General features: G+C 46.1%; 9 protein-coding genes across 22 annotated transcripts; 5 read left to right on the top strand and 4 right to left on the bottom strand.

Moving 5' to 3' along the window:
• Positions 1-30476: 30476 nt before the first annotated feature.
• On the bottom strand, positions 30477-41618 carry FBXO2 (F-box protein 2). Of its 2 annotated transcripts, none has more exons than XM_088178710.1 (6): positions 41539-41618; positions 34206-34480; positions 33009-33135; positions 32817-32912; positions 32356-32491; positions 30477-31964 (listed from the first exon to the last, which is right to left on the bottom strand). In XM_088178710.1, exons 2-6 carry the CDS (start codon positions 34453-34455, stop codon positions 31830-31832), a joined length of 744 nt encoding a protein of 247 aa, XP_088034836.1. In that variant the 5' UTR covers positions 34456-34480; positions 41539-41618; the 3' UTR covers positions 30477-31829. The 2 variants fall into 2 exon arrangements, with proteins under 2 accessions (XP_088034836.1, XP_014737147.1); XM_014881661.2 differs by lacking the exon at positions 41539-41618 and adding an exon at positions 35888-35994.
• Positions 36129-40369, top strand: FBXO44 (F-box protein 44). Its single transcript, XM_014881743.2, has 6 exons — positions 36129-36178; positions 36304-36602; positions 37762-37888; positions 38585-38680; positions 39017-39152; positions 39842-40369. Exons 1-6 carry the CDS (start codon positions 36165-36167, stop codon positions 39986-39988), a joined length of 819 nt encoding a protein of 272 aa, XP_014737229.1. The 5' UTR covers positions 36129-36164; the 3' UTR covers positions 39989-40369.
• Positions 39774-48121, bottom strand: MAD2L2 (mitotic arrest deficient 2 like 2). 5 transcript variants are annotated; one of them, XM_088178714.1, is made up of 10 exons: positions 48045-48121; positions 45307-45358; positions 44965-45083; positions 44345-44416; positions 43400-43500; positions 43191-43285; positions 43015-43088; positions 41923-42015; positions 41539-41626; positions 39774-40195 (listed from the first exon to the last, which is right to left on the bottom strand). In XM_088178714.1, the coding sequence occupies exons 2-9, from the start codon at positions 45344-45346 to the stop codon at positions 41585-41587; spliced, it is 636 nt and encodes a 211-aa protein (XP_088034840.1). In that variant the 5' UTR covers positions 45347-45358; positions 48045-48121; the 3' UTR covers positions 39774-40195; positions 41539-41584. The 5 variants fall into 5 exon arrangements, with proteins under 5 accessions (XP_088034840.1, XP_088034838.1, XP_088034837.1 ...); XM_088178712.1 differs by lacking the exon at positions 48045-48121 and adding an exon at positions 45508-45677; XM_014881746.2 differs by lacking the exons at positions 39774-40195; positions 48045-48121 and adding exons at positions 45508-45588; positions 46355-46385 and having other exon boundaries at positions 41155-41626.
• Positions 48122-48136: 15 nt separating this feature from the next.
• On the top strand, positions 48137-62674 carry DRAXIN (dorsal inhibitory axon guidance protein). Its single transcript, XM_014881741.2, has 8 exons — positions 48137-48330; positions 48714-48788; positions 55269-55753; positions 57081-57268; positions 57647-57758; positions 58114-58203; positions 58442-58531; positions 61642-62674. The coding sequence occupies exons 3-8, from the start codon at positions 55285-55287 to the stop codon at positions 61752-61754; spliced, it is 1062 nt and encodes a 353-aa protein (XP_014737227.1). The 5' UTR covers positions 48137-48330; positions 48714-48788; positions 55269-55284; the 3' UTR covers positions 61755-62674.
• Positions 62675-68800: 6126 nt separating this feature from the next.
• Positions 68801-78067, top strand: AGTRAP (angiotensin II receptor associated protein). Of its 4 annotated transcripts, XM_088178742.1 has the most exons (6): positions 68838-68903; positions 72902-72935; positions 74095-74129; positions 74336-74447; positions 75033-75231; positions 77278-78067. In XM_088178742.1, the coding sequence occupies exons 4-6, from the start codon at positions 74343-74345 to the stop codon at positions 77382-77384; spliced, it is 411 nt and encodes a 136-aa protein (XP_088034868.1). In that variant the 5' UTR covers positions 68838-68903; positions 72902-72935; positions 74095-74129; positions 74336-74342; the 3' UTR covers positions 77385-78067. The 4 variants fall into 4 exon arrangements, with proteins under 4 accessions (XP_014737204.1, XP_088034866.1, XP_088034868.1 ...); XM_014881718.2 differs by lacking the exon at positions 72902-72935 and having other exon boundaries at positions 68801-68903; XM_088178740.1 differs by lacking the exon at positions 72902-72935 and having other exon boundaries at positions 68829-68903; positions 74095-74250.
• A 140-nt stretch (positions 78068-78207) lies between these two features.
• C25H1orf167 (chromosome 25 C1orf167 homolog) lies at positions 78208-98318 on the top strand. 5 transcript variants are annotated; one of them, XM_088178735.1, is made up of 21 exons: positions 78208-83110; positions 83197-85046; positions 85593-85636; positions 86211-86427; positions 86604-86779; positions 87305-87402; positions 87761-87947; positions 88377-88558; positions 88871-89057; positions 89227-89449; positions 90032-90201; positions 90359-90455; positions 90853-90986; positions 91526-91734; positions 92465-92609; positions 94798-95062; positions 95602-95710; positions 95956-96160; positions 96261-96396; positions 97112-97222; positions 97939-98318. In XM_088178735.1, exons 2-21 carry the CDS (start codon positions 83748-83750, stop codon positions 97993-97995), a joined length of 4251 nt encoding a protein of 1416 aa, XP_088034861.1. In that variant the 5' UTR covers positions 78208-83110; positions 83197-83747; the 3' UTR covers positions 97996-98318. The 5 variants fall into 5 exon arrangements, 4 of the variants coding, with proteins under 4 accessions (XP_088034861.1, XP_088034862.1, XP_014737199.2 ...); XM_088178736.1 differs by having other exon boundaries at positions 78208-85046; positions 87764-87947; XR_015808416.1 differs by lacking the exon at positions 91526-91734 and having other exon boundaries at positions 78208-85046.
• A 957-nt stretch (positions 98319-99275) lies between these two features.
• Positions 99276-110057, bottom strand: MTHFR (methylenetetrahydrofolate reductase). 2 transcript variants are annotated; one of them, XM_088178739.1, is made up of 12 exons: positions 109732-110057; positions 107046-107297; positions 105767-106005; positions 105355-105465; positions 104984-105177; positions 104268-104518; positions 103359-103493; positions 102926-103106; positions 102358-102540; positions 100964-101065; positions 100616-100735; positions 99276-100127 (listed from the first exon to the last, which is right to left on the bottom strand). In XM_088178739.1, exons 2-12 carry the CDS (start codon positions 107285-107287, stop codon positions 99930-99932), a joined length of 1956 nt encoding a protein of 651 aa, XP_088034865.1. In that variant the 5' UTR covers positions 107288-107297; positions 109732-110057; the 3' UTR covers positions 99276-99929. The 2 variants fall into 2 exon arrangements, with proteins under 2 accessions (XP_088034865.1, XP_014737202.1); XM_014881716.2 differs by lacking the exons at positions 107046-107297; positions 109732-110057 and adding an exon at positions 106853-106919.
• Positions 110058-110103: 46 nt separating this feature from the next.
• Positions 110104-127198, top strand: CLCN6 (Cl-/H+ antiporter 6). Its single transcript, XM_014881751.2, has 23 exons — positions 110104-110202; positions 110895-110954; positions 111989-112054; positions 112569-112634; positions 113266-113332; positions 113721-113827; positions 114059-114185; positions 114767-114834; positions 114931-114989; positions 115616-115748; positions 116138-116251; positions 116514-116680; positions 117546-117672; positions 118022-118148; positions 118470-118623; positions 118716-118875; positions 119021-119127; positions 119728-119914; positions 120340-120497; positions 121295-121451; positions 122142-122249; positions 122654-122779; positions 124092-127198. The coding sequence occupies exons 1-23, from the start codon at positions 110122-110124 to the stop codon at positions 124170-124172; spliced, it is 2607 nt and encodes an 868-aa protein (XP_014737237.2). The 5' UTR covers positions 110104-110121; the 3' UTR covers positions 124173-127198.
• A 76-nt stretch (positions 127199-127274) lies between these two features.
• LOC106856448 (natriuretic peptides A) lies at positions 127275-137090 on the bottom strand. The gene is made up of 3 exons (XM_014881764.2): positions 134482-137090; positions 132736-133021; positions 127275-127282 (listed from the first exon to the last, which is right to left on the bottom strand). Exons 1-3 carry the CDS (start codon positions 134599-134601, stop codon positions 127275-127277), a joined length of 414 nt encoding a protein of 137 aa, XP_014737250.2. The 5' UTR covers positions 134602-137090.
• Positions 137091-137500: the final 410 nt, after the last annotated feature.

The raw sequence follows: 137500 nt of genomic DNA, 5'->3' as shown, positions 1-137500 counted from the left end.
TGATGTAGGTTAAGCAAAACTATGGCAATACTTACCACACTGAATGCACTGGATGTTGTCTTGATGAGTTAATTATTCTCCTTTCTCATCTTGGGATGACCTCTGTCCCTCAATATTGCATATCTGAGTCTGAGGAAAAAACCTTTTTTAAGCATACCTGCAAAATGAAGCTTTGAGCCAAAGCTGATGACAGTAAAGTGAAGTGAGGCAGGAAGATAAGTATTTTAAGTTTCAGAATTTGTGTTTTTCTGAAATATTTAAGTATGTTTTAAAACCGAGTCTTTATTTTTGTTCTGTTTGATACAAACCAGGATTTTTTGGACTTAAACCAAGAGGAAATTTCACTTTTCACATCTTTCTTGGTCAATTGCTAAATTAAAGAAAACAACAAAATGAACTCACTGAATGGAGTCCTTCCCCAGGCTGCCAAGGTTTTGGCTGAGAAAGGAGAGACTGGCCCTCTATCCTTGGGGATCCTGGAGTTTTCAGAGAAGAGGGTGGCTAGCAGCAGACTGGGGAAGGCATCTTGGCACACCAATGAATTTAGCTCAGAATAACAGCTGGGGTCAGTGACAGCTCTGTCTGTAGCTGATAAGTAAAAGACCAAGCTCAGAACTGCAGGTCAAGAAACAGCAGCTGACATTACCATAGAAGCCCTGATAACATAATCCTCTAATAATACCAACATAATAGCAGCAGCTGAGGGCAGGGGAGGGAGGGGAAAGCTGGCCCTGCATTTGGTGTGGATTGACATGAGACAGGACAGTGTGTGCCCGGGTGGCTGGGGCACAGTACAGGTGAGGGTGGGTCTCTCTGAGCACAGGAGGCAGCTTTGCTAGGAAGGATGGATGCCTCAATTATTTTTTTAATTGCTGCTGGTTTTAACTTTTTCCTCACTCCAGAGGGAGCAGTAGGATTTGTGTTCATGTTCATGTCCTGAACTAACACTGCAGATGCCTGCTGGGAAAGGAGAATCCCCTTTGGAGCTGGGGATCTTCATACTCAAAGACCTTGGGATGAGAGGGCTGTGGTGAGTCTTTGCAGAGGAGGGCTGTGTCCTCAGGCATTGCAGCTTTTCAGAAGTGGGGAGTTTGTGCAGAGCATTGAAAATAATGCAAAAAGTGTAGCTTGGCTCTTACTGGATATGCTTGTCCTACTGCCCCCACTTAAGAAAATATTGCCCTCCAAATTCAATCCTGTAGCCCATTATTCATGAGGTCATTACTGTTTAATTTAATCACCAAATGTCAGCTGAATCCCATTTATTTTGCCAGCTCACTAGAGATTTACCTATTTATTTTACATTTCAAATGAATTGCTCATTATTCTGTCATTCTGGGATTTTATTCTGTAATTTATTTTGTGGGCCCTGACAAGTTGAAAATGAGCCCTGGTTCTCTCCTGTTTCGCATGTTAATTGTCAGGTCCATGGCTCAACTGTTTGCTTGCAGGACCAAGGGAGCTGACCCTAGATTCAGGGAAGAAGGGGAGCCAGGCTTTGTAATCCCACAGCAGCTGGTGGTGATTCAATTGTGACAAGAAGGAAATACTTTTTCTCTTTCCTCCCTACCACACCTCCTGGGTCAATGTCAAAGGACAAGTTATCCTGTGCAACTTGCCTCTGAAATATTACAGCAAATCAGAGGTGTGTAGTGCCCCTTTTGGTGTGTGGGCATGGGTGTGGATGTGTGGTTGAAGTCCTGAGAGGCTGTAAAACGAAATGTTGGAGACAAAACAACATTTGGGGTATAAATCCCAATTCTCTTCTAATGAGGTTAGGGTGAAATGATCCTCAGTGAGGGATAGTCTTTACATCAGCTATTTCTAGCTGCAGTTTTCTCTTCTTTGCTCTTGTTTTTGGCTAGTGCTGGTGCTGGAGAAGACAGACCAGTGCAGTGACCCAGCCAGCCAGGTCCCAGGCTCCTGTGGTGTCCCTTCACCTGGATGAGGTCTGGCTTTCTCTAGTAGGTGCAGGGATCCTGTTCAGCTCACAGATCAGCTCTGTGCAGACAGGCTGTGCTGTTTGGTGGTAAACCATGATTGCTGTGTAAATCTGAGCCCCATCCAGCCTCTTGCAGAATGCACAATATTATGGAAAACCAATTTTCTGTTGGGATTAGTTCTTCATCTGCAAATTGAGTGATCTGTGCTTTTTCTCAGTTGCCCTGTAAACTGCTGAGAGCTTGGGCCCTGCAATTCACCTGTAATTCATTATTATCCAGTTGAAGAGCAGCTCTTTTGTGCTGGAGAGGAGACTTGTTAAAGAAATTCACAGGAGGACAAACACACTGGCATGTACTAGAAAGATCAGGAGAAGGAATTTAGAGGATATGAAGGGGTACTTCAATCTTTAGGCTCATTTCTTGGTGGGATATAAACTGAACATCGTCTCAGCTTGATATGAGCAAATAGCTGAAAAAAAGTAAAAATCCATTGTGTTTGTCTTTCCCTGTCACTGACACAAATCCCAGGCACCTCATTGATTTTCTGCTTAGCCCAACCTGAGATCAGCAGTGTGACATTGCTCCTGTTTGCTGGGCTGAGTTACTGCCTGCTGCTTCCATGTAAACCTGTTTGGCTCTTCTTTTCTTCTAAGATGTTCTTGGACATGGTATTTTCCCACTCTACTCAGCCTGGGCAGTCAAGGGCATGTTTTGGAAGCCAGCATTTACAAGACTGGAAGAAGCTTTCTTGCATGTGCCTCTTGTCTGTGTGAAGCAACCAGTGCTCCTGTAGCTCTGCTAGGAAACCTGAGGTACCATTAGCAGCTCAGAGTGACAGCAGTCAGACTGTGCTTCCTTGTCTGTGTCTCCTCTGCTCAGTCACTCTCTTCTGGTGTACTGATATCCAGGCAGTGGCTAATGGATGTTTTGGAGGGCTCTGCAAGCCAGGCTGGTCCAGCTGGGCTTTCCATGATGCCATGTGCTCTGTGCTGGCTGTGGGGTGGGTGAGTGATGAGAACAAGCTCTCTGCCTCCTGGTGTGTGCTCCTGGTCTAAGCTGCTTCAAGCAAAGAGCACTTTTCAGTCCCTGCAGGGGCTGAAACGGGGCCCTTTACACATGGCTGGGGTGTGAGCAATTGCAAAAGCACCTAAAATATTTGTGACTTGCTCAGGTGCTGTTGCTTGGGTTTCCTCCCTCCTGCTGTGGTCTGGTTTGACCTTCTGTGTCCTCACTGGGGAGAAGCCTCCCAGCTGGTGGGTGGGGAATTGCCTGGCTTGCACTTGCTCAGTTCAGGGAGGAATGGGGTGGCCAAGTGCTCTTGTGAACAATGGCTTGGAAAGCATAATGGTCTATCCAGATGTCAGGCATGTTTATTTCTGGATACTTAAGTACTCTTGACTTGGCCCTAACTGAATTTATCTCCTAGCATTTTTCTTAATTGGGTTCTCTGATTCCTCCATATTAGTGTTTAATTGGGGAAAAAAAGTGGTACACATCCTGCTAGAGTAAATGGATTATCTGCTTGTTCTCCTCCATGCTCCTGGTAGGCTCAGGGGAGGAGCCTAGTTAAATTTTGGCTGTCCTCCCCTTTCAAGTTTATGGTCTCTGCTTCCTTCTCTGCTGCCTTGCAGATGCCAGGGAGGATTTCTGAGTCTCTGGATTGGTACCAGTCCTGGGCAGGGCGGCTGTGCTGAGAAATGTGATGGTCTGAGCAGGCTCCCCCTTAGGCCCTGCAGCTTGGCTCTTTGGGGAGTCATGGGGAGGGGAATTAGACCATCAGTAGGTGTTTGGTGGAGGCCCTGCCTGGTTGGATCCTGGCAGAAGAAAGACTCTGGAGTGCTGCTGAGCACTCCTGGCTCTGCCTTCAGCTGAGCATGAGATGATGAATAGAGGTTATTGCTGCAAATGCTCCTTCCACCCATTAACAAGCAGTTAATGGTACAGAGATGCAATAACAATCCCTCAGACTGGCTCCAGAGCTTGTATGGCAGTGTCCCTGCCAAACAGCATCTCTTCATTTGTCCTGTGTCTGGGACAGCAGTGAGGGGGGTGAGGAAACCATGAGGAGAAGCTTGAGCTCCTCACTGTCCTCCAAAAGGTGAGTGTAGCCATGACTAACACAGGTTAGAGGCTGGTGTGTCTCTGGTAGCCAGGGAATGAGCTCTCAGTCACTGACAGTGCTGCAGGCAAGCATTTGTTTTCACCCCATTTTCCCCAAAGCTCAGTGTTCCCAGACAGTTCAGGGAAGGCAAGGAGAAAACTTTGCTCAGTTCAGTACACTGTGCAAGTAAGGTTGGGGTGGCTGGCTGATGCTGTAGTGCTCTGTGTATCTCTGAACTGCAAAAACTCTGCTCCTTTTGAAGCTCCATAAGCAGTCCTATTACTGAGAGTACTAAGTAGAAAATAAGAGCCCCTCCAACATCTTCCCTGCTGGTAACACATGGTGAAAATCTTCCTTTCCTTTAAAAGGGAGCAAAGAGCCTTCCTTTACTGTCAATAGAAGATGCATTTCTCCAGCAAATGGCATAAAATAAATCAATTTAAATACAGGTAGTTTGGTGCAAAGGAATTGATTTTGCTATAATGGTAAGTTGGATAACAGTAATTTCTTTCTTTCTTTTTTTTTTAAACAAAAGACTGTGGGGCAGGTCCATAATTTGTTCCTGTGCACAGCTGTACAGCTGTTTCCCTCCATGTTTTTGCAGACTGTCTCAGAGGGTTGTTGCTATGGGTCCTTCCTGATAGGTTTTGTTTTTCTGTCCCATTTAGCATGAGAAATGCCTGGCTGGTTAGTCCAGCCCCATACTCCAGAAATGCTCATTTTGAGTGATCCCATTTCTAGAGGAGATGGAGGGTGGCATAGAAATGGCAGTAGTAAGCCTTTAGCCACCCCCTAGCCCTTGGTAGATGCAGGGGCTTAGAGCATCTGGTGATTGCTCCACTGGTTACCTGCAGCTGGGCACTGAATATGGGATGTCCAAGGAAAATGGATATTTGCTCAGCTTAGGCTGTTGAGCTATAGAGTTGGCTTGTTTTGTCTCAGCTCTTTCCATCTTTATCAATAGGGTGCTGCCATGGTTTAACCCCAGCTGGCACCACACAGCCACTCACTGTGGCATGATCCCCTCAGTGGGATGGGGAAAGAATCAGAAATGGTAAAACCTGTGGGTTGAGATAAGAACAATTTAATAATTGAAATAAAACAATATGCCATAATAATTGAAGTGAAAAGGAAAAATAATACTAAGAGAGAGAGAAATAAACCCCAGGAAAACCAAGTGATACACAATACAGTTGCTATATTCCCAGCTTGGGAAGAGGCTTTGTCTTTTGCCCCAGTGGACTCTGTCTGGAGTGAGGGTGCAGAGAGCAGAGCCCTGGCAGATGTTGAGTGGGGACACAATGGGACCAAGCTGACTCCATGTGTCTCCTTTCCTTGGTGCGTGGCAGTCATAGCATCCCTCAGAGTTTTGAGGGTAGGGGTAAGATGTAAAAGGTAGGAATGAATTATGGCAGGAAAACCACCAGATTTCTCAGTTTTTATTTGGAATCTTATATTCAGGTTTGTCTTTGTGGCCTGGCTAGTCTAATAATGGATTGATTTCTCTGTGCCTTGGCACAGTTTACAGAAAGTCTGTCAATATCACACACTTGATTTAATCAGTAGAAAATGGGCTGGAGACTTCAGACTGGAATTGAATCATTGCAACATCACTGGTGATATTTCAAGTGACAGATTCCCCATTAACCTGGGGTACCCTGTTCAGCTTGTTCCTGCAGTGCCCTCTGATCAGCTGATGTTGGGAGGGAAAGCCCTGCCCTGACACTGCTGTTTGTGATGGAGCTGAGCAGTGGTGGGGAAGAGTGAGACTCCAGATCAGGATGGTGCTCTGTAACTATATCCCATTGTCATGCTGCACACTTAATCGTGTTTGGCAGCAATCAATTGCCACTGTGACAATTGTTTTCTGCCAGGAAATTGCACAGGGACTCAGGTCAGGATGCTCTGCCCTGCTGGTGGGAGGCTGGGGCTTGGACCCCACTCAGTAACAGCAATGCTGCCATGCACCCCCAAAGATGAGGGAAGAAATCTGAGGAAAAGTGACCATGTGCAGAGAGTGCAGCCTGCAGGCACAATGGGGACTTGTAAGACATGGAAGGATAAGTGAACAGTTTCCCTTGCTCACGTTTTTCAGAAGCACTGTGAGACACTTGTCTCATCTGCAGGTTGGTCAGAGTTTAGTGTATACCCTGTGTGTGGCCAGTGTGCTGTCTGCTATGGGGTGGTTCTGAGCAGTCCAACTGCATCTTAGTTCTGGTAGAACTGCTGTTCAAGTGGGGGTTGATTTGTACTTGGAGGCAGGACACAGTTCTGCAGAGTTTGTAGTTATTCTGCAGTGGAGGGTCTCCTGCCAAGCCACTGAAGTCTATGGAAACCTGAGACTACAGCAGGCTCCAGAGTGTAGGGATGTCCAGGAAACCACATTTCTCCATCTCCCATCAGAGCCAAAAAGCTTTGAGGCACTGAGATTCTCCCCACAAGGACCCGTGTTGCCCTTATTATGTCCTCTGGGTAGGGAGCTGTTGCCTTCTTCTCTTCATCAGTGAAGAGGGTATTTCCCTGTGACTGGGGCTGCTCTGGGAGGCTCATTGCAGGCCCTGTTCTCCACACTGTCACTGTGCACTGTCCCCGTGGCTGCTGAGGGAAGAGGTCTCCGTTGGTCCAGTGGAGCTGAAATGCTCTCAGCTTGTCCTGGGCCTGGAGCAGCAGTTGCTGACATTGGGTTGCTGCCAGCTCTGTCTTTCAGAAGAGCTCTTTCTTCTCAGCAGGGCAGATGGAAAACCCACGACCCCCTCTGCTGGCAGTCATCTCCCTCTGAAATATCATTTCGAGCCAATACAAAATCCATTCACGTCATCAGTGTGAAATGAAGAGGCAAGGGCTTTCCTTGTTTTTCCTATTAAGAATTAACCTGCCCTCTGAGACAACCTGCTTACAGCCTTAAATAAACCTCCCTGTCTGCAGTGGGATCAGTGCCTGCTCTGCAACGAGCATGAATCATGCTTGCTGAGCACCATCGTGTCATCCTGCTCCTCCTGCTTGTAGGGCTGCTGGGCTCCCTCCCTGCCACTGGCACCGTTTCAGCCCTGCTGCCGACACGGGGAGTTTTATTCAGCTGGGACAGGCAGATGGAGCCAGGACATAAGATTGGCTGAGACTCCGGAAAGAAATTTTGTTGTTCTTGTTTTAGTGAATTAAGTTATTCTGCTACTTTATCTCAGGGCTCTCAAGGCTGTGGTTGTACTGATTTAGCTGAGGCAGAGGGAGCTGGTGGTCTGAGGTCTGACATAGGAGCACCTGCATGGGACAAGCTGCAGGACAATAAAACACTTCTCATCCATCTCCTCTGAGCTGTGATGACTTTGGGATTGGAATGTAGAGTTCTTTTGAGAGAAATTTCAGAATCTTTGAGTTTATTTAAAATAACTTATTCTTGAGGATTATTTTTAGTGTGCTATGGCAGTGAGATGAAAGCACCTTCCAAGCCTCTCTAAGCAGGGAGCTACTTGCTTCTCCTCACTGGATCTGTTTTGTAATTGAAGGAAGAGAGTAATAGAGCTTGAAATGTAATTATATGTCTCGTAGCATGGGGCTGATCCACAGCCAGACCTCTGCTCTGTGTTTAGTGGTGAGGAGCAGGGCTCAGCTGCAGAATTTCCACAAAAGAAATGATGCAACTGTTGGCTCCCTCCTCCAGCTCAGGAGGTGCTGAGCAGAGAGGGTGATGCCATGGGCCCTTCCCTGGGACAAGGCTCGGAGCTGTTATGATTTGGTCTGGGCTGGCACAGGTGAGACAAAGAATTGAAGAGTCAGGAATAGTTCATCAAAAACCAAGACAATGAGGAATGCCTGACATTTACTGTGCTTGCAAAAATCGGGAGGAGAGGCAGACTGGTTTGTGATAAATGGAGCCAGAACTTGCAAACGGGGTGAGGGGTGCAAGGCTACCAGTGATAAGTGATAAATCCAAAACCCTAAATCAGCAAGAACTAATCTTAAGGTCTGGAATGTGCCCAATGGGCTAAAGAGACAAAGTTGAAAAGTTTAAGTGCGATGAAGAGTTCGGAAGCCTTCATCAAAGACCCCGGACACCCCCTGAACTGGTGAGGAGCAGGCACAAAAGAACTTTTGGTTCATTTGAATACGAAGCGAGGGTAGGCGGGGCTAGGACATGAATATGTATTAGGTGTATTGTGTAATCCTAGGCTTTTAGGGAATAAATAGAGCAGTAGTTTAAAATTTCAGTGTGCATGCTTTGGGAGAAATTATCCCCGTGCACATCAACGCTAAATAAATGCATTCCTACTTCCTATAACTTGAGCCATCAGGGATAGAGATCGAGAAGTGCAGACAGGAGGGTTCCATAGCGTTTATTTCTCCTATGAAGGGAGACCAATCTAACAAATCCAGCTGGGTGGGGTTTCTAAGGGGTCTTCCATAGGGTTTAAGGGTTTTACATTTTGCACCAATTACCAAGGGAATTCTATAACGAACCAATCTACAAAGGGCTTTGGGGGAAAAGGGAACCAATTATCTAAGAGGAAAATGAACCACTAATATTACACAAAGATAACACAAGAGTCTACAAAGGGGGGGGGGGGCGAGATGCTTCTTGGTATTAGTCACTCTAAGCAAACAATTTCTTACCTTTAAGGTATTGTCTTCCATGGGGCCCTTTCCAGAGACTTAGAGAGGGTCTCTCCTTCAGAAATGCTCTCTGCTCCCTCCACACTTGGCTTTTTTTTTTTTTTTTAATTGTTGCAGTGTGTTTCTTGTTAATGGTTTGTTCTGTTATTGCCCAAGTTAATGGTTTAGTCCAAAATTACAGCCTCCCACCCACCCTGTCAATCTATCCTAAGCTACCTGTCAATCCTGCTTTGTGCCAGCCCCCTGCTTGGAATTCCTCTTAGGAAATCCCCTAAAACTCCAGGTCTGGTTAGTCCATGTGACCCAATTTCCCCCCTACCTCCCTCACTGGACAATGCCTTTGTGAACCCCACCCTTTATCCCTCCTCAGAATTTCTCCAATTTGCTAAGAATTTGTACCTTCCCCTTGAACCCCCCCATATTTAAGTTGTTGTTAAGTTGTTAAGTTGCATCTTCGCCATTTTTGTCTCTTGCCCCACGGATTCCCCAAAGTAATAAATCCTTTTTATCCTATGGAACAGACCTCCCCCTCCTCCTTGCCTCCTTCAAACACAATCTGACAGCCCAAAAAGCCATGGAGCCACAGCTCGAGCCACATCTAAGGCCTCCTGTTCCCGGGCTGTGACCACTCTGGGCAGGGGATCAGAGTGCAGAGTGAGTGCAGCTCTGGCCATTGCGTCAATTAATAAACTTATTTTTTTTTCTTCCAACTCCTGGTATCCATTTCTCTCACTGGCAGAAGAAAAGTTGAGTTATTTAAGCCCTTTCTCCTTAGAGGAAACATTAATTCCAGGGCATTTTCTCCTGAAATTTGTATCAAAACTGAGACGCTATGGAAACTGGATAATATCCTGAGCTGGCACTGCTTGGCTGTAAAACACTTTTCTCTGACATGGCCAGGATTATGAAGGAGGGTGATGCATGTTTATACACCAGCTGTGCTTCTGAGCTAGTAACTAGGAAGTAGGGGATTTATTTAGTGGGGTTTTTGCTGTTGTTTTTGTTAAAGGATGGAATTGGTCCAGTTTGGGCTGTACAAAGCAGCTTTTTAAAGCTGGTCCTTCTGTGTGAGTTGAAAATGTGATGAAGAGGAGATCTTGAAAACTTCATCCTAATTGTATGGATGTTTTCTGCATTAAAGCATTACCATAATGAAAACGTGTCAAAGGCTTTGCTGGAAAAGCCATTAAAACAGATTAGTGCATCTATCTGCACTATAAAAAAGTCCTTTTAGTAGGACTGCCCATAATTCCAGCTGTCACAAAACAAGAGACTGAAATGCCCTGTGAGCAGCCATTAAAACTGGAGAAGACTCAGCCACATGATCTTGCTTTGATTTCAGTGCAAAAAATTCTTTGACCTTTGGGCTGTCATTGCTGGGGAACATCTGCCTCGAGGAATTAATGACCCTTCATTATACCAAGATAATGGTCACCTCATTTCCCAGCCAGCTGCAGGGGGGAGGATGAGGGCACTGCTATGGGATGGGCTGTATCCTGTGGCTTTCCCTTGGTTCCCTGACCTGTCCTCACCTCCCTCAATACAAATGTGAGCTGGTTGGACATGGCTGGTGTGACCCAGGGCCTGAGAGGGGCAAGCTCCAGCAAAGCTGGGGAAAAGGAGCTTGAAGAGATCCACACAGAGTCGGGGACACCAGTAAAGGTGGTGTCAGGAAAATTAATCCACAAACACCAGAGGTTTATGTCCAAAAAGGAGACAGAGGAGTCCTTTTTGCTTTATTCGAATAAAGGGAGAGGCCATGGGACATTCCCCTGGGATCTCTCAAATTTTCGGAGGATGCAGCCTCCTTTTTATCCTATTTTCCCGGCCGCATTTCCCTCTCTCTTTCCCCATTGGCTTAGGTACTTGAGAGGCACAGACTTCCCGGAACGCCTGATACCTGAAATTCCCCTCTAATGTATAACCCTCCCTTTTAATTTTTAATTCTTATAGAATTCATAGTTTTCCCCCCGTTGCTTCTTTCATCTTTCGATATCCAATTTCATTTATCAGCAGCCCTACAGTTTGTTTGTAAAGGCAAATATCTCTTTCCATTCATCAATCAGTGGAATCCATCCCATTGTTTCTTTTATCTCTCAGTGCTAGCCTTATCTATAGGCTGATCCACAACTCATTTGTAAAGACAAATTCAACATTCCTCTCAATCCCTCCTCTTTTATTTTTAATAATTGTCTTTACAAATTTTAGCTATCATTGACTTAATTTCTTGTTCCTGAGTTCTTTTTGGTTTTGTAATTATTTGGAGTGACATCAATTTCTATCCTTTTGTAACCATTTCTGGATCAGTAGGCGTGGCTATTACCTGCATCCCTTTGATCACATGTTGAATAAGTTGTACTAAGCAAGGGATCGTGCATGGTAAAAAGATTAGAGTTGCTACAGCACATAAGAGGAAAAAAAGTAATTGTTTAACCTATAGTCCACCAGGTAGCCAAGAAAACATGTCCCATTCCCATAAAGGTTTTTGCTACTTTTTCTCCTAAGGTCAAAACAATTATTTTCCCATTTTTGGCTCCAACCTAACTGATAATATAAAGGTAACATTATTAAGAGAAACATTCTGATTGTGTAATCTAATTTCCTAACTTAATTTTTACTTTCACGTTGTTTTTCACACCACTTGTGGCGAGTGAAGGCACAGAAACAGCTTAACATAAAGAAAACAATGACAGCAAGGGTTGGTCCCCAGTGACTGGAGATCTGAGAGGAGGGATGCCCACACAAACTATTTCAGCAGGCACTCTGTGGGTGGGCACACGAGGCTTCCCCCGATGTCGACGCACTGGCTGCTGCTCCAGTCCACTCCTGCCCAGTGTCAGTCGCGGCTTCCCGTCCTTCTCCTCCAGTTGAGATGTCCAAATCTCTGGGGCTGCAGAGACCTTGACCCGAGTGTGATGGGTCCACCCATGTTCAGCTGTCTTGACGGCTATTCCTGTGGTCAGTAACACCTGGAAAGGTCCACGCCACTTCGCCACCAGTGGTGCTTCTTCCCACTCCTTAACTAGGACCCAGTGTCCCGGTTGGATGTTGTGAACAGCAAAAGTCCAAAGGCAAGGTTTGTGCCAGCTGAGCTTCCTGTCAAAGAGATTTCACAAGAGACAGTATCCGAGCCATATATTGTTTTAAATACACATCACTTATCTTTATCCCCCCACTCGGCTGAGAATTACAAGGGTAAGGAATTCCAAAGATCAATTCAAAGGGAGATAATTGAATATCTTCCCTGTGTCTTATCCTTGCTAAAGCCGGGGGCAGGAGCCGTACCTACGGCATCTTAGTTTCTATTACCAGCTTCAGATGTTTCTTTATTTCTCCATTCATCCTCTCAACCTGGCCCGAACTTTGTGGGTGCCAGGGGGTATGGAGGTTCCACCGTATTCCTAAAGCAGTCATAACTCCTTGAAGAATTTTTCCTGTAAAATGAGTTTCCCTATCTGAATCTATCGCTTCCACCATCCCTTATCTTGGAATTTTTTGTTCCAAAAATATTTTAACAACTGATCCTGTAGTTGCTGACACAGTTGGAAATGCTTCTGGCCACCCGGTTAATTGACATACTATTACCAGAAGATATTTAAATCTTGCCACTCGAGGCATTTCAGTAAAATCCACCCGGCATCTCTGGAAGGGACGTACTGCCCAACGCCTCCCTCCCCTGGCCAGTTTCTTTGTAACTTTGTTGTTGGTTTTAGCACAAGTCAAACAGCCTTCAGTGGCTCGCTTTGCCAGGCTAAAGAGACCAACAGCAGCGTTCATTTTGAGGAAGGCGTCTGCCAGTCCTCGGGAGCCCAAATGACTCCCTTCATGAAGTTGTTTTAACAATTGTAAGGCTAGAGCTTTTGGTATCCACTGCTTACCATCCCTTGTAAACCAATTATTTTCTCTTTTCTCTGCCCCACTTTTTTTAATTATCTCAAGTTCCTCTGGTGGAAAAGAGAGTTTCTCTGGCAGCGGTGCAGTTACTGGGAGCAAAGGCAGGATCTTAGAGACTTCTGGCAACAATGCAGCTTTGAGAGCTTCTTCATCAGCCAGTCGGTTTCCTATTGCCTTCTCTGACCATCCTGCCTGATGCCCCTTAATGTGGATTATCGCCACCTTTTTTGGTAAATTCACTGCCTCCAATAGGCGAGAGATTAAGTTCTCGTGAGCTAATGTCTTTCCTCTGCAGCTTAATAAACCTCTTTCTTCCCATAGTTTTCTAAATGCATGTATTACCCCATATGCATATTTAGAATCAGTAAATATATTTACTGTCTTGTCCTGGTATAATTCACAGGCTCTCACAAGCGTGTACAGCTCTGCTGTCTGAGCTGATCAGGTGTGTGGTAACCTCCCCCCTTCCGTTAATTGCTTCCCATTCACGATAGAGTATCCTGTAAATCGTTTCCCTTCTACCACCTTGGAGGACCCAGCAATGAACACATTCTCTCCCTCAGGCCAGGGAATATCCCGTAGATCTTCCCTAGCCCGTGTCTGGAGGTCTATAACCTGGATACAATCATGGATTTCTTTCTGGCCCCCCTTTTCTCCAGGGCCATTTAAATAAGAGGCTGGATTAAAAATTTCCCCACCTTTAAATTCTAAATCCTCCTGTTCCATTAAACAAGATTCCTACTGTAATAATCGAGCACTCGTCATCCACTTAGAGGCTCTCTCAGTTAACAAAGCTTTAATCTGATGTGGGACTTGAACAATGAGATACCCTCCCCTTGTCAGCTTTCGGGCCTCAGCCACCATCAGAGCTGTGGCTGCAAAGTACTGCAGACAATGGGGCCAGCCTCTGGCACCGGGTCTAACAACTTAGAAAAACAGGCAACAGGCCTCCGTGTTCCCCTATGCTCTTGCACCAAAATTCCTTTAGCATGACCCTGTTTGACATCCACATATAGCTGAAATTCTTTTTCTGCCTCTGGAAGAGCCAAGACTGGGGCCTTAACCAATTTGTCTTTTAATTTCTTAAAGCTTTTTTCTCCTTCTGGTGTCCATACCACAACATTAGGACTGTTTTGAGTTAAAAAGTTATATAAAGGTCTGGCCACCACAGAAAATTCCTCGATCCATGCTCTACAGTACCCCACCAACCCTAAAAACTGCCGTAACTCCTTTTTAGTCTGGGGTAATGGTACCTGTAAAATCCCTTGTATCCTTTCTGGATTAATACACCGTAACCCTTCGGACAGAATGTGTCCCAAATATTTGACCTTCTTTTCTACCAACTGTGCTTTCTTTTTGGATACTCTAAGTCCCTTTTTTTTGCAAGAAAATTAAGCAGCTTTACAGTAGCCTCTTCAACCACCTTTTCCTGTTCCCCTGATAAGAGCAAATCATCTACATACTGCAACAACTTGACTCCTAAGGGTGGAGTAAACTCTCTTAATATTTTCTGCAAAGCTTGCCCAAACAGAACTGGTGACTCTGTATATCCTTGAGGGAGTACTGTCCATGTCAATTGTTGTTTTATCATTTTCCCTCCTTCCTCCTGTTCCCACTCAAAAGCAAAATACTGTTTACTATCTTCTGTGATTGGACACCCCCAGAAAGCATCCTTCAAATCCAGTACAGAATAATACTGATGTGAAGAAGGGATTTGATTTAGGATTGTGTATGGATCTGGAACTGTGGGATGCCTTGGTTTGACAATCTCATTTATTATTCTTAAATCCTGCACCATTCTGTAGGTTCCATCTGGTTTCTTAACCGGCAGGATAGGAGTGTTATAGGGAGACATACACGGCTCTAAAAGACCTGCTTTTAGCAGGGACTCAATAACAGGCTGTAACCCCTTCTTTCCCTCCCTTGAAAGAGGGTATTGCTTTTTAGACACCACTTGTCCTGGTTGCTTCAAAGTAATTTGGAGAGGCTCTATGTCCAGTTTCCCATATTTCCCTGGAGCTGCCCATACTTCTGGATTTATTTTAGCATAAGCCTTTTCAGACATTTTACACAAAGATATCACAGTTTCGGACTCCGTGTCACTTCGTACAATGCTAATTTGCATTCCCATTCTAGCCATCAAATCTCTTCCCAGTAAATTACAATCACAATTAGGAACAAACAAGAATTCATGCAGTTCAAATCTGTCCCCCACATCTATTAACAGCGGTTGAATAAAATGCACTCGCTCATCCTTCCCGCTTACTCCTTGAATAACCAAGGATCTTTTTGACAATTTCCCCCCCTTAGGTATAAAATTTAAGGTGGACCGAGAGGCCCCCGTGTCTACCAAAAAACACACCTCCTCTCGATCCGGACCCACCTTAAAAGTTATCAAGGGCTCCTGAGTGGTGGGTCCTTGGTATAATAGGAGCCCCTGACACCCCTAACAATCCATTTCTATTATTCTCTGGACTTCCTCCTCCTGAGGGTCCAGTTGTTTTTGCGGACACTCGTTTTTCCAATGCCCTTCTGCCCTGCAGACAGCACACTGGTTCTTCCCCAGCCGCTGTTTGGGTCGGCTGTCCCCTGCCGAGGAGGGAATCCCTTTGCCACTTCCTTGTGACCGACCCCGTCCCCTCTGTCCCTGGGGACCCCTTGGACCCTGCGGTTTATTCCTCTGGGGCTGCAAAAACTCTGCCATCATCTTTGCTTTAGCTTCTGCCTTTTCCTCATCCCTTCTTACACATATCTGCTGCGGTTTTCTAACCAATTCCTTTAGAGGCTTATTTTGCCACTTTTTATCTTTTTGTACCCCTTTCCTTATATCAGGCCAGGCCTTAGTAACAAATTGCACCTCAAGCAATGTGTTGAAGGCTGGCCCTTCAGGATCCATCCCCCCGTGCTTCCTCAAGGCATCCCTAATCCTCTCCAACCAATGAGGGCTTTCCTGTTTCTCCTGTTCTAACGACAGAGCCTTAGCTATGTTGTTAGTTCTGGGAGCCGCAGACTTGATTGCCCTGATCAAATAAGCACGGTAATCGTGAAGGCGAGCCAGACTGGCCTGGTTATTTGGGTCCCACTGGGGGTCTGCCTGGGGATGGCATCACCCACCGTAGGTGCATTGGGTCCAGCCCCCCCTGCTGCTTGTGGGTGTTCATCCTCCCACAGCTGCCGAGCTTTCTGCAAAATCATTCGTTTCTCTGATGACCCAAATAAAATTCCCAAAAGAAAATCCCAATCTTTCCATGTATAATTCGCATTTCCCAAATATTCCTCTATCTTTTCCCCCACCCCTATGGGATCATCCAAATATGGGGCTAATTCTTTTTTCAACCCTCTTATATCCTGGGTAGTAAGTGGTACAATTACAAACCCAAATCCTCCCCCTTGACCCCCCCAAAGGAACTTGACGGAGTGGCATCTGGTGTACCCCTGTCTCTTGGGGGGCTTCTGATGCCCTAAACTGAGCTCCTCTTCTAGTTCTGGGGGGTGATACAACATGCTGCTCCCCTCCCCCTACACCATTATCCTTCTCAGGTGGGGCTGTAGGAATAACATTTCCCTGATCCCCTTGCTCTGAAAGTTGAGGATACAGACGACCTGCAGCTGGCTCTGGGTCAGCTAGCAACACTGGAGGACAAGACGGGGGAAGGTGCTGAAAAACATTCCAATCCTCACCACTTTCCTCTAAATACCTTCACAAAATTCGACACAAATGAATTTTATCTGTTCCATAAGTAGCCATATAAGTCCCCTTGCCAACTTATACTCTGGCCACACAAAATAACAATATTTTACCATAATTTCCATAGTTACTTCTGGGTGAATATACAATCTGTCCCAAGACCTCAGCATTCACCCCAAGGAACTCTCCGGGGGTATTATGGGATCGTCATCCCATTTGCCGGGGCCCCTTCGCGGCTTTACCTTTCCAACCCTCTCTGGGTGCCCCGTTTTACCTGTGCTACCCTCCATGGGTGCCCTCCCAGGTTTACCTGTGCTACCCTCCATGGGTGCCCTCCCAGGTTTGCTCCCCGAAGATCCCATTTTACTCACCGGTGAGATTTTCAGTGGTCCTTCCCTGCGGACTCTTCACGGACCCCCCTGGTCCGCCACTCGTCTGTCTCCTGGACAGTCTCGGGAACCCAATCAATCGCCCGGTGCCGGCCGGCACCAAGGGGAGCTGATCACCGAAACTGGGTGAGGCGCGCCTTCAGCTCCGCTCGCCGCCCGCCGCCCCGGACGGTGGAAAGATCCCGGACGAGCCCCCAAATTGTCAGGAAAATTAATCCACAAACACCAGAGGTTTATGTCCAAAAAGGAGACAGAGGAGTCCTTTTTGCTTTATTCGAATAAAGGGAGAGGCCATGGGACATTCCCCTGGGATCTCTCAAATTTTCGGAGGATGCAGCCTCCTTTTTATCCTATTTTCCCGGCCGCATTTCCCTCTCTCTTTCCCCATTGGCTTAGGTACTTGAGAGGCACAGACTTCCCGGAACGCCTGATACCTGAAATTCCCCTCTAATGTATAACCCTCCCTTTTAATTTTTAATTCTTATAGAATTCATAGTTTTCCCCCCGTTGCTTCTTTCATCTTTCGATATCCAATTTCATTTATCAGCAGCCCTACAGTTTGTTTGTAAAGGCAAATATCTCTTTCCATTCATCAATCAGTGGAATCCATCCCATTGTTTCTTTTATCTCTCAGTGCTAGCCTTATCTATAGGCTGATCCACAACTCATTTGTAAAGACAAATTCAACATTCCTCTCAGTGGGAAGAGAAACTTTGGAGCTGTAGCAATCAGAACACGATCTTCTCACAACAACTTTGATGTCTATCCAAGTCCCTTTTGCTCGTCTAGACTTGTCTCTTGGATCTCTGTTTTAAGCCAGTTTGATGGTGCTGTGTTTCTCCTACGAGGCTCTGATACAGAGAATTGCTTTTAAATGCCTTTCTAAGACTTGAGTGCTTGTACTGTAAGCAGTGGTGGGGCTGTGTGTTTGGGATACTGAAGCTGGGGCACTGCTGGGTGGAGGCATTCCAGCTGTTCAGCTCGGGCCTTTCCTAGGGCCCTGTGCCTGTTTCAGTGAGACTGGGGTGCAAAGCACCTGTGGAGGGTCCAACCCTTCCCACCTCGTGCTCCTGGGAGGCTGCCCAGACAGTCACAGGGGACTGGCACGTTGTTGATGGATAAGATCAGTTCCTTGGCACTGACAGCCAGCAGATCCTTCCCCAGTGATCCTTCTCCTATAGTCTTGTTTTACATTTTTCTTGAAACGTTATCATTTCTAATGTTACAACCTCCAGTGAAGACTTCTATGTCCAAGCTGTGGGCTGCCAGCTTTTCCAGGAGTGTGCCATGGGATAGACAAAGCCTTTGTTGAAGTCCAGGCAGACACATCCACAGCCTTCCCTTCAGGGTGCCTGGTCATAAAAGGAGATCAGGTTGGTCAGGCAGGACCTGCCCCTCCTAAATCCACTCTGGCTGGCTCTGATCCCTCAGCCATCCTGTAGGTGCCCTGTGATGGCACTCAAGGTGATCTGTTCCATCACCTCACCAGGCACCCAGGTCAGGCTGACAGGCCTGCAGTTCCCCAGATCCTCCTTCCAGCCCTTCTTGGGGATGGGCTCACATTGGCACCTCCAGTCCTCTGGCACCTCCCTGCTGAGCCAGCACTGATGAGAAATGATGGAGAGCAGCTTGGGGAGCTCATCCTGCAGCTCCCTCATCCCCCTGGGATGGATCCCACCTGTTCCCAGAGACACCTGTGAGCATCTGAGTGGCTCAGCAGGTCCCCAGCTGCTTCCTCCTGGATTACAGGGCTCTGTTCTGCTCCCTGTCCCCATCTCCCAGCTCAGGAGAACACTTGTCCTGAGGACAACCTGTCTTACTCTTGGAAACCGAGGCACAGAAGGTGTTAAGTACCTCAGCCTTTTCTTCATCTGTGGTAACTCGTTGTTATTTGTTGAGAATGGGCCACAGAGTAATGCAGCTCAGCCATATGGAGTTTTCAGACCTTTCTCACAGGGTGGGAGCTCTCACTAGAGAGACCTGGCTAGCTGAGCTGGACAGAGCAGATGTCTGGCACACAGTGGGAGGAGGATGGCAGCAGACACTCATGTGCCTGAACCCTCTCACTCTACTCCATGACTATGCCTTTAAATGGATTTATTTCCTCCAGTGCTTGATTTGGATAGGATCAGTGGTAGAGTTGTTTCAAGGTCTATAAGTGGGCATTCGAGACCTTGAAAATTAAATTACATGTTCAAGAGCCATGCAGGGAAACCATGCAGAGCAACTTTCTTTTTTTTTTCTTGTTTTTCTTTTTTTTTTTTCTTGTTTTTCTTTTTCTTTCTTTTTTAATATTTCTTTCTTTACTTACTAAGTTATAGGAGAGAAAACCCTATGCTCAGCTATACTAGTCCTGGAGGGTGGGGTGATGGGGGCACAGGGGAAGGCACAGGAGGCAGGAAAGAATTTCTGTTTATTTTTTTATCTCATAACAAGCATGAATTATTCATGGAGTTCCACTGACTTAGTGCAGGGGGAAAAGATTTCCTCTTCATTATTTACTGATCTCTTCAGGAACATTACATACTTTCTTTTTTTTTTTTTTCCTTTTTTTTTTTTTTATATTAATCTGGAATCTCTCTAGGAACTGGAGAAGCTTTGCCCCCTGGACTTCCAAGGAGTCCTTTGTCATGTGCCTTTGTTATTTATTCTTTATAATGAAGCTTCTAGAATTAATTCCTAAGAAAGTGTAAAGAAACATCCCTGTCATTACACAGTCTTCAGAGCCGTGGTTAAAAGATTTCCAGGTGGCAAATCAATGCCTCAGTGGACTCTAAGTCCATTGACTCATGATGTGATTGATGGTGTCTACTCTTGTATTGAAGGTGTCCTTGATGCCTGTCACCTGGTTCCTTGTCTGGTTGTGAACATGGGATGAGAAGGCTGCACTGGGATGCCCTGGTGACCATGCTGGGAAGAACCCAGCAGCTTGGCCTGGGACTGGGTCTCTTTTGAGAAAACCAATCCCCAAAGTACCAAGGATATTGAAGGAGTACCATCAGATTTTTTGACATTCACTTGCATTCCTGCATGTGCCAGGAGGAACACTGGGGTTTTTTTTCACTGGAATTTTGCTCTTTTATCTCTCTTTTTTCCAGCCCTAGAAATCTGTACCAATACAGGCGTTGCAAGCCCTGTGTGTTGTTTTTTTTAATGGGACATTTGTTGTTTTCTAAAGGTTCTGTTCATCCTTTTCTAGTTGCAGTTACATGTAGGATAATTTCTCCAGGTCTCTTTCTGGGTAGGACTGGGATAGTATCAAATATTTAACTGGGCTGTGTGGTCTCTGAGACCAACCTCAGACTCCCCATTCCCTGTGCAGAGCAGCCAGGTGCTGCTGTGCAAATCAGTGAAGAGGAGCTTCCAGTGGGAGCCAGCCAGGATGGGTGGGGATGATGAGCAAGGAAGAGCAGACCCAGAGAGGGGAGTGATCACTGCTCTCATGGCCAGGATGGGTCAGAGGGAATTGCACAGCAGGCATCACTGCAGATGTGGCTGTGAAACAGACCCTGTGTGGCATTGCTGTGGCAGGCAGGGCAGTGCCTGCAGCAGAGCCCTCTCTGGGACACCAGAATGGAGAGGAGACCCTGGGGCTCTCTGTATGCATCTGTATATGTGTCACTATGGGTGTGCTCGTAGGCAGCGGTGTGGGGGCTTTGCACCACCTAATTAGTGGTTTGTCATCAGTCTCATGTGTTTTCCCTCAGAGCCATGATTAACAAAAACATGACTGAAACAGTTTTTTTCGTGTTCGGGCTTGGTTGTTTATTATATCTTATCAGAAAGTACAGAGAGTTTGACAGCACTCCGAGCTACCTGTTAAAAGTGAGGAAAAATGGCTCCAGATGTAACTGCTACAAGGTCTTTTAAGGCTAAACAGTCCAATAGAGAATTAACACCTATATTATTTATACTTTTAACCCCATAACTAAATTCCCATGACCCTTAGAGTGACACTCACTGATCAGCCAGATACTACTGCCTGAAAACCATGAAGAAGGAGGAAGAAGAAAGATGAAGAAAGAAAGAGATGCCTAAAATCCACCATGGTGTCCCATACCTATTACTATACTAACCTCAAATTTAAAACCCATCACCCTGTGAAATCACACACTTCTGATTCACTACACACTCGTGATTTTTACTTCATCACTCATATTTAGAAGCCTTCTCCAAGGCCTCAGGTCAAAAGCAGTGTTCTTCAGGAGGTCTGTGCCAGAAAGCACAGAAAGCTCAAAAAACTCAGGTTTCTGGGATCCAACATGTGCTCAGGCTGTTGTATGTTACATCCCATTATTGTGCTCAGCTTCTTTGGTTTGTGCAAGCTCTGTCTGCAAGAACAGCTCAGCAGGAATTGTTCCCAGGAAATCTTCATAAGGACTTTTGAAAGACCAGAGGAGCAAAGTGAATTGAGGCATGAAACATATGTTCACAGTCCAAAGGAAGGTATCAGTTTATCTGGACAGGAACCACTTCCAGCTTCGCTATCCCACCTTCTCATATCTGAGATCATTAGACTTATGAAGGAGTGAATGTGAAGGAAGGGTTTGAAAGCAGCCTAGAAAAGCCTGGCCAGGCTGCATAGTAGGGAGGGCAGGAAAATGGCCATAATTCAATTATTGGGGCAGTTTAAAGGTCTTTGCAGGAAGCTGCTCCTTTTGTAGGGGAAGGTTGTAGCACTGCTGATGAGTGTCACCACAGGAAGGAAACTCGGAGTGTGGCTGAAGCCTGGTGGTTCTGGGCTCAGGATGTTCCCTGGCACTGAGCCAGGGGCCGGGCAGCACAGGATGGGTTTCCAGTGTCTGTCAGACATGTCCCTATCCAGCACTGCTCTCTGACAACAGGCACTGTGGTCTCCTTTTCTTGCTCCATGTGGCAGACACTGTCCAGACAGCCCTGGGTATTTCCTGGCTGTTTCTCTGCCTGCTGGACATAAGAACCCTTTCAGAACTTTCTGCCACACAGGGGTGCAGCAGCATGTGCTCAGGGAGTGAGAGCCTGTGTACATTCCCATCTGCTGTTCCCTATCTGGGAATTGCTATTGAGGGAGGTAGACCTTGACGCTAGAAATATCATGGAAATTACTTGGAAATGAGATGAAATTTCATTCATTTTGCATGCAGGCAAAAAGCACAGTAAATGAAAGGATTAGGTGGAGTATGCATGAAGGGAGAGCTCTTGTCCTGATCAATAATTTAAAATTCCCAGACAAGTGAGTGTTAGTATTGCATGTACAAAGCACTTGAACAGAGTTTCCAAGAAATTATTCAAAAGACTAGTTTATTCAGATTTATTGGTTGCAGTTGAGCTGAAGGTCAGAGTTAAATGTAACAGAAACTTATGCATGTATAGTAATCCATAGTTCTTTCTATTCAAAGTGCCTTAAACTCTGTCCTTAGCATGATGACATGTGGGAGAATAAAAAACTGAGTTAGCCCTGCCTGCTTAGAAGAATTGTCTCTGTTGTACTGAAGCCATAACAATTGAAACACTTTTTCTGAACGTGTGCTTACTGTGACCAAACTTCCATTCCAAGTGTCCTTGTGCTGTGTTGGAGGCTGAACAAAGCAGTGAGTGAGGCTTGGATGGGGAGGCAGGAATCAGGTCTGCAGTGGGCATGGACTCAAAGACTTCCTGTGCAATAGGCTTATGTCTCTGCCTTCAATAGGGATTAATAAATATCCCTTAAATAGGGAGAAGGGCTCATAGAAGGTAATAAAATATGCTAATGGTTCAGAAGCACATAGGTATTTCATGTCTCACATTCTTGGAGCAAGCATTGTCTAGATAGGTCAGGGGTTAATGCATGCCTTGCTTTTTTTTTCCTTTTCTTTTAATAAATATGATCTTGCCTTTTAGGCTTACGTGCCTGTATCAGAGCCCCTTTCTTCACCTTTTTTTCATCCATACTGAATCCCAAACTCTCCTGAGAAAAGCACTGACCTTCATGATTATCTGTGAGCAGCATCTCGTTTTCTGTAATGAATGTGTCAAACCATAAGTACTGCAGCTTCCCATTTCTTTGTGCCGAAGCACTCATTGGCAACAAATCAGTACAATTTCCTTTGTTTTATCTGGTTTTCCTCATAAATGCTACCATTAAAATCTAGAGAAATCCTGTGCTTCTTTAAATGTGCCATACTTTCAGCACCCCCTTCCCCAGGTGTTGTAGCCAGAGCCATGAGAGTGCATCAGGAAGGATTGGTGTTCCCTGCCCTCTGTGAAAGGCTGATTGGAAGGGTCTTACCTCAGATATTCCAGCAAAGAAGGGTCAGCTGGTGTGTGCTGGTCCAGACCCCTCCCAGGCAGGGTGGCATCCTGCAGGCTTAGCCCAAGACAGGACCCATGGAGGAGTGTTTTCATATTTCCCAGTGATTTTGGATCAGTGAGTTCTCCCCCTGCCTCTGCCCACTCCTCCCTGGCCCTGTCACACCCCAGTGCTCTGTTCTATGATGCTGTGCCCATGGGGGTGTTTGCTTACCAACAAGAGCTGCCTTGGGCAGGTGATGAAGCATCTGCCACTGCTGGTGCCTTGGATCTGCTGTGGTCCTTGAAGGCACAGTGGGAAGCGTGGGCTGGAGCTGTGCTGTCTGCTCTGCCCAGACCACTGATAGTGGCTGGCTGGGGGACACGAGCATCTGACAAGGGTAATTGGGAATGCTGCCTGATTTCTCAAAAAATTGCCTAGAAACCAAACTCAATATTGCTGAACTTCACCAGGTCTGCAGTGCAGAACTTGCTGCATAGGGAAAAGGGTTTTTGGCTTTTATTATTATTTTCTACTTTTTTCTTTTCTCTCTTACAAGAAATAACTCACTATTCAGCTGTTGGAGAATGTAGTAATTGATCTAGAGCTTTGCAGTTTGCCTTCCGGAATGGTTTTATTCTTGATGTAGGAATAAAATTCTGTTAGGTCAAATACACAGCAATAAATACAAGAAGCACATTAACTTTAATATATTGGATTATTCCACTTGGTGGTGACAGGGAAAAAAACAAGATTTAATTCCCCTGGCAATGCAGGCAAAGAAAATCGCTTTCCCTGCCCATGTTTTTTTTTCTGTTAAGACATTTTTGTCTGTCAATGCTGGTGCTGCAGGCTTTGGGAGGGTTGAATTTTACTTTTTTTTTTTAACCTGATGTAAAAGTAAGAAGTATTTTCTTCAAGTAAATTGTTCAAAAATTCTCCCTATGCCTTTCCTTTCTAGCTGTTGCAGACTCCTTCCCCAGTGAGCTGTGTGGAGATCTGGGTACTGCCAGTAAAGGGGGATTGTCATGAGTTGGCAAGGTAGGGTGTGTTTTAGCTTCACTTTCTCCACAGGAGTGGGGCAGTGATTTCAGCACAGGTGTTCTCCTTTTTCCAAGTATGCTAGTGCTGGTTCCTCTTCCTACCCTGAAGCTTCTCAGCTAAAAGTAGGATTTGCTTTTCCATGCCAACTATTTTTGTGATGTGCCATCACCTTCCAGTGCCACAACATCTGTTACACCTTTCCTTGTGTCCCACACTCCAGTGCTGTCTTAGGGCTCCCATACAGTGGTGAATGTACCCAGAAGTGCATTAATGACTCCCAAGTGATATTCCTTGCAGTGCTGAAGACTTTCATCAGGCTTCTTAGTCAGTTCTTGTGCTGAGTCTTCCCTCATTTTTCTGGGAGAGCAGTGACATTAGAAACTTTCCCCACAATCCTTGTCTTTTCACAGATCTCTGTTTTATATTGGAAAAATGACAGATGAGAAGAGGCAGGAATTTCTTCCTTGCTTGTCATCATGGCAGACAGGTAGAAGATGGCTCTGCCATGGACCAGGCAAATAGCAGAAAGATTGCAACAGGGATTTTGTCTGGGTGAGACAGGAAACAGCATGATGGAGGACTGTAACAAAGAATTTGCAAGGGTAAAGCCCTTCTAGCCAGAAAGCTTTGAAAAAAGGCTGGATGAATCTGTGTCAAGAGAGATGTACAGGTGGGAAGGGATCTGAGACAGGAGAAAGGGACTTGGAGCAGGCAGGCTTGGGTTGTGTAGTTGAAGTGTGTGTATTGGTTCCAAAGCATCTCTCTCCTGTGTGCAACTTGGGAGGAGAGACTGGGGAAAACCAAGGTAGTAGTGTCTGTGTGGGTAACTGAGTGTTTGCAGTGTTTTTATCTGTCCAGGCAGAGTTATCAATAAGCTGGCCTCCTGCACCAGCACACAGACTCTGTCTGATTGTATTTGTCTGAGAGAAGAAAGACTTTGCGATAATCCTGCTGACAATTAATTGGCTTTTGTTCAGCAAGAGTGAACAAGATCTCATCTTAATCTGTTTCATTATTTCGCCTTGTATAGCACAGTCAACACAAGATTAGGTTTAATTTTCAAACAGAATGCAAAGTCATTACTCATATCTGGATCAGGATTTTATCTGCTTCATTTTGCAGTGCTTTGTTTGTCAATATTCACAAGAGGAGCTGCACTATTTGTGGTGAGGTAGAAATAGCACTGCTTGACTTCAGGACCTTCTGCAAGGAATGCCAGTAGCAGAGCTCTGATACCATCCTTTCTCTACCCTCATCTCTTCAGAGAAGAAGCTTTGTGCTCAGGGAAACTTGGATATAAATACCCCACTGCATTTCAGTGTTTCTGATCATCGTACATCTGAAATGCTCTGTGGGAATCATGTCCCTGCCAGTGCCCAGCCCCTGCTCTTGCTGCAGTGAGATGTGTTTCCCCAGCATCCATCAGCCCAGAGAGAGCTCTTATGGCTTTATTGCAGCCTCTCTGGGAGCACTGATTGCTCTGTGGTTAATGGGTCTGCACAGATACCAGCTCCACACGAGTTGCTCTGAGTGCCTGCAGGGAGGTCAGCCAAGGGCATGTGTGATGTATCTGGGACTCCTGCCTGGCTGGGGAGGGCTCAGAGCTCTGCATGCAGGGGGCTGGGAGTGAGTGAGTGCCTGGGCACGCTGCACTGGGAGACACAGACAGCGCTGCTGCTCGGGGTGACAACTATGCTGAGTCTTGGGGGCTGCATTAAGGTTAGAAATACTCTGCAAGGAAAGGCATGCTACTAATTGGAGTGATACTTAACCCTCTAGGATAGTGTTGAGCAAATTGTGCTGCTTCCACTTGAATTTGAAAGGCTTTGGTCTATGTTCAGGCAGCTTTCACTGCTCTGATTACTCATTGCAGTTTAAAAGGCTGCTCGCATCCAATAGAGGTGTGCTGTGTCTGCTGCTCAAGAGGCAACAATCCTTCCAAAATGTAGGAAGGTGGTGTCCCAGGTGGCAGGGATAAGCATTATCAAAGGCTGCACTGCAAACCATGCCAGCAGGCACTGCAAGAGGATGAGAAGAAAACACTCATTCGAGCCTAAGCTGCAGCCAGAAAAAAACCAAGGTGCAGGGCTCAGCAGCAGACCCAGAGCACAGCATTCAGAGCGGTACAATTGGTCTGAATTACAGTGACATCTCCTGTGTGTCCCTTGGTATGGCGAGAGCCAGACAGTGAGCAGCTCCTGCCTGCAGCCCGAGTGCCCTCTGCTGTCACCGCCTGGGGACAGGGCCTGAGCAGGGTGACACAGCCCCGGCTGGGCCCGGCTGGGCCTGGCCTCTCCGTACCTGGGACATCTCTCCCTCAAGTCTTGACCGTGAGTATGTTGTTCTGGTTGTCTGTTTTGAGAAATGACTGGCCACTTTAAAATTTTAAAGGTTTATTAAAGCTCAACAAACACAACAAAGGACTGAATAAGGAAAAAGGGGAGCACGGGGAGCGTGGCTGACTGCCAGGGACTCATCCATAGAATCGCTGCTCCGTCTTTTATACCCCTGGTGCTGCATCAGCCAACCCTGGCCCCTCCCAAAATCTGTCAGTCAACTTTTCTTCACCATCCATTGGTGGAGACTCCTTCCTTGCAATGTGATTGGAGGCCAGGTGTTGTCGTGCCACGCCCCCCCAGCAACAGGCCCTGCCCTGTTCCCAACTGCCCCATGCCAGGATGTCTCAGGTTGCAATGCAGGATGTGCCCAGCAGTGTGTATTCTATCCCAGCTGTTCACCCAGCTGTTGCAGTGTTCTTTATCTTCCCCACAGCCCATCCTCCCTCCAGGAGATCTCTCCTGTTCATGGCCATGCAGTCCCAGGGCAGGGCTGATCAAATTCCATCATCCCATTGGGAGATGCTCCAGCCAGGGCAGGAGCCGAGCATTTCCTACCCAGATCAAAGGGGAGATTTGGAACAGCAGAGCAGCCTTTTCCCACTGGATCCCAGAGGAAAACCAGAGCCTTCCACATCATCCCTGGAGCTTTGGAGGAAAACTGCACCTTCTGCAGGAAGCTCCAGCAGAACCAAATCTGTCAGTGCAGGATTGCAGCCACCATGGAATGGGACTGCACCAACCCCTGACTGACTGACAGGGAGTCAGCTTGGATTCTGACTCTGTCAGTGTTTATTTGTTTTGTATTACTGTATTTTTATTTTAATTTTCCTAGTAAAGAACTGTTATTCCTATTCCCCTACCTTTGCCTGAGAGCCCCTTAATTTCAAAATTATAATGATTTGGAGGGAGGGGTTTTACATTTTCCATTTCAAGAGAGGCTCCTGCCTTCCTTAGCAGACACCTGTCTTTCAAACCAAGACAAAGGGGCACAGGTACCCCCCTCCCTCCACATGTCCCTGACAACCCCCACAACTGATGCTGTCTGGTGGCAACAATACGGGGGGGGACGGGGACTCTGGGGAGAACAGAAAGTGTCCAAACAACAAACTGCAATAACATAACCACACATCAACAAAACTTCTCTTAACAAACACAATATTCATCCCTGAACTGTGAGAGCCAATCATCATATTACCCATCTGTAACATCTGTGAACCTTTGCTTTACACACAGGCTGCTGTGTGAGGAGCTCAGCTGTCCGAGCAATCCTTGTGCTGTGAGAACCCAGGTTCTGTGAGACTTTGCAGCTGAACTCGCTGTAGCTGTTATCCCTATAATTCCAAAGTGTGTCTCCAGTAGGAAAGCATCTTTATGTCCTTATTGCCCTACTAGATAAGGAGACTGAGGCCAGGGGAGTCACTGCTCTGAGGACATCAGAAGGAATTAACTGGATGGAAGGAGAAGCAGGGATCAGGTTAGCTCAGTGCCAAGGCTGCTGACATGTGGACTACTTTGTTCCCTAAGCTACCTGGATGATGTGGGTGAGCAGTGAGGGAGGCGTGGGAGTGGCTGCAAAGGGAGATGTGTGCCTCGGGGAGTGTTTCTTCACTAGTCCCGTGCTTTCCAGTCCTTTGGAGGGTTTCTGCTCTTGACAGGCAAGGGTAAGTCCCTGGCTTTCCATCCTGTGACCCTACTGATACCTGACTCTGAGATGATCTCATTTGGTTAGAGAGCATGGTGCTAATAACACATAACACCAAGGTTGTGGGTTCAACCCCTGTGTGGGCCATTTACTTGAGTTGGACTCAGTGATCATTTTGGGTCCCTTCCAACTCAGAATAATCTGTCAATCTGTTAATCTCTGCTGCAGCTTTCAAGTGAATTTCTCTGCTGCAGTAGTTGCTGCTCTGTTCTGCTATCCTGTCTTTCAGGAAGTGCCATTCCCAGCCTCTGTAAGCTGATTTAGAAGGAATCAAGTTCCCAAACTACCCTCCCTTTTACAACTGACTAGAACAGCTGGGCTGTAAGCAACAGGGAATTGTTAGATAGATTACTTTTATTTTCTCCCCCAACTGTCCCATCCCCAGTCTTGAATTGCCTAGTGGGGGAGAAAACTCCTCAATCTGTCCACCACCCCCCAGGTGGGTAATAATAGATGCTTCATATAGAAAAATTCAATTAGACTTGACAGGAGATGTATGATAGTGCTTCATTGCCAGGACCCCATATTGCTCTGTTGTGTTCCTCTACAAGAGACTTGCTGTAGAAGTTAATATGAAAAAATCAACCAGCCAATCAACCAACCAAAAAACAAAACACCCAAAAAAACCCCAAAACTAAAAAACAAACAAAAAAGTACCCCAAAACCCCAAAACCAGCACAAAAAAACAACCAAAACCAACAACAACAACAAAAAAAAAACCCTAAAAACCCCAAGGAGGGGGAAAAAAAAACAAAACAAAAAACAAAATAACAAACACATTTTAACTATAATGGCATCTATACCCAAGATTAACTGTGGTGGGCTTTGTAGAAAAGAAAATTGCAGTGGTATCTTGTACAACCAAGTACAATCAGGTACCCAGGACATCAGGTGCCAGCTGGTAAGAGCAGGATGGGGCTGTCGTGATGTACCAGGGCTTCTCTTGGTGCCTCTGAGTATTAAAGCAGCTGGGGTAAGAGGTGTTCACGTGGTGTCTTGGCAAAGAGTGAAATGTTCCTGTGTTAAACCTTCCAGGCCTTCATCCACCTGTTCCATCCCACTGTGGGTGTTTGGAAAACACTTGTGTGTTCAGTGTAGCTCAGCACTGCTGGGGTGCCTTGTGGGCATGATGTGCAGAGGAACACGAGCCCTTTCTGCTGCTCTTGTTGCCATGATCAGGACTGGAAGGGGACCCTTTTATGTGGTTTTGGCTTTTTGGTATTGTTTTTTCTTTCTTCATCATGAATGTTTCAGCAATACTCAACCTTTGTGTTTTAATGCTCAGATTTCTAAATACTCTGAATCTGGGGGATGCAAATATCTGATATAAATCACTTGGGCAGACCTCTTTCTGTCTGTACAGCATGTTTGCATTGATCACTGGTGTTCCCAGAAGCTACTGTGTAGTGTCACACAACTGCTTGCTGGTGTTGGCACAGCAGAATGCAGAAAGAAGTCACAGGTGGTGGTGGTGACAGAGCCCTGAAGCAGCTGGGAGATTTAGTATATGTACATATATTACATATATATATATTACATTTAGTTTCTGTAGTCCTATGAAATTGCATTGTCTCAATTTCCATGAAGTCTGTAAGGTGTGAGAAGCCATTACCCTCCTGCACTCTGTTTGACTGGTGAATTGACATCACCTTGGAATGGGGTGTACATGGATGATGCAGTGTGTTCAGACTTACAGTTTTGATGAAAATTCAAAAGGCATTTGGAACAAAATATTTATAATGTGAGCAAGACTTTTTTTTAGCCCATGTACCCAGACACTTGCTTTGGGAGTCTGGTACTGACATGGCTAAATGTGAGAAATAATTACTCCCCTTTGGGCAGGTAAACCCAAAGTGAGGACCATGGTCCTACCTCCTATGGACAAAGGCCACAGTATCTGAAGGCTTAATCCTGAGGTTTATCCTGACTATAAGATGGTGACTTAGGAGAGGTTCAGTTTAAGAATTGCACTGAGGTAATATTGCTCCCCTTACTATACTGATTCCTTAGGGACAAATGGAGGGATTATTTCTTCTGTGGGGCAGGGAGTTGGCAGTGAGCTGAATATTAACAGCTGCATTAAAGGCTAAGGTAAAGCAGCAGAGCATGACAGTGTGTGCAGAGGTAAGGGAAAGGAAACACATTCTGAACTGATTCTGGTGCCTCTTGGGTCAGAACTAAGGTTGAACTCACAGCAGAGCTAGTGACAAATGACATGGAGCGTGTGCAGCACAGCTGCAGGACTCTGTAGAAGCCTTCCTGTACCTTCTCTGTGCCTTGCATGAATTCCCACTGTTTGAAATGCACTTCTGCTTGCTGTTACACTGCAGACCCATTGCACATTAAGTGCTTCCCATGGGTCCAGGGTGCTGTGGAACAGAGCACATTCCTCTTTCAGGGACACCCATGGTATTATACACAATACAGTGACTCCTGCTTTTGGGGAGGACTGACATGCTCCACACAATCAGAAGACAGGTGCTTGAGCACAGGGGACAAATACCCAGTACACAAGAGGAAATCCACACACAATTGTGTCACTTTATTATGTTTGCCTGGACTCTGGCACCCGGGTGCAGCTGTGCAGGAAGCCTGAGGAAGCAGCAGGCACAATGTCCAAGTGGGAAGCTCTTTCCTTTGGCTGCAGGCAGTAGCTGGCACTGCATGTGTAAGGGGGCACTCAAATGGCAGCCAGGAAGGGAAGACATCAGATGGACACAAAAATATAAATACTTTCTCTACATAGCACCAGCTCTGTTAGGGGATGCTCTTCTGAGTGGAATAACTAGCAGGGACAGTCTTGGTTCAGGAAAGCTTAGGGTCTGTTCAGGATGGGGCTCACAGTCCTGAGTGATTTCAAGGAGCACAAGGCACATGTGGGAGAGTGAAGTGCTGTCTTGTCAGCAAGCACATGGCAGAGGCAGATGTGGACTTGTTGCAGACACAGTCAGTAGGAGGTGGGGCAAGGCCAACAGCTTTCTGTGTCCTGCTAGCAGAGTCACAGTGGATGACCAGCATGCTTGTTACATGAAGCATGCAGAGGCCAGGAAGGGGTAAATGAGTTTTTCATTTATTCCTGGATCCTAGCCCCAATTTTTTCTAACCCATTTCCCTAAGTTGCTGTCATCTCTCTCTCCCCCTGCAATTACTCTCAGATGCCATCTGAGGGAGACAAATGAAACCCCAGGGTTGGGCACCAGACAAGTTTCTCTTCCCAACACTTTCCTTGATAAATGGATGCTGGGAACAGTGTAAGAGAAAATGATTCAATCTCTCTTGCTTTGCATTATCACTAAAAATTTAACTAATAGCATTGACAGGCAAGCTAGAGCCCCTCTGTGGTAAAACAGTGTTACCTGTTTATAAATGGGAGAACCCAAGGTTCTCACTGCAGGTCATGGAAACAGCTGGGGACAGGGCTCTGGGTTTCCCTGGTATGTTTTGAGACACGGGGCCTGTGGTTTTCTTTATTCTTTTCTTCCCACTCCGACTTCCACGAAATATTCTTGAATTATCCCTTCAAGTTAAGGAGTGCCCAAGTCGGGGAAGCAAGCAGGAGAGATACCTGATTAGAGGATTAGAGACTTAAGAGGGGAGACCTGCAGGATTTTTAGGTGATCTCCTGTCTGATGGAGAACAATAGTGCAAGTGGTGAGGCTGAGCCTTGTGGTGCATTCACAAATTCATTCACATTCTTTGCACAGCTCTTCTTGAAGAAGGATGGGTGGTGGCTCCTGACATCTTGCACACATGTTCCTATGCAGAGAGGCCATATGCTCTATAGCCAGAGGCAGCACCATGCAGAAACCATCCCAAGGCTAGGGGATGCCCTGAGGGAAGTCAGCTCCAGCATGCAGATCCTGGTTAAGCATAGCTATGGCTCCACTGTCACACTGCTGTTGGTGACACGGACACCATACCATCCCTTCCAGAACAGCGTGTCCTGCCCACCGTGTTCAAAGCGCACAAAACGGACCCCAGGACCGTAGCTGGAAAAGGTGTGGGAGATCTTTGGGACAAGAGACAAAATCGTTGTTAATAAGTGTCAAACCACCACAAACCTACCACTGCTCAGTGCACAGAGCCTTCAGCCCCACTGGCCACAGTCAGACCTACCAGGCTGGGTAACAGTGGGGACATTTACAGGGGGAGAAGCTATGGATCCCATTGTTCTGAGACCACTCAATCACTCCCAGCTGGACATCTCCTTCACCTTTCACTCAGCAAGTTTCCAAGTTTCCTGTAAAGCAGCCTCCCTTTTCCTTTTTCAATCATAGGGTCATGGCTCCAGAGAACACATGACAGAGCCTTCTCCTCCCCTTGGAAAATTCTTCTGCTTAAAAATATTCCTGATTCATGTAGGTTGGGTGTCACCTGCTGAGCCCATACCTGTAACTCACCTCAGTCCAGCTGGCATCGTTATCCTGTGGGATGGTAACAGTCTCACTTTTGTACTCAGCCAGCACATCCTCATTCTCAGAGAGCAGCCTCACACACAGTTCATAGAGGCAGCCAGCATCACTGCGTCCTGCATACCTACAGGAAGATCCAAGCTGTTGGCATTACCTGCAAGAGCTCTGCAAAGGCTTCACCATGCTCACCAAGTTACTGCAACTCTGGTTTGAGATGGAAATCTGCAATGGTTCTTAGCCCAGCCCACCACCTCCCTTCATTTACCACAGGAACCTGGGCTTTGGAGCTCATGTGCTCCAACAGTTTAAAGCCTGTGAGCCCTGTCCCACATTCAGAATCCTGCCAGCTGAGGTTTTAAGGCCCAATATATATGAGGTCTATGCCTTCCCTGCTCTTCCATATCTTTCTTAACCTTCTGCCTGTCCTCAGAGTCTTCCTTAATACTTACCAGTCTCTTACCATGATTTTAGGCTGGGTTGTATCCATCAGCTCTTCCCAGTAGCCCTCAGCCCTAAGGTCAATGACCTGAGCCTTTCGACACCATCTGAAACACAAGATGCTGATTGGTATCACAGTCTCTCCTGGGACTGAGAGAACCAAAAATGCCCCTTTCCTGAATAAGAGAAGAAAGCAGCCTTACTCATAAGATGTAACAAAGTATTTATGGACTTCTTCACTAGGAAATTCTTTTCCAAAGTCTCCTGGGAGCTCTTCAATTTTCCAGCCATCACCTCCATTCTCTACCTCTCCCCAGTGCTCCAAGTCTTCTGCAAATGGCAGAAAAGAGACTTGGATGAGTCCTGTGGATGTGGGGAACTTGCCCATCTCACCCTGGAACCTTCCTCTGGCTTGTGAAAGTTTGATATTAAAGACACAGCACTGATTTTGCACATAGACTATGGATATGTTTGTTAAGTAGAGGTCAGGCAAAAACCTTCAGTCTGACTGAGCCTAATCACACCAAACTTTAACATTCCCCAGCAAAGTGGCTGTGTAGGTATGGGTTTAAGAATGTGCTCCAGGGAAAGGATTCAGGTATTCTGAACAGTGTGTCAGCATTTTCAGTGTCAGAGCACACAAAGACTCTGGGGACAGATGCTGATTGCTTTATTTCTAAGTTTTCTAAAGCACTAAGTGGCATTTTCTGAAGCAGTAAGACCTTAAACATCAGGGTTTTCAAGAGGAAAACCTGGATGTTGGAAAAGCTTGCAGAAGGTCATCTGTAAACAAAATGAGGAAGCTGTTGCTTTGATATTGCTTTGGTCTATGATGAGTGAAATTTCTGCTGTTTGGGTTGTGAGGCTTGGTTATGGCTGCTTATTGCTAAGCAGCTTGTAGCTCTGGCAAGTGAAGTTCATAAATTCAGAATAATGGCACATGGGCTGTGGTGAGGAGGGTAAAAACACAATTGGCCTGAGCTGTTCCAAGAAAAGAAGCCTGGAGGGCTTGGTGAGCTGAGGGCAGACTTGTCCCTGAGATGGGAAAGGCTTCATCTCTCCTATCATGGCTTGGCAAGAAGCAATACAGAAACAAATGCCACGGCCATTACTGTGTTTGGTGGTTTCTGCAAAGGACATCTTTGTGTCTCAAACATAATTTAGATCCCTGCAGAGGTTATATAAAGTTAGTATCATGTAAAGCCCTTTGATTATCAAAGGCCTTTGTGCTCATTAAAGAATTTGGCTGCACAGATTGAGTGACTTGACTCTTGGGCAAGGAGAAAATTCTGCAAGCTGACAGCAACTAAAAATCTATTTTCAAAGACTAGAGATACACAATTCTCTAGAGTGGCTGGTCATCTCTCTGACACCTTGAAGCTTGTTGTGATGTCTCTCACCTTCACCACATGGGTTCTTGATGAGATTCTTCCTTTTCTTACTCAGGAAGTAGAAGCTTTGCCAGTTCTCTGCATCTGACTCTGCATCTGCCCTGGTGAGGCCTTCCTGCTGACACTTCAGGATCCAAAGTGCAGCTCCATCAACCAGGTTCTTCCACTGGCAGCAGACCAGGCGGCACACGAGCACCAGCTCCACCGCAGGAATGGAAGCCAGGATTCGGATCAGAACTGCTTCAGGGAGGGACTCCATCCCTGGGGCAGGCTGGCAGAACTGTCTGAGAGAGAGGGTGGAAAGAAGTGGTGAGGGTTTCCCACCCTCAGCAATGTCAGACACAGATGCAGTAAAAAAAAAAGGGAAAAGAAATATGTTATCTGAAGGCATGATTTTGCTTCCTAGCCCCAAGGTCTCCTGTTCATTATTAAGTTGTTATCCTGAAGCAGATTACTATTTTTATATTCCAAAAGCCCTGAATTAAATCTGCCCACAAAATGTGTGTATTTGACAACTGCAATTGTGGGCAGTCAGTTCATTTTCCAGGCTGGAATAAGTCCTTCCAGAATCTCTGCTGCTGCAAAAATCAGCTTCTTGGTAATGATTTCCTGTGCAGAGGGACACACGTGGCTGCTTGTTCAGCCTTTAAGAACATACCTGATAACAAATGCTGCAAAGCAGTACTCAAATATCAGTGTTAAGCATCTTGCCAGCCACCTTTGCAGTGGTTCATTCTCTGGCAGGCTTTCCCTCAGACTGCTGGCACTTAGTCACCTTTGTCAGAAGTCTGTATAAAGTAAAGGCCTGAGCATAACTGAAAATAACTGATATTCTCCAATATTCTATTGTCTATGGCCTCATTAGTGGAGGAATTAAGTCAGAAGTGTTTGCTCTAACTTCATGTGCTAATTCTGAACTCCAAACAGCTCTCTGCTGCCCTGAATTCCAGGTCCTGGTGCTGCAGGACTGTAGAAAGATGAGTGTGCAGATGCAGAGCCCACGTCATCCCTGAAGGATGCACTGTGACACTGCTTTTTTGTCAGCTGAGTCCTGGTGCTTGGAAGCTGCTGAGATTCCAGCAAACTGCATGGATGCAGCCAAACTCCTCAGGAATGACTCCTTAAGCCTGGGAGAGCACTAAGAACAGAGATGAAATACCCTGGCATGCAACTTAACGAAATACAGCAGTGCCAAACTTGACAAGGAAGGGAAGAAATTGGGAGTGACTGCTGTAACAGCATCCTAAATCTAGACGTTCAGATGTGTCCTCTATCTGCACTGCACCCAGCAGGAGCAAACTGTAATTTAAAATTCCTTGGCTTTTGTAGAGATAGCATTAGTGACTTCCCATTCTCCCCACACTTCCAGCCCTCAACCACAGTCCCGAAGGCTAAAATGTAATTTTTTAAAAGTAGGCGGGAAGGATCATGCTGGTACAGGAATTTCAGGAGCCTCTCCTGCTGTCTGTCTGCTGATGGAGCACTGTTAGCCAGGCTTCCTCCCGCACTCGGGAGAGGGACGGAGGGACCTTACTTTTCCTTTCCTACCCCAGTTAAGCATCCAGGCTTCAGCAGGGACACGCTCCCATCCCTTGCCGCGCTCGGAGCACACGCGTGTCCCTCCTCCCTCTCTGCCCAGGAGACACCCCGGGAAACCCGCAGGGACCAGGGGAGACGCCGGGCGCTCTTACCTGGGCCGCTCCTGCCTCGATCAAGCTCTGCGCGTGCAGGAAAAGCGACACCGGCTCTGGTGATAAAAGAGCGCGGCCCCGCCTCGGCTCGGCCCAGCCCGGCCCACACGGCCCTGGCCCGGCCCACACCGGCCCGGCCCACACCGCCCTGGCCCGGCCCACACCGGCCCAGCCCGGCCCACACCGGCCCTGGCCCGGCCCACACCGGCCCGGCCCACACGGCCCCGGCCCGCCCCGCGGAAGGGCCGCGGCCCCTCACATCCGTCCGGAGGCGCCGATGGGCGGAGCCAGGTGTGGCCGGGGCCGGGGCTGGGTCGGGGCTGGGCCGGGGCTGGGCGGCGGCCACAGCGGGGCACGGGCCTGGCTCTGTCCTGGCTCTGTTGGTAGCGGGGGGAAACTCTCTTTGCTGCCGGCAGCTCGGCTCGTCGCGGCGGGGATTCCCCATCGCGCTCTGCCATGACAACCATCGCTGACCTGCCCGAGGACGTGCTGGTGGAGCTGCTGTCGCTGCTGCCCGCCCGGGACCTGATCCACACCTGCCGGCTCGTGTGCACGCAGTGGCGCTACGTGGTGGACCTGACCACCCTGTGGAAACGCAAGTGCCAGCGCGATGGGTTCTATCGTCAGAGCTTGGACAGAACCGTCTCTGACTGGAGAGTCTTCTATATGCTCTTCCACATGAAGAAAAATTTAATCAAAAACCCTTGTGCTGAAGGTTAGTTCCATTATTTATAATAAGGGACTAAGAGTGTGGGACACATATTGAGAAAGTAAGAAAATTACAGACTGAAAAATATTCCAGGCTGGAGCTTTTCAGCTCTGTTCCCAGCCGATAAGCTGGTCCAGCTCAAGGCTAGGGAGAATTTCTCCCAGGGTGATATCTTGGTCAAAATAAAAAGGAATTAATAACAAAGATAGAACACCTGTTGTGGTGTGTGCCCAGGCCCTGGCAATGGGGTGTCTTCTCTCTGAACCAATCACCTTTTCTCTACTCTGGGAGTTGCAGTCATGCTATAAAACCAAGTGTGTTTGTGAACAAACTTGTCTCTTTCTTCCTGTCGTGAAAGACGACCATGTAGCTGTGATCTTATTTCTGCTGCACTTAAAGGGTTAAAATCCCTTTCCACGGCTACACTAAGCCAGCCGTCAGAACGCGTCAGTTCCTGCATGCCTCAACTCCGGCTGGTGCTGTGGGACTGCGAGTAGCTCTGCTAGGTCAGATCGACAGCCAAACTACAATAAAACTGCTGTGGGTAGATATGTATTTGTGGTTTTTAGCCAGAAAAATCTGGAGTCATAAGGCCCCATATGGCAGGCAGTGACCATGAGTCAGTGTCATGGATGCCTCAACTACTGCTGGTGCTGTGGGACTGCGTGTAGCTCTGCTAGGTCAGATTCACAGCTCAACTCCTACTATAAAACTGCTCTAGGTAGATATGTATGTATTTACCAATACATTGTGGTTTTAGCCAGAAAAATCTGGAGTCATAAGGCCCCATAAGGCAGGCAGTGACAATTAATTTACACTGCAAGTACAATGTGGTAGTGAAACGATCAGGTATTGGGATTAAACATTTGGGCAGCTGGAGAACTTTTGTTACCAAAGACTTGACTAATATGACTACAGTAATCCTACTTTATTGCCGATTTTGATTTTCTGATGAGGTGAGAAATCTGCTACCTACTGTCCTAGATGCTGACAACCACATTAAAGGTAAAGGCAGCATAATGACAGGAGTCACTTGCAGCTGTAGGAAAAATACAGTGGATCTGAAAACAGATTGCTAGAATTCTCCTACTGCTAATTCTTATGAAAGCTGAGATCCTGCTGGTGGCTGAAGTGGAGTCCTAACCTTGGACACCTGTGTTTCTAGAGAACTTCCAGCACTGGACAATTGATAAAAATGAAGGAGACAAGTGGAAAATTGAGAATCTGCCTGGAGCTCATGGAAATGCTTTTCCGGATGCCACAGTACACAAATACTTTGTCACTTCATATGGGTAAGAACTGGATTCCAGTAATCTGGAACTGGGAAACCTGCTTCCTCCCATCTGTCTGGAAAGGCACCAGGGTTAGAAAGCTGGTGGCAGGTTAGTGAACCTCAGAGCACCTGTGGGAAAAGGAAGGAGCTCAATTAACCCTTTCAGCCAGTTAATCTAAAAAGATTGGTACTGCTGAGAGAATTGATCACAGCAGGTGCTAATTTTCTCTGCCTACCAGGAACTTCTGTAATTTTTACAGTTAGGGTAATCCACGTGGGATCCTTTCTTCTCCTCTCCCAAAGGTAGTAGGGAAAGGTTAGAGGTCTGGAAAACGTAATCAACTGCACTTACATGACAAGGTTAGAGCTCTGTAACCTCCAGGAGTGGTAGGTACGTCACACTAATGACTTGTAATAAAAGCTGTCACCAGAGGAATATCAACAGCTTTTACAAGCACTAGGCACTGGCTTCCTGTTACCAATACATAAGTACAGAGATCTCTCTTAATCCAGTTTGTAGGTAACTATTCTTTTTAGCTTGGGGTGAATCTAATTCAGTTCATTTTCTTGTCAGGTTCTGGATGAATAAGGCAAGGTTTAGCCAGGTCAGCTTTGAGGGCCTTCAGGATCTGGGTGGGTATTAAAGCTGTCAGGGAAAGGACAGCAAGAGGAAAAAGATGTGTTCTATGGAACTGTGAGTATTTCTGTGTTTCAGGCCATGCTTCAAGTCTCAACTCATTACCCTGAATAAAGAAGGCTATTGGAATCAGCTGATGGATAAGAATCGGCCTGAAATTACAGTCAAGGACTGGTGAGTGGAAGCACTGAAAATTAGAATTTCTGGCATTAGTCTAGAGGTAAGCTAGGCTTCTGGAGCCTTTCCTGCTATAAAATCAGTTCTTTATTCTTTGGGAGCTGTAGTTACTGAGTAAAGAATAAGCTAAATCTAAACTTACTCAGTGGACTACAAGCTGGCAATCCTGTGAAGGGTGGGATGGCTGTAAATTCCAGAACTTCTCTGTAGCTATGGGGATGACATTCCTTTTCCTCTACAGACAGGGATGCCCTTGGAGACTGCTTTTGAAAAATAAAGAGAACTGAATGCTGTATATACAGCCCTGCTCCTTGATTCCTCCTGCCTCTCCAGGTACTCTGCCAGGTTTGACTGCGGGTGCCGCTATGAGCTCACCGTGAGGCTGCTCTCGAAAGATTACATTGTCCTGGAGGAATTCCACCCTGAGCCAGTGGTCATTGAGCAGTGGAGTGATGCCAGGTGGAGAGAGGTGAGCAGCAGCTCTGGAGGCAGGAGCTTTACAGCAGTGTTATGACATACGTGTGTTGCAAGTCTTACTTGGCCAAAGTACCAATGACTTTCTCTGCTCTTCAGCCTCCTCTTCTCTATAGAGAACGTGAGGCAGTCCTTGCTATTGATGATGCTGAAGAACCAGCAGTGTCCTGAATGAGACCAGTGCTATTTTAAGGTGTCTAGCATTTTTTAAAGAGTATCCCGTGGACTTTTGTGTTGTTTTAGTGCAGTCTTTTTAATTGTTTCTTGGTTTTATGTAAGATTCTGTCTAAATAATTAAATAACAAGAGCAGATTTCAGGTTTTTTTCTGATCAAAACACTGTTTTAAAACTACTGCATGGATAGCCAAGTATTGCAAATTTAACTTTTCTTAAACTGTTACAGGTGTTTAACTACTTTGATCTGCTGTACATTCTGCATTAGATGTTACTTATACATGCACTTAAGAATCAAACTTAATGTTAAACTCAGATAGGATTTTGGGGAGAAGGCTGAGTGAGAAAGGCCAAAACCCCCCCAAAAAACAGGGTATGGTGCACTTTCAATGAAAGATGTCTGGGCTCAGGAAGAGCTCATTCTAAGACATACACACTGTAGTTTTCTGAGCTTCTAGGTGAGCACTGGTTTATTCAGGCAAATTAAGAGGAATTCTCTTTTCTGTCCAGATTTCTCACACCTTCCAGAATTACCCAGAAGGAGTTCGTTACATCTGGTTTCAGCACGGAGGCCAGGACACGCAGTACTGGGCAGGGTGGTACGGGATCCGTGTGACAAACAGCAGCATCACCATTGGGCCCCAGATGTCATTATGAAGCACAGTGTAAAGGTTTGCTTTCACTTCAGGACTGTAACCAAGTAGCCTCGGGTGCACTATTTGCTTATTCTCTCTGGGTGTGTCCTAGCTTTGTCTTGCAGCTCTTGTTCACAGCAGAACTTCTGCAGGCCCCGCCCTTTGGAAGGGCTTCTGTCTTCATTTTCCATCCTCTTCTACCATGGATGCTACTCCAATTACTGGCGCCCTTCCAGAGAAAAACTGGGACAATTAAATATGAGTTCTATCTTTTCTAATTAATACATTCTTATGCTAACACACAGAGTCTTAAAGATACTTTCTTGTTTATGGAACTTAAGAAAGATAAGGCTAAAGTGTTTAATTTCAGATTATCAATGCTATCTACAAGGGCTCTGCCACAGATTGTTTTGTATGGTATTTTCTTTCCTGTTTCAGTTTTAAGATTCAGTTAAAATTTATTATCTGCATCAGACCCTTCAGAGCATCAGGAAACTCACCCCTTGTTCCTAAGTGCTGTGTCACTGGTAGTCAATTCCTTACCCTTTCTCTAAGTGTGTATGATCAAAATGGTACCTGCCTTCCTATCCAAAACAGTTCCTTGGTGTTTGAATAAACAGGTAGAAAAAGAGGAGGTAGGGAGTCCCTTCAGGCAGCTGCCTAACTACACAGGAGCCTTTTGATTGTGTTGGGCTTTTCCCACATCACCTTTGGTTTGTACTGAGCAGTGTAGCCCGATATAAAATGTTAAAGCAGTGCCCAGCCTTGATCTGTTATGTTCCTACACTTGTTACTTGGAGGAAGCAGGAGGTTCTAGACAGGCTAATGTACCAAATTCTCTGACAAACAAGCTCAGCTCACTATGAACTGTGTCTGCCACCCTTATATACCCAGAACTAATGCTAAGGCCATGTTCCATCTCCTCTGACAGGCATAGGATTAACAGAGCTTTCCTTGCCTGTTCTCTGTTAGGAGTAGGGTACTTGGCAGGTGTCCTTGCTGGACAAATTCCACATTGTTAATGCCACCTCTGAGTGAAAGGCGAGAGACCAAGGTTGCACAGCCTTTCATAGGAATTGACAGAGTCCACAAATGGGCTAGAAATGCAGTGGAAACTCCACAGAAAATAAAAATACTTTCTCACTGAAGAAAGGAGCCTGGTTTTGACAGAACTCAGCCCAGTTCAACTGGGGTAAAACTTAGTATTTATTGAAGACTACTTGAGATGGTCACAGTGGACAGACACTACGTAAGGCCTCACTCCCCCTTAGCACAAATGCTGCTCTCATGGATTGTGTGACAGCTCCTTGCTGTCTATCATTGCCTGTGTGCAATGGAGCTGCCCTTTTCAGGTGAGAACTGGACTGGTAATAAAGCACTGACTCCTCAGGGATGCACTGTATCAACACCTGTGCTCTCTCACACAAGTCAACATGGGAACAGGCTCTGGCTCCCCATTCCAAGTCAGTTCTTTATACATAAGAGCACTTGAAATAAAGAGGCAGCAGCTGCTCTACATTCACCCAGAAAGCCAGCTGAAGAGATGGTTATCAAGTTTGTGACAGATCTTACTTCACTGGAAGATCAGACAAAGCTTGAAGGCAGGGAATATTTGAAATCAGGTGCCTTTGTGAGCTCGCTCTTCTACATAGAGCTGCATCTGGAGAGAGAAACAAGCAACAATCCTGTTGGTACACAGGTAAGTGAATGGGGAAAAAAAAAGCCTCCAACAGGCTGAATAGGAAGTGTTTATACCTTCCCCCATAACCAGGTTTTGTATTTTACTATGAGGAGTCTTGCCCTGATTTGATTACTGGCACAGACATCTGCAAGACGAAGCTCAGCAGCATTTTTTAAAATCGTTACACCACAGAAAACTGAAGAGCTGGTGTCAGAGCATTCAAAGTTCAGAACTACAGCAGGTTCAGCACCTCTTGATCAGAATGCTGTGCTCACCTTTAAGATGTCAGATGTCATGGTTTTCAAGGGAATAAGTCGGGGGTCGTGCATATGCACATCTTGCTCATCAGCGAGGATCCAAGGGAAATCCTGGGGGCAGGAACACAACGTGTTACTGGCAGGGCTGTAAGGTGAGCTCCTCCTCAGCACTTGTTTTGTGTTAAGTTGAAAGAGAGACAGAGTGGCTGAGGGAAGGAACAGGTAATTCAAACCTTCTACAATAACAAAACACTTACACACTTGTCTGTGATGCTCAGTATAATTATCTTCAGTTACAGCATCAAACTGAGGTCAATCCACTTCACTTACTGCAAAGGTGACATCTTACTTCTTTAAAAGATACACTCAGCTGTCCTGAGCTACCATGCACAGTTCATTACACCAGGATTTCACTGCAACTCCAGAATGCTTAGGGCATGGGTTTCCATCCTGCCTTGGAAGTCTAAAGGTGGGTCTACTACACCACAGGTTTCCATTACTAAACATTGCAGAACAGAATTTCATTTTGAAACAATTTTATACTTTACTAGCTTTATTTGTTGGGCCTTAGGATACCTATAATAACTTGGCTCAGGAGAAAAGTTTCCCAGTATCTAAGCAAGGATTCTTGAAAAATAATCTTCCTTTAGAAAGCATTCAGCACACAGTTTACTGTGACATAAAATGTGTTTGTGCCCCCAAACCTACTCATTATTTGAATCTTAGTCTTTCTTGTTCTTTATACAAAATCAGCCACCACAGAGTAGATGGTGGGTGAGAGCTGCTTTTTTACTTGATTAAATTCAAGTACCTATTCTACATGCCTGACTATTTCTAAGTGTCTGAACAAGCACTAGGCAGTGAGTATTGTTACAATCTATTTCAAGACTTGAAGTTGTCTGCAGCTGTGGCTGTGTGTGCCAAATGTGCTGTCAGCTCACCAGTGTAAACTATTTCACCACATTTCAAGTACAGTCATGCCTCGTGATACCAACCTACACATTTAAAATATCTCTCAGCCTTAACCTTAAACATGCCAAAACTCTGCACTGCCCAGTCTTTGCTCTGCAGCTTCTCACACACAGTCAGGTGCCCAAAGGTATCACTCACCTTTATCACCTGGATCTTTTCCATGTTGCGTGTGGCAGCCTCCCGTGTGTGAACCAGCACTGTGAAGGTGCAACCTAAGAGAAGTGTCAGGTGCCAGCTCAGGGGACAGCTCCCAGAGGATCAGCCAAGCCAAGCAATGCCAGGCAATAGGCTGTTTGGATCCAAGTGACATTTACCTGGGGGGTTGTTGTCCAGCACAGCATCACACACACTGATTTTCAGGATGAAGGCACGCAGTAACTGCTCCACGTGGGATAGCAGGGACTCAGAACTGTGGAGGAGACAGCAGTTGTTACTAGCATGCAACAAAAGCCTGAAGTTGCTCCAGAATATCTCCCAGGGCTGGGTGTTGGACACCATGGGCAAACAGGAGTGAAAACCTCACCTAATGGAAAGAAGAGGTGGCTGGGTGATCTCGAAGACAAATCTCTCCACGGGGTGGTGCTCTTTATCCAGGATTACAACCACAACTTTCTCCACATCGTTCTGCAGGAACCAAGACAGAAAAATCCCTTCCTTAATATGAGTTGTCTGCTGCCCACGGTGTGCTTCACATACTTCAGTGCAGTGGAGTACACTCAGTTGTTGGGGCTCGCAGCACAAGCCCTTATCCAAAACCTGAATTCAGATTATTCTTAGCATTCAGAAAAACCCTATGGCAAAGCCAGGTGTTAAGCTGCCAGCTTGTGGCTAAGGCTGAGGGATATGAAGTGTGCTGAATTGTACATTCCTCTAGATCCTGTTTTGGAACAAAGGAGGAAATGCACAGCCATCTCACTGCTTCATTCTGGGATAGACACCAATGAAGTTAACATACATTCAGACCGTTGCCCCAAAGAGAGCTGCTTTGTACAACCACAACTTAAAACAGACCTAATTCCATTTTCCACATGTGCATTTAAATTGTCTGCAAAGAGCAAGGCATACAAAACCTTCCAGCAGCTTCCTGGAATGTTCCATCAGTCACACCCTGCTCTTGCAAAACCTGGAGTCCAGACCTTCCTTTGCTTGCTGGTTCACAGCAAAGCATTCAAACTGTTCTGCCACAACACATGCTTAAACTGGGATGGATTGTAAAGCAGAATGGTAGGATGGAGATATACAGACACGTGTCCTTGTGTGGTATTTGAGACAAGCAAGGCACGATCTTAACTGCCAGGAAAGGTTATGAAGCTTTTAGTTTTGTCAGGAACTTTTATCAGCTAGTATATTGTGTATGGTAAATTTGTAAACAAATGTTGCTTAAGATAATAAGATAATATTTATGTTCTCTTACTTTCTATCAAATCCACTTGCAGTACTTTTGCCCAGGTCCCTGGTCTGAGCTCACCTTCTCCAGCAGAGGCTTTACACAGTGCAGCGTGTCCTGGATGTACTGGTTCAGCTCTGGGTGGCAGGACATCTGCAGCAAACACAGGGAAGAGTCAGAGCTGTGTTTGATATGAGCCAGAACAATGATAAAACGGAAAGATTTAAACAGAAGCACCAGTGTGTACAAGGCATTGAAGTCATGCTTCAAATAGTGCTGAAAAATGCTGAGTTGCCCATTCAAACCAGCAATCCTTTCAGGGAAGGGTTAATCAGCTGGGGCAGATCACTGCACCTACACAGCTGTTGTATATCTGGGATGTATACCCACAACAGCATATTGGGAATAGCATATTCCAACCATCTCTACTTCCTAGGAAACATGCTTTCCTGTTACCTCACTGCACAGAGCTGGGGCAGCCTTCTGCTACTGTGATCTCTGACCTGCTTGTTCCATGAGCACCTGCTGTACCCTCAGCTACAGGACTGCTCTCTGTTATGACAAGAACTAAGCTCTCCTCAAAAGTAAGGCTGTACATTAAACAATCACTTCCAGAGTGTAAGTTTGTTCTGGTAAGTGTTGACTGATCCTTGCTATTTTGCTTGTCCATGTGGCTGTCAGCTTCCAGAAAAAACTCTTACCTGGACAGGTACATTGTATTTTTTCCTCTTCTGAAAGATCCCAATAGGGTAAACTTCTCTGACATACAAGATGAGGTGAACAGCTACTTCCAGGAATTCTGAAAGAACATCTGCAACAACTGAAAAACAGAAGTAAAGGATGCTGGAATAGGGTGTAGGAAAGTAGAGCAATACCACAGACTCAGGGGAACTTTTTTTGCAGGTTTTATTTTTCTGCATAAATTTCACTCTTGGCTACAGAAAGTTTAGGGACAGAGCAACCCTACAACAACACTCCCCCAGGCTCAGTGCCCAGGAGAAGCCTCACAAGGACACCAGTTACAGCTCAGTACAACACATTACCTTGCCCAAAGTTAAGGTCCTGCCGTGTGAGAGTGGTCATCTTCCCCAGGCCCTGGAAGTAACCACAAAAGGAATGGTTATCCTCTGGCTCCTGGATTATTCATCTGGCCAGTTCATGGAGCTGCACACCAGAAGACCCTGAGAGCCCACAGTGAGAGGTGTGAACACTCTCCATAAGCACAGCACTTCCTCAAGGATTACCTAATGGGAGAAATCTTGTCCGGACAGCAGGAGATCTTAGCCGAGTATTCACGGAGTCCTCATGGAGGCACGAGTGAATCTCTAACATTCATCATCATGGTATCAAAGCACACATATTGTATAGGGTTTGTTACAGTGAGCACATGAATCTAGCAAGCATACAGTTGGTTATTAAGCACTGTCCACATATTACTTGTTAATTATTGATTGGTTTCACATTCTTTTACAGCATCTTCCCCACCCCTTGGCTCAGGCACTCCACCAGCTTAATCTAGTCACATCTGCTTTATCTATTTGTTACTTTGCTGTACTTTCCCTGCACGTCTATTTACTTATTTGCTACTTTAATGTACCTTCCCATCCATTTGTTGTTACTTTATGGTGCTTTCCCATCCGCTTACTGTTGTTACTTCACTGTACTTTCTCATCCAGCCTGTTCAGGGATAGCTCAGTGTCATCATTCTCCCAGCCATATACAGGGTTGTGCATAAGAGCCTCAGGGAAGATATTATGTCCCTTTTCTGCCATAATTTCCTCTATAATTACCAGCAGTGCACAAGACAGTGCTCACACCTCAGGATGAGAGATTATTCATACTTTAATTCCTGAGGTTTTTAATCTCTCTCCCTTTCTGGGATATAGGAAAGTTCAGACAAATACTTTTTAGTAATGTAAGAAGCACTGTTTTTTTAAAGCTTCATAGTACTTCCCTTTTCTAAGCCCTATCTCCCACTATAACACAAGAACTGCTTGGGGTTTTGGGTTTATTCTAACACCACCACAAACCACTGCTTGCCCAAGCTTGGAGCTACATCTTCCACTGACACACCGTCACACAGGTTCTCACCTGCTGCCACTGCCAACAGCTTCTGAGTTTCCCTCTGCAGTCCCAAGGAACCCAAACCCTGCAGAGCTGCATAATTAAGTCAACTTTGTGACACAGGATTATGAAATACCTCAGGTTGGAAGGCACCCATAAGGATCATGGAGTTCAAACTCCCTGCTCCTCACAGGACCACCTAAAACTAAACTCTGTGACTTAGAGCATCATTCATCTGCTCCTAGAACTCTTGACAGGCTGGGGCCGTGACTACATCCCTGGAGAGGCTGAAATTTGTGAGCTACAAAGGGCACCACATTATTGTGACAAATTGAGTTTCATGTACCAACAACCAAACAGCAGACGCTGGAGTTCAGCTTCCCACCAGCATTTTTTGCATAGCAGACTCCATGCCTTACACAATTTAAGCCACAGTGTACTTAATTATCTATTAGAAACTTTGTTTCATTATTTTGTCCACACCCTCTGCATGAAAGCCAATTCTAACTACTACAGCAGTACTGTTCATGAATTGTAGAGGTCTTTAAATGCCTCTGGAGCCTACTGGCTCCACCAGTAACTCAGGTGTCCTACAAATACTTTTGACAAACCACAGATGCTCCAATCAGCTCTTTAGACACTGATTTTCAAGCTGTTTCAGCTGCAACAAAACATGTTTTTCAGACCTACAAAGAATTGGTTCAACCTGCACAAAAGAGGGAGCTACTCTCACCCACAGTTTTTAAAACAGTTATACCACTATATACAAGGACTTCCTGGAATATTAGTCATCTGCTACACTAAATAAAATTAAGATAGTTTAGCATCTCTCTAGCACCTCAGCCACAGTGTCTCTCAAAAGATCTATAGAATATCATATACAATCTGTGTTTTAGAGGTTTAGGTTCACATCCTCACTTCATCCCTCCTTAAAGAGAGGCCCAAGCAACCGAAGGGATCCACCTTTCCATGCAGGCACAAAGTAGGAACTACTGCACGCTCAAGGACTGTGCAGGCTGGGAGATCATGGAATCACAGAGCAGTTTGGTTTGGAAGGGACCTTAAAGTTCAAATTCTTACAACACCCAGCCAGACGCAGGGCCACCTTCCGCTACCCCAGGCTGGTACAAACTCTATCCAACGTGGCCTTGTACATATCATGTAACTATAATCCACCATGCCCATCACCAGAGCTCCCGCACCAGCCCAGAGCAGCTGGTACAGGCCACGCCAGCAACCCTGCCCGTGCTGGGCTCCCGGTCACCGCCGCTCCCTCGCCCACTCCGGTGTCTCAACCCGCGAGAAGAAGGGAGGGAGGACGGGGATTGATCCCTGAGCGCCCGGTCCCTCTCAACGCACGGCACTGCCTTTGCTCAGCATCATTCCCCAGCCTGGGACCCGCCCGTTCGCCGCTGCTCCCTCCCGGAGCGGGACCCCCGCCGCCGCCCCCACTGCCGACAGGGCACCGGCCGGCCCCGCCTCAGGGACACCTGCCCCGGTGTCTGCCCCACACCCGTGTCCGCCCAACGCTCCTCCCCGTCCCGGTGTCCCGCCCCGTCCCAGTGTCCCTGCTCGCCCCGGTCCCTCCCCATCTCGGTGTCCCCTCTCCCGGTGTCCCGCCCCGTCCCGGTGTCCCTCCCCGTCCCGGTGTCCCTCCCCATCTCGGTGTCCCCTCTCCCGGTGTCCCTTCCCTCCCCGCCGTTCCCCCGCTCCTTACCGGGCCCGCCACCCGTCACGTCCGCCCAGCGCGCGGGGAGCGGCGGCGGCGCGTGCGGGTGACGTCAGGGCGGGGCCGGCGAGCGCCCCCCGGCGGGCGGGAGGAGCGGGCGCGGGGCTGGTCCCGCGGGGTCCCGGCACCCTCAGGGCTCCGCCGTCACGGCGGGGCCGGGGGCTCGGGGCTCGGGGCAGGCAGCGGGGCACCCTGAGCCGCCTGAGGCTGTCCCGCCCCGGGAGCACAATGCGGGGGATCCCCGCGGGAGCGCGGAGCCCGCCCCATCGCGCAGGTGAGCGGGGCTCACCGGCTCACCCGCTCTCCCCCCCCCGCCACCTCCCCGGGCTGCCACGCCTTTGTCTCCGGCCTTTGTCTGTCCCGTCCGTGCCAGGGTCGGGGACCGCTGCTGCCAGCAGCAGCACCCTGCGCTCTCACCAACCTCCTCCTCAGCGCCGGGCACCCCCGCACCCCGCTATGCCCCTGTGCCTCCCCGCACGCCCGCAGCCCCTCCGCCCCTCCCAGCCCCACCTCCTCCCGCACCATGCACCCCAGTCCCCCGGGATTCCCGACGTCCCCGGTTCCTCTCCACATTCCCCCACTGCCTTCCCCCTGTCTCCTCCTCCTCCTCCTCCTCCCCTCCTCCTCTCGGGTTTGAACACCCCTTGCCCCCCGCAGACCTGCCTCCCGTCCGCCGCTCGCACAGCTCTGCCCTGCGTGCCGGGCTCCGCCGCACCGGCACCTCCGGGACAGGTAAGGCAGCGCTGCTCGCGCCGTGCTCAGCCCGCCCCGGGGCCGGGGCCGGGGCCGGGTGCTCCGTGCGTGATTCCCCTCTGCTGTGGCAGGGACTGGGGAGGAGTGGGGGACATCTTCCCACTTTCCGTGCGCCCCGGAGGAGACAAAGACGTGGGGTGACGGGGATCGCCGGTCCTGCCCCGTCGGGATGCGCGCGGAGCTCCGGTCACGGCGGCATCGCTCACGGTGCGAGCGAGCACAGGGCTCGGACAGCGCCGGTGCTGGGGCGCGGTGCCTTCGGCCGGACCTATTGTCACCCGTGCTGGGGAGCGGGCTCCGGACACTACCGAGGTTCTGCCTCCGTGCCCTGCACCGTGTGCCTTGCGGGGTGTGCGGTGCGGGCTCTGGGACTCACGTCCCACCGCCCCACTGTGGGTGACTCACTCCTGCGAGCGAGCTCCCGGATCGCTCTTGGAAGCGAAGTCGCCTCGGACAGAGGCACCGTCCCTCTCGGAGGGGCTGAGCGCCTCCTGCACCCAGGGGTACGTCCCGGCTCCGAGCCAGAGATGCCGAGGGGTGACGGGAGCTTTTCCTACCGAGTCATTGTGTTTACACAGCCGTGCACTGCCACGCTCCGAGCCCCTGGGTACCCGCGGCTTGTTGTCTGCTCTTTCTCTGCTGATAAGAGTGAGGTCTCACTTCTGAGTTAAATCAATTTGGCATCAGTTAATGCCTTATTGCAGCTAGTGATTAATCATGTAGAATTTAAGTGACACTTATCCAATTCACACCTGAAGTTTTCTGTCAGCCGGAGGGTTTAATGGAAGTGGTTTTGTATTCCCATCTCCTCTCTCTGGAAGAAGGAGGCATTAATTCTATATGCATGGTTCAAAGTGAGAATGTCATGCAAAGAAGAATATTGAAAGCACAGTCTAACTGTTCTGCCAGTCAGGACACATCCACGTGAAGATCAGGGCAAATCTGCCCCATTCTTCCCTCTAACACTGGCCAGTACTTTCCAGTCGAGTGAACAATGACCTTTCCTATTGATTGTGTCCCATTTGTCACCTGGCATTGCACATGAAACTGAAGTCTTCTCTGCCACGCTGACAGCAAGCAACTATATCTTGGATGCTAATCTCAGGCTCATTGCTATTTTTGTCTCATTATTGGGCAGAGTAGACTCTGTTTGATAGCAGGTCACCTGCGATGGCTGTGTCAGCCACGCTGTGAAGTCCCAGAGGGAAGCAGAGCAGAGGGTACTGCATATTCATTCATGGGCCCTTCAATGCAGTGGCTTGCTGGGCCGACCTGTCCCTGGCAGATGTTGTGCTGGGAAGCTCTCAGGACAGGCTGGGCTAGGCTCAGGGGAAAGGGTGCCACAGCTGTGGCTAGGGGCATGTAGTGACTTGAAGGTATCCAGTGTCAACCAAAACACTGGACTGGAGCTCAGCAGGGACTCGGGCAGCTCACAAGCCTGGGCTGCAGGAGAGGGAGTTCCCTGGGCTGTGCTGTGTGAACAGATGACCTCTGTCCTGATGAAGGCAGAGCACAGCCTGTCAGCCAGGGCTGATGGGTGAGGCGAGTCCCAGCTCCAGCCTTACAACTAATGTTGAGTGAATCAAGTTTCAAGTGATCACTGGATACAAATTGCCCCAGGGAGAGGCTTTGTGAAGGCACAGGGGCAGCTACAACTACTACTTAATGCCTTGCAAGCCTGAATCCTTATGTCCTGTCTCTTGTGCCATTAATGCAATTGGTATCTTACTGAATTTGGCCCTTTCTACTCTGGAGTGCTGTCTGGGGATAGCAAAAGTGAGAGAAAAGAGCACAGGTAAAGGAAGCAGATGTTTCAAAGGGCAAAGGGGGGGTGGGTGGGTGTGTACGTTCAGGTAGCCTGAATATCTGCAGAGAGGAAATGTCTTGCATCACAGTCATGAGGGACAAAGAAACTTGGGAGTCCAGTAAGTATGAAAGGCAAGGTAGGAAGGAATGGTGATGATGGAAATAGGAAAAAAGCTAAAAAGCAGGGCAGCTCTGAAAAAGAACACAAAAGGACTGAAGATCTGTGAGCAGGGAATTCTGCTGTTCTGTCATCCCAGAGATGTCTGGGACAACAGCAAAAGCATTTGAAATTCTTTACAAATTGAGTATGAAGGAAGTGTTGGAAAGAATAAAAGTGTTGGTACTTTTGGCCTGGAGAGGAAAAGAGAAGGGTAAATATTACCTACCTGCTTTGGGAGACCCTAGAAAGCTGGGATTGAGCTTTTTGAAATGGGAAAGTCCTTGGCAGATTGTTTATGAACCTTCCCAGCATTTGCCTCTAGAAACAGAAAAACAGATGGAAAGAGACCCAGCAGGGAAGTGAAATCTCATTTATCTGCACAATGCCATCCTCATGGCTCCAGCCAGCTCTCTGCATGTCAGCCACCATAGAGCCTACCCCATCCATTCTGCTCCAGGCCTTCTCAGCCCATCCATCACCCCATGGCTTCTTATTTACAGGGAGCCTGGCACACAAAGCTGGGTTCATTGTCTGTCATCCCTGCCACACAGGCATATGCACACAACACACATGTACATGCCCATACATTTTGTGTTTTGCTGCAGACTGGGATTGTCTGGAGTCCAAGGAATCTTTACACATGTCTGCCAAAGCCCGAGCTTATCAGAGCCAAAAAGAAATCTGGTCCAGCTTGGGGGTGCTTGGGTCCAGCTTGATTCAGCCCTTGAGCATATTAAATGCATCGAGGGTCTTGACAGTCTCTCGGTTCAAGGGTTTTGTTCCTCTTGGCTGTGACATGAAGAACATATGTGAAAAGTTAAAGCTCGGACTGTCAAATCTCATGTTTTAAGTGAGATACGTGAATTAATGTAGATGATCTGATGTTCCTGCTTTGTCAAATACAAAACAAATACACCAGGGACAGTTTCAGAGTCTGTTTCAGAGCCATGGCGACACAACTGTATATATTGTGGAAAAACATGTGGGAATTTCTGTGTACCTGCTCAGTGCATGTCTGTCTTGCAGGATTGTGAGCAGAGAGCAGAGAAATAGCAATTATATTGCTGAGTCCAGAGAAGACTTCCCACAGGGAAAGTTATCCAAGATGTAACCCTCCCCCAGTTTCCCTTACAGGACTGTAACCATTCACTACTAATCCAAAATGGATCAGAAATTGTGGCTGGAAAGCAGCACTGCAGCTCGCTCTCCAGCCCTGAGTCTGTACTCTGGGCAGCTCTGCTGTGCATGTGCTCATGTGAGAGGCAGATTTGTTACCTCGGGTAATCCTGAGGGTCTATAAGGCAGTGCAGGAAGAGGGGTGGAGCAATAAGGATGTAGGTCTGGTGTTTTGAAGAGCTACAGGGACAGCTTAACCTGGCAAATACTCCATCTATTTCCCTTACTAATATATGACCCCTAAGAGAAATAGATGGACTCTGGGCTTTGTTGTAACATGTGTGTTTGTTTATAGCAATTTAGGAAAGGCAACTCCTTACAAGGCCAGACTTCTTCCTGCCTGGTGTGTGTCTCAGGCAGAATTTCATCCTTTGCAGGCTGCATCAGCAGGGTGAGAACCTTGCTGTCACCTACATCAGTGAGCCCAGCCTAGCATGGGGTTCTTTTGTGGACTGTGGTCCTGCTAGAAAAGAGGGTGAAGTTTACTTTGATGCTCAGTCATTGAGGAACCTGAGCACTGAGAACTAGGGATGCTGTTGTGTGATCTAGCTGTCTTTTTAAACATGAATTCTGTAGGGTAAGAAAAAATGAAGGAGCTACGAAGAGGTTTCTGGAATTAAAGATAGATCAGGACATGGAAACAGGTGGTTAGGAGAAGGCTGGGACTGCTTTGCCTATAGCACAGCAGTGTTGCATTAAGCCAAAACTTGTCCATGCACTGGTTTGGTTTAGCAAACAGCCCAGCTCTCCCCTGACAACAGGGGACAGTAGCACAAGTATTTATCTGCATTGTTAATGCAAGATTCCCAGTGACTGTAACACAGCACATTAACCTGCCCATTCTGCCAGCACAGAGGTGAGGCAATCTGTGTTCCTACCTGCATTTTCATCCTGGCTCATGCTAACAAGACAGCTGGGCAGCTTAAAGAAATGCCCCCTGTGCTTTGAAGCAGACCTTCTGTTTAATTGCCCTGCAGCATTTAGTTGCCTTCCAGCTCCCACTGAAAATCAGAATGTGTCTGTCAGGTTCACCATAAAAGGGCCACGTCTGTGAGAGTGAGATTGGAGACACCCTTGCATTCTCTTTGCACTTGTTCTCTCCTCCTGGTATTTTGCCTACAGATGAAAAGGTAAGATGCTCTTTCTAGCTCTTTGAGTTGTTCTGAGTGATGTCTTAATCCAGCCTGTTTGCTCTGGTTCTTAAAGAGAAAATCCTAGGAAAAAAACAAAGACTCCATGGTTTAGGGGAAAAGCAAATGACCCCATGCAGAGCTGTGTGTTGCTATTTGTTCTAGTAGTTTTGAAGAAGAACTTCAAATGCCTTTTTTAATAGATTTAGCTGTCAGTCTGGTTTTCCTTTTTTCCAGATAGTTGCCAATAAAATAGTATTTCTAGTATTATGCCTTCAGCAAGTGAGCTTCCCAGTGCCTCCTAAATCAGTCCTCAAGGAACAGTTTGTCTTTAATAGCCAGTAGAAAGACCTGCTTTTTGAAAACTGCATGAAAAGAAGGTCCCTGTGCTGCCTGCCTCCTTCCAGGGAATGGAACTGAAAACATGTTCCCAGGCTATGAACAGCAACAGAGAGGAATCTTGGAAAGGCAGGATTTCCTGGTGAGTGCATGAGCAGGATTTTTTCAATTAACAGAATGAAGGCATCTCTCAACTCCAGGATGCTGGGCTGCTGTGATGGCAGCGTTTTCACTGACTCAAAATTCTCCACACATGTCACTCAGTCTGAAAGAAAAGGGGAAAGGAAGAGCCCAGGCAGGCAAGGCTTGTCACAGCTGGTTGGGGACAGCCCTGGCCACAGCACCTCGCCACCCCTGGAAAAACTGTGCTTGTGCTGTTTTGATTTTCTTCTTAAATATATCATCCAGAAGTCTTACCAACCTTTCTAGTCGGGCCAGCAGCATGTCCATCTTCAGAGCCATCAGAGATTGGCTCTGTTGGATATGGTGGAAGCTTCCAGCAGCTTCTCACAGACGCCACCTCTGTGGCTGCCTCCCTGCTACCAAAAGCCAGGCTGTGCCAAATCAACACACTGGTCAAGCAGAAAATCACCTAGATGAGGGCGTATGAGCCCTTGTGATTAAGCATCAAAGTGGTTCTCCCTGTGAACAGATGGAAATGAGGTGCAGCCAAGGGCTGAGGTGCAGGAAAGACTGGGATGAGGTTGAGTGAAAAGCTGTGGCTGTAACTCTGTGACAGTATTTCTCAAATGTAAGCACAGGCCTGGTTTTCTGGCAGTCAGTATCCCAGGGAACTCTGTTTTTATGCATGTCTTCATGCTGCCCACAGAGAAAGGGACAGTCTGGAAAAGCTGCACTAGAAATGCTGCAAATCCCTTTCCCCATTTTGTGGGAAAGGGCAGGGGAAAATGACTGAATAACTTAATTAGAGAATGCTCTGACTTGTGAAACATCCCAAAGCCATGTCTTGTAACACAAACACAAGGATGAAAGAAAACCCTCAAAAATACAACAGTGAAGCAGAATGAATGAGAACAGTCTGCAGCCACTGGGCTGGTGGACTCAATGAAACTTGGTTTCAATGTTCTCGGGATTTAAATTACCCTCCCAGTGACAGCCTTGCCTTGTGACCTGTGCAGGATCAAGGAGGGAAAGGGGGACAAGCTAAAGAAACCTCAGTCTGCCTCTCTGCCCCTTGGTCCTTAGACCAGCATCCCCTGCTCTACTGACAGCTTTTTATTTCCCTGCTATGCCATGAAGTATCAGCACAAAATCTCCAGTGTTTTTTCTTTCTTTGGCCAGTCTCAGCCAGCTGAAGCAGTATGCAAACACTTGTGGAAGTCTCTGTTTTGAGCTGTTCAGGGCTGTTGCTGGTCCTGTGAGGCCACCATCTGGCCCAATTTCTGTTCATTTTGACATCTTCATTGCAAGGAAACCAGCTGTGAGGAGGGGCCAGTGCCCCTAGCCCAGGATGCCAACCTGGCAGCAGACAGCCCTGGCTGGGCAGCTGGTGTTGTGCCAGGCTTAGGAGCTGTGGGCAGGAGCCAACCCCTCAGATGGTGGGCTGTGAATAGGAGGGTAGGGGGGCTACTGAGAAATCAAAGGGAAGTGTCCTACTGATTGATGGCCTCATTTGCACATGAAACTGGGACCTCTCAGCCCTGCAGGCCCTGCACATGTGTCTCAGCTGCTATAATCAGGGAGGAGATAAGCAAAGAGGGAATAACTTGCTTCCAGCTCAGGACACCATAATGGTTTTCATCTAAGTATCCTAGGATGGAATCTTGATGGCCTTTACAGTTCCTAAGTGTTGGTTGCCTTATTTTTTTTTTTCTTTTTTAATTGCAGGTGAGACAGAGCACCCATGATTATGGAAACTTCCTCCAAGGAAACTTCCTTCTCTTCTTTCCTTTTCCTATGCATGCTGGTTCTTTCTGACATCAGTCTTGCAGTCTCCCTGAACCCTGGCACAAAGCTCAAAAATGTCCCAGAGAACAACCACCTTCAAAACCAAGAGATGTGGCTGCAGCAGCCCAGAACTGGGCGCCATCACAGGCAAGGCTTGGCCAAGAAGGAGAGGGTCCATGCCATGCCTTCAAGAGGGCAGCTGGCTGGGGAAGACACCCTCAAGATGGGCAGTGGAGCTTCAGCTGTGGAAGACCTGGTGGCAGAGGGACAGCCAGCAGCCCTGACACAGAATAAGAACGTGTTCCTGGGGTTTGAATTGTCGTATCCTGAGAGGGAAAACCAGTCCCCAGGCTCTGAGAAAGGAAAGAAGCAGAACCGAGAGCATCGTCGACACAGCCGCAGGGACAGGCTCAAACAACACCGAGGTATTTGAGCTCCAAGGGAACCTGGGGCTGTTGTGCCTCTGGAAGTTAGCAGCTCTTGTGTGAGGGCAAGGAGACACAGCTGTGGTAGAGCCACATGGGTGTGTGGAGTGTGTGCCTGCTCTGGGGAGAAATCTGTAAACAAAAGAGGCACAAGAAAAAAGGGGAACTGCAAAGGATTTTAGTGCTGGCTGCAATTTTGTAAAAATGACCTGGTTTGTCTTACAGAGGGAGCTCTGAAAGTCCATAAGACTTGAGGGGCTGTTTTGGGTGGCCTGCTTTATTTTTTTCACTTATTTGCAAATGGCCCAGTTTAGGAACAAGTATGTCCAAGCCATGCTCAATCTCTCCTCTGACTTCAAAAAATGATGAGAATCAGAAAAAAACACAACTCACTTATTTTGTTTTGAAGACTAGTTTCTCCTCACCAGAGCTTGTGTTCTTCTATATTTATGCTGAACAACAACAACAAAAAAAAATCAGATTTTGCATATGTGAAATTGCACTGATAACTTGAAAATGTTGCTTGATTTTGACAGGGACTGCTTTCCTTTGCAGGTCAAGTTGTGGGTGTGTGTCTCTGTGGTATGAGCTCAGTGTGGCAAACCTTGAGTTCTGTTAAAGCGAGGCAATTTATGTCAATCTACACTATGTGACAAGCTGAGTGTCACGTCCTTGAGTTCCATCTATCACTCCTCCCTGCCTCAGTAAGAAGAGCTCTATTGTTTTTTCAGGGGACCGACTAAACAGCTTGTGTTAGCAATATAGAAGAGTATGCAACAAAGCTGGTTTGAAGCAATATTTGCAGACTACAAACGGCTTATTTCTTGAGGTTAACTTACGGTCTATATTTAAATAAATACTTATGAAGAAGAGGGATATATCTGTGAAGATAATTTCAAGTTAGGTAAGTCCTGACTTGAGCTAAATTGAAATAACTCACTACTAAAAATCAAATAAGAATGTATTCACAGGTATTTGCAAGAGCTTAATCCATTGGTTTAAAAATAGTTAAACAGGTGCATTTTGTACTCTTGAGACCAGAAAAAGACTTGTTTTGCTTCTTAAAGAAGAGACAGACATATCTTCAGGAAAGTGTGATTATGTATGTCTTAAGCATGCAAAAGTCAAGCTGCATATACTCTGGACCTGATTTATACATTTATCACTGTAATAGCTCATTACTATTTTACAGTGGCCTAAACAGTGGCTCAGGCTCATGGAACAGTGGTCGGCGACAGGATGAAATGTGAATTCCTTTGACTCGAATCTGTCACTCAGAGAAAAGGGATGAGAAAGGTAATGCCACTGTACCTGTTGCCCTCTGCAGGGAAGACTCCTGATGCTGGGCCAAGCTCCCTCTACAAGAAACCCAAAAGCTTTGAAGAACAGTTTCAAAGTCTTCAGGCAGAGGAAGCTACAAGTCTGGCTCCCACCATGCTCCTCCTTTCTGCATTGGACACAGCAGTTTCCACAGAAGAGCCTCCTGTTCTTCCAGCCACTTCACCACGGTCACAGGTAAAGACACAGCTGGGAAATGTCTGTACCTCCAAGCCTCTCCCTCAGCTATCCAACTTCACCGAGTTTCAAGGACCAGAGACACAGTAGGAGCCCTTGGCTGAAGAGCCAGGATGTCCTAATGCTCATTGCTCACCTTTTGTTCTCACAGAGAGGCAATGAAAACTTCCCTCTTGGCTTCAGCCTCAACAAGGGAAAGCTCTTCACTTTTGACAATGAGATGCCAAGAATCCCCAGTGGATAAGACAGGAGTGGAGGAGGGGAGAGGGAATCATAAAGCCTTTTTAATGTATAAAAGCATTATGAAAATTCACAAAGACTTCAGTGTCTCTGCAGAAGTGTAATGTGTTGTGTTTCTGGTTTTTTTGTGGTTTGTAGGCTCGCCTCAGGCAAGATGGGGATGTGATGCCCACCTTGGATATGGCACTCTTTGACTGGACCGATTACGAGGATCTCAAACCAGAAATGTGGCCAGCTGCTAAAAAGAAAGGTGCTGAATCTCCCTGTCCTCTTTCTCAAAAGTCATCCTGTAAGGCTTGTCTACAGCTAGTGTTCACAGATGTGCTGAAGGACATGAGATCATAGTGGTGGGGAAAGAGAGAAGCAGCATCATGCTGATTGAGTTTCATGCTCAGTTTCAGAATGTTTCTCATTTTGGATGCATATTTGGAGGGCAGAGAAAAAATTATAAATGGAGTGTTGAGAAATAGGGAGGAGATTAGACTATGAAGGTTTAGAGTTCAAGTCTTGAAATTTGAGGCTGTTTTTACCCTGGAACAATATATTCTCCAAAATGAAAACACTAGACAGAAATTTTCTATCAGCATCTTTTTTTTTTTCCATAGAAAAGCGCCGCAGTAAGAGCCCCAACAGTGGAAATGAAACTGTGACAGCTGAAGGAGAGCCATGTGATCACCACCTTGACTGCCTTCCAGGTCAGGATCAGCTTGGCAGGGTCATTTCTCCAAACATGAGATGTTTGAAATCTAGCCCAGGTTTTAAGCCAAGCATCCTGATTTCTACTACTGATAGGAAGTGGCAGGGAAGGGCAGAGGCTCTCTGGGAATGTTGTGGGACCAGATGATGTCTGTACAATGGAGCTGTTATGGGTGTCAGTAGCCCTGCAGGTAAGGGGATACCTGAACTGTGCTGACCCCTGGTCCTGTGTTGCAGGCTCTTGCTGTGACTTGCGTGAACACCTCTGCAAACCACACAATCGAGGCCTTAACAACAAGTGTTATGATGACTGTATGTGCACTGAAGGTGAGTCCAGCTCTTTGCTCCCTGTCCTGGTTTAAAGGACAGGTGTCTGCCAAGGAAGGCAGGAATCTCCCTTGGAATGGAGAATATTATCCCCTTCCCTCTGAATTACTGTAACTTGGAAATTACGGTGTTTTCAGGCACAGATGCTGGGAAGGAAAGGCAGTTCTTTACTCGTATTTCTGTGTATAAGAAGACAAACCCCGAGCCCGGAGCAGCGGCGCGGTGCCGGCCGCGCGCGGGCCCAGCGCTGCCCCTCGCTGCAGTTCCGGGCACAGCCAGCGGGGGCGCTGCGGGCTCCCGGCCGGGCCGCCCGGCGCCGATGATTCCGCCGCGCCTGCAGGGGGCGCTGTGGCGCGGGCTCTCTCCACACGGCAATGGCGGCGCGGAGAGAAAAGGGGCTCCTGCTGCAAACGGCCGGGGGGCAGCTGGGCCCGGGGCCCCTCTGCAGGGCACAATGGACTGCGGCACGAACCGCGGAGCAGCGGGGGCAGCACACCGGGGGTGGAAAATCGAATTGTAGCACTAAGGCCCAAGCAGTGGCAGAAGCAGAAGCGGCAGGGTGGCCTGGTGGCCGCTGGGCGTTGGCGTGAAGTGCAGCAAAATGCCCAAAGCAGTGGCAGAGACTGCAGGGGCTGGACAGGGGATCACTCCTGGCACACATCACTGGTGAGGAGAGCTGGGTCTGGGCACAGCAAACATCGGCTCTGGCTCCTGAGCAGCAGAGGAGCAAGCCCTAGTCATAGTGCTGAAGGAAAAAAGACAACAAACAAACAAAACAAAAACAAAAAAACCCAACCAACCATATCAACAACAACAACAAAAACACAAAAAGAAAACACACACCAAAAAAAAAAAAACCAAACGAAAAAACACCAAAAACCCCCACCACAAAACAACAACAGCAACAACAACAACAAAAAAACAGACAAAAAACAAAACAAAACAAAAAAACACAAAAAAAAAACAACAAAGAGGGGAAAAAAGGAAAAGGAAAAAAACAGAGGGCAACAGGATCTCAGTTCAGACCCCCAAACCGTGTGGCTGCAGAGCCAGTCACCCCCACTGGAAGGAAGTGCAGCCCCTGGCCCTCCAGAATCCCCCCAGAATCCCAGGCTGCTCCTCACCCATTGCGATACTCCTGGAGCCAGGGGAAGCCTTGACCATTCTGGACACAAAACAAAAACAAAAGCAAACGTGGTTATGGAATATAAACCATCCCCAAGACACTCCTTGACTTTGTAGCATTGACTTGGAGTTGTGGTTTGTATGTGAAAGTAGGAGCCAAGCTCTCCTGCTCTTAGCCTCTCTCTGCCACTGACTCACAGTGTGACTATTTAGTCTTCTAGGATATCTTGTTTTCTCTCTTGAAAACAAAGATCCTGATGTCTGCCAACCTAACAGAAGAAGCCACAATATATTAACATTTCAGTGGTACTTTCAAGTATCACAGACTATAAAAACACTTGTATGACCTTGTGCCTAACATGACTTTCCCAAGTTAATTTCAACTGAGCTTGTAGCAATTTAGTAGATGTGGAAAGGACTCAGGCTTTTTGTTTCTTATTTCTGAAGAATCCACAGCAGCCCTTACTAGGCAGATGCATTATGAAGATGTTAAAAGGTGTTGCACTCTTCTAGTTTAAACATGTTCAGGATCAGCTCCAGGCACTGAGTCTTGCCTGCCAGAACAAAACTCTGTTTGCCAAGTTTTGTGACCTGCATTAGGTACCCAGTGATTTGACCAGGCTGTTCACCTACTTTTTACCCAGTTAAATGGGTAGCTTTCTTGGAGTTGCAATGTTAAATGATAGTCTTCACATTGGGTGTGTTGTGTAATACTGCAAGGTCCTAATCAGAGATGATCTTCTGATAGATTAGCCTAGAAATGTGTTTCTGCAATCCCTAATGAGGCTGCCCCAGGCCCTGCTTTATCCTTAAGCCAGTTGTAAGTTGACAGCAAATGTGCATCCTGTGTAGCATAAAAAAGATCCCTAGAGATGGAAGATCCAGGTAAAACAGACAGGAGGCTTAAGAGCAGAGCTCTGATCTTGCATGCTCCCCTTCTAGGAGGCCAGATTGCCCTGGGGTGATTGGTAATGAGGGGCACAAACCCAACTTTTTAAGGTAGCTGGTCTCAATGTAGCCCAGGGACATAATTCCAAAAGACTGTTCTGTGACATCATCTGGGTCTCCAGTGAACAACCAAGGACAGTTTTGAGCTGTCTTATTACAAAAGCTATAAAACCTCTGCTGCCTGCTCTGGAAGTTAAAAGACCTGCTGCTTCTAGAATGATCAAATCAGCTCCTGCCAACCCAAATGACGAGATCCTGCACTACTGAAAAGCAGGGTTTTCATGAGAGTCACTTACCCATAGGCTGTACCTTGTCTGGCCCAACTAGCTATGCATTCTGGTGTAACAAAGTCAGACAAGAAACACCATAAAATCAACCTCTTGGGGCCAGAAACCAAGTAGTTACCATGACCAGAGGCTCCCATTACCTTCCATTGCCATGGGAGAAGATGTACTCACGGTTTTTACAAATAAAACACCTTTTTCCCCCCTTCATACTCATCTATGCTATATTAGCTAGCTTCTTTCAGACCCTGCACATGGAGCATCTAAAACAGAAAATTAAAGGAGATGAGCAGTGGGCTTTGGATCAGACCTCCCAGTAATAACACTTCAAAGTTTCTTCCCTTCTCTCTTGAAGCTTCAGGGAAACAAATAGCAAGGGAAGGTCCCTACTCATTGCTGCTGCACATTAAGTCTATAGTAATTTCTCAATGGAGAGATTACTTAGACAGTAATGGGAAGTAATAGAGGGAGACCAATCAGGGCTTCCATAAAATCACTGGAAACAATTAGAATAATTCATTGGTATTTCAAGAAGCCTGTGAAACCTGCCTGAACAATCCCAAACAGTGATCCAAACAGGATGCCAGTGCCCAGAGAGCAATATGTCTTGTCTGTCTGAGGCATTTCTCTGTCCCCCTATTTGACAGAGCACTGGAACTGTACCCAGTGCAGCAGTATCTGAGGCAGAGAGATTTGGTGTTATTGCTGTAGTGAGTCCTGCTCCCTCCTCACTCCTCCATGTCTTTTCCACAGGGCTACGCTGTTACGCCAAATTCCACCGGAACCGAAGAGTGACCCGGAGGAAAGGGCGCTGTGTGGAGCCTGAATCAGCCAACGGAGAGCAGGGATCTTTCATTAATGTTTAGGAGGGTGGCACTCCTGCCTGTATGGTCAGGAGCTGGGATCAGACTGTTTATACCTAGCAATGGGAATTAGAGGGAAAAGTTGAACAAATGATGAAAGCTGCAGGCTCTGAACATGCCAGGTCCCAGCTAGACTGAAACTCATGTTCATTATAAATACAGTGGCACCAGCCTTTTCCATAGCAGGACTGCACTCCCTGTCCCTTCCCTCAGCACATTCCTGCCACTGAATTGAGTCCCTCTCTCCTAGTTAGAAAGCAATGATCATAACTCCGATTCTGATGGTCCTGGCAGAAAAAGGCTCTGCAGTTTCATCTCCTCTTCTCAAGAGAGGCAAGATGTGGAAGATCCTTCAGGGCAAAGGGGATATGAGCTTAAACTTTACCCCTTAATAATTGCTTAAGAATAAAGGTAGATAGATCCTCCTTAAGGACTGGGAGTTCCTAGAGGAGAGGAAATTTGTAGCGTCCAGGTAGAATCAAAGATGGGAAATGGATCCGCAGGAAGCTGCCTGCCTAGGTAAGAGAGGACCCTCTGGCAGACCTCTTGCTCTCTCCCTTTTTCACTGCTCCAGACATATTTCCTAGCTGTTACACACTACCACTTCCTACCTGTCATCTTTGGGATCTTCCAGTCCCACTCCATCCTTCCTTCCTTTTCTTGCTTTTGGAGAACCACCCAGTTTCTACAAGGATGGAGCAAGACATTCCAGCCTGTAGCTCTCACTCATTTAGCTATCCTGCCAGGTTTGTTATTTTTAATGATTATTTTTAGAAGCTTTCTGGGGAAGTGATAGTTTTCCTAGTGAGCCTGAAATAAAGTTTTTGGTAACAGGAGATAGGGACAGGCTGTTCCATTGTAGTAAAACCTGTGACATGTTGCATGTGTGTTTCCGTGATATGTAAATAAAGATATGATGGATATCCTTTGTGCAACTCTTCTGCTTTTTTGACTGCACCCAAGGATGTGGAGGAGCCAGAAAAGCCTATAAGGAAGTTGGTCAGCAGGTAACACTGATGACTTGAGGTAATCACACAGACTGGTAGAAAAATTTCTCTGCCCAAGGTTGCCTGTATTCTTACTCAAATTGGAGATAACTGTTTCTGCCTAGTGTAGCCAGCCAGATGCTTAAAGCTTCTTTATATTAATACTTAATTACAGGCTTCAGTGATATATTGGAGCTACAAAAGCTACCTGTGTTAACCCGCAGTAGTGGTGGCTGGTGAAGACGTTCTTTGCTGCTGCAATACCCCAATACCCTGACTTCTGTGGGGAGGCAGCTACGAAGTCTTTTATATCCAAGAGCCTGGAGATGTATAGCACTTTCTTTAGGAACAGAAACATTAATTGTGGTGCTGTGGTCAGACCTCTCTTTACACAGCTTCCCTAAACCCCCTGTGTTCCATTTAGTTAGTCAAACGTCCAATTTGCAATCCTGTTTATGCTGTGGTGCCACTTCACATTGTGTATTCACTCAAAGACTATGAGCTTTACATCTCTGAGTGCCCACTCATGGCCACAGAGAGATGCTGTGAATACAATGTCACTTCTGACCCGTGCACACCTGCTAAAGGAGGAATTTGTATGGGAGCATTTAGGCAAAACCACCACAAGGTTGGATGTAGCTGTTTAGATTTCTTTTTACAGCATGACAGTCTTAGCACAAAAGACAGAAATAAAGAAAGGTGGTTTGCCTTCAGCTCGATGCCACAGCAGCAAGGATTCAATTTGTTAACCCAGGGAGAGCAATGCAGCCCCTCCTTCAGCCCAGATGCAAAATAGTGGGTGGTGCTGCCAGTGCCATTGTCAGTGGAAGCATAAAGGGGAAAAAGGCTCCTAATTGATCACATTCAATTGCAGAGCTCTCAGCCTCTGGTCTGTGTGACACTGATGAGAACCACATGGACAGGCACTATCAAAACCACGTTTAATATCACACTGCTTTTTAATGTAGGAGCCAAGATCTGCGGGGAACAGTGCAACTGGAAGCGAGCAGGAAATTTTGCAGGGGTCTTTATCCTTGGTGATGCAGGTATTCCTTGCCTCTTAGCTACAAATGGGATCCTTGTAGGATCATGGACAGTGTTTGAGGCAAGACTGTGTTGCAAATCATGTGAAATACAAGCAAGTCTGAATTTTGTCAGAGCTTTTAGACTAAAAGGAGACTTACTCCTATCAGTTCTTGCTTTTTCAGCCTTCAGTCTGCTATTAACTCTGAATATAAAGAACAGATTGTTTTTAATTGGTGGGATTAGTTAAGGTCAGCGAAAATTCAGTTAACTATTATCAGTCAAATCAGGGATTACTGGATTGATTGCTCACATTGGAGTTTCATAAAGAGAGCCTGTGACCAAGTGTCACTGCTGCTGAGTGAAGCTGTGGTGTTGCAGAGGTGGAGCAGGAAGGGTGAGCAGTGGTACAGGCACATGCTGCACAGCCACAGCAGCATCAAAAGAATCAGCCTGAATTATAGATCAGCCACATCAACTACTGGCTTCACAATTGCAGTGCCAAGGAAAGCTGTTGAGTAAATAACGTGCAAAGGTGTGGAATGCAAGAGCAGCCTGTGATATAAAACCCCAGGGCAATATTTGTACAAGTCCAACCCATTTGTGAGCACAGCAAAGCTTTTTAGTGCCACTCTGTGCTGTCTCAAAGACATGACAGCAGCTGCAGAGCATCACCATCACGGGTTACTTTTAGCAGCTTTCCCTTTCCTTCTCAGTATGTCGTAGTCACATCATGACAGTTTTGCCTTTGCAGGCATTAGGTCTGAACAAGAGAGAGATACAAATGTCAAGCGAGACTTGATTTGTATGTTCTTCTCAAGTGATTGTTTAAGAAACTCAAATTAAGAATTCACACAAGCTCAGCTTCTTTACTGCCCTCAGAGAATTTAAGTCAGAGCTCTTGCAAGATTGTCTATTGTCTTGAAAGGACTTTGGACCAGGCCCAAACCAGCCATGGCAGGGCTCTGTGCAATAATTTCTGAAGTTAATCACAGAGCATGCGTGCAAGAAAGGTGAGTGACAAAGTCCCACCTAAAGTCCTGTTCTACAGCTACTGCTGTTAGTAGCCTCTGAGAATCCAAGGGTTATGCATCACTTTAAACTGCTTCTCCAAGGGTGAGAATTATTAAACATGGAAAAGAGAGAACAGCATGCTGATTTGACATAATCATTTCAGCAGCTGCCTGCTCTGCAAATGCTGTTGATTCTTAGGGATGTTGCTGATAGTTGCCAAAATTATGACTGCTAGAGAGGCAAGGAGTGGAAGCACAAATTAAAACACTTGGGAATCATTCTGTCTCAGGTCTGTAATAGTCTGCATTCATTGTCTCTTGGAGGTGTTTTATTGAAACCCTCTCTCTTCACTCCCTCCCCCAGTAATTACCCTGTTGTAAATTCACAGTGTGTGAAAGTGCTTCAATTTGAAACCCATGCTATACCAAATTGTTCACATCCATGCCAGTCATTCTCTGCTACATGAAGCCTGGAAAAAACATTGCTTTCGTATTTTTATCAGAAAAAAAAACCCGAGGGCTGTTGTTTTCTTGGAATGCTCTGAGTGAGCATATGTACTCCATAAAACCACTTCTGGTGTGTCAGTTCATTTTATGGAGTGTCAGTGAATCTTGAAGAGTGGTCTCTTAATGACATCTCAAAGCTTTAGTTAGATTTTAGAAAATCAGAGGAGCAGCTTTTTGCTGCTGAGATAGGGAAGGACTTCCAAGTGCATTTGTCAAGACACCACATTAATGTGACCCTCTCCACTCCCCAAATCACCTTGCCATAGCCTGTTTTGCAGTGCAATTGCAGGAGGAGGCTTTCCACCAGCATTACAAAATGCCTTCAATTTCCTTTCCAATCCAGATAATGATTCTGTTTGCTGATTTCCCACTGGGATTTAAAAGGGAATCTGTAGAGCCAGGCAACTTCTATATGCCCTTCCTCACTGCTTATTCAGAAAGGCTCTGTGGCTAATATATATGTATGTGTGCTGAGCTGATGCCTTCTCTGCTCTCAACTCCATAGCCAGGGGCAAAACTCAGAGATACTGGTGTCAGCTGCAGCCTTTAGTTATCTTCAGATTAAACCCCTAGAGAGGGCAAGAAGGGCAGAACTGTGAAGGGTGAGCTTGTCTCCACCTCCATGGGCCAGATAAGGACAGCAGGAGCAATTGTATTAACTCATTCACTTCCCTGTGGAATTGCTATCACCTTACCACGGGCATCAAGGGTAGCATCCTGAAAATGCAAAGGAAAGCATTTCTGCCTTATTAGCCCCACTTTTATGCTATCAGGAGGGGATCCAACTGTGTATTAGTTTTTTACTCAGTCTGCACAAGGCAAACCAATTGATTTTTTAAAATAACAGATTTTGCATAAAGCAGCTAATTGCTGGGTATTGGTGGCAGTGAGATGAACTCACCTGGAGCAATCTTCTAGACACAAAAATCTCTGTATCCAGTCTCCTGGGTCACCTACTTCTCCCTGCAGGTCTTCTTTAACTTGCTGCTTCTCCTCCTCACTGTATTGTATTGCTTAATGAAACCTGGGGAAGGGAAGAGTGGCTTACACAGAGAGGCAATTTACAAGGTACAAGCAGCACAAAGAAGAAATAAAAAACAAGTAACCCTGAGATCACATAGGTGTGAGAGACATACAAATGCATAATGTCGGTCATAGCTCTCATTGTTTTCATATCTATGAGATCATTAAGACATTTCTAAGTCCCTTGAGTCCATGACATGCAAGCCCAGGATATAATAAGCAGAGATGAATTAACTGCAGGATACATTGATGAACAAAATGAAATAAAGTCCTTTTATTGTACAAGGGGAAATACTTTGTGTTAAACAGTGGACACATCAATTCAAATCATGGCTCATGCTGCATAAATGATAATGAGACTGTCTCAGGCTGATTGAGAATGCTGAAGGGAGCAAAGACACCCACGTGCTGCTGCATCCAAACAGAGCTTATCGTTCAGCTGGGACAGTGGAATTTGTCTTCATAACATTTCTCCTTTGATAGATACCTGTCTTGGCAGAAGGGCATCCTAATGCACTTCACACACAGCACTGAGCCAGCAATATGGTTATTCAGTCTATCTTCTCAACTCAAGTGTCATATATTTTTGTCATTTACGTTGAAATCCAGTCATTCCTTGACATTACTGGAACCACAAGCATTGATCTCATTTGATACCACTCCCTCTGTAGATAGAGACAGGACTTCCCTGCAAGACACAATAATGGAAGTGAAGTCACAGTTCATGTGTCATGTGGCAATAGACGAGTTATATTTCAATCTTTCATTTGAAAGTGACACATTCAGAGATTCCTGAGGGGACTTTCACAGCCTTTTTGGGTTTTTTACTATTGTTCTGAGTTATGCAGCCAGTCAGTTTTAACCTGATGCTTCCTAGCATTTTCTAGGTCATTTCATTTTGGCATTCAATGCTTTGCCTTGGGAAATCTTGAAGTATGCTGCATACAAGCAGTCAATAGCACTCAGGACATGGTCAAGGACAGGCTGGATAGCACATTTGTGGCTTGTTTGAGAATGTCTGGTGGTAGGTTCAGCATTGCACAATTCTCACTGCTTGAACTGGAAATGAGACTGAAGGATGACTCATGCATTTTCACATCCAGGTTCTGCAATGAACCTCTGACCCTCTGCATTTCTTAGAGGCTCCATCTTTTCTGTAATAAGGAATAATGACAAGAAAGCAACTGACCTAGTAAGACATTGCAGTCTTACACTGCAGACAGCACACATTAGGCAAGGATGGGAGGGTTTGAGAAGTGTCTTCCTGACCTCTGGGTTCTGTTATTTCATTTGCCAGACGTGAGGAGAAGGCTGCTGGTATGAACTGGACAGGAAATGGTAAGTTATAGCTGAACTGTGTGGTGTTGAATTAGTTGCTTACCAACTCCTCTAGCTCTAAAATGAAACCAGCTTTCTTTCGGAATAAGAAATTAAAAACTTGTTATTTGTACCAGGTTTTTAGGCAAAGGGTTCAGTCATCTAGGGCCAAAGGAAGCAACTAAATACGTGCCAGCCATCCTAGCTACCTGGCTCAACCCCTAAGACTGACCTTGACTTAGCTGTTAGATGACATAGCTAAACACAATTAGCATCTTAAAATAACCTCTCTATTGGTGTCTATCAACAGTTTCTGTCACTCCTCACTCTTTGGTCACACACTGATATATGCACAAAAACTCTTCCTGCAGAAAGCTGCTAAGTCCTTTGCACACATTAGCTTTCCCAGACACTAATTACAATCAAAGTATAACGTCCAACCTTGTCTCACTACATTGCATGTGCAAGCAGCAGGAAGAGTTTGGCTGGGTTTTTGGAGTCAACAAACTGACCTGTGCATATTTTTAACTTAGTGGTGGCTTTGGAAACAAAGTCACAGAATTGTTAGGGTTGGAAGGGGCCTCTGGAGACTCCAACTCCCTGCCGCCCCCTCCTCCTGCCAAGGCAGGGTCACCTGGAGCAGGTGACACAGGACCGTGTCCAGTGGGGTTAGAAATGTCTCCAGAGAGACTCCGTGCCCTTCCTGGGTAGCCTGTCCCAGTGCCCTGCCACCCTCAGCATAAAGTTGTTCTTTCTCGTGTTGAGCTGGAACTTCTGGTGGTATATTTTATGCCAAGTGAGTGGGCACCACTGAGGAGACTCTGGCACCATCCCCGTGGCACCTGCCTCCGAGGCATTCACGAGATAAAAGCCGTGTGGTTCACATTAGGCGGGCAGAGCACCCGGACTGCCTCCTCCACTGGAACGCGTCTGACCAGCTCCGGGTTAGCGAACTCCAACAAGGGCCCCGCAGCTGCGGCCGGGCCCCCCGGAACCGCCGGGCACCGAGCAGGGCCGGGCAGGGACCAGCAAGGCCGAGCAGGGCCGGGCAGGGCCGCGCAGTACCGAGCTTGACCGAGCAGGGCCGGACAGGGCCGGGCAAGGCCGAGCGGAGCCGGACAGGGCCGAGCGGGGCCGAGCGGGGCCGGGCAGGGCGGGACCGGGGGCGGTGTCCCGGCTCCCTCCGCCCTTGGCAGTCCCCGGGCCCGGCCCTGCCCCACGTGAGCGGCCCCGCCGGCGGTGCCGGGGCTGCTGCGATGGAGCTGCCGGCCGTCAGCCTCAAGGTAGGGGCTTGCCCTGCCCCCGGGGCTCGGGAGCGGGGCCGGGGCAGCGGGAGGGCGGCTGGGGGCTGCCGGGGCGGGCTGAGCCGCGGGGACTCGGACCGGCCCTCGCTGTACCCCTGCTCTCCTCTCGCATGTTCTCCAGCCTGGTCCGCATTCTGGCTGAGGCCCTGCTCGGAGCTGCGGAGATCTCTGAGGAGGAAAAACTGAAGTTCCTACTTTTTTTTTATCACATGGGCAAAGGCTGCAGAAGTTCTGAACGCCATGAATTCGAGTCGAGGGAGGTTTAGGTTGGATATCACGAAAACGTTTTCCTCAGAGGGTGAACAGGCACTGAACAGGCTCCCCAGGGCAGTGGTCACAGCACCAAGCCTGTCTGAGTTCAAGGAGCATTTGGACAACGCTCTCAAGCACAGGCTGGAATTCTTGGGATGTCTTGTGCAGGGCCAGGAGTTGGTGATCATGATGGGTCCCTTCCAACTCAGTATATTCTATGATTCTTGGTTAAACACACCAGGCGATGACTCCGAAGTTTGCCCTTACTTCAGGGATATTGCTAAAATGGTCAAGGACTGAGCAGAGACAACAGCTGGTTTTAAATCATGTTCATGGTGGTTTCCAGCTCACCTGACCAGAGCTAAGCCAAGATAAACACTGCACAAGATCTTGAGGAGACAAAGTTTTTGCTTGTCAAGCAAAGTATCTTAGAAAAATAAGCCCCCTTGGTTGGGGGTTATCATCTGACAGATAACTGCAATTGCTTCTCTGCGGGGAGGGCAGGCTCCACTTGAGTGTACTTTGAAAATTTCAGTGAATATCTGATAACCAGAGAAAGGAGATATAAGAGACTTAACCACTTACATTTTTCACTTTTGGAAGAAGCACTACCTTGCTGACAAGCCAGTGGATGTTAAAATCACACTTTGCTTTTGATGTTGATGTTTGATTCTGATGTCTTCTGTGCTACCAGACTTGTTACATTTTCCTCTATTTTTTTTTTGTCTTTCGCATTTTCAGAGCCCTGAGATTTCTAGGTGTGTGCGTCCTTTCCCAGCTTCTCTACTTTGTGATTTTATTTAATATGGCATGGCTCAGGTGCTTTCTTTGGTTAAAGCTTTGCCTAGAGAGTGAAAGCATCACAGATCACATCAGGATTTTTTTTGCTGATGATTCGTTAAGCTGTGAGCAGTGGCCTTGGACCAGGCTGCCTATGGGTTGGATGGGAGAGCAGTATTATCTCAGCTACCTTTATTAATTCAGCTTTGTACAGGACAGTTTTCATGTGGCTGTATTAAAGAAAAGATTGGTGTTCATATAATGATGAATACCCCTCTTACTAGTTCACCAAGAAAAGCAACTTCTCTTGTTAGAGGCAAGGAAGCAAATGGATTTTTCAAGGCCTGGCATGTGGATTATATTACATTCTGGAAACTAGCTGATACTTTGCTCTGACAAGTTTGGACTATTGTGTGATTCCCAGGGCACCAGGAAGATTAAAAGATCTTGCCTTCTGCTTTGTTTTTTAAATTGGTTTGATTTTTTTTTTCCCATGCTAAAACAACAGTGAAAACTAAGGACATTTAATTTAAAAGTTTACCAACACGAAATACATGTTCTACTACAGGAAATGGAGATAGGGGAGCTGAAAAACACTGACTTTTCAATTAATGAATCACAAAATTAAAATGTTGCCTTTCTTCTCTCGTTTCACACAACTATTCCCCAATCTCTTACAAGTTAAGTGTGAGTTTATCCTGGGTGAACTGTTTTCAGCATTAAGAAATCCCTTGTTGTCGAGTCTGCTGTTTCTGCTTTGAGCTGCAGACAGGAATAGGGAGTTAGTAGTTGTACCTACACTTCACACTGTTCCTGAGTTAGAGCCTGATTCCCTGGAAAATACCACAAAGGTGAGGAAGATTCTTACTCAGAAGGGGCCTGGAAGTAACACACCCTGCTACTATTCATTGGCATGATCTGCTTACTGGTTCTGTGGGATTTAAAGATGAGCCTCATGATCGAAGTAGTTCCAAGAAAGCTGCATGACTGAGCTGTGTTTGTGCCAGAATGTAGCAGTATCTTAGCCTCGGGATCTCTCTTTAAGCTTCTTGCAGAGCTATAAAATTAATGTAGCAGGGAGTGGGTGAGGAACATGCTCATTGAGCAGGATCTACTGGCTCGGTCCTAACAGCCATGCTCAGCAAAACACGGGGGAAGCAGCACAGCCATGCTTCTGCCATGACAGCTTGACACCTGTGATTATTGAGATAATCATGCAGAGCCTCGAAATACAATGTTTGACTTTGATCAAGCCTGGACAATACCCTACAATCCATGTGCCTGGAAACACACATTTTGTGCCTTGGCATTTTTAAATGCTAAGTCACAGAATCAAGGAATAATAGAGATATCTGTATGCCATGTGATTAAACCTCCTGCTCAAAGCAAGGCAAACTGCAAAGTTAGATCAAATAGCTCAACTCAAAAATCAGCTGAGTTTTAAAATAAGAACAGAGCCATGACAGCCCCATTGGATATCCTGTCCCACTGCTTAAGCACTCTCATTATTATCACTGTGTTATAATAATGAGGCACATCCTCACAGGTGGCCACTCAGATTCATATTTTGGTTTTGTGTGTTCTCAGGTGAATGTCAGTCATAGAGTAGGTGAGCTCACTCTAAAATAAAGTAAGTAAAATAGAAATTTAGATACAGCAAGTAAACATGTAATTGTAATATGGAGCTGTTTCATTTTTAACTTGGTCAAAATTCAACCTTATGCTAAGTTCTGTGCTGAAGAATGTTTAAAGGAGTTCCTATTCCAAAGAATTTCTCATCTAATGAGACCCTGGCAGACCTAGGCTCTTTTTATGTTTGGCAATTAGTTCCATCACATGCTGAGATTTGCAAAGAACGTAGGAATTCTCCTTAGCTCTCCCCAGTTTCCAATGGGATGCTTTTAATTGCATAGACATCCTTTTTCCCAGAAGAGATGGGACAAAGGACCACCTTTCTTATTTTCTGTTCTCCCCACTGGTTCAAGTCTTTTTCTCAAAAAAAGAAATGTATGTCTGTTTTAGCTACAGATTTAGGTCTTTGGACAGATGGAAAAATTTTTAATTCTTCTGCTGTTTTATCAGGAGACTGCTTGCAAATTAACTAATCTCACATAGTAACTGTAGCTTTTCATTAACACTATATTTTCTATGCTAAAGCATACCAATACCACCAGCCAATTCCATAGTGTGCTGAAGAACTGTCAGGTAAATTGGACTAATAACTAAAAAGGGAATATCTTGGTTTTATTTCAGCAGTCTCTCATAGTACCAGCCCTAGTTTACCTGACTTTATGCTGATGACTAAACATACTTCATAATTTAGTAACTGCAGTATTGATCTAGACAGCTTTAAAAAAAACCCCCACTCTGCCTAATTATGTTAACTGGTGAGCCTTGAGAGGTCTTGCAGGTATGTAACATGCAATTAAATACTACCTAATTAAGAATTTTCCTGATGTTGTGATAGTCTCTTGAGTAAATGCTATTTGCATGTGTCCATTCTTATCCAGGATTTTACTGATTAGCAGTTTTTCCATTGTGTCCGTGGTACAGTTTGAGAGAAGGGGAAGCGTGAGGGGTGGTGAAGCGTTTTGTAAGCTTTCATGAAGAACCAAAAAAACTAATAAAAGTCTGTCTAAGCAGTGTTGGAAGATACAGCAAAGCCTAGTGAGTGCTCAGCAGCTGCGATGGGGCACTGCACTGAAGGAGCTGCAGGAAGTAAATCATTTGCATTGTGGTGTCCTGGTAGAGCAGCGTGACCCCCAGCAGCCGGGCCACCCCTGTGCTCTCCTGATTGTGCTTCACTTACGGCCTCACTCTCTTCTCCAGTAACTAGTTTTGTTTGCAGTGAGAGCATGGAGAGATGTTTTAAGTCAAGGAATCTAGCAGGGTGTCAGTAGATCTTAATTTCTTTTTTGTGTCTTAATGCTCCTATCTGCATACAGCTTTCCTGTGTCCATGGAATAACTTAGGCTTTTGGTACGTACTCATTTCCCAATTTTCTTTTTTTCCTTTGAGGGGGAGTGTGCTTCAGAGGAGTTTTGGTAATGTGGGTTTGGTTTTTTTAATACCAAGGCCAGCAAAAATGTCAATTTGAAGCCTTTCTCACAGCTAGGAAAAAATTAAAACGTGCCTTGATCCCATGGATCCTCTGATATGTCCAGGCTTCAGCCTTTCTTTAGTGAGGCTGTTTATAGAGCCTGTCTTCCATATTCTTGTTTTCACAAATGTTCAGAGAACAAATATGAATGATCTCCCTTTGTTGGAGTGACCAGCAGCCTTTAGATGTAGAAAAAGCCTGAAGTGATATATTGTTGTTCTCATTTGCTCTCTGAATAAACATGGATGGTATGTTTCCTTGGTTACAAAAAATGGCAAGTGGTGGTAAAGAGAATCCTTCTCTCACTTATTACAGTAAGATCCTTTCTTCTTGGATTTGTCCCATTAAGCACAAGGACTGGGATCATTAAGGACACGTGCAAAGTACAGAATTTGTGACAGCACTATCACTGCTGCTCAGGGCACTGTTGGCATTTGGACCTGATGGCTTCACTGGGAGTGAAAAGAGCTGTGTGCTCTGGCAGGATCAGAGTTCACAGACTCCTGGAAGAAGCCTTCAGGTCTGTTAATACTTCAGTGAGGTTGGACCACTGTTCTAAACAGACTGGAAGGAGGTAAAAGAAGGATTTGCTGAGAACTGGAATGAAATTCTGGGAACAGCAGGCACTGCTATCCATGGGCTTTTTGGTGATGGGATGCCAGATTGGTCATGTATAAACTGTGCTAGCACAGCATGAATCAGATTGCCTGGCTTTCTGTGCTAACTCTTCTGGAGTTCCATAATTAATAACCCATTTAGAAAAGACTAAATAGTCCTCAAATCAGCTGTTGACAGAGATGACAAGAAGAAGGAATGTCTACAGTGTAGCACCACAGGACATACTCAGCAACAGATGTGGAGAAAAATGGCTTTGTCTTCACTGTCTCAATAGCCTCACCATCTTTCTGCACTGGTTCACGGGTCCAGGCCACTCTCCCACCCATCCCTTGGGGACAAGATGGTGCTGTTTCACACTGATCCTCCCAGACTTCTCCCAACATGCTGACCTGTTTTCCTGTTTTGTTTTTTTTTTCGTAGGCCATCATTCTGGTACATTGGCTGCTCACAGTGTGGTGAGTGATTAGTTTCTGGCCTGGGGGAGAAGAGGGTATTCCTTCAAACTAGGAATGGGATGTTCCCTGGGAATCAGCACTCCCTGTTTCTGCCTGTGTGCAAGAAGATCCTAAATCTGAGGTGTTTGTATGGGAATAGGGATGAAACCAAACTGTTGCAGGCTTATTGTGAATGTGAGCTGAGTTTTTTTTGTCTCATTTGACAGGGGATGCATGAATTACATGTTGCCAGTCTCCTATGCCTGGGGAAATTTCACTGTCCTTGCAGTGGGAATCTGGGCCATTGTACAGCGAGATTCCCTTGATGCCATAACAATGGTGAGTTTAAGAGTATTGGTCTCCCCCAGGCTGCTCAGAAAGAGGGTGGAGGGCAGAGTCTTTGAGCCAGTGATGATTTTCAGCTGTTCCCAATACAGCAGTTCCCAGTTTGGCTGGGTTTGGGTATTTTTTTTAAGAGAGCATATAAATTTATGAGATCTGTAAACCATAGTGAGAAGCATTCATTGCCAATTATTTGACTTTTCAGAGATGAGAAATACTTGATTCTTCCTTTATTTACCTGCTGTTGTACCTTGTAATGCCAGATGAGGACTCAAAGTGTTTAATATGCTTGAGTTGGAGGGGCTTTGTAAAACCCTTTTCTGAACATTGAATAGATTGGCAAAGGAAAATAAACAATTCTAGAATATATTATGAGAAGATATCTATCTGACAGGAAAAAGCACGAAATACAAGATCATTCATCTAGGAGTATCTGCCTGAGGCAGTACCAAGAGTGCTGTGTGGTACTGGGGTGAAGGATGGTTGTGCAACATAGATGTCACAGGAAACAGAGTCTGACTGTTACTGTCAGTGGTTAAACCCTTGTTATATTCATGTCCCATTCTCTGTCCTTGTTTCCAGTTCTTGACTGGCCTGCTGCTCACAGTCCTCACAGACATCATTCACATCTCTATCTTCTACCCTTCACATGACTTCTCCAGTGATGCAAAGCGTTTCAGTATAGGCATGGCCATCTTCAGTCTCCTCCTCAAGCCCGTGTCCTGCTATTTGGTGTACCGAATGTATCGGGAGCGTGGAGGAGAGTACACCTTTAACATAGGTAGGATGCTTTTCTGCTTCCATGTCAGTGTGAGCCACCTCCTCAGGACTGCCTTGGACCCTGAATCCAGCCTGAGCTCTGTGCAACTGCATTCTGCCCTCCTTTCTAGGCAGACAGGGTGCTTGCTCTGTCTTGCTCATGTTTGTTCTCTCATTTTGTGGTTCTGGTGTGTCTTTGGCCTTAAATTTATATTCTTCCTCTCTCCCTTTGCAGACCTGAAGTTTTTGACAGCCATTTTGCCCACAATGGTGTTGGGAGGCTTTTCCTCTCTTTCTCCTCCTGCATTTGTGTGTGTTTGTTGGAAACTTTTGGAAGTCCTTTCTTTGTCAACCCTTTCTTCTGGGGGAAGGTAGTGGCAGTATTTCCTCTGGCTGGATTATAAACAAGAGGGAAATAAAGCTGGATTTCTAACTCCATGCTTTCTGTGGGCCTCACATGTCCAATTTACCTTGATTGCTTTGGACTTTGTTCCTCACATGGAAAATGGGACTAATGTTTACCTCACTGGAGTTAGCTTGGAGACAATTAATTTTTCCCCTGGTTGTATTTGATAATGATAATGTGGAAGATATGCCAGAGAGGATGGGCTGTGGCTAGATGTTCTGGGTCTTGGTCAGCTTTGCCAAGCATTCCTGATACTAGTTCATGCCTGGGCAGCTTCCAGGGTTTGATTGTTTGCCAGGAATTGTTTGAATTCAAGCTCGCAAAACCTGCAGCCTGTTACAGTTCTTTTTGTCATCTTAAGAAGGCTGTGCAGGACAAAAGATGGTGTACTTGCATTGCAGTGTCTGGAAGCTGTCTCTTATTCTGCTTTCGTGGTAGCAAAGATCACACTCCTGTGAAAAGAGGTGGAAACTTGCAGAAGAGGGGAAACCATGGCTTAGGGCACTGTGTGCTATTTGCACCTCTCTGCTAGTGGAGTGTTGGTGTTGTCTCTGCCAGCTACTTGTGAAAATCCAGATGGATGGGTCTTACCTGGGTCAGGAGGCATGTGAGTCACATGCTGTGCCTTTTTTGTGTCAGTTTTTATTCGGTGCTCACTGTGCTTGTCATTGGGATTCAACATGTGTATCCCATAGAAAGTACAGGTATCACTGAGGAGTTAATCCCTTCGCTTGGAATTTGGCAGCATTTCTTTTCAACCACACTATCCCAAACCAAAAGCCTCCTCTCAGACACAGGTGGGAATTCAGACACTCTAGTTTCATACCCTCTCCTGAACTGTCTTTCTTACACGATTTTCAATACTGTGTGTTATTTTGTGCTGAATGTGCTTGACAAATTTCCTCTCATTTTCCTGCTATCTGGCATTTTCTTTTGAACCCAGCAGTGTTGAAATTTTCCTGGCCTTTTCTGTCTTGTTTTCCTTCTACACGAAGTCCCTCTTTGTTGCTTGGGAAAGTCCTTGCTGCTTAGAACAAATCCCTCATAGTCTGGTGGCTATCTGTAATTCAGGTTGCTTTCTCTCCATGGTGAATGCCTGGCCCATAGATGAAGAGCTGTCCATGCACATTCTCTGCCTCCTCTTTCCCTGCTCATCCCCTGGACAGTAACATGATTTTGCAGTCAAATTGTTCGTAGTGCAGTTAGGAGCACTGTTTGATTCAAATTTGGTGCCACACTTGAGGCGCAGCTGCATTGTTGGGAAGAGTGGTTCGTGGATGTATCATGCCTTCAAATCTGTCAGATCTGTCAGGTAGCCATGATTCCTGCAGCTTCTGGCTCTGTCTCTTCATTTTTCCATGAGTTCTCATACACTTTATCTTGCTGAAATACAGTTACAGGAACCTGTTGTGCTGCTATGGGGTATTGTGGGTCTTGTTTTCCACACAGCCATGTGGCTACTAAGAGAGTGGTTCTCAAAGAGAGAATAGGCGTGTTGGAAGGATGACTGTTCTTTCCTCCTGCCTATTTAGTGAGGATCACAGTCCCCAGGTGCTGGGAGCTGGTAAAAGGTGTGCTTCTGAGCTGTTGGTTTCTTCTAGAGCATTCAGTTCTCGTGCCTTTGCCTTTGTCCCAAGCTTGTTCTCTTCCATTTCCATTCAGGTGCAGGTGGTGCAGGCCAGGACCGCAGCACCTACGAGCCCATCGATCAGCCAGAGGCTCCTCCACAATGGCCTTCCTCGAGCAAGGCAGCCCAGCCGCAGTACTGAGGCACCCTGCAGTGCAGGACACACACTGCCCTCACCAGCCAGGCCTTCCACTCCTCCCATGGAGCAGCACCTGCTACTGGGCAAACAGGAGAAGATCTGATATTTCTTTTGCCTACCTAAAGGTTAGGCAGATGGGTTCTGCAGTAAGTCCAGAAGATCTTGGAGGTGTTATGTTAAGCACTGTGACTCACTGTATAATCCCAGTACTCTCCTTTCCTTCCTCCCCCTAAATCCCTCCTCTGTACATGTGTTTGGATGCACCTTCTGCAATCTTCCAGTCTTTCATTGTGTTTCTTCTTTGTTATAAGAGAACCACTCAAAGTACTCTTGGACAAGCAATCTTTGAAAGGCTTATGGACTGCCCTTAAACAATACAGTATATCCTGATTTTATGCAGATATATTTTCAGGAAACATCTAGGAGTTCTCAAGAGCTGTTTTTGATGGCATTATTTAACTTCCTGTGCTCCTAGTATCTGGTATTGGGTTTTATTAACTGATGCTTTTATGCAAGCCAAATGTCCTTCAGGATACTTCAAATGACTCTTGAATGTAGATCATAGATCCTTTGTGCCTTGAAATAGCCTTTTGCCTTCACCTGCTTGTCTTAACAGAACTTGAAATGTTACGTTTTTCTAAGAAAACTATAAAATGAACACAGGTTTTCTGTGTTAGAAAAAGTTACACTGGTCACTTATGTCTCATTTGAAAATGTAGCCTTTTCCTGAGGGCTTGGGACTGTAGCCAGGCAGTCTGGGAGGGTCATTATGAGGGAGGGTCTGCAGGGCTCTGATGGCTTTTAGCCTAAGCATTACTCTGAGAAGTAGAAGCTACTGCTTATAATTGTGTGGGTGGGAAGATGGGCCAGTAAAATGGGGATTGAGGAAAGATGGATTTATTTACACTGTAGGTGTTCCATTGAGTGTGACAAACTATAAACTCTGTTGTTATGCAAGATAAATTCATCCTGCTGCGGCTTTCAGGTAAGATTCTAAAAAAAGAAAACCAACCAAACAAAACCCCCAGAAGCAAACAAACAAACATATTTCAACAGGATTCATTTACAGGAGAAAATGAGTATGTTAGCTTTAGCAGAATTCTAGGGCTAGGAAGATGGGTATTTTCCGGAAGCAAGTACATTTTCAGAGTTTATATTGTTATTTTACAACTGCATTCCTCTTGACAAGACCTGCTGCTGTGTTGATTCTTCAGTAACCAAGACCCCTGTTGACTTTGCTGTAACCTCCAGAAGCATGCCATTTGTATTTTTAAAATCAAGCAGTTTTCTCCCAACTTTGATCACTTCAAACGTAAGCAGATGCTTCCTCTATTCTGCTGCACAAGCACTACAGTGATCTCTTGGTGTACCTGAACCAAGCACATGGTAAATGCCATAGAAGTGTGCATTCTTTTTACAGGCTTTATGTATAATAGGGCACAAGAATAGGAACTGGTCTTTTCTTGTGATTAGGTGTCAAAGAAGGAAAGAGTAGGCAGAAGTTGCTGGGGCTTGTGGAGTTCCATAGCCTTTACGTGAATGGGTTTTTTCAGCTCTTTAGAACAGATCCCTGAATAAGACATTTAAATGCTATGAGCTTTTTTTACCTAGACCCATGGACCACAGACAGAAAACCACTGCTTTTAATGCTGTGAGGTTTGGGTGTTGGCACAGTCAGTTATATCTAGGGAAGCCTTCCCAGATGTACATTTAGCTGACCTGCCAGGTGTTTTTCTGGGGAAAATTTGGTACCTGTGGGAGCTCTGGGAAGCAGAGCAAGGCATGAGTAACACTCATCTTACAGTGCCTCAAGGATACTTATTCTGGGCAGTTAATCAGAGGTGATGCTGAAAACACACCCGTCTCTTGGCTGAGGAGGAAGGGAGTGTTTTTCTCTAGTTCTGGAGGGCGTGAGGGGATTCAGTGCCAGAGCACGCAGGGCCTCGCTGGCTTCAGGGCGGGGTTCTCGTGGGGTCTCAGCGACGTCTCCTCACCCACAAGGGTGCGATGCTCCATTCGGCTGGTTTTGCTTTGTTTTTTTAAAACTCTCGGGTCCTGCTGTGCCGGGGGTTTCGGTGGTGAGCGGGCAGCTCCATTAGCACTGGTTGGTTTGGGTTCGGGTCTGCGTTCAGGGGAGGAGGAAGAAGAGGAAGACATGGCGCCCGTCCTGAGGCACTGCCCGGGACAGGCACGGCTCCCGCCCGGGATAAACCCTCCCCTCCCGGCTTTAATTAGCCAAGGCCCAGAGCGGCTTTCCCCGGCCATCTGTAGCCCCTGACCGACCTAATCGCGGGGATAAGCCGCTTATGGAGCCCCAGCTGGAGCGGCCGCGGGCGCTCAGGGGGCCGAGGGCGGCGGTGGCCGCGGAGGAAGCGCCGGCTCGGACGCGTGTGGGCAGTCCCCGGGGCCCAGCAGAGCAGCCGGTGCCTCTCGCAGTGGGTAAACGGAGCCCAGTGCTGCCTCTCGCAGTGGGTAAACGGAGCCCAGTGCTGCCTCTCGCAGTGGGTAAATGGAGCCCAGTGCTGCCTCTCGCAGTGGGTAAGTGGAGCCCAGTGCTGCGTCTCGCAGTGGGTAAATGGAGCCCAGTGCTGCCTCTTGCAGTGGGTAAGTGAGGCTGACTGGTGCCTCTCACAGTGGTAAGTGCAGCCCAGTGCTGCCTCTCGTAGTGGGTAAATGGAGCCCAGTGCTGCCTTTCACAGTGGGTAAATGGAGCCCAGTGCTGCCTTTCACAGTGGGTAAATGGAGCCCAGTGCTGCCTCTCGCAGTGGGTGAGTGAGGCTGACTGGTGCCTCTCACAGTGGGTAAGTGCAGCCGTCGGGGTTCCTGAGCGAGCCTGGGCCGTGGGCGAGTGTCGGGTTGTGGTGGTTTTCTTTAAAGAGCCGAGCAGCTAATAGTTGCTATAAAGTTGTTTATTGTAAAGGCGCATCTCGAAAGGCAAAGAGTCACAAGTGTTAAAGTCCATGCTAAAGTTTTTGGTGAAGAGTCCTAAATAGAATTAAAGGCCCAATTAGAAGCAGAAGCTGCTCCTGTTGAGTCCCGGCAGGGCTGGTGTTGCTGTGGCAGCTCCTGTCTTCTTCGGGCAGTGATGATGGCAGTGAGGAGAGAAGAAAAGCAAGAGAGCAGGAACAAAAGCAAGAGCGAAAGCCAATCTCTCCCCAGTGCATAGATTCTTATACACAAATTACCCAACAAGCTAAAGACACGAACTCGAACCATTTCTTCTTAACCTATTAGAATTCTAGTTTCTTAGCACGCCAGGTTACATATAAACTATGCATATGGTCTATCTTGTTCTATCTAAAAATTGTAAGCAATATTCTTCCTATACTTTTATTATGTGTAAAACTATATTCCTGGAGCCTCTATGGAAGCTTATTTTCAACACCAGTATCTAGCACTATGTTTTTCAGCTTCACTAGAATTTGCACTTCTACACTGGTATGGACAAAATGGTATAAACCTTTATTCTCTAAAGCACTTAAAACTTATCCTTGCTTGCTTGCTTGCTTATTCTAAAACTTAAACTTATTCTAAAACACCTCTGCTTTATGTGTGAGTGGCTTAACATACTTCAGTCCATCCAAAGGTTTTAATTCAATCCTTGCACTCTGATTTCTCTGCGAAGAATTCAGAGACTCTTGATTTACAGTCTCCAACAGGCGAGGAGCTTCTCGCTCCCGCTGCTGCACCGTGAGACACCAGTGGGTGCCTGGACGGCAGCGCTGAGGAGGGAACAGCACCTGTGTGTGCCTGTGATGGTTTGTCTGCTCTGTAATGCTGAGCAGTGTTTGGGGAAAAACCTGCTTTCTAAGGCAGCTGCAGTGTACTCTCAGTAATCACTGCCCCCTACATGGAATATGAAATGGATCAGCCTTGGTCTGCAGGGATTGGGAAATAAGCACTGTGTGTGCAGCACAAATGTGTTTATTATGGGTCTGGCATTATTGTCGTATTGCTGAAATGGCTTGAAAGAGCTTGATTTACTTTTCATGAACTGTACTATTTCCTTTTGCTTATATCAAGAAATCACTTGATCATCTTAATTTTGATTTGCTTAATTCAGGTCTTAATGCATTCGTGTGTTGCTGCAAAGTGTGTATATAGTAAGCATGCATAAAGTGTTTTAGTTGGAATAATAAAAACTAATATTAAATGCGTTGGTCGTGGATTTTGCAGTCCATAAAGTGTGCAGTTCGCCTTGAGTATCTCGTTTGGCCTCAGAAAAAGTTTTTAAAAATACCTTAATAAAATCTTGTGAGTGAGATTAACCTTACTGCTAAAAAAGTTATGTTAAAGTCCTGAGTAGCAATTTCAGAAGGCAGACAAACATGGTTTTGAAAGGATGCTATTTCTTCCAGATCTCAATGAGACTGAAATTAGGAATGAGTGAGGTGAGGAACACCACCTGAAATAACCATGGTGATGTGTTGAGAACCTGGTACCTAGCACAAAGAACTGAAATGGAGAGCTCAAAAAACCACAAGTTATCAAGAAAATGGATTATGTCCAGATTCTTGAGCATTAGATAGTCCAGAGCCAGGTTTTGGGTGTTCACAGAGCAAAACAACGCTGAAAACCATGGTGGGTTTATGTCCTTTTAAATGTCGATTTAAATTGTAACACCCTTTTGTGATACGTTGCTTGTTGATTTGGATATTTCTGGAATGCAAGGAGTGTTTCCATGGAACACCAGTCCACTGCATTTTGTGGTTATATTTAAAGCAGTGATAGACACCCTAAGGAAGGCAGCTGTGCTTTGTCTGTTCACTCTGCAGTTGCCAACTTCAGCTTGTCTGGAAAAAATAATAGGATCTTTCGGTTCCATGGCACCCTTGGTGATATATGAAAGGCAGTAACAGCAGTTCCCAGGGATAATTGCAGCACTGCCTGACTGTCTCCTGCTGCTTTAGGAACTGTGTTTGCTCCCCAGATTGTGGTGATTACTGGAGGAGTTTGCATGTGAGAGGGAAAAATGAGCTGTTGCAAACAGGGACAACTGAGCCTCAAATGCTCTCTTAGAAGAGAATGAGATAAACACAGCTTAGAAACAGTGCACTTTGACAGGAGGCTTTCTAGGATTAGAGTGTGTTTGAAAAAGACAATGGGCATTGATTTCATTGCTGTCTCTTCTCAGATTGACTAGGGGGTTTTAAGATGATAGAGATGTGTGTCTTTATACAATACCATTTTCATTTTTTAAAAGAGAGGTGGAAAAGAATGGTGGTTAGAATGACAGTGATTGACAACTTGCTTTTAAAATCTGAGGGAATGGAAGCACAGTCCTCTCAAATTGCACTTACCTTTTAGCAGCAACTTAAGAATCCATTCTCAGCATGAGTGTTATATGTGTAACCATCAGACTTAGTGGCTAGACTGCAAAGTAGGTCTCTTAGCTGTGCTGCAAATCTTCCAGATTAGGGGACAGTGTGGCTTTTATGGATATGCAAACATGGTTTCATCCTTTAGTGCAGACAAGAAGAAATAAATCCGTGTAGCCTTGAATTTGGCATAACTCAGCCTTGCTAGCAACAAATTCTTTCTGAGGCTGCAGGTGTATAATGCTGGAAGTCTTTGTTTTCCAGGTTTTTTGTTGAGAACTGAATCTGCCCTTTTCAGTCACTCCTGATCTGCCAAATGTGATTGTCTGCTGAAAAACAGGAAGAGAGTAGTGTCCATAACACTTTCAGGACTGAGGCTGGTGGATGAGAGATGAGAAATTCACAAGGAAGGTACCCAAGGTCTTTGGTAAGCTAGGCAAGATGAGATAGGAGATACGCACGGTCCTTTGCTTATATTTCTTCTTCTTTTTCTTCAGAGCAAAGCAACATTCAGAAGAACATGAATTTCAATCTGTATTTGGGCACTAGAAGTCGAGTAGACATTTCTCATCCCTGGTCTGAGGCTGCAGCACTCGGTGTAAGCCCAGAGACAGCAGCACAGGGCTAGCTGTGTGCCACACCTCTGTCAGATGGGAAGAGATCCTAGTCTGAGACAGACTAATCTCTCCTGCCCTTCTCAGCCCTTCCCAGACACTGCCAGCCAGTTCTCCAGTTCCTGCTTGCTGCAGCAGAATTATCTGTGCTGTAGGCTGCAGCAGCACAGCTCTAAGTGTGTGGTTCATAGAGTCCCCATCTTGCTGCGTCAGTGCTCCCTGCTGTGAACCTCCCCCAGAGGCACCTTGAGGCTTGTGTTTTGGAAAGGAGAAGGAGTGAGAGAATTGACTTTCCTCAACAACACCATCAGGAAGCAAAAGCAGCTGGTAGCTGCTCCATAGCCACAGCTCACCATCACTATTCAGAAAGAAGGAACAAGAATTGTGACTATCCAGTGGAGAACCAACAGCATCAGCCTTCTGCTGCTTCTCGTATGGATCCTGTGAGCCCTTTACTGGCCAATGCATATTTGTCATCTCATGCTGCAGATTCCCCTCTTAGGCATGAATTAGTGGTGGGTCCTTCTTTAAGAAGCTCAAGTGAAAGTGTGAACACTTGTCACAGTTCAGCCCTGACCCTGGGAAATCTTGATCCATCTAATTTGGAGTCTGTTCAGCCTCTTTTGCAATCCACACAGATTTCTGCTAGCTTGCACTGTTCAGTCCAGAGGCTTAAGCAAGAAAGTGCTTTGATGGGGATACGGGGTTCCCTCCCTCTGGAGCCCAAGTCTTCTCCAGTCATTGGCCATTCATGCTTTGCTCCTGATGATTTAGGTCCCAGTATCCTGACCATGGGAGAACAGCTAGCTGCAGTAAAAAACAGTGCTGCTCAGGCAAGATTGAAATGGGGTGTCCCATTTGCTAAAGACTGGAGCCTTAGTGCAGTGACAAGGGACTTCAGTCCTGCTGAGCCTCTCTCTGTCTCTCACAGATATGGATACATTGGCTCAAACACATGGAGAACCAAAATTTCAGGGGGCATCCAACCACAAAGCCTTGTTTCTGGAGTGGGCTCTGGCAGGTTAGTGGATACAGAAGCAGATTCTTCCTTGAATTGCTCCCCTTTCTCCAAAAGCCAGTCCCTGGTAAAGCCACCTCTGGAAACTGGTAGTCTTTATGTACACAGGAAAAGTAATTCTCCTGGAAAGGTTGTTAAAGGAGAACAGACATTTAATGGGGTGTCTCCATGTGTTGAGTCTTGGAAGAAAGACCTTTCAGCCAGTCTGGATCCAGAGGGTCTGCAAGTGTTACTGGAGACAGATTTGGGAGGGGCTCAGATGAATGTCGGTGTAGCCATGTGTGGGACTCCTACAGAAGTGTGTGTGAGCATCACTTCTCATCCTGGAGATAAAGAGTTTAGACCAGGCCATCAGCTTAGTGTTAAATCTATAGAAGTCAACAACTCTCATGTCAAGTGCAGCAAAGAATCAGAAGAGGTGTGTGATTCCAGGTCACAAGCAGCCAGAATGGCTGCAGTGGGCAGCAGCCAGTCCACTCCTTTGGGTACACAGGCTGAAGAAGGCTTTAATGAACATTCTGATGTAGATTGTATGAACATGAGCAGAGAAGGAAGGAGAAACAAATACTCCTACCAGAGCAGCCAAAGCAGCCAGAGGAACTTGGAAGCTGATGGCAATCTCGAGCAGCCTGAAGAATGTTCTGTAGAAAGGAATGCAAGCAAACCACGGTGTTGTGAAGAAGGGAGCCAGACACAGAAAACTGTGCCCAGAGAGGTGAGGGTGTGCTCACTGTGAAGCATCTCTGTTCACAGGTATTACTTGTGCTTGTTTCTGCCACTTGCTAGAGGTGCAGAGTTGAGGTACAAGTGATGGGGATGCTTGTCCTATAGATTTTTTCTTGTTACTGAATGGCCAGAATCTCATCTCTTACATTCTTCATCCTAACATATGCATCTTTCCATCTCACATGCTTCTTCCTAAAGACCAGCTTGTCAACTTGGTTGTCTTGGGAATGTAAACACCCGTTTATATTCTCTGATCTGCATGCTGAGGGAAAGCATTAAACTGGTTTTTACTCTGTGCATTGTTGCAGGGCTCTGAGATTTCGGTCTTTTTATGCCTTTTCATGTCAAAGTAAGGATGTAAGGATATTCACAGAGCAATGGTGTGGGAGCAGTCCAAGGCATCCCACATAATATATGACTTTGAGGCAGTCCTGCTCTGGTCTCCATCCAAAATGATGTGTGCCACAAAGACAAATTGTTAACAGAGTGGAGCAGTGTGAATAATTGTGAATTACTGTTTCTTGTCTGTTTGCAGATCTCAGAGATCAGCTTCTGGCCGTTGAAGGTGAATAAGCAAAGGTAAAAAGACTCTGCATTATGTATGAGTGTGCTGGTAGTTAACAGAGGAGCACTTCTGTAAAATGTCTGAGGAGCCATGTCCCTAGGAACATTTGGGTTTAGGACTTAGTCTGCATTTATCTGCTGTGGTTGCCTAAGAGACTGCATCCATTTCTTTTCAAAGGGTTGGCATTTAGAATGGAGCATGAGCTGAAAAATAATTTCTGTATCTTTTCAATGCTATCTTCTAAATTCAGCCTTGGTTGTTGCTACAATGAAGAAGTTGGAACCATTCGTGCTACTCCTCAATGCAGCAAATTCCAGTGTGCTCACTGCACACTTCTGCACAGTTAGAGAAGATCAAGAGTTAGACTTACTCATGAGGTAGAATTCAAATTTGTGGATAAGATGTGAATGAGGTTTAGCAACAGTGATTTTTTAATTTGGTGTGAGATTGCATGTTTTCCATTCTTTAGAGAGAATGATTTGAAATAACCTCTTTAAAACTTGATGACTGGACTCTGATTGCCACCTCCTGGCTGGTTTAACTTTCCTTTCTGTTAACAGGAACTCACCTCTGTTTTTTGTTTTTAAGTTTCTGTCACTTGTGTGACAAACGAATCGTAACAAGGTGTTTCCAAGCCTGGAGGAGACATATCCTTTGGAAGAGGGCAGCCAGGCAGCTTTACAGACACCAGCTGCTTCAGAAGGCCTTTGGTGCTCTGCAGTGGACTGTGCACCAAAGGAGGACACAATTGGAGGTGGCCCAGCAGAGACATGCTTCAACTCTGCTAGCTGCCAGCTTCCAGAGGGTGAGCACTGGCTAGGGACAGTGGTGCCATGACCTTTCTGCTCTGCAGTCAGAGAAGGCACAAATCCTGTTTGGATAGGGAGGAGGAAGGGGTCCCCTGTGTGAAATTCCCTGATGTAGACCCTGGTCCCAATATTCTGTCTGCAGTTTGTTCTAATTATGTGGTTTCTTCTTCAGTGGAAGGAAGCTGTGGCAAAACAGAGCAAGAAGAAAGCTCTGCAGCCTGAGCCTTACTCCTATACCCAAAGATCATCAGCGGGGATATTTGGAGTAGGAAGATTAGCAACTATGACAACCTCAGCTCAGCATCAGCTTGCAACAGGATACTCAAAGGAAGTGGAGCAGGCTTGTAGGTAAGCAGAGAGCATTCTCTTTCTGTTATCTTGGACAAAAGGAGGTTTACAAACACAGGGAAATTCTTTTCTCAAATGAATTTGTTTCCATGTCCTTGGATGTATTGCTGTGGATAAACACTGCAAGGATTAGTAGTTTAGTGTTAAGAGCTAAACAATCCTATTCCAGAGCTTGTCTGCAGAAGTTTTTGCAGTCTGATTTGAGTGTCTGACAGGAATACTCCTGTATTAATTCTTTGCTTCAGCTATCACCTGCATGTGTGATACAGGTGTAAATGAGGTTGGAGTGAGGCAATACTACAGTCTCTAGCAGTAGTAGTGTCTCTACTGTGTGAGGAATGAGTCAATACTGTAGTCTCTAGCAGTAGTTTGACAGTGGAGGTGTCAAAATCCTTTTGTTAAGGCTTCTAATTCTGAAGGCAGAAGAACAAATTGAGACAAAAAGAGAGAGAAAATCCATGTATTCTGTTTTGTGAGTGCCTCTTTGGACAGCTGGATGTTAAGGCATGCTTGTGGCTCTTTCAGGATGGAGGGAGAGCTGTGGACACAGCTTCGTCATAGGCAGAGAGGAGATGGGTTCTGCTGGAGAGTTGAAGCAATCAGAGACATGAGACAGCTGGCTGGTAAGCACACATTCCATAGCCTTGGAACAGCTTGGAGGTATCCACTGTGTCACCAGTTCCTGTGGTTTGTGTCTAGTTGTTGCTTTGAGCTCTTTCAGAATGTGATCCTCCAGGTAGCTGGGCCAGTATCTGTGATGGTGGAGGATGGCCACTCACTGTGTCATACAAGTTTTGCCTCATTCCTTGTATGAATTCAGCTGCAGCATGTGTTGCTCCAGCACTGTGAGCTGCCTTCCTTAAGTGTCCTTCCTCTGGCAGTCGGAGTTAAGCCAGGGAATGTTTGCTGTGTGACACTAAGTTGTTTGAAGCTCTTCTGTTATTTCTCTTCCTGTCAATCTCTTGTGGCCCTTTGACACAGCAGCTTTCAGACTGTGGCGCCTGCAGAAGGAGCTGCTGAGCAAAGAGGAAGCCAGGCTTTTGCAAGCCCGTGCTCTGCTGGAAAAGAAGAAGCTACGAAACATTTTCTGGATGTGGCATTCCCAAAGCTTGGAAACGAAACAGATTCTAACACTGACAACTCAAATCCAAAGAAACTTGGTCTCCCGGTGAGTTGATGAGATCTGGTTTTCATGTGAAAAATCTGTTCACTCTGAAAGTCCAAAGAATAACAGAGCCAACCCAGACAGTAATAGTTGTTCCATCTAAAAGCCATCTATCCTTTTGTTTTAGGAGTTAATAAAGATGAAAGTAGAGGTAGAAACACGAAAAGGAGCTGTTGTGGCCAGAGACATTACGACTTGACTCCTGTGCACTGCCAAATCTTTTTTGTCCTGACTTTTGATGTCCTGAAGGACCAAACCCTAGGGCAGCCACTGTGCTGCTGTGCTCTAAGCATGACAGTGGCTTTTTACTGAAATAAACAAATAGAAGTTCAGGGGACAACTTCTGTCTGTCTTTCCTGAACCAAACCCAGTCTCAGGAATATACATTAGCTTGTATAAGTGGTTTTTAACATTTTCCTTTAATATTCTCAGGTGCTTCAGTACATGGAAAGAGGCTGCTGAGCAGAAGCTACTTGACAGGTGCAACCTGGCCCATCTCAGAGCAGTATCACTGAGGAAGCACTTCCAGCAGTGGGCTGAGATGCTGCAGGTCAGAGGAGGTGATAAGCAGTCGGTGGTGAACTTCTTCCTCCTGCGATGGAGGCGGCATTATGGTGAGCAGTTTGGGGTCTGTGCAGAATCTAGGCTTTAGAGGTGCTTAGGCCCCTTCTTCCTTTTCTTGTATACACTGAAAACAGCCTGTAAACAGAGGGGCTCAGATTATACAGGATATGAACAAACCAGAGTGGGCAGAGCACTGGTTCTGGGTATGTCAAGGAAGCTACAGGGAGGTTTGTCACTCTGCTTCATAAACCTAACAGTAACTCTTAAACCTTGCTGAAAAGAGGCAATTTGAGGGTTGGGCTGGGCTGAATTGGAATGCCATGAGACAAACAACCTCTTTTTCCTTTATGTAACTGGTTAAGGAGCAGTTATAAGCTCAGTAGCTGACAAGACTGTGACCAAGAGGCATGAAGGTCAGACATCGTGGACTGGAGAGAGAGAGTTTCTGGAGAAAACAGTCTACTCTTTTGATGACTTCTGCCAAAAACTGAAGCTGCAGAGGGTATATCTGCTGTGGAAAACAAGGCTGTGTGAGCATCACAGAGCTGAGTGAGTGCAGAAGAGCCAGTCCCTGGAGCCTGCCCCCATTAGTAGTGTCCACTTGACTTTCTGAACCTTTTGCAAGAAGCCCTTTTACCCTATCGTCCGTCATGTCTGTGCTAGTCACCCCCTCTGGTGTTCTTCTGTAACTTTACTATCTCAGTATCTTCTGTCTCAGTTCTTTCTCTCAGACTTTGGAGCAGTGTAAACTCAGAAAAATTCTGAAATTATGGCACCAAAAGTATCTCATGCTGAAGACAATTGAACAAAGTTCTAAGCACTTGCACAGAGCTGTCTATGAGGAAGCTCTTGCCATGCCGTTCTCTGAGGACCTCTCAACATCATCTGGCTTTGACAGCAGTGCACCAGCTACTCTGACCTCTCAAAGCTCATTGGAAAAGGTGAGAAGGTCTTGGTACACCCAGACTGCTCTGAGGTATTAAATTGCTGGGATTTCTCAGGGGAAACTTTCTGCTTCAACATTATATTGTTATCAGCAAACTGTGCTTAAAATGTAGTGTTGTGAATCTGTGGGGTGCTGAAGCTGAAATGAAATCTGAAGGTGTAAAGTCAATGCTCCTTGTGCATTTTCTGGTTCATCATTTAGAGATGTGGGAAGGTGCTGAACTAGTGAGGTTTCCTTGTACACTTGCTTCTGTTTGTGGCTGCAAGGTGGAAGGGATGAGATATAATGAGCTTCCTCATTGAAAGAGTGCATATTCCCATTTCCCCTTTTCTCAGTATAGAAATACCTGTATTTCTGGATTCAGGATGGAAATTATTAGTGTAGGAATAACTTTCCCATCACTTACATATTTGCTCTCCAGAAGTGTCATGGCTAGCCTGCAATTCCTTTGGATGCATTCTGGATTTGCCTGAATCCTTGATAAAAAAGGAGTAAATGGCATGGTCAGAGCTGTTAGCTGAGCTCTTGCACTGTGAGAACCTCACCTCACAGCGTGTTCCTCCCTTCATACCTGCAGGAATGCAGTCTCAGTGACAGCAGCCAGCACAGCTTCTCCTCCCTTCTGACTGCTGAGGATGTCACACACGTGTCGTGTCACAGTTCTTTCCTGCAGCTCCACCAGTGCACAGAGCTGCCAGCTGAGCTGCGTGGGGAGCTGTGCTTGCAGACCTCCTTCCCTGCATCTGGGTGAGTTGGAGACTGGTTTTTTTGGGATGCTGTTTGGAGTGGCCCCTTGTTTGGACTTGCTGAATTCCTTCCTTCGGAATAATTCCTCGTGTCATGTCACACCATCCTTCCAGGGGACTTTATTTTCTTCCTTTTTTTCCCTCCTCACTCAACGCAGAAGAAATTTGTTTGTGGGAAATCCGTTCCAGTCTTTGGTGCTGCAGAGTCCAGATAATAATTCCCAGCCTCTCACCAGTTACTCTGCATGGGAAGAGGTGAGGCTAGAAAGTATTGTGTAAAATGTAAATATACAAGTGTTTGCTGCATATTCAAATTTAGCAAAAAGCCTTGGGTTTCAATATCAACATATGGAAGGTCTCACTGCTATTTTGTCTTTTTTGTTCTCTCTTAAACAGAAGATTTGGGAGATTGAGGCTTTTCTCAGGGTAACTCTTCCCTGCCATTTGTCAGCTGAGTTGAAGTAGGGCAGGTGTCAAGGATTTAAAGGGGATGTGTTAGACCCTTGTGTCTGGGTGTTCATGTGGGGTGTGTGGGTTAGCAACAGAGCTGGGAAACCACAGAAGTCACACTGGCAAGGAGGGGTGGCTGAGCTGTGTGGAGTAACTGATATAACAGCAGTTCAAGGCCCTTTTTTGTCTTTCTGGATTATAGGACTGCAGTTCTGACAAGAGTTTCTTGCAGCAAGCAGAGAAGTACTGCCTGCAGAGGTGCTTCATTGTGTGGTCAGCTCAAACTCAGCACCGTGTAAAGGCCCAGCAGTTCTGCAGGCACGCTCGGCTGTCTCGGTAGGGATCATGCTTTCTAGAAGTTTCCTAAAGCTCTCTGTTTTGGAAGTTTTACACTTGCTTTATTAAAAAAGAGGGAAAAATTCTTTCTCTATTTTTTTTTTTCTTCAGTGAGAGTTTTGCAGCCCGTTATTTTGGGGTTTTTACAGCTTCAAAATTACTATGCAGGAACACAATAATTTCTGGTTTGATTAAGTGCCTCACAAATCAGAGCAAGCCTAGCTCTACTGATAACAAGTCCTGGTATCTTCCTATCCACTGAACTGGCCTTGCTCTCTATTGATTCCAAAGCTGAAGAGCACAATAGGCTTGGTGCAGCCAGGACAGCACACTTTACTCCCAACAGCTTGTCCTGTCCTTCATTTTCCCTGACATTTAATGGGGAAAGGATGTTAACAGATCAAATAGATCTGTTTTGGAAACAGATGTGTTTCCAAAACTCCCTTGTGTGTGTGTTTGTGGTTACATTTTCTGTTACAAAGGTGTGTACCTCTGTGAGTTGTTCCTGCAGTCAGTGCAGCAACCTTTGTCCTTCTCAGAGCCTTTCTCAGCTGGCACCGCTGGGTCATGGAAAATAAGAACCAAAAAGCAGCAGCAGCCCTAAACCATGGAGTTCATTGTTCCCAGATGGCTTTCAGGCTGTGGAGAAGGAGACTGGCCCAGAAAGTGGAAGTTGACCGGAGATTCAGGTGTCATGTTCAGCAGATAACTGCTGATGCTCTGTGGTGTTGGCATTCCTGCTGGCAAAGTGAGTTACCCTATCCCACTGCATCACTTGTGTCTGTAGAAGAGAGCTCTGGGAATGGTTAGGATGGAGAAAGTCTCACTTTTGGCTGTAATTCTGTGCACTGCTGCTCTGGAAAGGCACATACTAGCCCAGGAATCAGTGTGTATCACTGCATTCTTCTGGCTATCAGTAGGACATGTGCCCTACTGCTTTGTAGTGCTTTATATTAGGGAAGATGCTCCTTTTGCACATCTACCTGCACTACCAAAAGAGTGTTCAAGCAGTGTATTTTAGCAGCTGTGGAGTTAAGTGGAGTTCCATGCAGCATTCCAAGTTTGAACATGTCTCCTCGGACCAAGCAGTCAGGTTTTGCTTCATCAAGAACAGGGTGTATCTTTTGGGTTGGCTTAACAATCCTGTTCCCTCAAGGAATTCCATATGCTCTAAGTACTTACCCTGTGCCAGGGAAGAAAAACCCCCAATTTTTAATGGAAAACTGCCTTGAAGATAAGAGTGGAAGTAATCTGTGATTTCTTGGAGGGAAAATTTGAAAGAAGGTCTGACTGCCTTGCAGACAAAAAACTACAAGGTGAATTGAAAAGTCTCTTTAGCTGCTAAAGAGAGGACAGGAAATCTTAGCAAGTTTGGTCCCATTTGGTGTTTGCAGCAGATACATTCTTTGCTCTTGTCTGGACTCTGCAATGGAGAAACAGGCACTGGGCTGAGCTCAGGAAGGTGTGCTCTCTCACAGGGAAGCGTGCTCTGGGAGATCTGCAGCAGCAATGGGCTTGGCACAGCTGCCAGCAGAAGAAAAGGCTGGTTCTGCAGACGTGGTACTACCAAACAAGGAAGCAGAAATATGCTGCTTTATTCTGGGAACGTTTTCTCCTGCACAGGTTTGTTTCTTGCTCTCAAAGCATTTCCAAGGGAAACTCTGCATGAAAAGCAATTTATGTAGCAGTATCCACTGTATTAAGAGCAGAGCTTGGGTGTGAAAGTATGGATAGCTCATGTATAAATGGAACTTCTGTAGGAGCACTTCTCTGAGGATGTGTATATATTCAGGGGTCTCTTACCTAAAGCCTCACACCCCACCTCATTTTTCCCATTCAAAAATTATTTTTCTTACAGAACTTGTATTCAGTCTTTGCTATGCAGGGTGGTATTTGTGCACAGAGGGAGAGATGCAGACAAATTTGTGTAGTTTAAAAACTGAAAGCCTCATTTGCACTTCAGTATTTGCTGAAAGGAATAGTGGGCAGAGATCTAACAGAGATCTGATGTTTAGAAATCTGAGGATTCTGTACACAGTGTGTTGATTTTAATTTAATGTGAAAAATTGAGTTCAATTTGTTCCTGCAGCAAAGCAGTATAAAGCTTATGAAGGGAGAACCATGATCCTGAACTCATCTTGGTGTTATTACAATATAGGTGAAGCTGTAGTCTGTCTTTGAGTCTTATGTTATGTTGCAGATTCCAAAACCACAAGAAATTAATTTCTTTTCTCTCTTAATTGTGCTCAGTGGCCTTCTCATTGAAAACAGTTTTGTTTGTGGTTTTTGTTGTATGAGGCCAGTGCTTGCCTGAAGCACAGAGAAGTGTAGTGAACCAGGATTGTTGAAGTGTTTCTCTGAAATAATTCAGGAGGATAAGAATGAATAAGATTATTTATGCCAAGGGTTCCTTTAAGGCATGAGGAGTGCAGGTTTAGCCCTAGCAGGTTTTCTTTTGAATTGCAAGTTCAGACTGAGAGGACACAAAGGTCTCAGAGGAAAGAGCAACTAAAGGCCCAGTGAAACTTTGGTGGCTGTGATGTTTAGACTCTGCACTTACCCCACCCAATTGCATTTTCCTCTGCAAATCCATCTGTGTGGCTCCCTCATGGGAATTGTATTTGGGAGAAGCCTTTAATGTTGCTCCTTCCTGTAGAGTATGTCTCCACCATTAATCTTCCTTCTGAGTCTCCTTTGATGAGAGAGTGCTGCTGATTTCTCACCTGGACGTGGTAGAGGCTGAGCTCTGTCTCTTCTGAGGGGGGCATTTTTCATGCTAGGATAACCTGCAATAGCTTCCCTTGATCTTCCAAGAAGCCTGCCAGGCACAGGATATTTACACCCCTGCCCTGTGGTGCAGTGGGGTGATTTGCATAATGAAGGCCCAAATGGAGCAAGGAACCAAGAGGATAAACCAGGAGTTAAAAGCAGATTGGATTCTCTGGTTGCAGAGGAAGATTGGTCTCCTGTGCATCAGCCTGCAAGATACAGAGAGATTATTGTGGGTGCAGATTTACAGTGCTGGTAATAGTAACTCCTGAAGTTGTATATTTTTTGGTATAAAATTGTCTTCATAAAGATTCTAGTTGTACATCCCACACACACAGGGCCTTAGTTTGTGACAGTCAAGAAACAAAATCTGAATCTTGCCAACGAGTGGCTGTCATAAATGCTGCAAGCAGACTTCAGGAACCTGCTGGGTTCCATGCTGAAGGGGATTTTAGCAGTTTTACTGTCATCCCATAATGAAAAAAATGAAAAAGCTTTCATCAAGCACCATCTTTCTGGTCAGCTAGTAGCACAGAGATAGATTGAAGACTGACTAATTATTTTTTTCAGTGGGGGGGATCCAGTATGTGTACTGGCAAGGCAGCCTAGGAAAAGCATTTGTTTTGTAGGCTAAGGAAAAGCAAAGATTGGATTCAGTTTGCAGAGGCCTTTGAAGAGGAAGAAATGCTAAAATTACCAGAGGGAAGGAGAGTCTCTTGTGCTTTGAGTAGGTGAGAGCTAAAAATGCTGGGAACCTGAAGTAAAATGAGGGCAAATTTTCAGCAGAAAGATAGTTAAAGAGTCTGAACTTGCACCTCCCAAAGATGAGGCACTGGAAGATATGTATCATGGAGGTCAATGCATAAATCTTGATTGCAGAAGGAATAATAGGAACAGGCTTTTTTCTTGCTGAATGCTCTTTGGTTTGCTTCTACCATTTATGTGGGACACTGCAGGGCAGGTGAGAAGGTGAAATTTGGTCTGATATGGAATTGTTACTTTAGGTATCTGCTTCTTTTCTGTGCTTGTAACTGTTTTTCAGGTGCCTTGTCACTTGGGCCCAGGTCACTGCAGGTAGACTGAGGCAGCACGAAGCCCTCTCTTATTTTAAAAGAGTCAGAGAGCACCGTCTCCTGGTTGTGAGCTTTACAAAGTGGAGGGACAAACTCCTGAGAGCTGAACAAGTGCCAGGAGGGAGAAAGCACAAGTGGCAGGAGCCCTCTCCAGGTAAAGCCTGTCACCGCTGGCGAGTGGCTGCAAGAGGACAGCAAGCCCTGCGCCTGGGATCTGCAGCCACTGTCAAACAAGTAAGAGAAGATAAAGGTCCCTATGAGACAGTTATTATTAACTCAGTGAGTCATGAGGCACTGAGATAGTGTGACAAGGCTTGTATAAAAACCTGGTTTGATTTGTGGTGACTGCTTAGTCCCTGCTGTGAAATTCTTCACAGACTGTGCACACAACTTCATCACCATAATCTGGCACTGATTGCAACAACCATATGGAGCACAGCAATAAGGAAAGGGGACATTTTGACCAGAGAGATGAGAGCACTCCTTCCTTTCTGCTCAAAGATAAGATGGGATAATCACTGTTCCTGCAGAGCAGAGTGAGCTGTCAGAGTTGCATTTTTTTTCAAAAGACTCACAGCTAGCAAACTACAAAGAGGTCGATTGATTTGGAAGGGCTGAGTCAGTCCTGCTGGGATCTCATCTGTGCAGTTTCCAGCCTGGGGTCTAGCACATTAAGCTACCTGCAGAGCTGTGAGCCTCTAAGACTGGTTTGTGTGAGTGCTTGTGTGCATTGTGTTTACTCTTGGCTGCAGCTGTGTTATTTCTGTTTGCAGGCCTGCAACTACTGGACCAGAGCAGCTGCCTTTTCCCAGTGCCTACGGCAGCGCAGCACCCTCATAGGTGTTAGGAAAAGCAGGAAGATGTCTCTCTCTTGGTCCATGAGTAAGAATATTCTCCCTCTCTTCATTTCACAGACTCATGTGGGGAGTGTGATGATGAGGGAAGGGGATTAGTGTTTACCAGTTTAATGACTGAATTTCTCTGTGGAATAGGAGCTCGTGGCAGTCAAACTCGGTGGATTTCTTCTGTGTTCAGGAGCTGAAGGACTAAGGGCTCATGGCAGCTCTGATGTCTCCCTGATGTCTCTGGCTCCAAGGTTAGCTCCTGTGTTCCTCTTTTTTTCTTAGAAAGCAGAAGAGGCAGAGAAGATTCAGCACCAACTGGATTTTTTCCGAGTGCCATTCAGCGCTGGTTGGTGATGTACAGGAGCCAAAACAGGGCTGAAAGGCTGCAGGAGAGACCTGGTGTAGTAGGGCCCTCTTGTGCACATGGAGGGATCCAGGAGAACACAGCAGAGGTGGACTTGGAGGAGTGGGCTAAGAAGTGGCTTGGGTAAGTGGAGTGGAGGGCTCCGGGCTTCCTCTTGCTCATACCATCAGGGAAGGGCTCCCTTGTATGGCTGGTAGAACTTATTTGCTTCTTTTGCCTGCAGGAGGAAATACCTGAGGTGGTGGCATCACACAGTGGTACTGCACCGGTGCCAGCATGACAGGAAACTGCTCTGCCTGGCAAGGGGATGGCATCAGTGGAGGGAAGCCAGCAGGGTGGTGATACTGGCTCAGGTGTTGGTGAGTGTCCAGTGCCACTGGGCTGGCAATGATGGGTGTTACTGGGCAAGCCTGCTCTGCCTGTAGCCTCACATCCTGGGAGATGAGACCTAGGGGCTGAACAAGTACCAGTATGCACCAGTATGCTGTGGCTAGTTTTTTCATTGTTCTTTTTGAAATGTCAGCTTGACAGACATATCCACAGATTTAGTTGTGCTTTGCCCTTACAGATGGGAAGCTGAAACAGGGTTTGTCTGGATTGTCTGTAGAGTGTGCAAAAAGTTCACAGCACTTATTACAATCTTTGTCTTCATCTGTGTTCCTGATACATCCCAGTGGTGTCCACAGCTTACCAAGAGCTGTCATTTGACTTCCCCTTCTGCTCATAGCCATGTTCTGCCTGGTTCCTGGATATTAGCTGTGTGAGATGTGCTCTGGCCTGCCCAGATAAGAAGATGATGCCTGTATAGTGTGAGCATATCCACAATCACTGAGGAGCTGTGCTGGAGCACAATGGGGCATTGTTCTTTCCCCAGGGTACTGGGACTTAGCCACACTATGCTGGAGAGAGTAGTTCAGCAAGAGCTCTGTTATTAGTCTGCTCTGTTTGTTACCAATGCAAGGTCTTTTAAGAGGGACTCGGGATAGCAATTGGAACAAAGTGGGACTGGAGGGAAGTAAGGTAATTCGCCTGCCAGAGCCCCGTTAATCTGTGTGCTGCCTCTTTTCCTGGCAGGACCAGCAGCGGCTGATAGAAAAGGCCTGGAGGGTGTGGAGACAAAGATATCTGCAAAGCTGTGTGGTACAGAATCTTTTGAATGAGGAAGCCAGGAGCCTCCTGGCTCAGGTAAGCATTTATGTTTTCTTGAATTCAGTGAACCTTAGTGGTACAAAAAGCACCCCAAAGGGACAACTGGTGTTCCCTGTATCTCTCTCCCTGCACAATGCACCTGCTTAGGGAGAAGTTGAATTCATCAAGGAATGGGACTTGATAGTAAAAAAGGAAAAAAGCTTCCAGATTTACATGGGTTCATCTATGGGTGTTTTTCAAAGCTTTGTGTCAGGAGTCAATTTCCCTGACATGTGCCCCCTTCCCTGCTGTTATTAGTGATGTTAATCCCCTAATCCCCTGCCTCTTGAGGCCCCACTCAGGGAAGAATCAGGCTCCACATTGGTGCAGAAGGACTGTGCTGACTTGCACCCAGGGGCAAGCAAATCACTATGAATTTAAGCAAGCAGGCAAAGCCTTAGAACTCATATCCACTTTGCTCCTCTGACTGCCTCCCAAAGATTCATGTAGGATTAGGTCCTCCTTTAAGGACACAGGAGCAGGTACTGAAATTAGAGGGCAGAAGGAACATTGGTCTTTCTTCTCTCACATTGATTTGTACTCTGCATGGCCCATATTGTCTCCAAGAGAGACAGGGAAGGGTTTTGAGTGAAGGTTGAGGCAGCTGGTAGAGCCATTGCTAGAAGGAAAGCTGTGTTTATGGGTTCTGTGAGAATGGCTGCAGCCCCTCAAGGGGAACCTGAGTGTTTGATTTGTCCACTTTCCTCTTTCAGGCCTTTGCAAGGTGGTGGCAGCTCACAGCATTCCGGTGCAAGCACAAAGGATCCTGACTGGAGGGGGCCTGCCTGCAGCTGCTGCTCATTTCAGAGCACGTGGAGGATACAGCCCTGTCACAACAAAGAGCTGGTCCTGTGCCATCAACAAAGAGAACACTCTGCTCTTACAATAAAAGCAGTGCTGCTGGCCAGGATGACAGCTAAAGAACAGCTAGGAAGAGATGGTATCTAGTGAAAGGTCCTCTTTAAAGGACTTGTATACTACCTCCTGAGCAGTGCAAATGGAGAAGTTACTTACAGTTGTGAGGTTGCATTCTCTTCTTCTCTGCACCCTGCTTTTGCTGGAGTTCTGATTAAAGGTCAAAAAAACCACCTTATAGGCTTTCCTTTTTACTCAGTGTTTTTTCCCTGGACAGGAGCTTGGTGTCAAAGGGGGAGTATGCAAATACAGTCTTAGGGATAGGCAGGAGTTTGTGGGTGCTGTTGCTTCCAAAGTCTGGATTAGGTAGGTGCAAACACAGGTCTTTATTTTTAGATTTGGCTTTCACCCGAGAGGGGGTGGGGGTGGCAGATTTCCACATGGCTCCCACCTCCTCCCCCTGTCGAGGTCCATCAGCTCTTCATTAAGCCTTTCAGTGGGTGGCCAACCTCCTGACTGCTTCCTGCTGGTTCATTTCTGTGCTGAATGGGCAAGGTATGAAGAAACCTGCTGGGAACAGCTGAGCACCAAAAGCTTTGTTGAGGCGAGACAGGCGTGTCTGATCCCCAGCCTTCCCATTACTTGCCTCTATGATTGATGCCTTGTAATTACCCTGGATATATGAGCCCGGTCTCAGACAGCTGTAACAAGAGGGTCTGAAGAATCTGGAAAAGGCTTTTCTTCCTTGCCTGTTTGAAAGGGATGCTCACAGCATGGTGGGGATCTTGAAATCCCACTGGGAACTGCTCCGAGGTCGTTTTCCTAGCCTGTGGCAGCTTTGCAGGATTGTTAAATACACAAAGCAGCTTCAGCAGCTTCCCAACCCCTTATTCCAGTGCCGCGGGGCCTAAGGGTGGTAGGAGTCATTAGGTCAGGAAATATAGGTTATCTTTCCTGATCTAAACTTATCTTTCCCTACCGGCACTGGAAAAAAATACTGTCACCCTGCACCTTGTGCTAAAGTGTAGCTGGTTACTTTTGGTAAATTCTAGGATTTAAGCTTTATCTTTTCTGCCATGGAGCTTGGGCCATACTCAGGACATGCACTGAAAGTGAAGGCAGAACAGCCCCAGAAACAATTGATTTTCTTAAAGTTTTCCCTTGTGCCAGGTGATTAATTAGCAAACAACATGAGTCTGCTAGAGCATTTGTATGTATATATTTTATTGTATGTAATCTAGGAAATAATGTGATTCCTATTTAGTCTTATCCAGAATGGAAATTCCCATAGTCGTATTAAAAAGAAAACAGGAATACAATACAAGGAGAAAAGTCAGGAAGAAAATTTGAACCTTCTTCTGGAGTGAGTGCAAAAGTGCCTGATGATCAACTCTGAAGAAATACATTTTAGGAGTGCAATATAAAAACAATTTGACTTTCTTTTCCAGGTTGGTAACTTGGTAACTGCTGCTATAATCCCCTTGCATAGGTACAGCTGACGCGTGTTTCTGTCCTCCTGCCAGCATTTCTGGCATGGGAAAGTTACCAAAACCTCCTGTTCTCCTGTTACTGTAATTAGCATAATCGTGATTAGCAGCTCTTCATCCTGCAGACCCCGGCCTTTGGGCTTAGTCTGGAGATTCAGCTCAGAGGTATTCAGGTAGTTCCGGCTATTGTTCAGTGAGAATGGCTCAGGGAGCCTTTGTGTTTGGGACAGAAGAGCACTTGGTGTGGGTAGATTAGAGCACCACCCTGGTCATGGTTTGGGAGTGTGTTCCTTGTCAGCACAGGAGCTGCTGCTCTCCCTGAAGCCCGTGGAAGGGAGGAGGAAGTAAGATTAGAAAAATTTTCACTGCTGAGTTGGAGAGTTCAACAGCTCAAAAGTATCCTCCACAACCTGCCAGAGGCAGTTTTCTAGTGGGAAGTCATTGTCCACCAGGTTGACCAAGTAATAGTTGTCATGGATGTACTGGATGATCATACGAGAGGGTGACTCCTCTTCATAGAGCTTGGCCCATTGTTCGATCCACAGCGCAAAGGCCTCGTCCTGCCACGGGAACAAAAAAAGTTGGCAGTTGTGAAACCTCTTCATGTTACTTAGTTTAGGATACCCAGTGTTACACATGACTGGCCAGACTGTGGCTTGTTTCTTCTCATTATAAATGGCAAGAGTTGAGCAAGGAGCCTTGTGCTTTCCAGTCAATGGGAAGTGCCCAGAGCTGAAAGGAGACACATTTGCAGTACAATGGATGGCTCAATGCTGCCCCTGTGTGTGTAAGAGAGGAGAAGAGCCACTGTCCAGCACTCCCAGGCTTGGACAGTGCCAGCAGTGGTTCTCGATCCCCATTACTGGATGCTTTGTGTCTGGGAACAGCTCTTGTTGGAGCTGAGGGAGCAGGAGGAGCAAGACCTGTACCTCTGCAAGGCAATATAGCAACAGACCTCAACTGCGAGGAGTGTCAGAGACTAAAACTAAACCAGACACTCTGAACTTCCAGGGCATCACAGCAATGTATCCAACACGGGAGAACTCACCTTCCAGGAGAGGAAGCTTACAGGATCCACTACAGTGGGCTGGATGATCTCCCTTCCAGGGAAGATACCCCAGGTGACAGCATTGGGTTGCAGATCTGGAGCATTGGTGATATTCTGGCCCTGCCAAAGGAAGAAAAACCTTCCTGAAGCAACTGCTGGAGGAGAGACTGAGTGAGTTGGACAAAGTGTATTTACCCTCTCCTTGTTAAGGGACCAGACAGCTGCTGCACACCGCAGCTGCCTCACTTTACTTTCCCTTCCCTTCATCAGCCCTCCTGTCTCAATATTTGGTATTTGTCTCTCTCCCAAGGTGGCGAAAGGAAAGTGTCCTGTGAATAACAGCCTTACCTTGACATTGACAATGTGGTAGTTCACTCGCTGCTCATACTTCTTCAGCACTTTGAGCAGTGCCGTGACAATTTCACTGGATGTGAAGAACTCGAGGTATGCCTGCAGGGAGGCATGGAGAAGAGGGAAGAGAATCAGAGCATGGCAGAACTGGACAAATATAGGTAAAAAAATGACATTTGTAGAGTTTGGGCTGCCTTGTATGTTACAAAGGCTTGAGCAAAGGACAGAGTAAATTAGTAAGTGAGCTACGGAAAAAAATAACTGGGGAGAGCAGAGGGAACAGCCCAGGAACAGTGCACTCAGGAAAGCTACATGCTCCCTGTTTGCATCTGCACAAACAGATAAGCAGGAATGAACTCCAGCGTTACCACAACTGCTGCACAAGGAAGCAGTCTGCCAGAATGCTTGGAAGAAGCCTGACCTTAATCTTTATTTTACAGCAGGGCCTTGCCAAGGCAGCCCAGCCTGGTGAGAGCAGAACTTAGGGGTCTAAGATGGGCTCTCCCAAGCACCACTGCCTGTCCTCATCTTTTGTTCACAATTCTCCCCATGTGCTTATACAACCAAATTCTGTGCTTGGCTGCTCCCAACAACTGCTTCCCCTCCCCCCATTTCCTGGCTATTTTGTGAGATGATGGATTTCCCTCACCTCAGGGGAATTTTTTCCTTTGAAAACATAAATGCATTTGCCATCTGCTGGTCTCTGGCTTTACCGGTTTGGATCCCTTTTGAACAAGGATGCTTTGTTTTCCAGTATGAGCTACTTGCCTGGCATTCACCTTGATGGGATATTCCTATCACAGCCATTAGGCAAGGCTCTAGGGTCTGAAATGCCTGACAGGGGGAGACAGGCATGGCAGGCATGACTGTTTGCAGGCCAGGGAAGGAACGTGACAGTTGTCTGAACAGCACAATGCATGGGATGGGGGCAACTGCAGAGAACTCTGCCATACAGGACAGAGGAAATTTTTTAATACCCCTGTATCATCATGAGATGCTGGGTGGTAGACATACTACCTCATTGATTCTCATTTTGGAAAAATCTGGGGGCTTTGTGTATCACTGAATCAGATGCAGGGGGCCAGCACACGTGTATATATAAAATGTCACAGCCCTGCTCTAGAAATAAGTTACCAATAATTACTTGCTCAGAATAAAACCTTGAAACTCTACAGATGTTCAATAGATGTTCTGAGGTGGGGGAAACAACAGCTGTGAAGTCAGCCAGAGAGATGGCATTATGGATCTTATGACACCAAAGGAGCTTTGCCTTATTTCACCAAGAGCACATCAAGATAAGGATTATGTGGATGTAAGCCTGGGACCTCCCAGCCTAACAGAGACCAAACTAGATCGAACTCTTTGCTGCCTAGCCCAGAGTAATGCAGTACCTTTTGGAAAACATAACCTCCACTGGGCCCCCAGCCTACAATGGGGTCTGTGGATGGCTTGCCATTGATGTTTGGCTGGGAGTTGATGGTCAGGATTCCTCGTCTGTTGACTTTCTCCAGCTGGTCCTTCAGAAGGTTGGTTTCAGTAGCAAGAGGGTCGTCATTCCAAGGCATACATGTAACCTACCATGAGGAGAAAGGATGGCTCATAGTGATGTAACAAACCTTTGATTACCATCTTGGTGTTGAAGGAACTCAGCAGTGCCTTAATAGTCTCAAACACACCTGCTTCAGGAGAGAATTCCCAGGTTTGGTTCAAGAATTAGGATATGCTCAACTGTAAGAATGACTGCTGAAGTCAGTCAATACTGGTTCCTGTCATAATGTAGCACCTTTCATGTTTAGCCTTATCTGTGGCTGCTGGACCCCCTTCAACCAGTGTGCCAGCAAATCCTTTTGGATAGAGAAGTGCCAATTCTTCAGAAAAATGATGTGATACCAGGAGCAAGAGGAAGTGTGCACTATTGTTTGTGCCCCACTAACCATCCCTTCCTGGGCTCCCACTCACCTTGTACCCATTCCTGTTGGGTTCTCCAGTGATGTAACATGTGAACACCTCAAAGACACTTTCCTCACTAGTCAGTTCTTCTCCCCACATCTTCAGAAGCTCCTCCCGGGGAGACTTGCTCTTCAGATAGAAGAGGTAATAGTCCTTCAGTTCCCCAAAAGCTGGAGAGGAAGAGTTACCCCTGTAAGGGGGGGAAGACACAGACCTGAAGTCACTGAGGAAGATGAGCTGATTTGGTGATGCAGGAAGACAGCCAATCAGCAAGAGAAGTACACAGAACAAAACCCACCTAGACACCAAAAGTCTCAACATCTTGGTGCCATTTGCTTCACCTCACTCAAATCTAAGCAACAGGATTTGTAACTTTGTTACAAAGCCACCCCAAGTGGGCCCAGGACATCAGGCTTTCCTACCACAGCTCTGCCTCACTTACCATCGGCCATTGGGGAAGTCATCCCACTCCTGGGTTCGATAGATGTAACTCTTTGGCCTGGAGGCCCAGAAGATTGGCCGGACATCTTCCACTCTTCTCTTGGGGTGAGCACTGACTGCCCAGGGCAGAGGCCGCCTGCAGGGGATGAGCAGATGTTAACACAGCTCCTCTGATGACTTTCCACTAAAGGCTGGAAGCCTTTCCCATAGTGCAGTTTGCTCCTGGAGAGAATTAACGGGCTGAGAAGAGTTCTGTTTGTCAAGAAGTAGGACAGGAAACTCTTCTTCCTTTATGGAAAATATTACCTACTCAGTTCCCTCATAGCATGCTTAATAGGTCTATTTAATGTTAAGGTACAGGACTGACACCTGAAATTGGAAAAGGTGAGGGCAAAGCACTATGGGAAGTTACTTCAAGGAAAAATAAAAAACAGATGTCAATTTTCCTTTGCTTCTTCTTGCCTATGCTGAAGCCTGTGGACTCAGAGAGAAGTCCACTTTCCCTTTCTCAGCTGCAGAGAACCCTAGAAATCCACAGTGGGAGCAAACCCCTAGCCTGTAAGGGGTTGTGATGGGCATCAAAAACATGCTTCTTCCAAGTGGCAGCTCTAAGCTCGGGTTTTTAAAGTCACAGAATATCTACTTTAAAGCTACTTGACTAAAACAAATTCCCCCTTTGGCCATCCCCTCTATTCCTCCCAGCTTTTGTTGGAAATCTGCAGGAAGGGCAAACTACTAAATGCAAAAGGTGATAAAAGATAAAAAAAAAAAGGGAAAAAGGAGAGTAGAGGTATTGACCCATCCATTATTTGTACCTTCGGTGGATGGGATGGATGGATGGATGGATGGATGGATGGATGGATGGATGGATGCAAAGAGGAACTAACAGAAGCCAACACATTCTGCTTACCTTGGGTCCTCTTTCCATATGCCCAGGCGCTTCAGGACTTCAGTCGTAGCCACCTCCCGGTTGAGGGTGTAGAAGTGGAGCCCGTGCACCATTCCACTGTCCAGCAGCTCCCGGCACATGGACACTGCCAGATCCACCCCATAATTCCTGATGGCTGCATCATTGTCCTTGATGGGTTCAATCACATCTTTGATTTCCTGAGGAACTTCCAGCTTAGAGAGCTTCACCAGCTGGCGCAGGGAGTGGTAACCCTGCATGAGGATACAGATTGTCATTTTTCCAAGACTCTTTTTTGCCATCCCAGTAACATAGGTACTGGATCTCGATTTTGTGGCAGGAGATTTAGAACTGGGGCTCTGGAATCTACTCCCAGGCCCCATCTGTAGGACAGTAATGCAGTCCAGATCATGTCAAGTTAGAAGATTTCTCCCCACATCCTTGCCTGAGCCCAGTATGCTGACAGTGACCTCAGGACTTGCACGCCATTGTCCTTCATATCCCTTTTTGCCATGTGGACACAAGAAACCTTTCCAGCTTGTTATTAGCTGCCTAGGAGTTGAATTTGGCAAACCACCTACAGATTTATTACATTCAGCAGTCTCTCTTCCCTGAAATTTTGTGGAGGATATTTACAGACCTCTCTGAGGCTCTAACCCACAAACACCTAACATCCTAAATCCTTATTCCCTCCCCAAATCCAAATTACTGGATTTCACCTGTATAGGGAAGATGCCAGGAATAATGGGGCAGGTAATGCCAATGGCTTGACAATCCTTCATGAACTTCAGAAAGGTTTCTGGTTGGAAGAAAAGCTGTGTAATGATGAAGTCTGCTCCAGCAAAGACTTTCTCCTTCAAGTGCCTCAGGTCTGCCTCATAACTCTCTGCTTCAGGATGACCCTTGGGGTAGCCTTTGGGGAGAAGAGGGGGAAAGAAAAAAGAAAAAAATGTGATCAGGACAACATGCAGGAATTAGGAAGTATCAAATCTGATTGTATTGTCACAGCCCAGGTCCAGGGAGGCACTGCTGAGCTGATTTCCTGTTTCAGATCCTACCATACACTCTGCAATAGAATGCATTTATTTACCTGCCACACAGATGTCGAAGTAATCATCAAATTCATTGCGAATATGCTTAACCAGATCAACAGCGTGGTTGAAACCATCTACTTCTTCCTCCCATTCCTCTCCAGAAGGATCTGAAAAGATAATAAATCGACAGTTCTCTCCAACTGTTTGCTGAGATGTGCTAGTTCTATAAAAACATCCTGGTATCAAAAGGAAGACAGAGATGAACTCCCAAATTTGCAGTTTTACCTATGGACTGATAACGTCTGCCCTTGAGCTGGAGGGACTAATAACAAAGGTCTCAGGTGAAACACAGTCTCAGCATTTAATTCCTGCAGAAGGAGCCCCTAAATCTTCTCTGTTTTTACTGTGGAATTGAACATGAGAGCAGCACAGCCTCTACACTACACATCACAGGACAGAAAGATTCACCTCCACGCAGTGCCATGATGTTCTTCAGCCCGAGCCGCTTGGCCTTCTGCAGGTGCCCTGTGATGTCATCCTTGGTCTGGTTGCAGCATGTCATGTGCAGGATGGTCTCCAGGCCACAGTAGTTCACTGCAGTGTTGGCAATAATCATGGAAGAGGTTTCCTTGTCAGATCCTGGGTCTCCTGCAGGGTGCCATGTCACATCAATGAAGAGGGGACCACCTGCTCCCATGCGGTCAAACCTGTGGGGTTTAGAGCTGTGTTAGCCTACACCAGGTAGCCAAATCCCCTTCCTGTGCCTTGAATATCTTCCTCACTTCTAGAATTCCAGCAGCAGGCAGAGAGAGCTTCGATGACAGCAAGAGGATAGACCACAAAGTGTTGCACTAAGAGTTTAGCAAGTGGCCAATGTAAATAAGAAAAGCCATCCTTGAAGGCTTCATGGGGAAGAGCTTATGATTTCTTAGAAGAGGCAACTGAGGTGTTCTCTGTACAACAAACTTCCTCCCTGCATGCTCTAATAGACTGATGCAGCTTCTTACAGACAGCATTGCAAGTCCCATTCCTTTTGAGATGGGAGACTGTGCTGCAGCCCCCTCTTGCCAGCTTGAACTGTAGAGGCCACAAGGGCTTCCCTAATTTATCTCTCCCCTCCTCCAAGGTGGAGCAGACCCTTCTGTTTAAAATATGGCATTGGCATATAGCAATTACAAAAAGAATTATGAAATACCCTCTTCTCTTCCAGGTAAGTCCATGGTGGCTCCTGGGGCTCCAGAATAACTCCTAGCTCTGCTGAGACCTATCAGATTTCATTTAGCATGTAGATGTGGACACCTATGTCAGAGGCTGAAACTGTAATACTGAGGCACAAATCACAGTGGCTGGATGAATATTGAAAGGAAATAGGAATCTGTTTCAGGGATTTTGGCACACTATCCATCAAGGAATATTTTATGCTTTTACTAGGTACTTTGCTGCCCCAGCATTGTGCTTCAGACCTAGAACATGACATTGGGATTACTCTGTCTTCCCAGGGCATGGAGAGGGAAAACAACCTGGTCCCTCAGTGATCCCACCGTGACACTTAACTCTTCAGGGCCTCCAAGGAAGACAAGTTACTTGCTGTCCATTACCTTCCTCAGCAGGAAAGCACAGCCCCATTACCTGCTTCGTCACCTAGAACAGGAGATACAGCATGGGGCAGAGCCTGCCTCGTTAGCTATTTCCCTGCCCTCCACCACAAATGCTTCCCTCGTCCCCTCTCCTACCCTGCAGTGCTCACCTGGAGATGAGATTGACAGCAGCATTGGCTGTGCGTGGAGGGAAGAACTCCAGGGAGAACCACTTGTCTCCGGCGTCCTGCCGGCGCCGCATCTTCTCGCGCAGCCGCTCGTGTCGGTCGGCGTCGAGGACGGGGGTGGAGCAGCGCGAGTTGTCCTTGGAGCTCTCACTGCCACTGCTGCTGCCGCCATCAGACCTGGAGCTGGAGCTGGCACTGCAGGTATGCTGGGTCTCGTTAACCATGGTGACAGTTCTGGACAGGGGAGGAGGAGTATGGTCAGTACAGGGGTCTCTGCACACAGCAGGTACTGCCGGGGTGAGCAGCACATGATTAAAGCCTATGCCAAGACCAAACATGCATCACCATCAAGGAGTCCCTTTTGCCAGCTTTCACTGTAAGTTGTAGTGGAGGATCTGGTGAAAACACAATAAAAAGCATATGTTTAGACAGTGCTGAGAAATAACACAGCACTTGGCTTCATGCCATTTTGATGCAGCTCTTCTGTGCCTGCTGGGTCAAATTTGGCTCTCAGAAGAGTCAGGTCAACATCACTCTTGTCCTGACTACAACTCAGCAAGCCAAGATGCCCGTGTGAATTAGGTGATGGCCTCTGTCATCTTGTGGTCTTGGACTGGGCATGCCAGCAGATTTTTTTTTTGTCTGCTCTAGCTGCTTCTTGGACTGTATCCGTCTTCAGAGTTTCCATCCTGTTTGTTCCCAAAAGGCAGCGCTGCTTTACAGTGTAGGTAGGAAAGTCAGTGCTAATGGGGTAGGTACTCAAGAATGCACAAACTATTGCTATGTCAGAAACAAAGTACAGAATCCCCTCTGACCAGGCCATCCCCACAAACTGTCCTTTGTTTTCCTTGCTGGCATCACACCTGCATTTCCAACCATTAGCCTTCTCCATAAGACACACCATCTCCACAGACAACTGTCCCCTGTGCCAGTCCCATTGCACACACCCAACTCTTTACCAGATACACTGTTCTCTTTGTTAGAAATTGTGGCTGCTTGGAAACCAGGCCAGAAGGGACCATCCTCATCTCACTGCCTTGCAACAAGATCAGCTGTGCTTGCTTGGCTTTACAGAAAGCCAAGTACTGCAAGTCAGTGGTACAAGTAAGTTTAGGATACCCAACTCCACTTAGCTCCACAAAATGTCCCATCCTGTGCCTTTAAAATGAGGTAGGGATTACAGACAGTTAAGGAAGAGCTACCACAACATTTGAATCTGTGTTGTTTGCTTTAGTACCTGCCAAAACTTAAAACTGCCACTGGGAAGCAGCATGTTATCCAAGCATTACATAACTTTGGAGCCTTTTTTGGAGGAAGAAGTTGCATGAGCCAGCACACTCTCAGTCCTTATCATAAGCTCTGTGGGCTTAGCTTAGCCAAGAAGACTTTGAACTCATCTACTGTTTACACTTGAGGTGCCAATCAGGCAAAACCCTTTGGGAGAAAGTCTACTTTTACCACCTGATGAACCTCTCCAGCTGGCAGGAGATGTGAGAAAGAAGTGCCGGCCTTCTGTTCCAAGGGGAAGCAGGAGCCTTACATCTCTTGTGTACCAACATAGCAGCTGTGGTAAAAATCAACAGCACAGACCTACTGACAAGTGAAGCAAACCCAACTGGGTGCACAGTCACAGCCTTGACCAAGCTCCGAGGACTTTGCCTGACATCCACATGCACTAATCTGGGAGTAGTATCCCCAAGCACACGTTGGTGATCAAGGTAGTAGCTCACAATCACGTGCTGTCAACTCCCAACATCTCATTCCTAGGAAGCATGGCACAGCACTGTGGGCAAATCAAAGGAGCTTTGTTTTTTGATTTGAGATTTAACACCCATCACATGGAAAAAGTGTTCACGTCTTTATGGCTCTATGAGACTTGCTGTTGAGGAAAGGTCCTTAACTTACTAGCAATATCAAATAATGAAGACATGAGAAAGGCTCACTTAGATTTTTGTCTACAGGCAGCATTTGGAACAATTTCCTTACGATGATACACATCACAGATTTGCTGGCAGATAACGCTAGTTATTGCAAAGAGAAAAAAGATAAGCCTAAACAACAAGAACAGCACCAAAGACAATCTTTAACACCTGTTAACACTCCTGCTCCCGTTTTTGTCATATTGCAGAGCTCAAATATCTATTGCTTACCACATTGCTGATGCTCAGGATGGATGTACCAGCTGTGTTTTTGTGATGCTGGGGGTAGTCAAACTCCTTCCAGCCTGAGCTGACACCAACACACAGAGCGTGTAGTCTACATCCCCCTAAGCTCAGCTTTACCTTCAAGACTAAACTCGGCTGCACCAGGTGCACGCTTCCCACAGGGTGCACACACTACACGGGCCTGCTCCAGGGCAACGGCATCAGGCTGACAGCCGGGCGGGCAACCCCGGGGCCCGCGCTGCATCCACCGTCGGTCGGAACGGCTGATGGGGCAGCGGCTCGGCTTGGGGACAGCCAACAGGGAAGGGCCGGAGGGGGAGAAGGGGAACAGCAGCACCTGTGGTGTGGAGGGTCGGGGCCAGGCAGATCACTGCAGCTCGATGGCCCCTTCACCTCAGCTGACCCCGCCGGGAGCAGGGCCCGGCCAGGAGCAGGCAGACCCGCCGCGGGGAATGCCCAGCGCTGGGGCAGCGATAGGACCCCCGTTCCCGGGCCCCGCTCACCTGCAGCTGATGCCGGGCGCTGCCCGGGCTGCCCGCCCGCCGCACTTTAAGGGCGGCCGCGGCCGGGCGGGTCATGTGGGGCCCTGCGGCTGCCCTCAGTGGACATGGCGCCGCGAGGCGGAGCTGCGGTGGCGGGGCCGGACGAAGCCTCGGGGGTGCGGCCAGAGCGGGTGGACGCGGGCTACGGGAACGCTGCCGGCAAGGCACGGGGGCGCGGCAAGGCGGGGGCGCGGTGGGGGCTCTGTTATGGGAGCGCGGCCATGTGCAGGCGAGGCTAAGCGGGGCTGCGGGACGCGGCCATGCCGTGAGGGCTGCGGGGCCAGGGCAGGGCGGGGCCGGCGCGCGGAGTGACGCGCGGCGGGGCGGGCGGGGCGGGGTCGGCGGCGGAAGATGGCGCGGTGCGGGTGCGGGGCCAGGCTGTGCTGCTGCTGCTGCTGCGGCGAGCGGGAGAGCCGCACCCCCGAGGAGCTGGTACGGCCATCGCCCCGCGCTCCCCCAGCCGCCCCCTGATCCCCCATCCCTCCGGACTCGTGCGTGCCGGTGGAGCCCCTTCACCCCCGGTCTCGGCCCGGCCCCACTCGGCTCTGGGGAGCGCCTGAGGGCGGGCGGGGAGCGGTGCTGTAGTGTTGGGCCCAGCGCCTCAGGGCCCGGTGTCGGCAGCTCAGGGTGCTGTTCCTGGACCGGTCTCTCATCCGATGCTCGTTCCTGCCCGGTTTGCTGCCGGGCCTGGTGCTTCACCGCCGGTGCTGTCCCTATCCCGGCCCTCATTCTTTGTCTGGGCCTCGTATCCCAGCCCATGAAGCCGCTGCTGTGAGTGGGAGTGATGCCGGCAAGGGCTCTCTCTGACTCCAGCACCGCAGAGTGCTCTCTTCAAAATTATTGTCCTATGCTCCCCTGTAACCTGTTGCTGTGAAGGAGATGGGCTGTGGGTTAGGGCTTTGCTATCGGGATCTCCTCTGTAGAAGTGATGTGTGTCCTGGCCCTGAGGTAAGACCCTTTGGCATTACTGCAAAGTAAGTGGTGGTCTGGTAATCCACACACTCAATTTATAAGCAACAGTGGTATAGGACTTCTGTAATTTTGGCTTTGCTACCAGTGTTCATGAACAGCTGTAGATGTGTTCATTCCTGTCATGATTTTCCTTTCCTGAATTTGTCTTGCAGACGATCCTAGGAGAAACTCATGAAGAGGAGGATGAGATCCTTCCACGCAAAGACTATGAGGTGGGGAAATAACTAATAGCAACTTCTGATATTAATGTGATAAGACCTGCAGACAGGTTTTGATTTGTTAGAGTTTATAATGGGGCAGATACTCAGTGTGGGTCATTAGGTTGCATTGATATTAGCAGAAATACCAATAGATGCTGTGCTTGCAAAGAACTGTTCCTCATCTTTGTATGTTTCTGGGATAAAGCTCTCTAAGTAGGTGGAATGTCTGATCTCAAATCAGACTCCTGTTGAGAAAATTCATTTTCAGCGTCTGGTGCATTTTCCCATTTCTTCAATTTGAGATTTTCAGGCTCTGGAGGCCTTGCTTTCTGGTGACTGTAGAAAGTATCTGTAGCTGCTTGGTCACAGTTGCCTTTCTGCTGTCTATATTGTCATGCTGGCTCACAGCAGATCTTCCCATATATCACATTCTGCTGCTTACAGGAGGTGTTTGCTTTCTGCATCACTGTATGGTGGCCCTGAAGTATTTAGAGCAGTTGCTGTCAGTATGGGTGTTACCAGCCCAGTTACTGCTTGGCTTGAAAAGGTGAAGATGTGGGTAGAACTAGTGGAGTTTTGTGGGTGTGACTGGGAAATTACTGCTGTTAACTCTCTGCTGTTATAACATGAAGAATTGATACTGTTCATCTGGAGAGGAGTTCTAGCTAGTGTTCCTCTTGCAGTGAGAGGGTGAATATAAAGATCCAGTGTTATCCTCTGCACTGTCAAAGTGGAGACACTTAAAGTCTAAAACTGTACAATGTGACTTCTCTAATATAAAGTTATATAAATCAGTTGTGCTTCTGTTTGTTTCACTGTCTCTCTCAGCTTGGACAGTGAAATTGTTCTGTTCTTTCACTTTGTGATTTTCAGGGTCTGACTGATAGAAATATTAAACTTAAGTTGTTTCCGGGAGTATTTTCCCCTACAAAATCTACTGTGGGGGTAGTAATGACTTCTGTAGTTTTTAACAAGGTCTCCTAGACATAATTTTTTTCACAACCTGTTACAGTTTATTCTCCTAAATTGACCTTTTGGCATTTCAGAGCTTGGATTATGATCGCTGTATCAATGACCCATACTTGGAAATTTTGGAGGGCATGGACAACAAGGTAGGATCTTGTTCTCTCATAAGCTAAAACAGTGGAAATCATCCTGAGAAACTGTGGATTGGAAGTGTTCAAAGCCTTTTTGGATGTGGCTTTGACCAGCCTGGAAGGAGAACGTGTTCCTGGCCATGGCAGGGAGGTGGAATGAGATGAGCTTTAAGGTGCCTTCCAACCCAGATCATTCTGTGATTCTAAATATGCTCCATTGCAGGAAGTTTATTTTTCCTTCTTTGTGACAGAAATTCTATGTGTTCTCCCGGTTTCTCTATAATAAACAAAATACTGTGACGATTTGGAGATTATAGCTACCAGCATCTCTTGTGATCCTCAGATTTAAAGTGAGCAAGATGTTGAGTCTTTCAGTTTCCTATTTTCAGTTTGCTGTTATCACAATCTTATGTGGATTTATCTCTCTGGCTTTTGAGCTGTGGAGTCTAAACCTACCTTCCAGAAAATCCCTGTTTCTGTGTTGCTTTCATTTTACTTTTCTTTTTTTTTCAATCCTCTTTCCAAACAGAAAGTCCAAAGATATGAAGCAGTGAAGTGGGTGCTGGTGTTTGCTATTGGAGTCTGTACAGGACTGGTAAGGATCATGCTGTTTGAGAATTAGGAAAATTCAGGAGACTAAGCAGAATTAATGGCTAAAGAGTAAAGAAGTGTAAACATTCTCTTTCATGGTGATGAGAGCTTAGGTGGAGTTGTCTTTTGGGAATTATAGCATGTCATTATAGACTGTTTTTCAAGAAGTTGTTTTTTTTTTTTTCCAGAACTTGCTGGATTTTCTTTGTAAAGTAGTCTGACAAATCCTTTAATTTGGCATACAGGAAAACTTGCCCAAAGCAAACAACTTAATAAAAAAGGATGACAATTTATGGCTGAACTGTGAAAATGAGCTCAGCTGACTGTATGTCTCAATTAAATACCAGTTTTCTTCTATACCCTTAAGTATGTTGAAGGTGTTAAAGGTACTGCCAGATTAGTACTTTAATGGGTACTAATCAGATGCAGAAGTGCATCTCTTCAGGAATAATTCTAGGATGGATCTGTCCCAGTGAGAGAGAGGAAGGAAATCTGAGTTTCCAAAGCTGCTTTTCTTTTGTCTTCTTCATCTTCTCTTCTCCTCTGTGTTCATATTTCTGGTAGGACTAACTAGAGGGTGGTCTTCATTATTTGTATGTAGAAATTCCTGATGGTGATTGTCTTCTTTTTCCCAGGTGGGCCTCTTTGTGGATTTCTTCGTGCGGCTCTTTACCCACCTCAAGTTTCAGGTGGTACAAAGCTGTATCTTTTAACTTGGGCCTTGCTAGACTCAAGTGACCTTTTCCTTTCTGTTCCCATGTTTTGCTCAGAACAGCTGACTCTCACAATTCTGCCATCGGGCATGTTGTTCATGATTAAGCAAGTTTCCGACTTGCTTATGTAATTCTGCCCTTGAAACCAAGAAATGTTTCCAATATCAGGTACATAAGAAAGAATGAGAGGTTTCTCTTCCTCCTAATTCAGTGTTGAGCTTTGAAAAGGAAGCCTGGCTTTCTGACAGGTTGTGTTAGCTGCTCTGGCTGGATTAGGAAGCACAAGCTTGGCTCTTGATGCTGGTGGGAGGCCCAGATATTACCAAGTGATTGTGTGTTGGCGTGGGGAATGTTGTTTTCCTTGACCATCCCTGCAGCGGTGGAGGAATGCACTGAGAAAGGCTGCCTTGCACTGTCCTTGTTGGAGCTGCTGGGGTTCAACCTGACCTTTGTTTTTCTTGCCAGTCTTCTGGTCCTGATCCAAGTAAGACTTCGATCCATTGCTGCTCCTTACACAACCTTCCTTTCCTCTCACACATGTCCTTGATATGAAATATCCTTGGTAGAAACACTTTCTGCCCCAAAACATCAAAATAGCTGCACAGTGCTATTTGATTTAGCTAAGCAGGGTCTCTTGGTCCCTTGCTCTCTGATGAGATGCTGTTGGTGAGGTATAAAATCAGTGCACCACAGCATCAGTGTTTCTTTCCCACAGCCTGTAGCAGCTGGGTCAGGAATTCCTGAGATTAAGTGCTACCTCAATGGAGTGAAGGTTCCAGGGGTTGTGCGTCTGCGGACAGTGGTGTGCAAAGCTACAGGAGTGCTCTTCAGTGTGGCAGGAGGTAAGGAGGGCTCTGGTTTGTTGATCTTGTTGGGGGAAGGAGTCAGTAAAAGGGAAAAAATGCTTTCTCTGATTACATAGGGCACAGAAGGCTCTGCCTTTCCAATAAAATAATTTTGGTGATTTGGAGCAGAGTCACGAGCTCACAAGAGTGTTTATAGAGTAGAGAATAAACAGAAGAATCAGGACTATCAGGGAAAGAGATGATTTTCTGAGTGAACTAGTCAGATGTGACTCTTTGTGGCAGAATCCAAGAGAGAGACCTGAGAATGTTCCAGGACATATTGTCATGAGCAGCCTGAAGGCAGCAGGGCAGAATAACCCAGAGAGTTCAGAGTCCTTGTAACAGTTGTTTTTCAATGATTTCACCCACTTGGAGTGCAGAATCTGTGGAATCTGCAAGTCTTCACAAACATTTGGGGTTGTTGAGGGGGCAGGAGGTGAGCACTTCTCTGTGAGGAGTTGCAGGCTCAGCACAGAGAGCTGTGCCATGGCATGGGAATGGTGAACTGATCTGGCTTTGTCAGCAAGGGAGGATGACGGTGGGGAAAGTGTGTTCCCTCATGAGCCCTGCTTTTCCAGGTCTTTTTGTCGGGAAGGAGGGTCCAATGATTCACAGTGGTGCTGTCGTGGGTGCAGGCTTGCCACAGGTTAGTGCTGGCCTGAGTCACTGTCCTGCTCAAGACACTGCTTTGTAAGAGCAAGTTTCCATCTCCTGTGTTTCTAAATCTTTACTTTGTTTGTAGTTCCAGAGCATCTCTTTGAGGAAGATCCAATTTAACTTTCCCTATTTCCGCAGTGACAGGTACTGTACCCAGGATGTGGAGGAGGGGAGAGGAGGATGAGTGAGCAGACTTCCTTGGGAGGAGGGTGGCAGGCTGGGGTGAACCAGTCAGTGGTTTTATCAATTTCTTTCTGGTGTCCTGCAGTTTCATTCTGCAGCAAGGCAACCCCAGGATGTCATTCTTCCAAGCTGCTTCAGTCTTCATGTTCACAGATGCTCTCTTGTGCTGCTCAGCAGATCTCTGCCCATTTCAAACCTTTAATGTGGAAAGCTCAGTTACTCACCCCTTATGATTAGGATTTACTTAAGAGAAGGCTAGGTCTCTTGAATGTGAACGAATTCTTACCCTTTTGTCCCTGTAAGTCTTTCAGGTGATGCTGGAGTCCATGGTTTGGGGTGGCTCCTCACACACTGGGCAGTTGTGTAGTACCAGAATTCTGCTCTGTGTTTGTGCTCTACAGAAAGAGCACAGTGCTGCAGCTTAATGAGCAGATGGTAGTGTCTGCCATGGCCAGCTTTGCTCCTAGCTCTCATTCCTGAATCCCTGGGAAATATCCATAAATGGGGATGATCTCTTGCTTTGCAGAACCTAAGCTCTCCAGAGTTCTAATTTGCTAAACTGATGTTGTTTTTCCTCTTTATTTCAGGGATAAAAGGGATTTTGTATCTGCTGGAGCAGCTGCAGGGGTTGCAGCTGCCTTTGGAGCCCCAATTGGAGGCACTCTTTTTAGTTTGGAAGAAGGTTCCTCCTTCTGGAACCAGGGACTTACATGGAAAGTGGTGAGTGATGATTCTGACTCTGTGTGTCTCTTCCTTGAGAAGAGGGCTCCCCTTGGCAGGGCTTGTCCATGAGGGCATTCAGATTATCCTGTCTCTTCCTGAGCTGTCTTGGCAGGAGGGAGGTTGCCTGCTCTATCAGTGTTCCAGAACTACTACAGCTCAAGGGCAGAGATGAGCCTGGTATTACCTGGATCTGTGGAACAGCTCTAGGCAGCAGATTTAGTGTACCTGGGAGAGAGGGCTTTTCTGCCTGGGCTCTCTGCACTTTGATCCCTTCCATAGTCAGTTCTTTTCCCCAGGCATAAGTGTCAAGGAAGAACAGACTGGGCTAATCCTAATTTTGGGAACCTTTGCTTCCCCCCCCTTTTTTTTTTCTCCTACTTCCACAGCTTTTCTGTTCCATGGCTGCCACCTTCACCCTAAATTTTTTCCGCTCTGGGATTCAGTTTGGAAGCTGGGGATCTTTCCAGCTCCCTGGGCTGCTGAACTTCGGGGAGTTTAAGGTAAGATTTATTGTTATTTCCCCACTCTCCAGTCTCTTGTTAGTGCTGAGCTTCTGTCTGTTTGTTTGGAGGTTTCTTTTGACACATGCTTGTATTTCAGTTGAAGGCAGTTGATACTTAGCTGCAATACATTGATACCCTCAGACAGAATTGTTCCCCTTTGATCTTAGCTACTCAAAATCTCTAGCTGTGGAGTTACAAGGGTTGGTAGGAAATTGCAACAACTACTGTATTGCTTTTTTTTTTTACACTTTCTGCACAGTGTTCTGAGTCTGATAAAAAATGCCACCTCTGGACAGCTGTGGACTTGGGCTTCTTCATTCTGATGGGGATTGTAGGCGGCCTTCTCGGAGCCACCTTTAACTGCCTGAACAAGAGACTTGCCAAGTACCGCATGCGCAATGTGCATCCCAAGCCAAAGCTGGTCAGGTATATATGTGCTCTCTTGAGTTTGTACAGGGGCCTCTGCTCCCAAATCAAAAGCATCAGTCTAGAAGACCCTGTGAGTAGGGCTGGAGGAAGTCCTAGACTGGTTATTTTAAAAATTACAGAATGAAGCCCCTATAGAACTTAAAAGTGAACACCAGAAACCAAATGTTCTAGTCCCTGTAATTTTTTGCTAACTTTGATGGTACAGAGAGAATTGCAATCCCTCTTATAAGGGCAGTGGAGAGAGCTCTTTATCCTAAAGGCTGAACAAACCAGAGCTTTGTCTCCAAGCAGGATTTTTTTGTGTCCTTGTCCAAACTGATGTGGAAGGAATAACTGATCTCACTTTTTAAAATAATGTTGGTTAATCAAATCCACAATATCTGTGCTATTTAGAGAGGGAACTTCTGTGTTATTCTGAAAGTAGCTGTTTGTTTGCTCTAGGCAGCTCCTAAACACAAAGGCCAGGTTTGAAAAGAAGTGTATTTCAGCAGTTAGAAAAGAGATTGAGAGACTGTGCATCACCCTGCCCAGTCCTATCTACTCTTTTACCCTTCAAGGATGTACAGAACATTGTTTTGATGTGAACAGCCTCATTACTGAGCCCTGGGGCTTTTCATGTGTGACTGCTGTGTGTTCTGTGGGTAGAAATAGCTTCTTTTTGGGGCAAGCATTTGAAAAGGGGAGCTAAGGCAATCCCTGGGAACCAAGTCATAATTTAACTTGATTTGCAGTGTCCTTTGTTCTGATGCTAAGCTATGGTGACTGCTGCTTTTTGCAGCCTTATCAAAGTCATTTGCAGAGCTGGGACTAGGCTACAGTGCTGAGTGTGGCTTCAGTGTATGGTTTCTGTTGTGTCTTTCAGAGTCTTGGAGAGCTTGCTTGTGTCATTGACCACCACTGTCGTGGTCTTTGTAGCCTCCATGGTTCTGGGGGAATGCCGGCAGATGTCTTCCAGCAGGCACAGTGGCAATGACACCCTGAGCCTGCAGGTGAGGGATCCTTATGTGATTTTATTCCCTGTTATATTGTTCACCCTGCATGTAATGAGCTTTTTTACTGAAAGTGTGCAGTACATAACAGAAATGCAGTGAGAGCCTGTGGACGGTTACAGGAGCTTAGGGTAATAATGAAAGCTACATTGTGCTTTTGTACAAAACAACTCAGGCTCTGAGTCAAGGAGCTCATTCATGTTGTAGGCCCCATCTCTGCTATTGATGTTTGGTCTGAACTTTCCAAAGCATGACTAACAGTAACAGAAGTGTTATTCCCATTCTGCCCAAAGGCTAATGTAGGAGACAGTGAATTTTAACCCTTTGTGTCTTTTGTGTTTTGCATTAGGATATATCAGAGGATGTAAATTCAAGCATCAAAACATTTTTTTGCCCAAATGAAACGTATAATGACATGGCCACACTTTTCTTCAACCCTCAGGAGTCAGCTATCCTGCAGCTCTTCCACCAGGATGGTGAGTAGTTAGGAGATTGCCTCATCCACATTTAAGCTTCAGAGCTTCTTCTTAGCTGGAACAGCACCACAAGGCTAGAAGCATCTTCAGGCCTTTATGGCTCTGGAGGACTGCTAGTACAACTGGGGAAGGTCTCCTTGATGGGAAGAAAGGCCTGCTTTTCCTCTCTTTTCGCTTACTCATTGTCTGCATGTGTGTTTGGACTGGGAGACTCAGTAGCTGTTGTGAGATGAGCCTTCTATGAGCTGAGGGGTGGATGATGCAAGACTCTATCTTGAACAGACCTGTGCCTCTTTAGTCATGATTATTCTTGTGTTGCAGGTACTTTCAGCCCAGTCACACTATCCCTGTTCTTCCTTCTCTATTTCTTACTCTCCTGCTGGACATATGGGATCTCTGTGCCCAGTGGTCTGTTTGTACCATCACTGCTTTGTGGGGCAGCCTTCGGACGCCTGGTCGCCAACCTCCTCAAAAGGTGCATCAACTGTGTGTGAGGGGTGTGCTGCAGGTGCACCGTGAGCTCTCAGGCAGGGTTTTCTAATCTGAGGGCTCTGTGCTTTGCTCTAGTTACATTGGCCTCGATCACATCTACTCAGGAACCTTTGCACTGATCGGGGCAGCGGCGTTCCTGGGAGGAGTGGTCCGTATGACCATCAGCCTCACTGTCATCCTCATCGAGTCCACCAATGAGATCACCTATGGGCTCCCCATAATGATCACCCTCATGGTGAGTGCAGGGCCTTAGCTCTGGCTTGCTGCAGACTGCTTGAACATGTGCTGGCCCTGAATCTTTGTGACTTTCAGGGCTTTCATAAGCCAAGGAATCTTGTACTTGGAGCAGCTACTCAGTAGACCTTGTGTTTGCTATGCAGGTAGCCAAGTGGACAGGAGACTTTTTCAACAAAGGCATCTATGACATCCATGTGAACTTGCGAGGAGTGCCTCTTCTGGAGTGGGAAACTGGGGTGGAAATGGATAAGTAAGGCTGCCCCTCTTGGCCAGACTGGGTTAGAGTTTGTGGTGGGGATTCTTGCTCAGACATGCTTAAATGCAGGGGGATGATGCTTCATCTCCAGCAAACCTAGTTGCTCTGAGGAGCAGCTGTGAGAGCTGCTGTGAAAGGAGTTGTGCACCAGGCCTGCAGCAGGAAAGAGATGTTGAAGCCTTTCTGAGGGGGTGGGTGGATGGAAATCTGCAGGGTGGATTTGGGAGGTTCAGCAAGAACTTTGTGAAAACATTCCATTGGACTTCGCTTCTTTTGGAATGTCATCTTCTTTCCACCTGTTGTCTCTTCACAGTAGTGTTTAGAAACTTTATTCTAAGTTAGAACATTCTACCTTTCCCCTAGTGCATCATTGATACAATGTTTTGTTATAAAAAAATTTAAAAATCAGGCATGCCATCACTACTGATACCACAGTGAAGGTGAGCACACAGGCAAAAGGAGCTAGCAGAACTTAACTGCAGCAGACTCCTTCAGGATCTTGTTTAGGGACTGGTTTGTTTCCATTTTTGTTCATCACCAGCCTTCTGTCAGTGATGTGATGCATGCAGCAATCTTGGATTTCTGTTTCTTCAGACTACGGGCCAGTGACATCATGGAACCCAATTTGACGTACGTGTACCCACACACGCGGATCCAGTCCCTGGTCAGCATCCTGCGCACCACTGTCCACCACGCCTTCCCTGTGGTGACAGAGAACCGGGGCAACGAGAGGGAGTTCATGAAGGGAAATCAACTGATAAGTAACAACATCAAATTCAAGGTAAAGAGTTGCTTGTTTGATAGGTCGAAGAGTAGAGAGCTCTGTTTTGCATACAGAATGGCCTTGCTTTAGTTATTTAGACTTTTGGGCAGAATTCGAGTTGGAGATAATCACCTACTGCAATACAAAACTTTTAAGAACTCCATTTCATTTCATTCTCTGGATAATGGTAGAGACAAAAGAGTGGGTTGCATTCCTAGGGGCAGAAGTTAAGAGGATAAAGTAATCTGTTTAGCACAGACATGGAAATATTTGGATTTACTGAATTGCACAGTCGTATTGGCTATTCTTGCAAGTCCTGAAGCAGCAGTGGCTAATGAACATGTTTTGTGGTAGCATAAAGCTATGATCTAGTAGTTCACAGTCACTCTTGGATAACTGTTGAGTTGCTTAGTGAGTATCTGAAAATGGTTTGTTGTATCCAGAAATCCAGCATTCTCACCCGAGCTGGAGAGCAGCGCAAGCGTAGCCAGTCCATGAAATCCTACCCTTCAAGTGAGCTGCGTAACATGTGTGACGAGCACATAGCAACAGAGGAGCCTCCCGAAAAGGAGGATCTGCTGCAACAGATGCTGGAGAGAAGGTGAGCTCCTGCTAGGCACAAATGTATGGAAACAGGGCTTTTCCATATGTTGGGATGTGTTGTAAAGAATGTTTCATACAGTCTCTGTCATTCCATACGTCAGCAGAAACAGTGCTGGTATCCATGTTTTAGAAGTGATTTGTCAGGTTTGAGGAGCCAGTGCTGTGGCTCACACCTGTCACCAAGTCCCAGGCAAGTGGGTTGATTATGTCCCAACTTCTTACATTTCCTTCAAACACCTATACAGACATACTTCCTGGAGAGGATGGAGTACCTGGGAAGATCTCTGTAGAAATCAATGTCCTCTTGTCTGCAAAAACGTGAGAGCTCTGGAAAGCTCACTTATCCCAGATGATAACATGGTGCCCAGATACTGATACCACCTTTCTGGTAACTGGGCTGAGTCAGCAGGCTTGCATTGCTCTTACTTCCAAGCAGAAGCCCAGTCTAGTGAATAATTTTCTAAGTCAGTGATTGTGACTTTTATGAATGACATCCTACCCTGACATTTTTCCAGATGCTTCAGCTTTTATTAAAATCTGACTAATCTAAGCACTGAAAATTGCTTTAATAGCAAGTGATTTGAAATTGAGTTAGGAGGCTGCCCCGTTCTGCTGCTCTGACTACATAATGGCTCTTGACCCCTCTCTAGTTTTTTTTTTGTGGGGTGAAGACTTGCTTGTCCCTAGCAAGAGTCCCTGAAATGTTCAGGGGGAGGTTGCAAAGAGCTGAAGTAGCTGCTCTTTTGGGGTTGGGGTATGTGAAGCTTGTAACACATGGTGTTAAATCCATTACAGATACACTCCTTACCCCAACCTGTACCCTGACCAGTCTCCCAGTGAGGAGTGGACCATGGAGGAACGCTTCAGACCCCTGACCTTCCATGGCTTGATCCTGCGCTCTCAGCTGGTCACCCTTCTTGACCGGGGGGTTTGCTACTCCGAGAGCCAGTCGGTGAGTCCTGCTGTTCAGGAACTGCAGTAGAGACATCCCTGCCTTCTCAGCTGAGGAGCTTGGGAGCAATATTCATGGGCTGCCATAAAGAATATATCTATTTTTACACTTTAAGGGATGCATGTGTGTTTTAAAAGTTGCAGACAGGTAATGTGAATTCTCCCTTGCAGCTCTTAGAGTAAAGGAAATTGGAAATATCCCCAGGAAAAGGACAGACACTGTTTAGAAAGTAACACAGCAGATATGTTTGTTGCATAAAGATATGGAGAATATATGGTATGAATATATGAAATAAAGATATGTAGAGCTGGAGAATAGCAGGCAGATACTAAAAATAGAGCAAATAGAGCACCCAGCAGTATATACTGTGAGTTTTACTGCTGTGTGTTGAGGTCTTAGCAGAACAATGTCAGCTGTATCACAGATCAGTGAGTATCTGATGCCCAGCTCCCACAGGGCTGGTTTCCTGCTGCCCTCCAGTGTCGAGTGTAGATTTGTCTGAGGTTGGGGAGCAGATCCATTTTCTGTTAGCTAAAGGCCTGCATAGGTTTGGGTAACAGCCCCTCTGCAGAGGGTGGATGTTTGGGTGTGGGAGGAGGAGATCTGGGGGGACAATTAAGTGCTGCTTGCAGCCCCTGTGTTATCTGGAATGGTGACACATGGGTTCAGTGGGATTTCTTTTCATTGCAGAGTGCAAGTCAGCCCCGTCTGTCCCATGCAGAGATGTCAGAGGATTATCCTCGCTATCCAGATATCCATGATCTGGACCTCACATTGCTGAACCCTCGTATGATAGTGGTAAGATATGCACTGCAGTGTGACAGTGTCTCCTGATACATATTTAGAGCTGTCCAAAGCCTTTAAAAAACATTGAGAGCATGTTTAATACATTCTTTGGTGTAGTGACCAATATCCTGTGTTCCTCAAGCACTCAGCCTTCTCTGCATGTGGAAATCCCTTCTATGAGATAACAGTGTCCATTGGTGCTTTACTTCTAGAATAAGGTGCTGCCTGTCCACTTTAACTTCTCTACAAACCAACCCAAAATAATGTCATATTTGCACAGAAATAGAAGATGATCACAGTCAAATACTCTGTCTGGGCATTAGTGCAATGGAGGACTTGTAGGAATTGCTTGTTAGTGATTCCCAGAGACAGTGAAAATGCCTCTTGTAAATAACATGATTGTTTTTCTTTCTTAGGATGTCACCCCGTACATGAACCCATCACCCTTTACTGTCTCTCCAAACACCCATGTGTCACAAGTCTTCAACCTGTTCAGGACAATGGGACTCAGGCATTTACCTGTTGTGAATGCAGTTGGAGAGGTGAGTCCTTGTCTTGTCTAAGCTGAGCCACAGAAGCCACAGTGTTTGTGCAACATTTTCCGTCTTTGGGATAATTAAGATTTCTTTCAACATCAAACAGAAATTAAAGAGATCAGAATGTGATTTTTTTAGGGCCCTGAAGGCTTGATTACTGTGACTTTGTTCCCATCTTTCATGTCCTAGCCTGCTTCCCCTTTACCTGCAAAGAGCAGGACATGCAGCTCTCCTGTCTCAGGTGTGCAGCCTATAGAAACTCTCCCATTTTTCTATCTGTTGAGAGGCCTTGAGCTCATCAGAGGCCATTAATTTTCCTTTCCTTTCACAGCTTTATTCAAGGCCAAGAGCAAAATGTCCTGTATGTTGGGGCAAGATTTTTTTCTGTAGGAAGGGAGATGTATTCTGTTCCTATTCACAGGAGCAGCAAAGTAAAGGAGTGTTGGAATGGTCTGTGCTTGCCTCAATGTCCTTATCTGTTTGCTGACTACAATGCTTAGGAGCAGTCAGTAGATGTCAGCAGCCTCCTATAACCACAATGAGAAACTCTTTCCCTTAAACCTGACCTGGTCTGTGTGAGGCAGCACTGCTTTTGCTGCCTCAGGTCTCCCCATACTTAGACTCTGCAGGACCTGTGAGATGCAAACAAGAGATGTTGGCTTGTTCCATTTTTGTACAAGATGCTCTTGAAGTACTAGAGAGCAGCCTAGTTCTAAAGTCTTTCAGTGAGTAAAATCGGTGAGATGTTTCACCAGCTGAAATGGGTGGTTTGGCTGCATCCACATCAGGCTGGGAGAGGGTCCCTTTTGTCACCTGCCAGTGTGCAGTAACCTCTTAGCTGGTCTTGACCATTTCTCTGTTTTGGCCTTTAGAGCTTCCTTGAGTGTATCTGATAGGAGCTATCGGAAGTCATTCCACGTGGAATACCAGAAATGTCTTGAGTGAAGAGCTTTATTTCCAATCGACATTTTTACTTCTGCACGATTTTACATGCTTATGCCATCTGACATGGAAAGGATTTTCCTTCCTAGGCAGGGGCTCCTGCTGGTGTCGGACACCACAGCAATGGTTAAGCTGTTTGTTTGGGTGCAGTTAAATCAGCATTCTTGCCTGGAGAGTAAGTGTTGGCAGAGGGAGGGACATTGTTTCTGTGAATTGCAGCTTGAATCCATTCTAACTCAGCGTTGCTCAAGAGCTGCTTTCAGGTTGCCTCTTTTTGGGGTGTTGAAAAGAATGACCACTTTATTATGGATGTCTTGTAGTGGCACATCTCTGATACTGACTTGTACCTTTCCTTTCTCTTTTCTTCCTCTTTAAGGTTGTTGGGATAATCACTCGGCACAACCTGACCCATGAATTCCTGCAGGCAAGACTGAGACAACACTATCAGACCATTTGATGGCCCTGCCCCTCTGTCAGTGTGGCTTCCTCCCTCCTCCAAGCCTGCACACATGCTCCTGTTCTGCTTGGGCCACACGGGGCCCAAGTCTTACCCTTTGGCTTCTCACATGCATATCAAGCCTGGGGAACTGGAAAACATCTTGCTAGCCAGAGAATTAGAGGAGCTGCCTGAGCCCAGAGCTGTTGATTAGCCTCAGGCACTTGGTTTGACAACTCTTGATCCAGGTGTTTTCTTCCCCTGTCCCCCAGTTATCTCCTTCCATCAGATGTCCTGACACTGTGTGTTCTGCCATTTTGTTTTGGGGTTTTCCAAAGAATTTGGAAAAAGAACCATTTCCCTCCACTGTGTCTTAAGCAAAGAACTGCAGCATCTTTCCCTTCCTTCTGTATGACTCCCTTTTCTTCTTCCTCCCTTTATTCCTGCAACTGTTGCCTTATTTGTGTGAGAAGGGAGTTGCTGAGAGGAGATGCTGAAGTTTGCAGATATCAAATAGCTGCTCTGGAGGATGGTTTCTTGCAAAACCAGTACTAAAAAAATGCAGCATTTTGGAAACTGTCTTTGCAAGTGTCCCCCTTTGCCTCTGTTTTTTTCACTCTGGCTTCATTTGTTCTTAATTTCTCCCCTTCTTTCATGGGGAAATGTTTCTGCTGTGATGTGTTTGACAGCAGACTACTTTTGAGAGCAGCTCAGCAGATTTGGAGTTCAAAATGGTTACATTTCAATACTGTTTGAGTTTATAAATATTTAATGCATTTGCACAGCATCTCAGAGAAGGGACATCTCTTTCCTGCTAACTGTTGCTATTATCTCCCTGTAAGAGTCTCTTCTAAGATGCTTGGTGGCACTCCACTTTGACATTCCTGCATTTCTTTGCAATTGTAGGCACTTTGTTCTTGCACTGCTCAAACAATGAGAGCCTGGGGCACCTTCCCAGCTGGAGTCAGAGTCCAGGGAACTCCACATCCTCAGAGCATGGAGAAGTGTTGCTTTCTAGAGGCGAATAGAACTGATGGTCTCCGGGCTTGGTTGAATTACCTGTGTGTCTTGAGAGGAGCTGCTGTAGTTTCAGGCTGCTGTAAGGAGGGATACTTGGTGCTGGTGACTAAAGCAGGATCTCCTGCAGGTGATATGTGAGGTTGTCTGTGCTCTAAAAATGTTTGGGATAATGTTTGCAACTGCAACAATCTCTAAGGGTAAAATCAGCACTTAGGAGCCAGTTGCAGCCAGTTCAGTGCTTTAGCAGGGACCATCCTGGCCAGCACCTGTATTGTTCCGGCAGGCACCTGCCCTCCTGAGTTCTCTGTGCAGATAACCCTCAGTGGGAAGCCAGTGCTGTGCCTCAGGGACTGCAGAGCTGATTGGCTTGATAAAGCACAGAGCATTCTCTTAGCCAAGCTACTGGGACAAGTTACATAGGGAATGTATTCCAGAAAAGCTACAAAGCCTCTGAGCCCTCCAGTTAACCTGTTGTCTGCCATAAGGAGCTGGCTAGGTGGGAATTGGGACAGAAAAAAGGCAGACTTTGGTGATTTTTTTATATTTCCTTAGAGCATAGAAGTTGGCATCAGCTACTGCTCTTGATTTGCAAGTTCTTTCCCTGTAAGTAGAGTAAGGATGTTTGATCTGTCTGGATAGTCTCTGCAGGTGTTGTCTAAAATGCCTGTGTTCCCTGAGCTCTGGTCTTCCACTGAGCTGTCCCAGGAAACTTCCAGTGCCCATTTGCACTCCCTGAAGCTGGACTCTAGGTTTGAAATATGCTTATGTTAGGCTACCTTTCATTCAAAGGATCTGTGCTTCTGAGTAGTTCCGAATCACAGAAATCCTGTTTTTGTGGGATTTCAGATCGTTCATGTGGAATTGGCAATCCTGTACTGTTAGAACACCTGTCAAGAATGTCCTGTCTCCCCATGACAAATGTTTTTCCTCTTGCTCATGTTGAATGAGTGTGTGTGGAAGGGAAGGTTCCTTCTCCTCCTGCAGTGAATAAGGCTCCTTAGGTTGTTTGCCTTGAGCTGGTCCTGTTTTATTTCTGTACACAAACAGCAGGGTATTTTGCTGCAGGATGTCTTTGTCATTGCTGTTGAGGTTGGAGTTGGGCAATCCAGACAAGTCAGGCTGGAGAATCTTGTTAAGGTTTTTCTGGGCACCAGATGCTTCCCTATGAGAAGCACTTTGCCTTCAACCTGTTGGCAGCACTGTCTGCTCTGCCTGGGCATCTTATTCAAATGTTTCAGCTGGAAAACACACCCTTTCATTCTTTTAGTAAAGAAGTTTTCAGTGAGGATGATGGGGGACCCTGTCAGCTGCTTTAAAGGGAAATCTCAGTGTGCAGTTACTGTTCTGTAGCCTGCATAAAAGGAATTGCAAGTTCATCTGACATTTGGAGATGCAGCATTTCCCTTCTGATGAGGACTGATGCCAGGGGGCTTGTGTTGAATCAATCTTGTTCTCACACTTTGGTTACTTAATTACTTTATTACAACACACTGCTTCTACCCTGGCTCTGGTTGCTAGGTGATTTACCAAGAAACTTACTCTAACACAGGTGCCTGTAACATTTTAACAGAGCAACACTAAGGGAAAAATAACCCAGAGCTGGGTTAGTTCTGATGGCAAGGTTAGGGGGTTAGTCTGGGGCCTTCTCCCTTGCCTCGTGGTTTCCTGTGCAGTGTTAATTATGCAGTTTTGAATTATTAATTACTGTGAACAATTCCAGTGGTAGCAACTTACCTTTCCATTTGTTTGGGTTTTTTTGGGGTTTTTTTGCACTGTTTTTTTGTTATGAAATGATGTAAGCTAATTCCATGGTATGTGTATATAAATTGTATTTTTTTTTTTAATTTGTATGAATATATTTTTATTTGAACTATGGCACTTGGGAAGTATTCATGTAGCTGTAACATGTCTGAGAGTAAAATGTTTGTGTGTCTCCTGCAGCACTTTCAAGGCCTTTTGATGTTTCTAGTATTGTTTTATTTTTGTCCTTTATGATAATAAAATTAGTAGAACATGGCAACATTCAAGAGCATGGTTTGAGGTAGTTGAGTTGTTGCTACTTATGAGCTGTCTGGATCTAACAGGCCAGGCAGAGAGGTGTGGTTACTGCACTGCAAAGAGAGAGAAAGGGCAGCAACACACACAGAGCTCTTTGGGGAAAAAAGGCCAATTTATTGTACAGACAGCCCGGATTTAAAGTGTGTTAGTGCAGCCAGGACAGGACAGGAGCTCATTGGACAATTGGGAAAAACATCCTTGGGACAGCACCTCAGGATGTGTCCCACGGGAAAGACACCAGGTGTTAATGTTGATGATGAATTCCACTCTGTTTGTCACCATGTTCTCACCCTGGGAGACTCCTCCCTAACTGAAGCTGCAGTCAGCTTGTCAGCCTGGGAATGGAGCTGAGAGTCAGGAGAAATCCAGGCCTGAAAAGAATTTCCAAGCTGTAATTCCCCAGCTCTCTAAATGTGTGTCCACAGAGAGGAATGGCTGTGATCCATTGGGTTGTGACCACTGTAGATCCACATTCTCACAATAGCTGTTTCAAAGCAGTGAATTGCCATATTTAATAAGGAGCTAAATTGTGCACATTGTGCTCCTTTTCTTACCTGAGAACTCACATTCCTCCCAGTAAGTTAAAGAAAGAATTTAGACTACAGTGTGGCACTTCTTGTTTTACAGTTGGCTTCTCCAGGGTGTGAAAGATCTTAATTTCATCTTTAATGTTTATTTAGTTTGTGGCTATCTTTCCTGCTTTGTCCTGCTGTCTGCCTTACAGAAAAGAATTTGTGACAGTTTTGGAGCTTTTATCACATGCTTACAGGCCAAAAATATAAGTAGTCACTTTGACTACAGTCAAAGACTGTAGTCTTTGAGCACTGTAGAAATATCTGACCCAAAAAGCTCACTGCCCTTCCACGTTTCTGTGCATCAAGGGGGCTGTGTTGCACACAGTAGCTCTCTGAGGCACTCTTAACACAGAGTTAGCCAGCAGCTGGTCTGGATCCTTCCCTCTGGCTCTCCCTTGCTGGGTGTGTAATGCCAGGGAAAGCCTGAGATAAATAAAACCATCTCTTGGGAGGGAATGTCAGAAAATTGATTTGAGGAGCTAAAGAAGTGCCACGGAGGTCCTGACTAAGCAAGGAATAGGAAGGATGCCCTAGCAGGGGTAGGAAGGAGTCATCAGGAGAAAGGACTGGGAGAATTCTGCTTCAGCTCTGTGCTGCCTTTGGTTGTAAATGCAGGAATGTAGGAGGGGATAGGAGAGGTTGATAGATTTGTTGAATCCCACCATGTGTCATTGTCCCTGTAACGATACACTGGGGCTCTAGCAGAAAAAAGTCAGTGATGTTCAGTGAGATTATTATTATTTTTTTGATTTTTGCTTTGCTAGCAGGATACAAGCTGCCTCTTCAGTGTGTGTGCATTCCCATACAGGCTTGTTTATTCCCAGTTGTGGATCATGCAGCATGCACTGGAAGGAGCAGAGGATGGCTGCCCAGAGCTTTGGCTGTTGAAGGGGTGTGAGGAGAGAGTGAAGCTGCTCTTCTTGTCCAGGGTGCTGAAGGGCTTTGCAGTGACAGTGGGATACATTCAGTCTCCTCTGCCTCCTGTTCAAATGAGTGTCTGCAAAGGCTTACTGGGAGCTGGGATGAGATCCCAGTGAGTTCCACTGCTCTCTGGGAAGGGAGGGGAGTCAGTCAGGTGAGGTTTGGACTTTGAGATCATGGTTTAAAAGTGAATAGGATGTCCCTTTCTCCAGGCTGTTTCAACTGATGTATGGGCTTGTATGCTTAAAGGATCAGTAAGATGTGTGTTAAGCCATACATATATGGTTTAACACACATCTTACTGATCCTTTAAGCATTTTGGAACAGAGACTGGAACCCATATATACCAGTTTCAGTAGAAAACAACACTGTGTTGAAAACTCATGACTAACAGATAAGACACAACCTTGAGACCTTGATTGACTCTCCCAGCAGCTCTTCAATGCCTGTTCTAGAGAATATCTGTCTGGGATGGCTGAATTAACACACCAGTTTTATCTTTCTTTTATGTCCTCCCCATTCCCAGCATATCAGGTTTGACTCTAGCTGCCTTCCTACCCCCTTCTATTTTCATAGATTTCACCTCCCCCCCACTCTGCTTTAATGTACAGGATTGTGCTGGTTTTCCAAGAGAGCAGTCAGGAGATGGTAATAGAGGGGAAAAGTCTTACAAATCTTCCTTCCTTCCCACGTAAAAGTGTGGGACACACTTAGAAAGCTGATGTCAATCAGCAAAGGCCTTTGGGGGCCAAGATTTAGGGGAAGTAAATCAAGCAAGCTGGCTGCAGCCAGACTGGGATGTGAACTGGCACAGCTCCACACCTGCCTGCAGCAGTGGAGGGTGTGTGCCCTGTGCTTCACATACAATTTCCTAGAGAAACCAAGCAGTGCTGACAGCTCCTCTTGGCATTCTTGCCTGCCAGCTTGGATTCAGTGGAGGCATTTCATTTTGTGGGAAGCTGGATAGAGACAGTGCAGTGTCTGAGGGGCAAAGAAGCCATCAAGTCTAATTTGTAAATATACCCCATTCCAGGCATCCCCCTATTCCAAACAAGGCTCATGCCTTACAGAGTGCATGGAGCACACTGATGGAATTACTGCATTTCAGAGTCCAAAGGAAAGCAAGCTGCTGAATTAAGCACAGCCAATCATGGGTACTGCCAAATGCTATTAGGAAGTTTAAATTAAGTCTGGCAGGGCAGGAGGTGGCAAATGTCATTGTAGCTATGTCCTCTCTGGCCCCACTGGGATATTTCTTCGTTTACATGATGGCTGTTCCCAAGATTGCTCTCACCAGCAGCAGTAGTAGCCTTTTCTCATTCTTGGGGGTGATATTCTTTGCCTGTAGAGCTGATCAGTGTCGAGTTTCTCCCATTCAGCTTTTCCCAGTGCTTACTCCTGAGTGCAGCACTAGTCTGACCTGGCTGCGAGATTTCCCTGAGGGTGCTTTACAGCTCTGTGTGTGTATGGGAGTAGCAGTAAAAATCCAGTCAGAGATGCTTTTTTCCTCGATTGCTTACCCTCAATTAGGTTCTCCCAGACTGAAGGGTCTATTAACATGCTGTCTGCAAGCCAATACAGACTTGTTCCACCAGGAACTGGCTTGCTGCTAATACTGGACCCACCTGACTTTAGGTCAGGCAGCATTGCCTCTTCTTGCCATATTTAGCACATTCCACTGAACTAATCAGTGTTTTGTGCCTTGAGGGGCTGACAGGGAGGGACAATTTACAGTGTCTGTGCAAGCTGTGCTTGACTGGGTAAAATTCAGCTCCAGAAAGAGCTATTGTTAGAGTACACGAATGGTTTTTACTTTCAGTAGCACAGAGGAAGTCAGGCTGTTACCCATTGCTGGTGTGGAGGGATTCGCTTGCATGATCCCATCGTGCTGCAGTAGGTGTGTTTGGAAAGCCTTTTTAGAAGACAAAGCCCCATTGTTCCCACCAGGGCTCCCCAAAGGGTGACTTCACACCCCCTTGATCTGTGAAATTGAGGAAATGCAAAGCTTTTACTGCAGGGATGTCCCATGGATGCTGCTGGGAATCTTAACCTGGGAATTGATTGTGTCAGGGAAACCTGTGTGGACACTACTCCACAAAGTATTTTATCTGTAGCTGATGCTGCTGGAAGGAGAGGATTTGTATCACACTGTCTGTGGTTTCCTGTTGGATTGTAGCGAAATTATTCCCTCGGGTTGGACTTCTGCCCTTCTTCCCTGGGAAAGAATCACATGGCCCAGTGTGGAGAGCACACAGATCCCTCTTGGAGGCCATGTCAGCAGTGCAGGAGTGACTGGGAGGGTGGCTTGTCAGAAATGTGCTATGTGACATGAGTCCTACTGAAGTGTTGCAGCAGCCTTAGCTGTGACTGGCCCTGTGCAGGAGGGGTGTGCACTTGAATTTACCCTTTCCCTGAGAGCTGTTGTCAGCAGCTCTGGAACACCTGCCTTCCAGCACCTTATCCTCACCAGGCAGTATTTCTGTCCCCATGTGCATTTGCATAAGGAAAGAATTGGACTGTTCCAGCTGAGTCTGTCCTGGTGCTGAACAAGCCCTTAAGCCCTGAACAAGCTTCTCAGGGTACTCAGGTACATGGGAATGAGACTGGGAATGCACTGAGATTCTGGGAATGAGACTCATGAGGTGCTCAAAATAACACAGTTCCTAGCAGTACGTGCAGTCAATCACAGGACAGTTGTGTTGAGCTGGGCTTGATGCCACTGCTGGGGCTCACATGAGGATCCAAGCTCTTTGTTCCTTGGGGTGCTGACTGAATGTGGTTTTGGCAATATTGCCCTCTTTGGTGGGATGCTAGAATATGTTTTGGGTCAAATTCAGCTCCTAAGTGTGAAGGATAGCAGCTAAGGTTGACTAAACCTTAATCAGACTTCCAATGTTCCCATTGGCCATGTTAGAACAGCTTTGTGAGGGGCCATTCCCACAAAGGGAAAAATGTTCCATACAAGCTGCTGAGTGATCCCACCTACCCTCTCCTGAGGAATATCATGGTAATATTCAAACCCTTGGAGGAGGATCCTTTAAGAAATGCTGGGAATCAGCATCTCAGCCACGTGCACAGTGAGACAAGACACAGTTAATGATGTATCTTTCTGTTGATGCTCGTAACCTTTATTTGGTCACTGTGAGAAAGCATATACAATGAATTCCCTTTCCTCCCTCTGGTTATCTCGAAACTTGTGGAGTGTTATTTATTTCTTTTCATGTAATTTTTGCTTACACGAGGCATTTGTGGCAGTTCCCATGACTGAATAATCTAAACCAGCAAAAGGACTCTCTTACTACTGAAACCCTGTCTATAGGAGGATTCATGATGGTCTTGCAGTGTTACACAAGTTGGTTTTTTTCCCTGCTAACCTGTTAGCATTTCTTACTGCAGAGGAAAAGCCTCTAGTCAAAAACTCATTTTCATTTTTACCAGGTTCATGCTTTCTCTGTCTCATGTAAGTAAGTTGCAGGCTTGTGGGTACCAGAATACCAATAAAATTTAAGATTTTTACTTTCAGGAAATAGAAGAAAATTTAATGCAACAGACAGGAGAGAGTCCAGCACAGATGTCTAATGTGTTAGTTTTATTTAAAGATGGTCTGTCAGTGCTAGCATAAGAAATGTTCTTTAAAAAACATCAAATAAATAAATAAATAAATAAATAAAAATAGGAATAGCTTTCTGTTGAGAAGTTTAGAAATCATCTGGCTTTCATCTTGGGAGGAAGGGGTACTGTAAAGCATTCTTCAGAGCAGGGAAGAGGGAGGTTGATCCTAATTTCTCCGGGAACCTGCAAACCAAACATGAAATAAATGTCACTAAAATCCGGTTTTGTCTTGGTACATGTCACCATTGTCAGCAATGCTTTTGAGAAACCAATACTAGCTTAAATACTAGGCTCAAATTAATTCCATTCTCAAACTGTGTTTTCTTAAAGACTTAAGTGAGAAGCTGCTCCTTGCCTGTCCCATGGCTGTTCAGTGAAATGGTTTAAACAGGACTCACCATTGCACCCCATCCCACTGAGGGAGCCGATCCGATCAATCCTCCTCCCAAAACAGCCAGAATCTCTCATCATCCTGGGCATTTGCAGCCCCCTCAGTCTCTTGAAGAAGGGGTCTCTGTAGGACAGAGGGGTGTTGGCTGCAAGCCTGGCTTCAGCCTTCTGGTTGTCACTGTCATCAGCGAGTTCTGACGGGATCTCCTCCTGGGTTTTGGGTTGTTGCAGGTCAGGATTGGACTCCAGGGCTTCAATCATTGCAAACTTATCCTCCAGTCTCTCCAACAGAGCCTGTAAAAGAAGGATTAAATTCATGAAACTCATTGTTTTGTGGTCATTTACTAACTCTTCCAGTCCCTCTGTTCTGCATTCATCAATGGTCCCATAGCCCTCCCTAGGGAGGCTGACAGGTTGGATCCCAGCTTTGCTGGTTCTGTCCTTTGCATTATATCCCTGTTCACAATAATTCCATCTAAGGGAAGATACAGCTTCACCTTGTGAACTGAATGAAGCTGCTTGCCACAATGTGTATCTTACTGGCAAGGTTAGAAGACATCTTGGCAGAGAAGAAAATGCAAGATGTGGGTTGCACAGGGAGATACCAGCGGTGGTACACAGTCTGGGAGAACCTCTAGCCACACAGCCCACTCCCACATTCCCAAAAGTTGCTGCTTTGTCACCTCACTTGGAGAAGCTCTTGGTATTTTCACTGATCTCTGCCGCATGGATTACAGGATTGCTACTCCTTAAAGTAACTGAAAATTCCTGTATGGTAAATTCACTGCTGTGTGATTGCTTCCTGGGTGCCATTCTTTGTAATTTGTAAAACTTCCTGTAACTGGGGTCAGATAATCTCCTTAAGGGCAGCTCAATCAATTAGACGAATCTAATTGCCCATCTCTAGAATATGAATAGAGAGGAATGAGCCTTATGTCTTGCTTGACAGTGAGTGCATTTGGAAGCCGATCTTCCTGGCTGCTGGAAACAGCCTAGAGGCAGCTTTAGCTTCAATTGTCCTTACCAGCTCAGGGAGTTTGTTCTTAGGGCCTGAGAACAGCTTTGAGAAGCTGGTCACTGGTACCAGCCCAAGGAAAGGTTTGAGCTTTCAGATCCCATCAGTCTCAAGCTTGGACTGTGCTGTAACAATGGATTTTCTCTATTATTTGTTAAAATTCTTATCTGGTCGTTTTATAGCTGTGGAAGTTTTCTGGATCAGCCACACTAAATGATTATGTTATTCCCCTAGTAATGTTTTGAAAAGTCTTTGGGTGCTCTGCTTCACCTCCTCATCTCTCATCCAAATACAACCAGTTCTCTCAAATTCACAAAGCTAGAGCCATATGGCTGCCTTATGGAACAGGGATAGACATATAGGCATCAGGATAGACAGGACCCCACCTCAAAATTTTCTATTTGTTCTTACAGAGCTACTCTGATGATTTTTTCCTTCCCTGGAATTTTGTTTCCAGGAAGATGTATCTTTCAAAAGAACAGAAACGCCAAAGCAGACATCCTACAATATCATAATTTCGGTTCCCACTACTGCCCAGGAGCTCAGGTGAGCCCAGCATGGGAGGATATTGCCCTACAGAGCTTCTCTGAACCCCTTTGAAGAGCTGAGGCTTTGTCCCCTGGCATGTGATGGCTGATGTGGTTATTGGAGTCCAGTCATGCAAAAAGGAAGACAAAGCACCACCTCACACTCTGCTAAGCACCCCAAAAGTTAAATCTTGCAAAATGAGAGTCCTCACCTCCATGCTGGCCAGTTCTTTGGCAGGGCTGAGGCTGTAGATAGGGTTGGCTCTGCTGGACTGGAGCTGGATGAGCAGCAGCAAGAGGAAGCCATAGAAAAATGAGCCTTTAGTGTCCATGGCGCTGACTTCGTTGGGAATAGGAAAGTTCAAGCTCTTTCTTCTGAGATGTCCCTTCAAGTCTCTCTCTTTCTTGTCCTGTTGTGTCTCTTCTGAAGCTTGTCTTTTATACTCTTTGGGTGATCCCTGCTTCCTAGGTTATCAGTGGGTTTATCTTGGGCACATTCCAGTCCCACTGCAGGCATGCAGCTCTGTCAAGGGAAGATTCCCTTTATTAGCTGTCATTAGGCAGCAGCTGCTGTTGCTGAGGAATGTATGTCACAAGTCAGTGATTTCATGTCACTCCCCCTCCTCTTGATACCAGGCGCTGTGATTACATAGTCCAGTTGGAAATTCTTAGCAATTCTCTTTCAAGAGACCCCTATGGTCAGATTTACAGAGATGGGAAACAATCCCAAAACTGCTCTAAACTTTGCTCAGTTAGAAGATTTCTGTAAGGAAATTGCCTTTTACTGGGAAAACAACAGGCTTTCAGATGAGTTTTTGGTGAAGAGTCAAGAATGAAGATAAATGGATTTTCAGGACAAGTATTGTGCATGCTTTCCTTCTATATATGGAATATGTGCGGCCACCACATACCACAGAGTGTGCTGAAAATCCCAGATTTGGGCCACTTCTCTTTTCCTCTTGCTCCTGAGGTGATATCACCACTGAGACTTTGTGTTTGTGTGTTACCAACAAGAGCAGCACCTCGATCTGCACCTCGGTGCAGACTGACTGGGGAGAGCGAGCCCTGCACGACAACCCGGCATTGGTACTGCTGAAAAAAATCATATTTGATTTAAACAAATTTAAACATTTAAATAATGGGATTTCCTTAAGCATTCGTGGTAAGGCTTGACCCTGCATCAATAAAATTTAAAGAACAGGCAGCCAGATTCAGCAATAATCTTCTTTTACCATCATTGAAGAAAGAAAGTTGTTCGATGAGAACTTAAATAGGTAGCTTTTGGTGTTATTCAGAGAGGTGTCAGAATCTGTTCCAAAGAAAGAATGGATGGATTTGTGTATGTATGTTTTGTGAGGAGTCAAAGCAAAATCTTTAATTTTATATGTTAAAAATAAAAAGTATTTCTTTGTTTCTTTAACTGCTGAATGTCTTAATATTAGCTAGAAACTGCCTATTCTTAAATGAGCAATTACAGAAGTACAGAAGTGCTTCAAATTTCTCTTCCATTGGTGTCTTTGTGCATATAATATAACTAAAAATTAATCTTTTTACAGAAATGCAAGGGAGTTCTAAATCATGAAGCAGTGGCTTTTTTTGCATTTTCCTAATGTTTCTCGTTCCTTTAAATTGAAACAACAGAAGTTGAACGTCAGTCTAGTAATAATTTGTTGACTCTTCATACGAATCTAGATCTTGAAACAATCTCCTGAGTACACTTTAAAAAGAATAGCAATAGAATGATAAAGTTTTTCCCATGTCTTAAATGTCTTAACATGGTGTTTATGTATAAATATGTCCACATACTGTTCACATGATCAGCTACCAAAATTATACTAGAAAGGACGTTCTCAAGGTTGTGAAGTCACACTCCAATGCTATTTTTCCTAATGTAGCCCGAAGTCAGCCCAACTCTGTGTTCTGATGAAGCCCTTTATTATAAGAGCTCTCTCTACTTTTCCTCAGTGCTCTAGTTTTTCAGAGCATGGAGGCAATACTAGTTTTTTGTATTATTGTGTGCTCCAACGCTTTCTTATTTTGTGCTTTTAAAAAACAACTAAGATCCTGGTAGCTTGTTTTTAAAATTAACACTCTAGTGCAGTGTCTGTATAATTTATTAATTAGTTACAAGGATTCTCTTCCTGCTGCTCTTGGTGTGTGTATGTTTGTTTGTGCCAAGGTGTTACTTTGTTTTGTAAACTGCAAAAGTGGGAGAAGATAAACCAGAATTATTCATTGATTTTGAGTGTCTAATTTAAGATAATTAGAATCTGTTATTGTTGTATTTCTTGTTTCTTTCCTTTCACACCCCACCCACACTAAGTATTCTCTAGTGCACTCTATGTACAAAAATATTTTGTAGCTTGCTCTGAGTTTTCCTTTGTGCCTGGTTTGTTGGATTTTTTTTTGTACAGCAGCCCCTGGGGCACAAACCCAGCAGCAAGAAATTGAGAGACACAATATTAATCTCAGACGTGAAATATTTTGCTTTGAGTGACCTGTGCCTGTGAAACAATCTAATTTTTCCAGGACTTTAGTCATTAAGTCGGACCCCGAGATAGTCCTTGCTTTACTCATTCATTCCTTTTCATCCTCTGTGTTCCATGGCAGATAAATAAGATGCAGCAGCACGACTTCAGCCTCCATAATACTTTTCTAAGACAGAGAGCTTTTGTGCTCTATTCCATGTACAATGTAGCAAAGTGTAGAGATGGGATTAAATGCCTGCCTGTCACAGTAGCAGTTGTATTTTCACAGTCAAATTCCGCTCAATTATCCATCTCACAATTCTGCCAAAGCAAATGGAGCGTGACATGTCAGAACTCAGCTCATCGTTGTTAAAGCTATAAAAGTCACTTGTTTATCTCAGTGTTATCACGCTGATAAATTAATAGGAACTTCAGGCTTTATAGCTCAGCAGTGGAGACTCAAGATCTAGGCACTGCCCATGCTCAGCTGGGCATTTCCCTGGTAAAATGTCTGCCTTAACAGGGCAACAGGTTCTTCTAAAAAGCTTACTGTGACTGGTTTTAGGGCTGGGAATCTGGCACATTTCCCCTGCTTCCCAGGGTATGGGATGGGAGGTGTGGTGACATGAGGCTCCTTTAGAGCAGCTCTGGTTGCTGTGATCAGAGAGGGAGAGCACCAAGGGTGCTGCTGGCAGCCTGTGTGTGGATCCTGTGATGAGGAGGATGGACAGAGCTCAGCTGAGCTGACATTGCCCTTTCCCCA

This window comes from Sturnus vulgaris, chromosome 25 (assembly GCF_052056855.1).
Source record: "Sturnus vulgaris isolate bStuVul1 chromosome 25, bStuVul1.hap1, whole genome shotgun sequence".
Taxonomy (NCBI): domain Eukaryota; kingdom Metazoa; phylum Chordata; class Aves; order Passeriformes; family Sturnidae; genus Sturnus; species Sturnus vulgaris.
The sequence above is the reverse complement of the archived record's forward strand: the minus strand, read 5'-3'. Positions and strand labels throughout refer to the sequence as shown.

Bases quoted from the DNA above. Each gene is read 5' to 3' on its own strand.
- FBXO2 (XM_088178710.1), bottom strand. From the start codon at position 34,455: ATGGAGTCCCTCCCTGAAGCAGTTCTGATCCGAATCCTGGCTTCCATT. The intron at 32,492-32,816 runs GTAAGTATTAAG...ATCTTCCTGTAG, and splicing joins AAAATCATGGTAAGAGACTG to GTATGCAGGACGCAGTGATG. The intron at 31,965-32,355 runs GTGAGTTACAGG...CTTGTCCCAAAG, and splicing joins ACGATGCCAGCTGGACTGAG to ATCTCCCACACCTTTTCCAG.
- FBXO44 (XM_014881743.2), top strand. The intron at 36,603-37,761 runs GTTAGTTCCATT...CTGTGTTTCTAG, and splicing joins CAAAAACCCTTGTGCTGAAG to AGAACTTCCAGCACTGGACA. The intron at 38,681-39,016 runs GTGAGTGGAAGC...CTGCCTCTCCAG, and splicing joins GAAATTACAGTCAAGGACTG to GTACTCTGCCAGGTTTGACT.
- MAD2L2 (XM_088178714.1), bottom strand. From the start codon at position 45,346: ATGACCACTCTCACACGGCAGGACCTTAACTTTGGGCAAG. The intron at 44,417-44,964 runs GTAAGAGTTTTT...TGTTTGCTGCAG, and splicing joins AATACAATGTACCTGTCCAG to ATGTCCTGCCACCCAGAGCT. The intron at 43,286-43,399 runs GTGAGGTTTTCA...TCTCCTCCACAG, and splicing joins CCACCTCTTCTTTCCATTAG to TTCTGAGTCCCTGCTATCCC.
- DRAXIN (XM_014881741.2), top strand. From the start codon at position 55,285: ATGATTATGGAAACTTCCTCCAAGGAAACTTCCTTCTCTTCTTTCCTT. The intron at 55,754-57,080 runs GTATTTGAGCTC...TGCCCTCTGCAG, and splicing joins CAGGCTCAAACAACACCGAG to GGAAGACTCCTGATGCTGGG. The intron at 57,269-57,646 runs GTAAAGACACAG...TGTGGTTTGTAG, and splicing joins CCACTTCACCACGGTCACAG to GCTCGCCTCAGGCAAGATGG.
- AGTRAP (XM_014881718.2), top strand. From the start codon at position 68,877: ATGGAGCTGCCGGCCGTCAGCCTCAAG. The intron at 74,130-74,335 runs GTGAGTGATTAG...CTCATTTGACAG, and splicing joins CATTGGCTGCTCACAGTGTG to GGGATGCATGAATTACATGT. The intron at 75,232-77,277 runs GTAGGATGCTTT...ATTTCCATTCAG, and splicing joins AGAGTACACCTTTAACATAG to GTGCAGGTGGTGCAGGCCAG.
- C25H1orf167 (XM_088178735.1), top strand. From the start codon at position 83,748: ATGGATCCTGTGAGCCCTTTACTGGCCAATGCATATTTGTCATCTCAT. The intron at 86,428-86,603 runs GTGAGCACTGGC...TTTCTTCTTCAG, and splicing joins TAGCTGCCAGCTTCCAGAGG to TGGAAGGAAGCTGTGGCAAA. The intron at 90,456-90,852 runs GTGAGGCTAGAA...TCTGGATTATAG, and splicing joins GTTACTCTGCATGGGAAGAG to GACTGCAGTTCTGACAAGAG.
- MTHFR (XM_088178739.1), bottom strand. From the start codon at position 107,287: ATGGTTAACGAGACCCAGCATACCTGCAGTGCCAGCTCCAGCTCCAGG. The intron at 105,466-105,766 runs GTGAATCTTTCT...TTATCTTTTCAG, and splicing joins CATCATGGCACTGCGTGGAG to ATCCTTCTGGAGAGGAATGG. The intron at 105,178-105,354 runs GTAAATAAATGC...TTCTCCCCAAAG, and splicing joins CTTCGACATCTGTGTGGCAG to GCTACCCCAAGGGTCATCCT.
- CLCN6 (XM_014881751.2), top strand. From the start codon at position 110,122: ATGGCGCGGTGCGGGTGCGGGGCCAGGCTGTGCTGCTGCTGCTGCTGC. The intron at 118,149-118,469 runs GTGAGTAGTTAG...CTTGTGTTGCAG, and splicing joins GCAGCTCTTCCACCAGGATG to GTACTTTCAGCCCAGTCACA. The intron at 122,250-122,653 runs GTAAGATATGCA...TTTCTTTCTTAG, and splicing joins TGAACCCTCGTATGATAGTG to GATGTCACCCCGTACATGAA.
- LOC106856448 (XM_014881764.2), bottom strand. From the start codon at position 134,601: ATGGACACTAAAGGCTCATTTTTCTATGGCTTCCTCTTGCTGCTGCTC. The intron at 133,022-134,481 runs GTGAGGACTCTC...CTTCTTTTACAG, and splicing joins AAGAACTGGCCAGCATGGAG to GCTCTGTTGGAGAGACTGGA.